The sequence below is a fragment of the Pelophylax lessonae genome (assembly GCF_965119305.1).
Source record: "Pelophylax lessonae genome assembly, chromosome: 2".
NCBI classification, from domain to species: Eukaryota; Metazoa; Chordata; class Amphibia; order Anura; family Ranidae; genus Pelophylax; species Pelophylax lessonae.
Window position 1 is genome coordinate 219,674,813 of NC_138769.1, and position 100,963 is coordinate 219,775,775.

The following is a 100,963-nucleotide window of genomic DNA, read 5'->3' on the forward strand; positions in this document are numbered from 1 at the left end:
CTCTTATGCAGCTGAAAACACAGGGAGTGTGATCACTTAAAAATGAAAGGGAAAAAAAGGTATTTATAATGTGTTTTTTTTTTTTTATACCTATACAAAAATGTTTTGCATTTCATTTCCATTTTAAACTGAATGGGTTGTTTACAAGGTGGTCGTTTACAATCACTTTAACTTTCATCTTGCATAGATCCTTCATTTTGCAGAGTGTACGGAGTGATCAGATAGCAACCTATGTGGATAGAGCTATAGTATTGAAAACAGGAGAATGCCATACACTATACAATCTATTTGTACAATCTCCTTTAGATTTACCAAAACGATATAATAGGGGGACACACCTATCTATCCAACCACTGTGTATACAATCAGATAGGCCCTTGCACTACATAGATGATGGCAGATCTAAAAGAGATTGTACAATCAGATTGTATAGTGTGCGGTGAGCTTTACAGAACCTGGGACATACTTCTACTGTTTACAGTACTAAAGCTGGTCAACTTATTCTTGTGTCATTACCTATAGTCTGTCCAGGACAGCCATGAGGACAGTGAGGTGAGTGTGTATAATAAATGGAAAGTTTTTTTTTTATTTCTGCAAAATAAGTACATTAACCACTTGCCGACCGCCACAAGTACATATACTGCGGCGGTCAGCCCCGTGCAGGCAAAGTGGCGTATGGGTATGGCCGCCGTAAACGCGCTCCCGCCCCCGCTCGTTCACTGTGATCCCCGCGCGTGTGACCGGCGGACCCGATGTCCGCCGGCCACTCGCGATCATCCGTAACAGAGGGAGAAAGGCAGGCGGCTAATGTAAACAAAGCCGCCTGTCATTCTCCCTTGTGTAAGTGCAGAGATCATACGGTCCTGCTATGTAGGATCGTATATCTCTGTAGTTACACAAACAGCCACATCCCTTTACAGTTAGGGACACATTTAACCCCTCCTTCTCCAATAAAGTTAACCCCTTCCCTGGTACCCCCCAAAAGTGTCAAAAATGTCAGTCAAGGGTCCGATCTATCCGCCGCAATGTCGCAGTCCCGCAAAAAAAAAATCACAGATCGCCGCCATTACTCATTAAAAAAAAAAAAACAATAAAAATGACAGAAATCTTTCCCTTAGTTAGTAAACGCAATAACTTTTGCGCAAACCAATCAAAATACCCTTATAGCGATTTTTTTTACCAAACATATGTAGCAGAAAACAAATTGGCCTAAAATGTTAAAAAATTTAGATTTTTACATTTTTTTGGGGAATTTCATATAAAAAAATGTGAAAAATATTGTTATTTTTGCAAAATTGTCGCTCTTTTTTTGTTTATAGCGCATGATCAAAAAATCGCACAGGTGATCAAATACCACCAAAAGAAAGCTCTGTTTGTGGGAAAAAAAGGACGTCAATTTTATTTGGGTACAGTGTCGCACGACCGCGCAATTGTCCGTTAAAATCACGCAGTGCCGAATCGCAAAATAGGCCCTGGTCAGGAAGGAGGTAAAATCTTCCGGGGCTTAAGTGGTTAATGCTATATTGATACATAGGGGAGCTGGAATTTTGGAAACAAAAAAAGGTGAACTTAGCCTTTTAAACAATAAAATGAATTATCACTTTAAAAAGCTGCACAAATCTTTAATATCCGCTGAGACCCCTTGACTGCATAGGCTATTTTTTTGAAAAGGTAAATCTACCCTTTAACTACTTCCTGCCCGAAGTGCGACTGTCGTTCTGGAACAACGTCATATGACAGCACCCCAGTTTAGCTGCGATCAGCGCGCGACGTTCGCGGGTGCATCGTGTTCCTGGGGCACAGCTCTTGACCCATGTGATCGGCTGTGTCCAATCACAGCCGATCACATACAGAAAAAGGAATAGGGAGCAACAATGATCAGATAAAACTTTTCATGTTGTTTCCCAATCACTTAGGAGTTTTAAGGGTGTGGAGTTGTCAAATACACGTGAGCACCAATAGATAAAACTGTAGTTTTATTGAAAATACAAAAGTATTAAAAACATTTTACATCCAATAATTGTCAGGGAAAACATATTCATATATACAAACTACATAGACTGTCGACAGAAATATAGTATGCCGGTTCAGCGCGTTTCGCAAATTGGTAACGGCCAACAAATGCTTCGTCAGGAACCATGGATATGGCTATATTGTTTCTACAGACTTTAAAGAGAAAGAAAATATAATAAGCATAGACATAAGTGCCACCTATCAGTGTCCATCAGTGCCACCTATCAGTGCCCATAAGTTATGCTACTTAGTGCTGCCTTTCAGTGCCCATCAGTGCCTGCCCATCAGTTCCCATCAGTGCCCCCATCATTTCCCATCAGTGCTGCCCATCAGTGCCACCCATCATTGCCCATAAGTGCCACCTATCAGTGCCCAACAGTGCCATCTATAAGTGCTGCCTATCAGTGCTTCATATCAGTGCTGCCTATCAGTGCTCATCAGTGCTGCATATCAGTGCCACATATCAGTTCCCATCAGTGCTGCATATTAGTGCCTCCTCATCAGTGCTCATCAGTGCCGCCTATCAGTGCCCATCAGTGCTGCATATTAGTGCCTCCTCAATAGTGCCACCCTATCAGTGCGCTTCAGTGCCACCTTATCAGTGCCCATCAGTGCAGTCTCATTAGTGCACATCAGTGTAGTAGAATAGTTTTGCTGACAGAAACTAAGAAAAACGTTTTTTTTTTTTCAAAATTTTTCGGCTATTTATACATTTTTTTTTTTTAGCAAAAAAAAAAAAATCCAGCAGTGATTAAATACCACCAAAAGAAAGCTTTTGTGTGAAGAAAATTAAAAAAAAAATTAATTTGTGTACAGTGTTGCATGGTTGCGCAATTGTCCTTCAAAGTGTGACAGCGCTGAAAGCCGAAAACTGGCTTGGGCAGGAAGGGGGTAAAAGTGCCCGGTATTGATGTAGTTAAATAGTGCATTGCTCATTATCGACCTCACTCCTCAGTCTTTATTCCAACCACCTCTTCCTAAGCTATCCTGCAGTGTAATGGATCAAAGTCAGAGTTTCCTCTATGAGCCAAACTAATTTCTTATTCTTACCCAGGAGAGCAGGATATTTTTCCCTGCTGGATATCTTCCTGGGCACTGTTCCCCTCATCTACCCTGTGAGCTCTCCTGCCTCTGGAGCATAAAAAAGAGAGGACCTGGCAGCTGTGTCATCTCCACCAATAGGAGATGTCCAAATCACTTAAAGAGGAAGTAAACCCTCATAAAAAAATGAAAAAAAAAAAAAAACCTGTAAAGACAAAGGCATAATGAGCTAGTATGCATCGCATACTAGCTCATTATGAAACACTTACCTTAAAACGAAGCCCTTGCAGTGCGGCCCGCTCAGCGACAGGGCGGCCGACATGTCCGGCCGTCCTGCTTCCTTGTTCGCGTCCTCTGGCCATCTGATTGGCCGGAAGCGCGATTACATCACTCCCGCGCATGCTCACGGGAGCCGCCGTTCGGCATAGGGCTCTGAAGGGCGCATGCGCCGATGCATGCACTGTAAATATCTCCTAAACGGTGCATGTTTAGGAGATATTTATAGCACCTATAGGTAAGCCTTAATATAGGCTTACCTATAGGCAAAATACTTTAAAGTGGGTTTACAACCTCTTTAAGCAATGATGTGGACACCCAAAGGAGGATCCCAGAGAGTAAAGAGAGTCGGTTTATCACATGACCGTGACTTTTTTTTTTTTCATACCAATGGTTAGTTAGAGGGAGGTTGGGTTGCTAATATCTTGGAGCTAGACTCTAATTTTCCAATATAATTATTGAAGGTATTAAGTACAGAAAATAGAGATGTCAACAACGGCAAAAATAGAATCTCAGGTTATCACCAGTGCAACATAAAATTAGTTTTAAAAAATGAGGACAATAGTTATCCAAGTAAACATGGATCGTTCAAACAAGAAAATATACAATAAACAGTCTAGGAAGGCAGGAAACATTTGGGCAACTTATCAGGAATTAGACTTTAAATTACATTTTTTTTTTAAATATTTATTTTTTATTTTTTTTTGAGTTTTGAAAGATAGTAAGTAACAGAAAAGCAATAATAATGTTCATAGTAAGAACATAGCAAATAACCATAGTAGGGAAATATCTTAACAAAACAGAACAGAAGAACAACAGGTATCCGTCAACCCAGCATAACAAGTACATGTATTGAAGAATGTGAGTAAGATAAGACCATAGAAGAAAAGAATCATCCATTGTGGAGACAACAGGAGCTACCACCATGCTCGTGGTGTGCGAAAGAACCAAAATTCTTCACAGTTCCCTCAATGGGTGTGTAAAGAGTCCAATTAGGATCCCTTGCTATTACAAAATGCAAAATACACAATATAATTGGCATTGTAGTGGAGTTCCGGCCGCAAAATCGTTATCTTAGATTTTGTGGCATCCGCTTCCTTATTGTACCCTGAAAAAGAATTGGATATTCCCGAATTTTTTTTTTTACTTACCTTGTTTCAGCAGAAAATATACTCACCTTTCCTTCCACTTCCTCCCTGTGCGGCCGCGGCCCGCGCCGTCACTTCCTGTCCCGCAATGCGTCCTGGGAGCTCTTACTGATTACTCCCAGGAGGCAATGGGCAGTGACGTAGGCGGCCGGCTGCTCCTCTCATCGCATTATTTCCAAACAGAAAATGACGCGATGAGAGGTGGAGCACAGTGCGGACGGCGCCAGCCTATTGCCAGTACTTTCCTTTGTACTGGGCATGCGCGAGATTTCGCGCTGCATTGATCGGCCCCCCTCCATCTATAACCAGGAAGCAGGGCATATATGTGCACACTGCGGCTTCGGGTGACCATGGAAAAGATGGCGGCGCTCAGCAAAAATTTTATAAAGTAAGATTTTAGCATTGTCAATCTATTATTTACATGTATAAAATCGGATTAGCGGATGTAAGAAGGGCGGTGGATCACTGTTTGGGAGGTATTAAAAAAAAAAAATAACGAATCTGTGGCCGGAACTCCGCTTTATATTAAATTTTGAATGCAGCTGGGTAAGTATCTTAATTTGACCTAATTTTAGCCTGTTATTATTCCCTGTACAGTAGGACCCAGACTGGAAATAGAAGGGTTCAGCACTGGTAGCCAATCGGGCAAGCTGTATGCAGATAGGCTCATAACAAGGAGCAAGCTGAAAGGAAGAGAGAGCAGAGGGATACCTTCATCAGTAAAGAATAAAAGAAAGAGGAAGCACCGGCCTTGTGCATTATTCAATTTTTTTGTGATAAAAAATATTTACTCGTAAACAGAGGTGGTAAAATCGCTCATCAAGCCACACCATGTGGCTAAACACTCCCAGACTACCTGGAACCTCTAGCATGGGGGGGGGGGGCCTGAACTTGGTCCCTGCTGGCTGGCACGTTTCAAAGAAAAGTCCTTCTTCAGAACCTCATCAGTCATCAATGATCCTTTACTGTCCACTCAGTAGGCTGTAGGTGGTGGGATGACACCATCCTTAAAGTGGTTGTAAACCCTCACATACTGTTTACCTAATAAAGTATAAGTGAGGCAAGCATGGTTTGTCGTGCGAAACGTTAACCTGTTTACCTGTCTCCTGTCTGTTTGAACTGACGATGAATAAAGGAACTTCATAATCTTATCTCAGCTGTGGAGTGCGGCCGTATCTTTCTCGGGTATCTTCATAGCCTCAGGTGATAGACAGAGATGAAACAAATCATCCTACATAGGTTTTACTTGTTCACCTGCAGTCTTCTCCTCTCTAAACCTCTTCAAAATGGCAGAAACGTGTTCAAATCTTTCTTCATCTGTCAGGAGCAGAAAGGAGGGGGTGGAGAGACTGCAGTTACAGTGTGTGAGAGCTGATTGGAGGAAAGGAACACATAGTTACATAGTTAGCCTGGCTGAAAAAAGTCCAAAATGATATAGAGTATACATATACATACATATACACATACAATCCTATATATACACAATCCTTTACCCACATCCAGAGGAATGCAAAAAAAAAACAATAAAACATGATCCAATTTGCTCCAGCAGGGAAAAAAATTCCTTCCTGATCCCCCAAGAGGCAATCGGACATTCTCTGGGTCAACTTTACCTATAAATATTAGTATCCAGTTATATTATGTGTATCTAGGAAAGAATACAGGCCTTTCCTAAAACAATCTACTAAGCTGGCCAGAACTAGCTCTTGAGGTAGTCTATTCCACATTTTCAACCCCCCCACTTCACATGGCAGAACTGTGTTCTGAATAGACAAACTTCATTCAGAGCTCTCCACCCCCCCTCCTGACACAAAAATATTTAATGTGTGAGGGGAAAACTTCTCCCATATCTCATGTGTGTCAGGAAGTGACTTACGCTTAAAAAAGAGGAAAGAAGCACCAGAGAGAAATGACACTTAGAGCTTTGGAGAGAGATAAGTAAACACTACAGATATATGTGTGTAGCACTGCCCCCTTAGGAGCTGCTGGTTTTTCACACTTTTGGATTCCCCTGGGTTACCCTTAGTAACTGCATGCAGAATCTTAACACTTTACTTTCTCAGTCAATTTACAGTGTAGGGATTGTTGTTTTTGTGGTTTTATTTAATATTGGGATAGGAGAAGGGATGAGGGGGATACTCCAACAATTGAACTATTCACAATGCTGAGGACTTCTGACTGAAAATGCGGCAAGGCCACAGCTTCATCCTGCCACTAGATGAATCTAAGGTAAATGTTCCTTTTGGTAATTATCTTCAAGGCACACACCTAGTACCCCCTTTCGCTCCACCGGCTGACACCTGTCCACTGACTACACTACTCCTGAGTGGCCCCCTTCCTGGTCAGGCCCTTAGGCACGATCCTCTGTACTCACGATACTGCTTTCCAGGTTCTCCAGTGCCTCAACTCCTCCAGTCAGCTCTCCTGGACCTTTGGGTTCAGCTCCACACCTCTGGCTCACCAGGCCGACTGCTCATGACCGTACACCAACTGCTGCAGAAGAGGAGGCAGCCGCCACCCTCCTTCCGGGACTCTGCTTCCCACCAAAGACCCTGAGCACATGTGCCCCTGGCTTTTTATACCACACCCCACGATGCACCGAGACCGCAGTCGGTGCCAATTCCTGGGGCTGTATCAAAGCCTGTGTCCTTATAGACCAGGTTTCCTCCACTGCCCAATGTGCCTCCCCATTGGGCACAATGGGGACACTCCCTCAGACCATATGAATCACACACTGGGAACATTGAGCAGACCTAACTCACAGATCAATATAGAATTTACCTGTTGCACTTCTGATAGGCAGACAGAGCCAAAAACGATACTCACTTTCTAGCACCTATCTAGGAGGGTGCTACATGTGCTTTGCTCAGATTCCATGACTGGGGTTTACAACCAGAGAACGTGATTTCAACTACTGGGCTTTGCTGTGTAGCAGAGCTGTGTAAATCTCAAGATTGAATAGATAGAAATGCAATTTCTTTGGCAGGTGAAACAGTCCCAGATTTTATTTTTCATAAAGGGTTTTTTTTAAAAACATTTAACAACGAAAAACACGTAGTCAACACATACAGGAAACACCATGTACAGTGGCACTCAGCTTTACCTCTTCAGTGATATATTTAGATGTTTTTGTGGAGTTAGGTTTAAATGCTGAATAGAAGTGAAACTATCTGCAGCTTACAGCAATGAAAGCGTACAGTTTCCGTTTGCACCTCCAGTTGGGTTTGGGTGCATTTCCACTGTAAACCTTTACCAGCATATATATATATATATATATATAATTTATATATATATCATTTTTATATATATATATATATATATATACAGTATATATATATTTCAAAAGAGGTCAGCTATGTTACTATCAGGTAGTTTAGTGTGAGTATATATATATATATATGTATATATATATATATATATATATATATATATGTATATATATATATATATATATAAATATATGTATATTTCATAATGTCACTGAGGTCAGCTATGTTACTATCAGGTAGTTAAGTGTGAGTATATATATATATATATGTATATATATATATATATGTATATATAAATATATGTATATTTCATAATGTCACTGAGGTCAGCTATGTAACTATCAGACAGTTTAGTGTGTAAAAAAAAATTTGTATTTTTTTTTTTTCTGAACCTGATTGAGTATTTGAAGTGGCCTGAAAGTTACAAGCAGTGCATTAATTCGGCACAAATAACATTACAGGTTTTAAAGATGTTTTCCTAACTTTAAAAAATGTATTCTTGTTTGCTTGCGTATCCAGGCACTGAGAAAGTAAGCATTCCTTTAATCCTGAACATGCCCCCATCCCCTTAACATTCATTTTATAAGACCAGTGGCCACTATGCACCTCAGTCCCCATCCACTGGTCTTCCCACTTTCCTGGTGCTAAATACAAAAATATGTAGTAGGACTTTAGCCACTTAATCTTCAGAAGGTTTACCCCCCTTCCTGGCCAGGCCATTTTTTCGCAATACGGCACTGCATTATTTTAACTGACAATTGCGCGGTCATGCGACGCTATATCCAAATAAAATGTATGTCCTCCCCCCAACGCAAATAGAGCTTTCTTTTGAAGGTATTCTGCATTTTTTTTTTTTTTTTTTTGCGCTAGAAACAAAGAACGGTCAACAATTTTGAAAAACAAATATATATATATATATATATATATATATATATATTTTACTTTCTGTTTTAAAACACATCCAATAATAAAATGTAAAAAAAATGTAAAGTCTTTATCGATTCAGGCCAATATGTATTCTGCTACATATTTTCAATAAAAAAAATCCCAGTAAGCGTAGATTGATTGGTTTGTGCAAAAGTTATAGCGTCTACAAACTGTATATTTATGGAATGTTTTATTTATTTATTTATTCTTTTACTAGTAATGGTGGCGATCAGCAAGCAGGACTGTGATATTGCGGCAGACAAATCAGACACTTTTGACATTTTTTTGGAGACCAGTGACACTAATACAGTGATCAGTGCAAAAAAAAAAGCACTGTCACTGTACTAATGACACTGGCTGGGAGGAGGTCAACATAATTGTCGATCAAAAGGTTAAATGTGTTCCTAGCCAGTGCTTGTGCACTGTGTGGGAAGTGCTTTTACTAAGGGAACATATGGATCCATGTTCCTACTTTATAGAGACACAGAATCCATGCCTTCCCTACTGACAGAACAGTGATCTGCCTTGTGTACATAGACAGACTGTCGTTCTGCCTGTGTAACGAATGATCAGCAGGGCCAAGTCTGCAGTCCCCGCTGATCAACTTCCGCTGTACATAATCACAGCGGGAGCGAGCCGCCGGCAGCGCACATTGGCTCCCATTGCCCGGACGTATATATATGTGATCCGGCGCACAGCGGCCCCCCCTGTAGTTTTTTTTTTTTTGTTTTCTGTGTGCCATTTGTGCAATTTCCCTTCACTTCTTGTCCCATAGTCAAAACAGGAAGTAATCCTGAGGTGTCAATAAGGTCACCAAAACTAGTGTCCTCAATGGAAGATTTTCCCTCTATTACTGATCTGATGTCAACCTAAAATTTGAGTTTTTCTTATTTTTACCCTCACTTTCAATGATAACAGTAACGAGAAAGGATAGAGAGGGCGAATCTCCCTAACGGGGGCACAAGCAGCAGAAAAACTGACATGTGTTGTAATCCCAATCCACTCTGTGCTTGGAGTCGCTACTGTTTTTTTTTTTTTTTTTAATGTAATGTTGATTTGTGCTTCAAGATTATTTAAAGCCAAAACTTTTTTGTTTCGTTTCCTCTAGAGTAGGGAATATTTTTTTTCCTGCCTGTGTTCTATTGAGGAGATTTCTCTTCATTTTTATCCTCAAAACACAACAGAAAATGGAGGGAGATCTCTCTTTAAGGCCCCAGTTACACCTCACCAAGATGGCTGACTTTATACCGGTTAAGGGGGTACCTTCTTTTCAACAAACTGTAGAGTTAATGGTTCAAGAAGTCTTCAAATTACATGGAAATCCTGAAGACGTTGTGTCAGTTTGAGGAGTACAGTTTACTTCAAAGTTTTGGAAAAGCTTTTGCTCAGCTTTGTAGCTTGAAGCGCGAAGCTCCAAAAAGCTGGAGGAGAAAAAATAAATTATTCTCTATGGAGATGGTTCACATCTCAACTCTCAAGTCTGCCTGAAGCTCCAAAAAGTTCAAAACACATTACATTCCTGTGTTTTGTCACACATTTTAGTGCGATTTTCTGCTCAAATTAAAAAAAAATTGTAATAACATATAAATAAATAAATGGTAAATAAATAGCTCAAATTCATCATAAATAAATAATTTAAAAAATAATAATAATATGTAATAATAAATAAATAACAATTAACCCCTAACCTTAAACTTAAAAACTTAAATACATTATTAATAATACTATTAATGATAATAAAATAATAACAAACACCCAAACCTGAAAAAAAAACGTAATAATAATAATTATTATTATTATTATTATTATTATTATTATTATTAATAATAATAATAATAATATTGTTATTTTTTATTCAATTTGTGCTAGGGTGTTTAGTTATTTATTATTATTCTTTTATTCTTTTTATTAATGTTCTTTTTTTTTATGTTTGTTAAGGTTAGGGGTTAATTATTTATTAATTATGATATAGTATTTATTTATTGTATTTATTTATTAATTATATATGATTATTATTTATTTGTGTATTTATTTTTGCATTTATTTATTTATTAGTATTAATATTACTACTAGTAATAATAGTGGTAGTAGTAGTAATTGTAGTAGTATATAACCTTAACCCCTAATCCTAACCTTAACCACAACCCCTAATCCTAACCTAACCTTAACTCTAACCCCTTACCCTAACAAAAAAACATAAAAATAAATTAATAATAAAAATAATAAAAAAAAAAAAGCTAATGGAAAAGCTAATAAAGCTGAAAAAACTAGCAACATATAATGCAACAGATAATAGTTTTCACTATTGGCTAAAAGCTCAAAAATGCTGTATAAAAATGCCCAAATAGCATAAAAAAAAACACCAAAATTGCGCATGAAAACGTGCAAAAAAAGCTGGAAAAACGCTCAAAGATGCTACGCTGAGTTGTGAATGCAACTTAAGAGAATTCAGACAGCTATCACAAGAACAAGTGATTTCCATCTATTTTGATTTCACTGACCACCAATGACAATGGTCATCAGGACAAAGAGAGAGTAAATCACCCCATTGGAAAAACCAATGGTAATAAAAACCTGACAAGTTTTCTAACCCTTCACTGTGATGTTCAAAATTCAAAAACGGCTTTATATCATACTGTAATAAAATAGATATTGTGGCTACTGGCTTTAAAAAGTTTTATTTTCCTTTTTGTTTGGTTGACATAGCCACAATGGTCACACATTTAAAGTGCTATTAAACTTAAAATCAAACATGTATTTGGGTGCATAAAGTGCTGTTGGATCCCCTTTTTCCCTACTAAGTTTTAAAAAGAAGAGGTGAAAGTAGTAAAAAAAAGGATCTAGAAAGCCGAAAAGGTGACGGGAAAGAAGAAAAAAAATAAATAAAGGAAGAGAGGGGAGGGTATGGAAAAGTGGCGAGGGGGGAGTGAGGGATAGCACCATGAAGGTATGTCACGCCACGAGCGTGATGCTCTTAGATACGTTCTTTCAGACAGCGATGGAGAGGACATTTGGCGCTATCCCTCACTGCCCCTCACCACTTTTCCATACCCTCCCCTCTCTTCCCTTATTTTTTTTTTTTTCTTTCCTGTCACCTTTTCGACTTTTTAGATCCTTTTTTAACTACTTTCACCTCTTCTTTTTAAAACTTAGTAGGATTTGGAAATGTTCTTTGTTGGAGATGGCTCTCTTATCCCTCTGTGCACTCACTCATCCCCCACTGTGTTTGGGGCACATGGAAGAGAAGGGAGTGGCTTAAGATAGCCGTTTGATGTTCTAAGCAGAATTAGAGACCTAACTAGAGACCCTTTGTACCTTGTTCATGTGATTTTCAAACCTATAGGTCGGCTATTATACTGGTTACTTAAGTACATATTTACAATTTATATGCTATTACTAGGTGCACATTCTTATTTGGTTCTTCTTCTTCATTGGTGACTACATTTAATCACCCCCACTTCCTCATAGGAATCGTTGATGTTACAACATGTGTTCCTTTTTTGATTGCGCACAATACTTGGAATTTTCCTACTTTACTTCCTTGTTCATTTAATAAATTGTTTATGCAACAAAAAACAAACATGTATTATACTTCAGCTTACCAATACTTGTGGTGGCTGCATTCAGTTTTTTTTCCTATACGTTTACCTAGTGATCTGGCCAGTATGTCTGTCATCTTAAAACTTCCTTTAATAAACCCAGCTGTCCATGGGAAGTAGGATATACTAAGAGGTCCAGATAGAACTTATCCCATTAAAAGTCAGGGGTACAATCCAAAAAAGTAGCCGAACAAGGACTGTTACTTGTATTTTCCACTGGAAAAACACCATTGTTGGTCCAGTTCACTTCTGGTTTGTTCACATTGTTGCTAGTCAAGCCCTGATGAAGGAGGCACCTGGACCCTGAAATGCGTTGGCTACTTTTTTGCATTGTACTCCTGAATTTTAACGGAATAAAGTTGTATCTGGACCTTTAGGCAGTGGTGAGGCACTTCAATTTAAATTCTCAATACATTACACTACAAGCCAAGTAGGCAGCGGAGAACCTCTGGAAGTGTAGAAGCTGCCTGACCAGGAACCAGATCATTTACACCAAGGGTCTCCAAACTACAGCCCTCCAGTTGTTTTTTTCGGCCGAAAAGTCGGAGTTGGTTGTCAGAAGCATCATACTAACAAGCCGAAAATCGGCAGATCGGACGTTGGCCGAAAATTCCCTGCCAATTTTCGACACGTGTGTATGGGGCTTAAGACTCAGATTCAGAACACTTTATCAATTCCCAAAGGGAAATTATTAGGATACAGTTACAGTCAATGAAGACAAACACAAAATTACAATACCAAATGGAAACAAGACACAATGCCAAACAATAAATCTACCAATAACAAAAATAAAATTTAATTAATACTATACTGTAATAAACCATACCATCCTACTAAAATACTACATAGAAAAATACCAGAAAATCAAACTACCAAAATGCAAATATTACACCACTTTCTCTAACATTACCCAAAAATCATTACACATAGTTAACCGGTTTCCAAAACAATATAAAAACTACATACAAATCTGGACCATGAGCCCCCATTCACACTAGGGCGACTCACGAGGCGACTTGTGTCGCCCCAGGTCGCCCCAGGTCGCTTGACATGACCAAACCAATGTAAATGAATCAGTGCCGTCTTAATTGCCGCTATTAAGGTCGCTCCGACTTCAGAAAAGGGTCCTGTACTACTTTCAGGCGACCAGTGATCCGACCTGTCCCATATACTTCAATGGGAGTCGCCTCCTTATCTTAATTGAAGCGACCTGTAATCCGACTTGTCATCCGACTTTGCTAAAAAATGGCAGTGAACAAGAAAAGAGCATAATTTTCTTGCAGGCATTAGCGGTCATTTTTTTAGGCAGGCATGTCATTTTTTGGATTTCGTTTCTGGGGGGTCTAAAAAGTGTCCCTGTCAAGTTTCAGCTCTGTAGCATGTCCAGAACCCCTAAAAAAAAAAACATTTTTCTTTTAATTTTTTGTAGTGTCTTTACCAGCTGTCTTTTATACTTGCAGGCATTCATCAGCGGTCATTTTTTTAGGCAGGCATGTCATTTTTTGGATTTTGTTTCTGGGGGGTCTACAAAGTGTCCCTGTCAAGTTTCAGCTCTGTAGCATGTCCAGAACCCCTAAAAAAAATAATTTTTCTTTTAATTTTTTGTAGTGTCTTACCAGCTGTCTTTTTTTCTTGCAGGCATTTAGCGGGCATTTTTTTAAGCAGGCATGTCATTTTTGGGATTTCGTTTCTGGGGGGTCTAAAAAGTGTCCCTGTCAAGTTTCAGCTCTGTAGCATGTCCAGAACCCCTAAAAAACAGCATTTTTACTATATTTTCAGGAATACGGCTTCTCTGCGGCTGGCTTTTTTTCTTGCAGGCATTTAGCGGGCATTTTTTTAGGCAGGCATGTCATTTTTTGGATTTCGTTTCTGGGGGGTCTAAAAAGTGTCCCTGTCAAGTTTCAGCTCTGTAGCATGTCCAGAACCCCTAAAAAAAAAACATTTTTCTTTTAATTTTTTGTAGTGTCTTTACCAGCTGTCTTTTATACTTGCAGGCATTCATCAGCGGTCATTTTTTTAGGCAGGCATGTCATTTTTTGGATTTCGTTTCTGGGGGGTCTACAAAGTGTCCCTGTCAAGTTTCAGCTCTGTAGCATGTCCAGAACCCCTAAAAAACAGCATTTTTACTATATTTTCAGGAATACGGCTTCTCTGCGGCTGGCTTTTTTTCTTGCAGGCATTTAGCGGGCATTTTTTTAGGCAGGCATGTCATTTTCTGGATTTAGTGTCTGGGGGGTCAAAAAAGTGTCCCTGTCAAGTTTCAGCTATGTAGCATGTCCAGAACCCCTAAAAAAAATCATTTTTCTTATAATTTTTTGTAGTGTCTTACCAGCTGTCTTTTTTTCTTGCAGGCATTTAGCGGGCATTTTTTTAGGCAGGCATGTCATTTTTTTTATTTAGTGTCTGGGGGGTCTAAAAAGTGTACCTGTCAATTTTCAGCTCTGTAGCATGTCCAGAACCCCTAAAAAACAGCATTTTTACTATATTTTCAGGAATACGGCTTCTCTGCGGCTGGCTTTTTTTCTTGCAGACATTTTACGGGCATTTTTTGGGTGTCTTTGGAGGCATGTGCTTCTTAAAAATTATAGGAAAAAAGCTCTTTTTTTTTTTTTATGTTTCTGGACAGACAAACAAAGCTATGTGAGACACACAACACTGCACACATGGGAAAAAGGAAATATGTAAAAAAAAAAACACAGGAAAAGGAAATTAGGTCACAAGACATCAGATTGTGATTGGCCAAATAAAAAGTTGCCTCGCGATTAGGTCGCGTCAAAGTCGCGCTAAGTCGCGCCAAAGTCGCGTCAAAGTCGCGCCAAAGTCGCGTCAAAATCGCGTCAAAGTCGCGCTGGAAGCGACGCTACTTTAGTGGTAGCGGCAGTGTGAACCAGGTATAAACCAGATTAAATCCTCACAACCAGCACTAACAGAGAAGTATATAATTTTGATGACCACAAGCAACAATGACTTCCTGTGTTGCTCTGTGGTTCATCGTGGTTGTAACAACCTATCACTTAGGGTACTCCTCAGACTGACCAATGTATTGTGAAGTGGGTGGGAGGAGTTGTCCAAGATTGAATGTACCTTGGACAACATTCTCCTCTCTATCACTGTTTTTCAAGACTCCAACTCCAATCAAACAACATCACTGACCCTGCAAATCAGTTTATTGAGTCTATTGGTGTCGGACATTTAAGCCTGCTTCTCCAGCATGCAACCACATACAGGAGGGAACTTGTCACAAACCATTAACACTGACAGGGGTACTTACAATGACCAGCTTTTGTGTAAAACTTTTATTCCCAAAGAAAAACAATGTTTCTATAGCTACTTAAGCCTCGTACACACGTACCGATTGTTGGCCGTGAATTTTCATCCGCCGCCCGATCGGCCGATTATCGGCTTGTTAGTATGATGCTTCCGACAACCAACTGCGACTTTTCGGCCGAACAAAATCTGGTGTGCAGGCTATAAAATTTTTGTTGACCGTCACCAGAACGGCCGATTGTTCCTCAGTCGGTACAGATTTCGGCAGACAAAAATCAGTTGAGCAAGACTGGGCATGCTCAGAGAAGAAAAAACACACAAAAAGTAGACCAGAACATGACATCACTTCTGCAGTTGGTTGTTGTTGGCCGAGAAAATTTGTGTGCAGACTAGAGCACATTTCAACCAACACAACAACACTGGACAAAAGACGGCTGATCGGTCGGCCAACAATCGGTACGTGTGTACGAGGCTTTAGTTGTTAGCTGGAGTTTGACTTTGATTGGTTAGTCAAGTTTATCTAAATCTACTAGTGCATCTAACATTACCACCCTCCCCATGATAATGTCCCAAGGTGTCTCCGTTGTTCCTCCAAAGGAGTGGAGACAACCTATGAGAGGAAGTGTGTTGCTGGCTTGATCACTAGGTGCAAATAAAGGGGAAAAAGCCAAAAGGCAAATTGAAGTTGCTTATCATGATCAACTGAGAAGGAAAGGAAAAGGGGTCCTAACTCCTCTTTTTCTCTCCCCCCCTGTTCTGTCCTAATGAATAAAAGAAAATGAAAAAAAATTGTCAGCATGGGGCATAGAAGGAACATTAAAGCTGAACTCCAGATATATACAATACATGAATTAGTGCAGCTAGGAACTTGTTAATACATAATTCTATTTATTTAGTAATGTAGCTAGTATAAGTACCAAAATGTGTCTTGGTATTAGCCTACTGTAAGCCTCAATACTGTAGAGCAAGGGTGTCAAGCTCAATTTCATCTATAGTCATTTATAGTCTCGCTCCAAGCGCCAGTTGTATCTGTAAGTCTAGATGTCCAGAGCACCTCTCTTACATCAGAAGTGAAGAGTCCCCCACCCTCTCTTACAGTGCATCCCCCATACTATTTGCTGCTGCCAGAAAAAATCTGGAGGCGGCGCTAGGAAGTAGAAAGTGCAGGATCTGGAGGAGGACCATAGGAGGGCTGGAGTAAGCTGCCGGAGTCTGCTAAATCCTGAGACCACGGAAGGTGGAGGTGAGGGGGTGCTGCTGCTGCACAGAGAGGAGCAGTATCTGTAGGAGGAGTTCTGACCTCCTCTCTGCTGCTGACTGCTGAGATGAGGGGTGGCAGAGAGGAACATCTCCGCTGCTCCGCAGCTGCACAGGAAAGTGCAGGATCTGGCCGAGGAGTTCTTTCCTGCTCTCTGCTGCTGAGAAAAGGTGGGGGTAGAAACGAGAGGGTACCACAGCAGCAGGAGAGGTGCAGGGGCCACATGAAATTGCCTTGAGGCCTTGTGTTTGAGGCCTTGTGCTGTAGAGATTAAACTGAAAGACTGGGAGTCAATCAGGTGTGTGGCTTACATGGGAGGAGAGAAAAGAGCAAGATGTGACCTCATCAGTCTGCTGCTGCCCTTCCATTGTCCAATCAGTAGACTGTGTAGAGACAAGATACCAATCAATGTATTCCTTCTACAGCATAAAAATAGAATTAAAAAAAATAAAAAATTATATTATCAGCCTAGCCGTGCTTTGTGACATTTCTGTAAGTCACATATAATTACTTTGGCAGGTAAAACATCTCTTTATATGTAGTTTATCTGTGTATTTATATGTTTCCCTGAAGGTCATCTTTAATAAGTAGTGAATAAATAAATGATATCAGTCATATATACAGTACAATGGAATCTGTCATGTTTGACATGTTATCAACAAGTCCTGTTCTTTTCTGTTATAAGTAATTATGTAATCTCCCTTCAAGGACAATCAAGACCCTTTTGTGCTATGTATCATAAACGAATATGTCAAAACAAAGTACAACGGATATTATGCTATTAATCCATTTTTATATGCTATAATTCAAATTAATGCTAAGTACTAAAACATTGTTGAATAAAAACAAAATTAATGCAGCGCTAGCAACAAATTAATATCAAAAATTATAAATTATTTAAGTTGAAACCAATCTATATCATGTGAATACAATATGTAATAATAAAATATATTAATCACATTAAGGTGCATAAATTTCTATAGAAATATTTTAAAGTGCATATTTAGACCAAAAAGATAAATAAACATTCAAATTGTGAGAATTAAAGTGCAAAAATGGTGGAATAAAGTCCTTATTGATGATCCAAAAAAGGTGCCAAAGTGCCAAGTAAATAAAGGTGCTTGTGAGGTGAAGGTGCCCTCTTGGTTCCCCACTCACCGGAATTAGATAGTATAAAAGCCCTTGGTTTTATTGCACATTTGCCCAGGATCAGATATGGAATTCCTCCGATGTGTCCTCCGTATGGAAATCGTTCCCGATAATACCATTAAAAGAAAAGAGGGCCATACATCGTGAAGTACGTAGGTATAATTTTATTCCCCAAAAAACGATTGAATACTTACAAGATCAAAGAATAAAAATGGCATATAGCAAACAAAGCAAGTGGCGCCGCTCTTGGCGTGCGTTCCACATACAGGAAGTTCCCGACCGGAAATGACGTTACGTCCGCAACCGGAAGTGCGTCAACGCGTTTCGCCGTCACACACAGCGTCTTCAAAGGACATCACTTCCGCCTTTCTATGGACACTGAGCACTCATCAATGAGCGGCTCTCAGGCCGAGATGCCCAAAATATATTTTGGGCATCTCGGCCTGAGAGCCGCTCATTGATGAGTGCTCAGTGTCCATAGAAAGGCGGAAGTGATGTCCTTTGAAGACGCTGTGTGTGACGGCGAAACGCGTTGACGCACTTCCGGTTGCGGACGTAACGTCATTTCCGGTCGGGAACTTCCTGTATGTGGAACGCACGCCAAGAGCGGCGCCACTTGCTTTGTTTGCTATATGCCATTTTTATTCTTTGATCTTGTAAGTATTCAATCGTTTTTTGGGGAATAAAATTATACCTACGTACTTCACGATGTATGGCCCTCTTTTCTTTTAATGGTATTATCGGGAACGATTTCCATACGGAGGACACATCGGAGGAATTCCATATCTGATCCTGGGCAAATGTGCAATAAAACCAAGGGCTTTTATACTATCTAATTCCGGTGAGTGGGGAACCAAGAGGGCACCTTCACCTCACAAGCACCTTTATTTACTTGGCACTTTGGCACCTTTTTTGGATCATCAATAAGGACTTTATTCCACCATTTTTGCACTTTAATTCTCACAATTTGAATGTTTATTTATCTTTTTGGTCTAAATATGCACTTTAAAATATTTCTATAGAAATTTATGCACCTTAATGTGATTAATATATTTTATTATTACATATTGTATTCACATGATATAGATTGGTTTCAACTTAAATAATTTATAATTTTTGATATTAATTTGTTGCTAGCGCTGCATTAATTTTGTTTTTATTCATTTATTCTAAGAATTTCTTAGTGTTGCAGCAGCTGCACACCTTCACAGTTTTCTCACAGAATAACCTATCACTATTGTGTAGCGCGGGTTTAAATTTGTTTTTTTCACTAAAACATTGTTGTTTTTATTTTTCAGACTTAAAAACGACAAAAATGAGCAAGTGTATCAAAGTGCTCAAGTATATGCTGTTTATCTTCAATTTATTGTTTTGGGTAAGTAATTCCTTTCTGTATGCAGTTTTTTTGCTGTTGATAAATGTTGGTTAAATGTTAATGATCATTTTTAGTCTGAACTTGCTTATCTAAAGTTATCATAATTATAAGTTATACGTTTACTATATCTAGAATGTTTTTTGACCCAACATTACATGGAAGATCACATATATACATATATATCTATATATCTATCTATATACAGTAATATGTGTATATATATATATATATATATATATATATACATACATACAGTGCCTTGCGAAAGTATTCGGCCCCCTTGAACTTTTCGACCTTTTGCCACATTTCAGGCTTCAAACATAAAGATATAAAACTGTAATTTTTTGTGAAGAATCAACAACAAGTGGGACACAATCATTAAGTGGAACAAAATTTATTGGATATTTCAAACTTTTTTAACAAATAAAAAACTGAAAAATTGGGCGTGCAATATTATTCAGCCCCTTTAAGTTAATACTTTGTAGCGCCACCTTTTGCTGCGATTACAGCTGTAAGTCGCTTGGGGTATGTCTCTATCAGTTTTACACATCGAGAGGCTGAAATTTTTGCCCATTCCTCCTTGCAAAACAGCTCGAGCTCAGTGAGGTTGGATGGAGAGCATTTGTGAACAGCAGTTTTTAGTTCTTTCCACAGATTCTCGATTGGATTCAGGTCTGGACTTTGACTTGGCCATTCTAACACCTAGATATGTTTATTTGTGAACCATTCCATTGTAGATTTTGCTTTATGTTTTGGATCATTGTCTTGTTGGAAGACAAATCTCCGTCTCAGGTCTTTTGCAGACTCCATCAGGTTTTCTTCCAGAATAGTCCTGTATTTGGCTCCATCCATCTTCCCATCAATTTTAACCATCTTCCCTGTCCCTGCTGAAGAAAAGCAGGCCCAAACCATGATGCTGCCACCACCATGTTTGACAGTGGGGATGGTGTGTTCAGGGTGATGAGCTGTGTTGCTTTTACGCCAAACATAACGTTTTGCATTGTTGCCAAAAAGTTCGATTTTGGTTTCATCTGACCAGAGCACCTTCTTCCACATGTTTGGTGTGTCTCCCAGGTGGCTTGTGGCAAACTTTAAACAACACTTTTTATGGATATCTTTAAGAAATGGCTTTCTTCTTGCCACTCTTCCATAAAGGCCAGATTTGTGCAGTATATGACTGATTGTTGTCCTATGGACAGAGTCTCCCACCTCAGCTGTAGATCTCTGCAGTTCATCCAGAGTGATCATGGGCCTCTTGGCTACATCTCTGATCAGTCTTCTCCTTGCATGAGCTGAAAGTTTAGAGGGACGGCCAGGTCTTCGTAGATTTGCAGTGGTCTGATACTCCTTCCATTTCAATATTATCGCTTGCACAGTGCTCCTTGGGATGTTTAAAGCTTGGGAAATCTTTTTGTATCCAAATCTGGCTTTAAACTTCTCCACAACAGTATCTCGGACCTGCCTGGTGTGTTCCTTGTTCTTCATGCGCCGAACAATGTCTCACCTTTCTCATTGCGGCTCGCGGTCCTCTATTATGATCTATGTGAAAAATGTCCTCTGCAGTAAGTAACCCTCTGATAATGTATGCAATGATCCTCTGTAGCTTCCGCCCTGACCGCTCACCTTCCTCATTGCGGCTCGCGGCTCCCTTCTCACACGCCGCCGGTGTCCTGTCCGGCCGCGAGTAGGGGGTGTGACGTCACGCGCGCGTCCCGCCCCCTGCTCCTGACTGGCGGCTCCTTCACACTAGGTCCACGCCCCGCCCCCCTGTTCGCGGCTTTTGGCTCTGGCTGCAGATGAGGTATGTGATGTGGAGCTGAGCACATTTGGGGGAGAAGAATACGGTAGCTGGCAGCTGCACAAGCATTAGTGTGCAGACTGCCATATGTTGTTGCCACTTGCCATGCTAATTATATTAGAGTGCCCTATAAAGTGCCCCTTGACATAAAATGTGGCCATCAGCGTGCCCCTTATTTTATGCTAAGGGACATGCTGATGAGCATATTTTATGTTAAGGGGCACTCTGATGGGCATATTTCATTTTAAGGGGCACGCTAATGGGCATATTTTATGTTAAGAGCAATGCTGATTTAAATGTTTTGTTTTGCCCATCAGAGTGCCCCCTAACATAAAATGTGCCCATCAGCGTGCCCCCTGACATAAAATGTGCCCATCAGAGTGCCCCCTAACATAAAATGTGCCCATCAGCGTGCCCCTTATTTTATGCTAAGGGACATGCTGATGAGCATATTTTATGTTAAGGGGCACTCTGATGAGCATATTTTATGTTAAGGGGCACTCTGATGGGCATATTTTATGTTAAGGGGCACGCTAATGGGCATATTTTATATTAAAAAATGCGAAACACCGCGTTCGGTATTCGGCCAAGCATTTCATTATTATTCGGCTTCGGCTTCGGCCAAGAATTTCATTTCGGTGCATCCCTAATATATATATATATATACATATATATACAGTATATATATAACCAAAATTATTAGGACACATGCCTTTAAATGCACATGAACTTACTTAAATGGCATTCCAATCTTAGTCCGTAGTTGGGTTGAGTTGGCCCACCCTTTGCAGCTATAACAGATTAAACTTTTCTGGGAAGGCTGTCCACAAGGTTTAGGAGTGTGTCTATGGGAATGTTTGACCATTCTTCCATCAGCGCATATGTGAGGTCGGGCACTGATGTTGGACAAGAAGGTTTGGCTTGCGATCTCTGTTCTAATTCATCCCGGAAGGTGTTCTATCCGGTGGAGGTCAGGACTCTGTACAAGCCAGTCAATTTCCTCCACCCCCAAACTCGCTCATTCATGTCTTTATGGATTCATGTCTTTATTGACCTTGCTTAGTGCAGTGGTCCAAATCATTCGGTGGAGGGGGGATTATTGTGTGGGGTTGTTTTTCAGGGGTTGGGCTTGGCCCCTTAGTTCCAGTAAAGGGAACTCTTAAGGTGTCAGCATACCAAGACATGTTGGACAATTTCATGCTCTCAACTTTGTGGGAACAGTTTGTGGATGGCCCCTTCCTGTTCCAACATGACTGCACACCAGTGCACAAAGCAAGGTCCATAAAGACATGGATGAGTGAGTTTGGGGTGGAGGAACTTGACTAGACTACACTGAGTCCTGACCTCAACACCTTTGGGATGAATTAGAGCGGAGACAGTGAGCCAGGCCTTCTTGTCCAACATCCGCGCTTGGCCTCACAAATGCGCTTCTGGAAGAATGGTCAAACATTGCCATAGACACACTCCTAAACCTTGTGGACAGCCTTCCCAGAAGAGTTGAAGCTGTTAAAGCTGCAAAGGGAGGGCCAACTCAGTATTGAACCCTAGGGACTGGGTTGCCATTAAAGTTCATGTGCGTGTAAAGGCAGACGCCCCAATAATTTTGGTCATATAGTGTGTATGTGTATATATATATATATATATATATATATATATATATATACACTGTATGTATATATATAAATATATATTAACATATTTCCACACTAAGGGCTTATTGACACCATGTCTGTTGAGCTGCTTTGATCTGCATAGATCAAAGCTGGCTAAAGGCAAGTGCACATAGAAAGCAATTGTTATCTATGTACCCTGTTCACACCATAAAAGTGCAGTGGCGTGTGCTGTACAAATGCAGCAAATATGCATTTTTACGCAGTGCAACTCACTACCCTGCATGGCACAGCATGGCAGCGTGTCACAAAGGAATCTCTTTTTGAGCTGCTTTGAGCTGTTTCTGCTATTCGATTGAGTTGATTTGTACGTTTAAAGCAAACAAGTACCGATTTGTATGAAAACAAGTAAAAAACTTTCTTCATTTTTTCTTTATTAAAAAACAAAAACAAACTATAATCAAACGGTTTATAGTGCACCAAGCACAAAAGTATTGCACCCAAGCACCATATTCCCTTCCCACACTCTATATTAAAAAGTTATAAAAATTTCCCCCAATAAATAAGAGTAACTGTGAGGGGAGACAGGTCCATTTTATTTCAATTTTATTTTCTAATTTTTAACAGCAGGGCCTGTTCCTGCGCCCAGCAAGAGTAACTGTGAGGGGTTACAAACAATGTTCATGCACCACTAGGGATGGGCGAAACGGTTTAGGCCGAGCATTAGTTTGGCCTGAACATCGCCTATTCAGGTACTCCCTAACACCTGAACTTTCTTGGCACTTAGCAGCATGTACGGCCACCGAGCGCACAGTCAATAGGTTGTTTAGACTTCCCTGCTGAGAGCTAAATTTAAAAAAATAATTGTAAAAAAAAAAAAATTTAATTTAAAAAAAAAAGGGGTAAAAACAGCTTGGGGGGACCCTTTTGGTCTGGTATGGCTTTTAAGGGAAACCCCATGAAGGAATCAAGAAAAAAATGGCGTGGGGTCCCCCCTAAAATCTATACCAGGCCCTTTGGGTCTAGTATAGATATTAAAGGTTAACTCCATGCCAAAATGTAAAAAAAAACAGCATGGGGTCCCTTCCAAAATCCATACCAGACCCTTATCCGAGCATGCAGCCTGGCAGGCTAGGAAAGGAGGGAACAAGGGAGCACCCCCCCCCCTCCTGAACCATAACAGGCCACTTGCCCTAAAAATGGGGAGGGTGCCCCCCAAAGCACTGTGTCCCCATGTTGATGGGGACAAGGGCCTCTTCCCAACAACCCAGAGCTGTGGTTGTCAGGGTCTGTGGGTGGGGGGCTTATCGGAATCTGGAAGCCCCCTTTAATAAGGGGGCCCCCAGATCCCGCCCCTCCCATCTGAATGGGTATTGGGTACATAGTACTCCTACCCATTCACCAAAAAAGTGTCAAAGTAGAAAGAATCACAGGAAACAGTTTTTGACAAGTCCTTTATTAAAAAAAAAAAAGTAGTGTCTCGCGATATAAATCCATCATCAATTAAGACGCCCACCTGACCCGAAAAATAGAAAAAATAAAAAATGCTCTGCCTCTTGGGAGGCCTCCCTCTGTTATCCCGATCTGCGCTTTGACAGTTCTTACATAGGGAAGGGGCGGGGCCACCCGCCAACGTCACCCAGGGACACCGCCCCTTCTGACGCCGTGTGAACTATCAACGCACAGAGCAGATAAACATTGGGATGCGTCTGGGGGGTGTTGTGATGGACGATGGATTTACATGGAGGTACACTTTTTTTTTTAATAAAGTGTTTCTTACTCTTTGACTTTCTTTGGTGAATGGGTAGGGGTACGATGTACCCGATACCCATTCACATAAGAGGGGCAGAATCTGGGGGCCCCCTTGTTAAAGGGGATTCCAGATTCTGATAAGCCCCCCACCCACAAACCCTGACAACCACAGCCCAGGGTTGTCAGGAAGAGGCCCTTGTCCCCATCAACATTGTCCCCATCAACACCGAAGGGCCTGGTATGGACTGGGGGGGGGGGGGACCCTGTGCGTTTTTTTTTTTTTTTTTTTCGTTTTTTTTATCTGTATTGGGCAATACATTACACCTGCGAGCAGGTTTACATAACATTTTTTCCTTCAGAAATGTCAGTATTGCTGCAGCAGGCTCTATACATCTTACAGATGCACCGCTTTACAGGCGGACTAAGGAGACCCCCCCCCCCCCCAGACACTATATTTAAAGGATTTTTGCATTGATACAGATCCCCAACACACTTTTTATGGCAATACCTTGCATGTAAGCCTTTAACCACTTTACCACCGGAGGATTTTGCTGTCTTCCGTCCAGGCCACTTTTTGCGATTCGGCGCTGTGCGACTTCAACTGACAATTGCGCGGTCATGCGACGCCGTACCCAAACAAAATTTACGTCCTTTTTTTCCCACAAACAGAGCTTTCTTTTGGTGGTATTTGATCACCTGTGCGATTTTTACTTTTTGCGCTATAAACAAAAAAAGAGCGTTTATTTTGAAAAAATAACAATATTTTTAACATTTTTTTATATGAAATTCCCCCCAAAAAAGATGTAAAAACCAATTTTTTTAAAAATTTTTGGCCAATTTGTTTTATGCTACATATGTTTGGTAAAAAAAATCGCAATAAGCGTATTTTGATTGGTTTGCGCAAAAGTTATTGCGTTTACTAACAAAGGGAAAGATTTCTGTCATTTTTGGTGTTTTTTTTTTAACGCGTAATGACGGCGATCTGCGATTTTTTTTGCGGGACTGCGACATTGCGGCGGACAGACCGGACCCCTGACTGACATTTTTGACACTTTTGGGGGTACCAGTGACATTACTGCAGTAATCAGTGCTATAAATATGCACTGTTACTGTAAAAATGACACTGGCAGGGAAGGGGTTAATTTTATTGGAGAGGGAGGGGTTAATGTATGCCTGGTGCTTACTGACGTGTAGGGGGGGAGGTGACTGTGTGAGTCATGGACAGATCGGATGTCCAGCTATGCTGAACAGTCCGATCTGTCACTCCCTGTCACTATGGAGATCCGCCCGCTGTGTTTACACACAGCGGGCGGATCTCCAGACTCGATCCCCAACGATCGGGTAAGAGCAGCGGCGATTGCCGCTGCTCCTCCCCTGGCCCGACTCCCGCTGTGAATGAAAACAGCGGGAGCGAGCCTCCGGCGGCGCGCAAGCGCCGCCCAGAAGGGGGAGTGTCCAATCACGTTAATACTACGTGACTGGACGATAACGAACCACTCTGCCGCAGTAGTATTACTGTGAGCGGTTGTAGAGTGGTTAAAATTAGGACTTTTGATTTTTCATGTTTGTGTGCCATAGACTTTAATTGAGTTTGCATGTTCACTAGAACTTTTTTCCTGGTCGAAATGTTCTAGTGCAAACCGAATAGGGGAATGTTCGGCCCATCCCTAATAGTCACGTGCAATTGTGGCAAAAGCCACCTTCTTTGCCCATTTCCCATTTGAAATATATTTTTACATCTTCAAAATGCGTGTCTGACAACTATCCAATAACAACTTGGTATTTTTATGAATGCAGATTTAATGTATTACAAACAATATTTTAATTTCCCTATGATATTTCTATTTCTATTTTTTGCAGGCTATTGGATGCTCTGTCATAGCTATTGGAATCTACTTTGTTGTTCATAACATCTATGGGAACCTATTTCCAGACATTCCATCTCTCACAACTGGCAATATCTTCATTTTTTTTGGATGTGTTATAATGGTATTTGGATTTGTAGGATGCATGGGAGCTATTAAAGAGAATAAATGCCTACTTCTCACTGTGAGTATTGACTTTTCTTTCTGAAGCTTTTCTTCGGGTGGCAGAGAGACCATTGCTATTTTCACGGGGGAAGAGGTTGTTTTGCTAGCAGAGGATTTTGGGAACACCTTAAAATCGTTCTTGAGCACAATGACAGACACTATGGATGATTTTCCCAGAATTATGGTTGTATTTTTCAAGAAGAGAACTACTTAGTATAATTTGGGAAGTATGTGTATCTCAGGGGGTTGGAAAAAGTTAGACGGTTTGTCACCAAATGATTAGGGAAAACGTGGAAAGAGATACCAACTTAAAGCTACCGGGTCAAATATTCATTCAAGCAGAAAACATTTAAATTCATACATAATATACAAAAACAACTAAAGTCAAATTGCACTGTATCCCTATCCATGCCCCCTCCCATCCCTCTGCTATGACCTCCACTTGGCCCAAGCTTTCCCTAATATAAGCTAATATATATCAAATGACTGATATCTGACCTGCATGTGCCTAAGGTACCTCTAAATATATAACAAATTCAAAAACAAACCATAGTAGGCACTGTATGAGGAACCTATGCACATCAAGTCAGAAAAAGCAGGTGATAAAACATGATAGATATACTAGATATGCCAACATATAAATAGACCGGTCCCAAAAGATAATAGCCTTTTCCTAGTGATGCAGAGACAATCAGTGGTGAAATAACTAAATATGAGGATATGCAGCCCATGAAGATATATGTATAAATATTTAGTTCCATAGAGTGGGTAACTTTCACTTAAAGGTGGACTACTTCAACCAAATCATTATGCTGGTACATCATATGTATGACTGTAGAAGCCCCGCATACCATCTATGGTTCTAACATTGATGCTGCATGGCTACTGAAATAATGGCCGGTCTGAGCTATGTCCCTGGTTGTTCCACTTGCTGAGAGTAATTATGCCCTACTTAATCCACCAGCCAGCTTGACTGTAATGCAGGTAAATGTTCCTGGACTGCCTGAGATTCCAAAGGAACAGTGTAGGTATATATTCAAAAAGGAGTATGATGGAACCCACAGATCCTATCTAACTCACTCAGCGCTCATATAACATGCAATATCCGATTAGAATGACATAAACCCAACTGTAAACACTACAGGGTGTTGAATCTCATAAGCCAATATTCATAACCAGCTGCTGCTATATCATTTACAGTATTTAAAAGGGTGCGTACCAGTGGCGGCTGGAGCTCAAAATTTTTGGGGGGGCGCAAAAAGAAAAATGTAATAGGTATTGCTTCGCGGGAAAAAACGCGGTAAAAAAATTGCATGACTTTGAGGTCATGGTACAGGCATGGCACAGGTGATGGCATAGGCATGGCACATGTGATGGTATAGGCATGGCACAGGTGATGGCACAGGTGATGGCATAGGCATGGCATAGGTGATGGCATAGGCATGGCACAGGTGATGGCACAGGTGATGGCATAGGCATGGCACATGTGATGGCACAGGTGATGGCATAGGCATGGCACAGGTGATGGCATAGGCATGGCACAGGTGATGGCACAGGTGATGGCATAGGCATGGCACAGGTGATGGTATAGGCATGGCACAGGTGATGGCATAGGCATGGCACAGGTGATGGCATAGGTGATGACATAGGCATGGCACAGGTGATGGCATAGGCATGGCACAGGTGATGGCATAGGCATGGCACAGGTGATGGCACAGGTGATTGCATAGGCATGGCACAGGTGATGGCATAGGCATGGCACAGGTGATGGCACAGGTGATTGCATAGGCATGGCACAGGTGATGGCATAGGCATGGCACAGGTGATGGCACAGGTGATTGCATAGGGATGGCACAGGTGATGGCACAGGTCGGCTTCAATCACTTACCTTCTGACGGCGGCGGGATGGCAGGATTCCGGGAACCGAGACGAGCAGCGCCGTGGACGTCCTCCTCTTCAGCCTTCTGTCTTCCGGTCCGGGCGGCGGGAAGGAGATTGGGCGGTGATGGTGCGTGACTGATGCACGCACCGGCACCGCCCCCATTGCGAGTCAGCGATGTCCTGGATGATGATTGGTCCAGGCTGGAGACTGGACCAATCACAGCCAGGATATCACGAAGGTGGGGGTGGCTCAGCGCTTTTTCCTGCGCCCAGGTTACGCCCCCAGAAGGCAGCCAATCGGCGCCTCTTCTGGGTCGTAAACCCCACCCCCCCCCCATATCCACCAGGCCGAGCGCATAGGCCTGCAAACACAATTTTTTTTTTTTCAAAACTTTATTTTTTTGTCATTTTTTATTTATTTATTTATTTTTTATTTTTTTTAGGGGGGGCGGCGCTCCGGCGCCCCCTATGCATGGGCCGCCACTGGTGCGTACAAGAGCAAAAGCCCTTATATGCACTAGCAGCGCTAAACACAGTCCTTATGACAAGGGCAACGAATATATAGCTACAATGATAGCAAGTAGATCTTAAATATATATTGTTCGTCAAAGTTCATAAAGTTCATGCAGGCTGGGTCATGCAAAGAAACACGGGGTGAAGAAAAAATCTCATATCCTGATGGAACTAGATAAAGTGGTGCTATATAAATGCAAAGAGATCTTCCTTGCTGTTCCTCCGACAGTCATCAAAATCCTTCACCACACCGCTGTTCTCCCCCCCTATGAAGTGAACATGTACCCTTAACACTTGGGTAAAGCGCTTTAATACACCAATGATCCTCCACTCTACAATGGCGATCCTCCTTGGTCCTCAGCTCCAGCTGATAGAATAACAATAAGCGCCTCCTCTTCTCCTCAACTGAAGAGCTTCTATTAAATTTTTTTAGATAGGTGGTCCCTATTCCTCAAATGTCACTTTTACTTCCCTATGCTGTGTTGCGGAGCTGTGTGGATTTCAGGACAGAATGACAAATCTTTTGGCAGGCAGATCCTCTCTCCGTCAATGTTGTGTATGCTCTGTATGCCTGGGGCTCGACCTTTTATTCTTCTCTGTCATCACTCATGTCTCAGTCACCTCACAATGACACCTCCAGCGAGAAGACTTGCAGCCTGCGTCTGGGGACTTCCTAGATGTTCTATACAGATTTCCCCACCCGTCACTGAACCTGTCCTAAACATGTGTATAGAGATGACAGACACACCATTCACACATCCTTACACCCTCACAATCTTATTCTGCACACTAAACCCAAATTACTACAAACACAGCCGGGGCACTGAGCCAACGCAAATATTCCGCCCGGAACTAGCCGGCCCTAAACATCAGTACCCCTCAGGTACTCCTGAGGATGTGTGAATAGTGTGTCTGTCATCTCTATACACATGTTTAGGACAGGTTCAGTGACGGGTGGGGAAATCTGTATAGAACATCTAGGAAGTCCCCAGACGCAGGCTGCAAGTCTTCTCGGTGGAGGTGTCATTGTGAGGTGACTGAGACATGAGTGATGACAGAGAAGAATAAAAGGTCGAGCCCCAGGCATACAGAGCATACACAACATTGACGGAGAGAGGATCTGCCTGCCAAAAGATTTGTCATTCTGTCCTGAAATCCACACAGCTCCGCAACACAGCATAGGGAAGTAAAAGTGACATTTGAGAAATAGGGACCACCTATGTAAAAAATAATTTAATAGAAGCTCTTCGGTTGAGGAGAGGAGGAGGCGCTTAATGTTATTCTATCAGCTGGAGCTGAGGACCAAGGAGGATCGCCATTGTAGAGTGGAGGATCATTGGTGTATTAAAGCGCTTTACCCAAGTGTTAAGGGTACGTGTTCACTTCATAGGGGGGGAGCACAGCGGTGTGGTGAAGAATTTTGGTGACTGTCGGAGGAACAGCAAGGAAGATCTCTTTGCATTTATATAGCACCACTTTATCTAGTTCCATCAGGATATGAGATTTTTTCTTCACCCCGTGTTTCTTTGCATGACCCAGCCTGCATGAACTTTATGAACTTTGATGAACAATATATATTTAAGATCGACTTGCTATCATTGTAGCCAGTGGCGTAGCGTGGGGGGTGCAAGGGGGGCCAGCCGCACCGGGCGCAACATCTGGGGGGGGCGCATCCGCAGTGTCACTCTGTCTGTCTGACTCTGACATACACAGTTCACACAATGTCTGCGGCTGCCTCCATCTTTAGGCTGGGAGATGATTAAGCACACCGTCAGTGTGTGAAACGCGTCTACCTTGTCACGATTGTCATATTTCGATGTCCAGTCAATAAATCTGGATTTTGACTCAACCTCATGCACCGGTGTGAGTCATCAGGCAATTACACCACCTTGAGCAGTGAGTTCTTGTCTCTTCAATTGAAAATGGCTGGTTGGGGCAGAGCTGGACTATGCCTCACCTGTCCATTGGTGTAGGTTGGGGTGGCATTGCAAGCCAAGCCCTGCCTATGCTGCCTCTCCTCACTGCTCAGTCAGTTTAGCAGGAGTGAGTCAGCAGCCTGGCGCTGTCACAGAGTGTTTTTTTTTTTAATCACCTGATTAAAGCCAGAGGCTCGAATAGGCTTCAAAAAAAGGTTGACCCGGGGCGCAGAGCAGTGCACCCGAAGCCCACCCATTGTGTGACAATAGCGAATGAAAATTCGCTATTGTCACATGGATCCTCCTCCTGGCCAATCAGGAAGCGGGTCCGAGACCCGCTTCTTGATTGGCCGAAGGCGAACGAATGCCATTGGCCGAGGAGGAGGCGGGAGAACTTGAGGAGACGTGGGGGACTGAGGAGAAGCCTCAGCTGCAGGTAAGTCTCTGCATTGAAAGGGGGCACGCTGGTCTGTCTGCATTGAAAGGGGGCACGCTGGTCTGTCTGCATTGAAAGGGGGCACGCTGGTCTGTCTGCATTGAAAGGGGGCACGCTGGTCTGTCTGCATTGAAAGGGGGCATGCTGGTCATTCTGCATTGAATGGGGGCACGCTGGTCTTTCTGCATTGAATGGGGGCACGCTGGTCATTCTGCGTTGAAAGAGGGCATGCTGGTCATTCTGCATTGAAAAGGGGCACGCTGGTCATTCTGCATTGAAACGGGGCACGCTGGTCCTTCTGCATTGAAAGTGGGCACGCTGGTTTGTCTGCATTGAAAGGGGGCACGCTGGTCTGTCTGCATTGAAAGGGGGCACACTGGTCTCTCTGCATTGAAAGGGGGCATGCTGGTCTCTCTGCATTGAAAGGGGGCACACTGGTCATTCAAACTTGTATTTAAATGCATTTTACTTAAATTACATCAGTATTTTCATAACAAACAATACATGTGCTTAGGGGGTAAGGGTTTCTTTAACTAATCTAGTGGAAGAGACTTGAGTGCTAAAATCCCACAGGTTAGGGGGCGCAAATTACTTGCCTTGCCCCGGGTGCTGACAACCCACGCTACGCCACTGATTGTAGCTATATATTCGTTGCCCTTGTCATAAGGACTGTGTTTAGCGCTGCTAGTGCATATACAGGCTTTTGCTCTTGTACGCACCCTTTTGAACAGTGTAGGTATATGTTACAAAAACATCCACAATATGGTACAACTGCCTGCAAGATTCTAATTCCAAACAATCAGTGTAGTGGCGATGCGGGCTAAATGACATAAGAATCGCCGAGCAGTCTACATCTCAATGCTTGACTAAAACTATGATATAATCCCACCTACTCCGGGTTTCATGTATCAAGTATACAGTTCATCCACACTTTATATCAGAGGTCTCCAAACTTTCTAAACATAGGGCCAGTTTACTGTCCTTCAGACTTTAGGGGGCCCAAACTGTGGCCAGTAGGAGTAGAAAGGTCCAGGCATCAGTGGGGAAAAAAACAATGCCCCATCTTTGGTGTCAGTGGGAGGAATTGTATTCCAGCATTGGTGTCATTTGGCCCTATTGTTGGTGTCATTGAGAGAAATTGTGTCCCATTATCGGTGTCTGTGGGGGGGAAATTGTGTCCCATCATTGGTGTGATTGGGAGGAATTGTGTCCCAGCATTAGTGCTATTGTTAGAAGTTGTGCCTCAAGGGCTAGATAAAAGCAAGCAAAGGGCCGCAGTTTGGAGACCACCACTTTAGATGAAAGAATGAGCTGCATGATCCTGTCGGATTACAGCAGCTGCTGGTTAGAGTGCATTACTGGTGCTGGCTGGCATGCACTCCCATCCGACATGGAGGGTAGCGGTGAGCCTGAGTGTGGTTATGCCCCGTGATGTCAACGCATTTCATCCCTCTTACACTTAAACTTCAGGTTGTCAGATGGTTTTTCCTCTACACAAAACCTATAAGAAACCTAAACATTTGATTAATTTACAGTTATTATTTTTATTTTTCATTCTGCAGACCTTTACAGCCTATGTCCGTTTTCTTTGTTACCATATGTGTCCCTGTCAGGACAGGAAGTGATTGGAAATTTTTCCAGTGGGGGCTCACAGACAAAAAAAAAAAAACACATATTTTTAGTAGAGTGGGGCAAGATCACAATTTTTGACAATTTTGTATTGCTGTCTGTGCCTTCCTATCCTGGTGACAATCATTTATCCTATCTCTTCCAGTGGCATCTCCCCAGGTGGATTACAGACAGAAATAAAAAGCTGACAGGGATGTTAACTCTTCTACTTTCTTTTCTAAACTACAAAAAAATATTGCACTGACTATTTGGATTAATAAATATTAGGGGAGTTTTCTTTTTTGCGTCTATGTATTTAAAATATTTGTTTGAGCAACTGCTAGTCAAAATATCTACTTTCTTTAACTAGATACCTTTACCATATTGGTAATATGATGACCATTGTAATGTAGAATAGGGATGATCGAACGGTTCGGGTCGACCATGGGTTCGGCCCGAACATTGGGTGTTCGAGGTTCGGCCCAATTTAGAACATTTTGCCCAAAAAGTTCGGAATTCGGCAACCAGAACCGCCCAAAATGCAATGCTTCAGGAAATGGGCTTTAAAAGCCTGTGATTGGACCAGAACCATTAGCAAAAGCCAATTGAGGGGGCAGGAGAATGCTAGGAATGTGATTGGAGTGACTAGGGGGTCCCTAAACTAATCATTAGTGAATACGCCCCCCAGTATATAAGATCGCCCCCGCCATATTCCTAGCTTTGTTATACTGGACATGGAAGAGAGTGGAAGCAGTTCTGTTAATTTTACTTTAAAAGTGTCATTTAGCTATTTTTAGTGTGAGGAAAGGGATATCTAGTGTAGTTAGAGTGCTCCTTTACACTTAAGTTAGCTTCAAAAATTTAGTTTCTGTAGGGAAAGTATGAAGTGTCAGGATGACCGTAATGAAGTGTAGGGTTAACTGACAGTGACTGCTATGGCAGGGTGACCAAACCCTTCCATAGCAGGGTGACCGCTATAGAGAAATTATAATTTCTCTGAATAGCTTCGGCACACCCATATGGCTTCTCACCAGCCAAGCATTTTTTATGCTGCAGGGGCTGCCACTGTCAGTGCTTTTTTGAGGACATGTTTGATGTCAGACATGACATCTGAACATGTGTATAGGGGGTATATATACACATATATGTCTGTATATACACCCCTAGCCATATATAGGTGTGATAGTAGCAGAAATATATGCTTGCACTAATGAAATCATTTACAGGAATATATTTCTGCTACTATCACACCTATATATGTCTAGGTGTGTATATAAATATATGTATGTGTGTATATATACCACTATACACAAGTTCAGATGTTTTGCCTGCCTCAAAAGAACCCCAAAAAATGCCAAAAAAACACTAGCGTCAAAAAAAAAAATGCCAAGGTGTGTTTTTGCTGGCATTTTTTGGGGGGTTTTGGAGGCAGGCAAAACATCTGAACTTGTGCACAGTACCACTATACACAAGTTCAAATGTTTTTCCTGACTGCAAAGAACCCAAAAAAATGCCTGCTTTTAAACCGGCAAGGTGTTACAGCAGCGAAGCCAACTACCTGTCCTGAAAGTGTTCTAATACAAACAATCTTTTTTTTTTATGGTTCTGGACATGCTACAGAGCTGAAACTTCACATGTACACTTTTTAGACCCCCCAGATACGAAATCCAAAGTAAAAATCTCTTTTTTTTTTTTTTTTTTTAATTTTTTCAATAATTGGCTTTTTTATCAAAAATGACAATTTTTAAGAACTTTTTTTTTGTGTGATTAATAGTTAATGGGACATGACCCAGAACCCTAGGCACTTTTTAGGGGCATTTATTGGGTTTTAGGGCTTAAAAATTGTGTTTTTTGATTCCAGAAGTTCGGGTCCCATTGATTTCAATGGGGTTCTGGAATCCGAACCAAACTTTCCTGAAATTGGGGTGTTCTGGTCGAACCGAACTTTTCAAAAGTTCGATCATCCTTAATGTAGAACACTAATTTAATATACCGACAAAAGAGCACAGATTGATATACCTCATTTAACCAATGTCCTTTCCTTTACAAAGGTAATCATTTTAAGTATATTCTCTTTTTTTGCTTCTTTTAGTTCTTTATTTTACTCCTTCTGATTCTATTGACTGAAGTTATTCTGGCTATTGTCCTTTTTGTTTATGAAAAAGAGGTAAGACAAATCATTTATTTTGTTAGTTGATACCTGTCTCTATTCTAATGTATGCTTATAAAGCAGGGAATGTGGCATTCACCAAACATTTTCTGCAGGTCTGTCTTCCTGGTGTAAGTGTTTTAAATTACAATAATTGATTCAACTGCAGTGAATTTTGTAAATGTACATTATGCTTTAAATTTAAAAGCTTTACAGTATATAAGCTTTACAACTTTAAGGCCTTGGCTTTAACCACTTCAGCCCCGGAAAGTTTACCCCCTTCATGACCAGGCCATTTTTTGCAATATGACACTGCGTTATTATAACTGACAATTGCGCGGGTGTGCAATACTGTACTCCAAAAAAAATGGATGTCCGGTGTTTTTTTCCACAAATAGAGCTTTCTGTTGGTGTTATTTGATCAGCTCTGCGGTTTTTAGATTTTGCGCTATAAACAAAAAAAGAGCAACAATTTTGGGAAAAAAAAAACGCCATATTTTTTACTTTCTGCTATAGAACATTCCCAATAAAAAAAAATAAAATTTTTTATTTCTTCAGCAATTTAGGCCAATATGTATGTATGTATATTGCACAAAAGTTATAGTGTCTACAAAAATATATGACAGATGCTGGACCAGCGCTATTAAACCCACAGTGTGAGGGGAAAATTATAAAAATGAATGTAAACAATAGATATAAAAGCAGATATAAAGAATCAATAAATATTGATAAAAAACACAATGATAAATGTTTCAGGTGTATATATAGATACAAAGTCCACGGAGTAGAGTCTATGTACAGATGGATGGCTGGGTGGCCGCCGGCTCTATCAGAGTTAGGAGGAGACTCTGTGCATGGTAGATAAATAAAAGAGAGAGAACAGAGCAGCGCCACCTGAGTGTAGTATTAAAACAATACTTTATTGGCATAAAAGGTAATGCACTCACATGAGTGATAGGAAAGCAGGCTTTACAGCAAGTCATCCGATCCACTGCAGGGGAGGCAGGAGAAGTGTAGACAGCCCTGGGCCCTGGCTGTGTCAGTGGCTTCTGGCACTTCCTGGTGTCCTGTTGGCATCACAGCTTCTCCCTCATCACATCCGGTGGAAGCGGGGTGGTGCTAGCGTTCGAGGCAATGCCTGATGAAGGGGCACGCATGCCTCGAACGCTAGCACCACCCCGCTTCCACCGGATGTGATGAGGGAGAAGCTGTGACGCCAACAGGACACCAGGAAGTGCCAGAAGCCACTGACACAGCCAGGGCCCAGGGCTGTCTACACTTCTCCTGCCTCCCCTGCAGTGGATCAGATGACTTGCTGTAAAGCCTGCTTTCCTATCACTCATGTGAGTGCATTACCTTTTATGCCAATAAAGTATTGTTTTAATATTACACTCAGGTGGCGCTGCTCTGTCCTCTCTCTTTTATAGTGTCTACAAACTATGGGATAGATTTATGGAAATGTCATTTATTTGTTTTAATTTTTACTAGTAATGGCGGTGATCACCCCTTTTTAACTGCGATATTGCGGCGGACAAATTGGACACCTAATTGACACTTTTGACACTTTTTTGGGACCAGTAACATTTTTACAGTGATCAGTGCTTAATAAAATGCACTGTCACTGTAATAATGACACTGGCAGGGAAGAGGGTAACATCAGGGACGAACATTAGGTGTGCTCCTAGAGGGAGCTTTGTAACTGTGTAGTGGGTGCTTTGACTGGAGGAAGACAGAGATCCGTGTTCCTGCTTTGCAGAAACACAAGATCTCCATCTTCCCCTCTCACAGAACGGCCTCCTGCCTTGATCACATAGGCATACTGCCGTCCTGCCTCTCCTGAGAATGACCGGTGGGTCCCGGCGGACATCGCGTCTGCCGGACCCGCTGATTGACTCCCGCTGTGTCCAATCACAGGGGTAGCAGGTTGCCGCTGGCATGCGCGCGCGCCCCAGACCTACTGCACAAAATCACATGCAGTATATCTGCACGGGGCGGTTCTTAGGAGCCTAAAAAAGCTGCTTTTACAGGAGTTTTTTTTTTTTCAGTCTGTAATAACATCTCTATGTTAGCTTATGTGTCTATGCAAACATAGATGTTTATAGACCTATTAGAAGAGGGGCATTTACAGGCTGGAAAAAAAAAACATCAAAAGCACATTTAGTGGCTGAAGAGCAGAAAAAAATGCTTTAGGTGAGTTTAAGCATTAAAACATCCCAAAGGTCAGAAAAAAATTGATATTTTGACCTATGAAATCCATTAATGCTCAAATGCTTGACATACCTAAAACGCACCTAAACGTGTGTGTAATATATGGTTTAGGGACATTTTTCAAGCAGCTTTTCTCCTGCCAGGAGTTTAGGCATTCAAAGGAGAAAAGCAAACACCATGTGTGCTTGAGGCCTTTATACTCACACCCACTGCAAATATTCCCTAAAGTATCTTAGGCAATATTCATATGATTTTCCCTAAGTGATATGGAGCTTTAAGTTGGGGATTCATGAGCAATTTCTAGCAGCTCAGTAATGCTACTGACATTTTGTGAGATTGGTATCTTTGGTAACCTCACACTTAAAATTCAGAATTAGGAAATATCACTAACTGATTGCGTTACCCCGTGGAAGGAAACGATTGCCAAATATTTAGTGAAAACAAGCTATTTGGCATTGAAATGTTGACTACAAACCTAGCCTCTGCACTGAAAAATGATTCTAGACAGAGGAATATAACTAATATCTATGTCTAAAAACATTATACTGTAAGTAATGAGGAAATGCTACTACTTTAAAAATGGACTAGTAGGTATCTATTTCTGCTTTTCCATTCAAGCTTGGGGCTCTTCCCACTGATCCTGGGGCCCTTTACTCTTGTTGTGGGGCCCTTTATTACGGCCCCGCAGTGGGACCCCTTCCTGCCATCTTGGGGCCTCCCGAAGGTGGTGGAATGCCAGAGCCTGGTCGCAAGTGTGACCTTTGCGATCCTGGAAGTTCACCCACTGGTGTTAGTAGTTTTTATTTTTTGGTATTTTAATTGTATTATTTTTATCATTTTATTTTATTTTTTTACAGTGTCACTGACTATGACTTTGTCAATTCAGAAAAGGAAGGAGCTGGTAAATTACATATTTACCAACCCCTTCCTGGTTCGCTATTGTGACACATCCCCTGCAGCAGCCGGCAGGAGAGGGAAGGGAACACAGTAGGGGGGGCAGCACAGTAGGGGGGGCAGCACAGTAGGGGCAGGAACCAGGGGAGCACACAGGGGCCCAGAGACAGCTAAACACAAGTGAACAGGATAGGAGGAGTGGCGGGGGCAGCATACAGAGAAACCAATCTCCTCCATTTTACCCCTGCAGCTACAGGAAGGAAAAGGAGTACAGTGCTTTCTCTACATGCTGCCCCCGCTGCCCCTCCTATCCAGGTGCACAGGGGAGCCACACAGGCCCCCTGGAGCATGGGGCCGGTTGCAATTGCAACCCCTGTAGTTACGCCCCTGATCAGGACGAAAAAATTGTGCCCTGCCTTTAAAGCTGAAGTTTAATCTGATTTTAGTTAATTTCCCTGGTTTTCCCCTCTTTCCTCATTTACTTGCTAATGACATTTTTACCACTTCATGACCAGGCCATTTTTTGCTTTTTTGCACTTTGCTACATTAACTGTCAATTGCCCTGTCATGCATTGGCAAAAATGGCAAAAAAAATCACCACTGGGTTTTTTATTTTTGGGATATAAACGAAAAAAAAAAGACAGACAATATTTGAGAAAACATAGCTTCCTCAAAACATTGCAGCACCCTGCCTCAGTACTCCTCTTCAGAGCTCTCAGCCCCCATGCAAGCAGTGGGCTGGTTTTTCAGGTGAGTTACGTAAATAATAAAATGCAGGAGAGAAATTCAATGAAGGAAATGGGTGGGCCAGCGACTGTCAGGCTGAGGAAGAAAGAGGTAGATGATCCTTAATATCTTCAGCTCTGTCTCTATCAGGCTCTATCTGACTTGCAGAAGCCTTTCTTTCAATATTTTTTATTGGGATTTTGTACAAAGAGAAATTAACTTACAGCGAATAAGTAGTCGGTGTGCTCATTGTTCACATGGCTGTATAACATTAATCACATACAAAGAGTCAAAGTAAACACATAAGTGTAAACTAAATTACTCAAACAGAGGCAAATAAAGATTCCCAAAAGTATACCTCTAGAAATATTGCAACTATCATAGAACTGCATAGGCGTGCGCAGAGGGCACACCCTAATCACCAAGGTTGCCAACCATGCAGTGTCTGTAAAAAGCCTGAGGCTAAAGTTGCTCTGCATTTCTGCTGCCTCCTTAGCCAATGGCAATGACACTGCACCCACCCCCTTCCCCAGCATGCCTTATTTGACTTTACAACAGGAAGTGTCGGCAGCTGGAGCGCAAGCTACAGGATGGAGCCCAATTCTGGGGGGTGGGTGTTTGGCCAGAAAATGCAAAATTTGCATGCAAGTGTAGTGAAGACGGTGGGGGACATTATACTTCTTAATCAAAGCATTCAGTGGGAGGGAGGTATCACCTGAATGGAGGTCCTTGATGTGTTTGATTCCAAGGGCAAAAAGTGGTTTAGTCGAAAGAGATGGGATTAGGAGGTCGAGGATGTGGATTGGGAGATTTATGTCCGTACGGGGTGATTGTGATGATGTAGTGTCCAAAAGGTGTCTCCATGCTAACAGGGACGCCCGCAAGGAAGCTGGGAAGGACTTCAAATCCCATGGTTTCCAAACGTCACTAAGGAGGAGGAGCTGTAGATTCGGGGTAGGGAATATTTTGTTTTCCACTGTAACCCACAGAGGAGGTGTCTTGGGATTGGCCCAGTGCCTCAGTTGTTCCAATTGTGTAGCCCAGTAATAGTCTTGCACGTCCAGGAAGCTTGCCCCACCCACATTTCTTGTGTTTAATAAGAGAGGCGTGGGAGCATCTGGCCCTTTTCCCCCTCCATACGTAAAGCCGTATGGTTTTAAGGGGATGTGTGATATAGTGGGAAGGGACTGGGATAGGGAGTGTCCTAAATAAGTATAGGATCTGGGGGAGTATGAACATTTTAACCGCTGCTAGTCTACCACTCCATGAGAGCTCATTCCCCTGCATATCTTTAAGGTCTTTCTCAATTTTGGAGATTAGACGTGGGTAGTTGGCGGCAATCAGGGAGGATGTAGAGGCAGTCAGATTAATTCCCAGGTACGGGATCCCCTCAGTGGGCCATTGGAATGGGAAGGTGTTTTGTAGTTTATTTTTAATGGCTTAGGGTGTCCCCATGTCCAAAATGAATGACTTGCTGACGTTAATTTTATAGTAAGAAATGCGGCCGAAGTGAGTTAGTACCTGAAAGGCTGTAGATAGGGAGGATTCTGGTTTGGTGAGGAACAAGATGATGTAATCGCAAAGAGATTTATTTTGTGGGTATGCCAACCTATGTGGAAGCCTGTAATCAGGGGATTGGACCTGATCATCTCTGCTAGGGGCTCAATCATCAAGTTAAAGATGGTAGGGAAGAGGGGGCACCCCTGCCTTGTTCCATTCGAGATGGGGAATTACTTAGAGGATATTCCTGCTGTATAAACCTGGGCAGAAGGGTAGAGTACAGAGCTAATACAGAATGTAATATGTTACCTTCAAACCCAAACTTTCTCAATACCTCCCTCATATATGCCCAATGGATGCGGTCGAACGCCTTCTCTGCATCTACTGAGAGAAGCAGAGAAGGCGTCCCAGCCGCCTAAGCATTGTGAATGATGTTGACAATGCGTCTAGTGGCATCCAAAGGGTTGTCTGCCCTGTTCAAAGCCCATTTGGTCCCTCTGTATCAATGTGGGGAGAACTCAATTCAATATAGAAATCGGACGGAAATTAGCAGGTGTTGTAGGCTCCTTGCCAGGCTTAGGCAGAGTTATCACTTGAGCTCTCAGCATCTCAGGGGCAAAGGAGGATGTAAGTGCAGCCTTAGTGAAAACCGTATTTAGGTGAGGGGTCAGTACAGGGGAGAATAGTTGGTAGTATTCATTTGGTAACCCGTCAGCCCCTAGGGACTTACCCTTGGGCAGCGAGCGAATGGTCTGGGAGATTTCCAGATCCGAGAATGCTGCATTTAGTGTAGCCAATTGTTCTTCCGTCAAGGAAGGGAGATGTAATTAAGAGAGGAAAGCTTGGATTTCTGGTACCGTCGGTTGTGGAGTTTGGGGGTCATCCTTAAGGTTATAGAGCTCCCCATAATAGTCCACGAATAAGTCCACAATATCCTGGAGGTTGGTGACATTCTGCTTAGAGGTTGGGTGAATGAGGTGCAACATTTTTGATCTGGTATGAGCAGTTTTGAGTCTACTCACCAGGACCTTGCCCGCTGTGTTGGAGTGGGCGTAATGCATTAATTTGAGTGAGCGTAAGTGTCTGTCATATTGGTCTAGCAACAGGTTCCATAAGGATCCTCTAAGGTTAGTCAAAGTCGCCGAAGTGGAGGGGGTAGGGAGTTTTTTGTTTGGCATCTCTAGGTCATGAATTTCAGAGAGCAGTGATGACATTTTAAGCGAATACTGCTTTTTGGCCCTGGCACTTTGTTGGATACAGATCCCTCTTATGTAGGCCTTATGGGCACACCATAAGGTGAATGGATCGGAAACCGAATCTATGTTAGTGATGAAGTAGTCCTGGAGATGCTGGGAGATAATGCCCAAAGATTGGCGTTCTTGCAGTATTCTAACATTGCATCTCCATCTCTGTGATCTAAGACAAGGGGCCTTTTCCTCGATCACGATTGAAATGGCCGCATGGTCTGACCAAGTGATATCGTGGAGCGAGGAAGAGGGCACTCTCTGCAGAAGCCATTGGTCTGATGAAAAAAAAGTCAATGCGTGAGTATGACTGGTGTCTGGGTGAAAAGTAGGTAAAGTCTTTCTCACCAGCATGTTGACATCTCCATATGTCATTCACACTTTCCCTGTGGAAAAGTTCCCTCGGAGAGTTGTGTCAAGATCTCAGGGTAGTGATGGTGTCCAGGAGTGGGTCAGTCACTGTGTTGAAGTCGCCACAGATTAGGAGCTGACCGTACCTAATGGAGGCGATGGCCTTGAAGAGCTTCCGGAGGAACCTCACCTGTTGAGAGTTTGGAGCAGAGATATTGACAACGGTGAGGGGTGACGAGTTGAAATCTCCCAAGACGATGATAAATCTGCCATCTGCATCCAAGACGGTGCTGCGGAGCTTGAAGTCCATGGAGTGTTTGATAGCCAGGAGGGTTCCCCTCTTTTTTTCTGGAGCACTAGCTAGGAACACATGAGGGTAGTCCCTATGAGAGAGGTATGGTGGCTTGTCTATCTGGAAATGCGTTTCTTGCACACAGGGGATGTCAGCTCGATGAGTAGTTGCCTCTTTCCAGAGTGAGTGCCTCTTAGCCGGATGGTTGAGGCCTTTGGCGTTAACGGACAAGCACATTAGAGGCCTTTTTAGGCATTTGTGTCAGTATGGTAAAGTTGTGGGCTTGGCTGTAAGTTCAAGCGGAGTTCATGGGCATGGAAAAGGTGCTTCGGACCTGCTGATATTACCCAGTCTGATGCTGCAACACAGGATAATTGGGGTGCAGGTAAGTCCAACATGTAAGGTTAAAAAAGGAGCCCATTGGAAGGGCCTTGCGCAAATAAGAACTGCGAGGTGTTAACGGGGGGCAACTGCGGATAGCTTGGTATTCCCATTAGGGAGCCAGGAACTTGGTTGGTGGATGTTGTAGAAGTTCAGGAACCTCCAGTAGTGTGATGTTTATGCTGTCGCTTACGGGAGACTGTTTTGAATTCCTCTACAGTGTGGCGAGGAGGATCGGCCTGCCGGTTCGGTGGAGGCAAGTCGGGAACAACACCCCATTGTTGCAGTACCCGCATGCCCTCCTCAAAGGTAGTGAGGCTTGATGTGACACCATTGTGGGTGACCATTAAGGTGGCTAGGTACTTCCACTTGTGGGGTATTTTGTGGTTTCGCAAGGCCTTGGTCACTGTTGCTAGATTTTTGTATGGGCATATATGGGCATATAACTAGGTGTGTTGTGAGAGATCAGGAAGCATGTGGATAGAGGAGTATGGCTCAGGGAGGGTCTGCATCTGGCAAGACACTGATAGGAGTTTCTCTTTGGTGTTAAAAAAAATGGATCCTCATCAGGACATCTCTTGGAAATTTCCTGTGTGAGATAGGAAAGTTTGGGATCCTATGGATCCTGTCTATGATGAGGTCAGCAGAGGTGAGAGAGGGTATCAAAGTAGAGAATAGTGCATGTGCATATGACAGTAGTTGGTCATTAGGGACAGTCTCCGTAACCCCCCCCCCTTAATTTGAGGTTGTTCCTTCGTGACCTATCCTCTAAATCTGCCAGTTTGTTTTTAATCCATGATATATCCTCTGCCTGGGCCTCTTGCACATCTATCATAGCATTAAAGGAGACTGACACTTCAGATAAAGAGGTTTCAGTCCTGTCAATTTTCACAACAAGGCCTTGCATGTCACATTTAAATTGATTAATGCAGGAAAGCATGTCAGATTGTAGTGATGAGCGGAGGGTGAACAGCATGTCCTTAAGCACTGTATCTGATAAAGGGGCCCCCATTGTAGGGAAGGAGCTGAAGGGATTAGTGGTAGCTGAAGACGCTGAGGCCTGTCCCTGGCTTACCTCCATGCCTGATGTGTGTTGCTCCTGCTGTTCCCTGCGTGCCTTTGATTTGGCAGGGCTCCGTGTGGAGGGAGTGGAAGTGCCTGATGAGTCCCCTGCTCTGGATGGGGCTGGGTGAGTACTTGCTCCCGGATTCCTCTCTGTAGTGTGCAGAGCGGGAGGCTGTGGTTGCGGACCACCGCGGCCTAGAGCTACAAAGAATCTGGCTAATTTGCCGGGTAGCGACGGGTTTTTCTTGTGGCGTGGCATGCCTCATGGTATTGCCTAGGTGATGGGCACAACGGCGGTATGTTACGAGGCTGGAGGTGCTCGATGTCTGTGGATGTTCCTGGTTGCTGGCGGAGCTCGCTTACAGAGCGGCTATTCACGAGCGTTGCGGCCACATTTCTAAAACATTTAATGTCAACAGCTTAATGGAAAAAGAGCTTAACGTACCATATTGTGCCTAAACCTCAATCAATTGTCTTGAAACTTTGCACAGCCTAAAATCTACACTTCCCAAACCTATCCTAGAAGTTTTGTGGATTTTGGTCTCCCACAAGGCAATCTGGGGGACATTAAGTTCTTTTTTGGAGGGGCTTAATGTGGCTTAACGTACAAAAAGAGCTCCGATGTTAACTAATTTCCCCCAAACTTCACACAATAGAAGAGTCTATCTATGTCAAAATATTCTAAAAATTTCAGATCATTTAGTAAATCACACCAAAGGTTATTCACATTAAGCTATATTTTACATTCCTAAAACATTTCATGTCAACAGCTTAATGTAAAAAGAGCTTGCCATACCATAATGTACCTAAACCTCAATCAGTTGTCTTGAAACTTTGCACAGCCTAAGTTCTACACTTCCCAAATCTATCCTTGAGGTTTCATAGATTTTGGTCTCCCACAAGGAAAACTAGGGACATTAAGCTCTTAATGTGGCTTAACGTACAAAAAAGAGCTCAGATGTGAACCAATTTCCCCCAAACTTCATACAATAGAAGAGTCTATCTATTCCAACATATTGTTGACATAGATAGAGACTTCTTTTGTGTGAAGTTTGGGGGAACTAAGTTAACACCTAAGCTCTTTTTTGTACGTTAAGACACATTAAGCTCCCAAAAAATAGAGCTTAATGTCCCTAGTTTTCCTTGTGGGAGACCAAAATCCAAGAAACCTCCAGGATTGATTTGGGAAGTGAAGAACTTAGGCTGTGCAAAGTTACAAGACAATTGGTTGAGGTTTAGGCACATTATGGTATGTTAAGCACTTTTACATTAAACCACATGTTTTTATGGTTGTAAAATATAGCTTAATGTGAATAACTTTTGGTGTGATTTACCAAGTGACCTGAATTTTCAGAATATGTTGGAATAGATTGACTCTTCTATTGTTCGAAGTTTGGAGGAAATTGGTTCACAACTAAGCTCTTTTTTTGTACGTTAAGCCACATTAAGCTTCCAAAAAAAAGAGCTTAATGTCCCTAATTTTCCTTATGGGAGACCAAAATCCACGAAACATCAAGGATAGGTTTGGGAAGTATAGAACTTAGGCTGTGCAAAGTTTCAAAACAATTGATTGAGGTTTAGGTACATTATGGTATGTTAAGGTTTTTACATTAAGCTGTTGACATTAAATGTTTTAGGAATGTAAAATATAGCATAATGTGAATAACTTTTGGTGTGATTTACCAAATGATCTGAAATTTTCAGAACATGTCAACATAGATAGACTCTTCTATTGTGTGAAGTTTGAAGGAAATTGGTTAACATCTAAGCTCTTTTTTGTACATTAAGCCACGTTAAGCTCCCCAAAAAAAGCCCTTAATGTCCCCAGTTTGCCTTGTGGGAGACCAAAATCCACATAACCTCCAGGATAGGTTTGGGAAGTGTAGAACTTAGGCTGTGCAAAGTTACAAGACAATTGATTGAGGTTTAGGCACATTTTGGTACATTAAGCTCTTTTTTACATTAAGCTGTTTACATAAAACGTTTTAGGATTGTAAAAAAATAGCTTAATGTGAATAGCTTTTAGTGTGATTTAGCAAATGAGCTAAAATGTTCAGACTATCTTGGCATCAATAGAGTCTTCTATCGTGTGAAGTTTGGGGAAAATTGGTTAATATCTAAGCTCTTTTTTGTACGTTAAGCCACATTAAGCTCCCCAAAAAACAAGCTTATTGTCCCTAGTTTGCCTCCTGGAAGACCAAAATACATTAAACATCTAGGATAGATTAGGGAAAGTTAAAAACTTAGTCTGTGCAAAGTTTCAGGGCAATTGATTATGGTTTAGATACTATATTACATATTAAGCTACATTAAGCCATTTTCACATTAAATGTTTTAGTATGTCCCTAGCATTATGCAGTGAACACTTCCAAAGACTCAGAAGACTCCATGACATATAAATGACTGGTTCAGTGTACACATTGCAGTGTGCTGCAGGTAATAACTCTCTATTTTAAATAGGGCACTGAAGTTCTACCATTGTACACTGTAGTATAAAAGAAGTTTTATGGTTTTAATATACTGTATATTGGAATGCAATTTTCTTCCTGTAAAAAAAAATATATATATATATATATATATATATATATATATATATATGTGTGTGTGTAAAGTAATGAGTGTACATCTTGTATAACAGTGTAAATTTGCTGTCCCCTCAAAATAACTCAACACACAGCCATTAATGTCCAAACCACTGGCAACAAAAGTGAGTACACCCCTAAGTGAAAATGTTAAAATTGGGCAAATTAGCCATTTTTCCTCCCCGGTGTCATGTGACTGGTTAGTGTTACAAGATCTCAGGTGTGAATGGGGAGCAGTTGTGTCAAATTTGGTGTTATCGCTCTCACTCTCTCATACTGGTCACTGGAAGTTCAACATGGCACCTCATGGCAAAGAACTCCCTGAGGTATGAAAAAAAGAATTGTTGCTCTACATAAAAATGGCCTAAGCTATAAGAAGATTGCCAAGACCCTGAAATTGAGCTTCAGCACGGTGGCCAAGACAATACAGTGGTTTAACAGGACAGGTTCCACTCAGAACAGGCCTTGCCATGGTCGACCAAGGGAGTTGAGTGCACGTGCTCAGCGTCATATGCAGAGGTTGTCTTAGGGAAATAGACATATGAGTTCTGCCAGCATTACTGCAGAGGTTGAAAGGGTGGGTGGTCAGCCTGTCAGTGCTCAGACCATACGCTGCACACTGCATCAAATAGGTCTGCATGGCTGTTGTCCAAGAAGGAAGCCTCTTCTAAAGATGATGCACAAGAAAGCCCACAAACAGTTTGCTGAAGATAAGCAGACTAAGGATATGGATTACTGGAACCATGTCCTGTGGTCTGATGAGACTAAGATAAACCTATTTGGTTTAGGTGGTGTCCAGCGTGTGTGGCGGCAACCAGGTGAGGAGTACAAAGACAAATGTGTCTTGCCTACAGTCAAGCATGGTGGTGGGAGTGTCATGGTTCAGGGCTGCATGAGTGCTGCCGCCACTGGGGAGCTACAGTTCATTGAGGGAACCATGAATGCCATCATGTACTGTAACACACTGAAGCAGAGCATGATCAACTCCCTTTGGAGACTGGGCCCCAGGGCAGTATTCCAACAGGATACAAACCCCAAACACACCTCGAAGATGACCACTGCCTTGTTAAAGAAGCTGAGGGTAAAGGTGATGGACTGGCCAAGCATGTCTCCAGATTTAAAACCCATTAGACAAGCGTCTGTGGGGCATCCTAAAATGGAAGGTGGAGGTACGCAAAGTCTCTAACATCCACCAACTCCATGATTTCGTCATGGAGAAGTGGAAGAAGGCTCCAGTGGCAACCTGTGAAGCTCTGCTGAACTTCATGCCCAAGAGGGTTAGGGCAGTGTTGGAAAATAATGGTGGCCACACAAAATATTGACACTTTGGGTCCAATTTGGACATTTTCACTTAGGGGTGTATTCACTTTTGTTGCCAGCAGGATAGACATTAATGGCTGTGTGTTGAGTTAGGCTCCTTTCACACGGCCGCTCCGTGTGAAAGGTCCGCTGCGGGACTTTTTTTTTTTTTTTACCACGGAGCGGATGACATTTCTGTCATCCGCTCCGTGTGCCCGCATATCATCCCATCCGTTTGCGGATGATATGCGGACATAATGTAAGTATATGGCACTGCGGATGTCAGCGGATGACACCGCTGACATCCGATTTTCCTTCCTTTACGTTTTTTACACGGAAGAAAAAATGGGTTCTGTTCCATTTGTAAAAACGGAACAGAACTGAATGGAGGAAAATCGGGTGTCAGCGGGTGGTATTCCGCTGACACCCGCAGTGCCATTCACTTACATTATGTCCGCAAATCATCCGCAAACGGATTGGATGATTTGCGGACACACGGAGTGGCCGTGTGAAAGGAGCCTTATTTTGAGGGAACAGCAAATTTACACTGTTATACAAGCTGTACACTCACTACTTTACATTGTAGCAAAGTGTCATTTCTTCAGTGTTATCACATGAAAATATATAATAATATTTTTACAAAAATGTGAGGGGTGTACTCACTTTTGTGAGATAACATGTAAATATATATATATATATATATATATATACATATATATATTTGTTTTTGTTTTTTATAATATTTTATTTATTTATATTTTTCTTTTTAGATTGAGCCATATATCACAACGCAGTTGAAAATTAGTTTTGACAAACACAGAGAAAACAACAAAAACGAAACTATTTGGGACGAAATACAGAGGAACGTAAGTGTGACACACATAATGGTTTGAGCTTCTATTATGAGTGTGGATAATACATTCCTGATAATGTAAAGGCTAACGTGCAGCAATCTTCCTATATTAAAAAAAAATAATCTTGATCTTAAAGCTAAACTTAAGGCAAAAAGCTAAGCACATAAATTAAATAAACATATTTGAACAGTTTTTTCCTACCAAACTGTATAGTACTTTATACAGCTTGCATGACTGCGCTAAGCAATAAAATCTGGTCTAGGACCTATCACAACCTGTGATTGAACAATGAAGCAGCAGCAAATTAATTTTTAGCTCCCCTCCTTTACACATGTTTACATGTGCAATGTGCAAAGTCCTACTGTGCACAAGAATACAGGACAACGATAAGTCAGTCAGCTGCCTACTGTATGTATTTAAATTAGATTTCCAGGTTTACTTAGCCTTTAACCACCTCAATACTGGGCACCTTCACCCCCTTTCTTCCCAGACTAATTTCCAGTCATGCTACACTGTACCCAAATGACATTTTTATCATTTTGTTCACACATAGAGCTTTCTTTTGGTGATATTTATTTACCACTGGGTTTTTTATTTTTCGTGATATAAGCGAAAAAAAAAAAACGAAAATTTTGAAAAAAACAATATTTTATATTATTTTCTGTTTCAAAAGAAATCCAACAAATTCACATTTTATCATAAATTTAGGCCAAAATGTATTCTGCTACATGTCTTTGGTAAAAAAAAATATCCTGATAAGTGTATGATAATAGGTTTGTGTGAAAGTTATAGAGTCTACAAGCTAGGCTACGTATTAGTGATCGACCAATATCGTTTTTTCGTTGCCTATACTGATATTTTGCCGATCGCATATCGGTGTCAGCCGATATTAACCAATATTTTCACACATGATAAATTTTCCCAAAAAAACACAAATTTCGACACAAATCTCTTAACAAACATGTTAATCTTTATTTATTAACATTTTTAACATTAAGTGCTCGTTCTTCACACCTTAACTGCATAAAAACTGATAGGAAAACTTCAATTGCAAGGAGTTGGACATTAGCATTTCACATCATCTGTGCATTAATGTATAATAAAGTGCTGCAGTAGTGGACTCACTCACTGCAATATGCATTTTTAATTCACTACTGCAGTGCAGTTAGTGCAAAACTGCTAGGAAAAAAACTAGGCAACAACAACATCTACACAATAAAATACACATACACACTGCACAACTTCTATAAAAAGAGCAAGGCAACAGCTACACATGTCACAGTGGATTGGACTGGACTCTGAGTCAGTGGAGGACTACCTCTGTGTGCAATATGGCACTCACTGCAACTACTGCAGTCAGTGCAATACTGCTAGAAGAAAAGCAAGGCAAGTAGGCAACAGCTACACATGTCACAGTGGATTGGACTGTAGTCAGTGGAGGACTATCTGCACTGCAGTATGGCACTCACTGCAACTACTGCAGTCAGTGCAATACTGCTAGAAGAAAAGCAAGGCAACAGCTACACATGTCACAATACCGCTAGAAGTAAAGCAAGGCAACAGCTACACATGTCACAATGGATTGGACTGGAGTCAGTGGAGGACTCACTGCAGTATGGCACTCACTGCAACAACTGCAGTCAGTGCAATACTGCTAGAATAAAAGCAAGGCAAGTAGGCAACAGCTACACATGTCACAGTGGATTAGACTGGAGTCAGTGGAGGACTATCTGCACTGCAGTATGGCACGCAACTACTGCAGTCAGTGCAATACTGCTAGAAGAAAAGCAAGGCAACAGCTACACATGTCACAATGGATTGGACTGGAGTCAGTGGAGGACTCACTGCAGTATGGCACTCACTGCAACTACTGCAGTCAGTGCAATACTGCTAGAAGAAAAGCAAGGCAACAGCTACACAGTGGATTGGACTGTGTGCACTACCGCTGCAGTAGGGCACTCACTCGCTGGAATAATTTTAAATCACTACTGCACTACTGCAGTAGTGATTTAAAATGATTGCAGCAGTAAGTGGCGTTCTACTGCAGCAGTAGTCCACTGGCACTGACTCCAATCCACTGTCTATGTCTATTTTTTTCTGCGCTGACTGCAGCGGTTAGAAAACCTGTTAGAAAAAAATAGATAGACACAAGCTAGACAGTGGATTGGACAGACCCAGTGGACTGGTGGACAGACACTACTATAGATTAGCTACACTTTTAAATCAATACTCCCAGTTAAGTAGAACAATATTATAGTGCAGGAAGCATAACATTTCAGCATGTTCACCAGTTAAACGGCTTCTTTTCTTTTTATAAATTGCTGCCACTTCACTAAAAACACGCTCACTTGGTACTGAGGAAGGAGGAGCAGAAAGGTATCTTCTAGCATGAGAAGCAAGTCTTTTGTAGCGTGCCTCATTTTCTTTATACCACTGAAGAAGATCACTTCTTCTGTCAACTACTGGTTCCTTTAAATAGAGATGAAGTTCATCATCCAGGCTCATTATTGCCGATTCTGATGAATCCTCTGCATGAGGCCCCAATAAAACGCTGAACATTGCATCTTTTTGACCACAATGAATTTTCTCTTCTGTCTGTTGTCTTTTGGGACATTTTTCTCCTGCATCCTGCTCTTCCACATCAGAAAGCTTCTCTTCTTGTCCTTGACTTTTCTTTTCGTCAGGGGGAACCTCCTGCACCTGCTGTTGAATATCTTCTGTCAGCCATTGCTTTGCCTTGGCCAATACATCATCAGAAGAGAAAGGATGGTTCTTGTATCGAGGATCCAAAAGACATGCAAGCACAACAGTTTTATTCTCCTCATGCTTCTCAAACCTTTTGGCGAGGATGTCCCTTATGGCCTGCCTACATGCTTTGATGCCACATGTGTTGGGTCCTTCATTCTGTTGAAGAAGCATCTTCAGGACTCACACATGGGATCACAGAGGAAACAGATGATTTGTAATGACTCACCTCCAGTGTCACTTCCTCAATGTAGAAAAGGGAAAAGGAAACAGAGAGGCTGTTCCTAAAAAGTGGTTGCAAGAAAGGGATGCTCACAACTGCTAAATTTCAAAAATAAACAACTTTATTGAAAAAATAGGGCACTGTGTAACATATTAGAGCATGCCCCAATCATTGGGGTCATGACATACATAAAAAGATCAAATGCAGTGAAGATAGACATGGGACAGCATTAAAAACATCACAATGACAAAAAAACACACTACTGGCCACACCACCCACCGGGAGTACTGCGACACAGCCTCAGCGATCAACAGCATATGGCCTAACCGGACCCAGTGTTACCGTAATAAATCGCTGAAGGAGTGCCGACATGCCACAGGACCCGCTGCAAAAAAGAGGTGCTTGTGTGAGTGTGGCCGCACTACACAAGACTGAGTAGGTCTGTATACAAATACATTTGGTAGAGAGCAATGCCACTAACTAGATGAGATAAACTATCCAATGAACATAGGAACACACCTACAATGCATCAATAATTTCAATGATCAAATCAGATAGTGACTAATATGCAATCAAAGATGACAGGTAGGTCTCAAAATGGGCTTGGATGTCCCACCAAATAATTGGTAATATGAAGCTAAGGACCTCCTGTTATTATTTCATGTCAGCGAAAACCAATGCGGGGAATAGGGAAGATAAACAGAGCAGTGACTCTTCTAACAATCTCCAGTTCATGGGGAGTTGTGAGTGACTTGTCCATAGTTCATGGAGTGACACGAAGATACCAGGTTGAGCAAAGAGGGATCAGTTGTATCCAGGGGCAGATGAAATGGACCATGTGGCGCTATAAAGTCACTTGATGTGAACCTCAAGCAATGGAGGGGTGATAGTGTTATATTCTCCGTGTTGTGAGAGACACAGGACTCTGGTCTGGAACAACGGTTGTTTATTCAGGACTCACTGTACAGCATTACAGGACAGCTCTGCATATCAATACATCTCTACATGTGTCTAAAGATGGCCACTCTGCCCCTTGACCCTTGTCATCACTCCTGGGTGGAGCCAGCCTTAAAGTGACAGTACATGTGAAACCCTTCAGGACCCTTCAGGTATAACACCTTCCATCCATACCTAAAAAAAAAACAAAAAACAAAAAAAAAAACAACAAAACGAGAACAGGCATAAAACAGTAACTCATAATTGTCCAATACAGTCCTCCAACTCAGGAGATTTACATGGTTTCTTCCATGTCCGGATGTGAGAACAACTTCCAGGGAAGCTCCGGGGAGAAAATGGCAGCGGATCACTTTCGGCGGGCCCGTCGAAAGTCTCGTAACCGGTCTTGCATTTGAAACCGGTCAGGAGGGCGACAGTGTCGTTGAGGACGGGCACCCAGCGACTCGGGGCTGGAGGAAGCAGGGCTGGCCGGAATGGACACCGGCGGGGCCAAGAGGGGATTCCCTAGCTCAGAGGGTGAGCAGACCTCTGGACCAGGGCTGGAGGGCTCTGTTGGAGCTGAGTTCAAAAGTTCAGAGTCTCCCCAAGCATCAGTCTCAATGCCTCCTGATCCGGTAGGAGCAGATCCTTGAGACACTGGAGGTGCAGCCGATGTCAGGGATTCGGGCAGCTGAGAACGAGGACGCAATTGGTCCGCATGCCTTCTGCAAATGGAACCATCTTCCAGGCAGACCCTATACATTTTGGGTCCCAAAGTCTCTGCGACGATAGCAGGAAGCCAACGAGTGTTGGAAGCGCCATAAGATCGGGCCCATACCTTTTGCTGGGCTGTAAACCGGGGAATCTCGTCGTGTTCGACCCTCTTGTCTTGGGACTGCCGTACATGTTCCTGGACCGTTTGAGGGCGGAGCATATCCAAAACAGTCCATGGCTGCCGACCCAAAAGAAGTTCAGCTGGAGTTTTCCCAGTGGTTGCATGTGGTGTGGTTCTGTAAGCAGAAAGGAAGGAGTCCAGCTGCTGGGGTGACAGGGACTGTTGTTTACTTGTAGCCACAGTAGCTTTGAAATAGCGTTTGAAGGTCTGTACAAACCTTTCTGCTTGACCATTTGTAGCCGGGTGGTAAGGTGCGGTCAACTTGTGTTTGATGTTGTGGGCAGTCAGGAAACCCTGAAACTCCTGGCTTGTGAATTGTGCACCGTTGTCTGTGACAATTTCTCTGGGGAATCCAAACGTAGCAGCGAGATGTAACAGTATGGAAATCGTCGCCTTAGTCGTTGGCTGAGTAACAGGAACGACCTCAGGCCACTTTGAATGGGCATCAATAATGATCAAAAAGGTGTGTCCTCTGATCGGGCCTGCAAAGTCCAAGTGTAGGCGAAACCAGGGAACCGTGGGCCAAGTCCAGGGCTGGACGCACCCTCGAGGAGGGTCTCTCGCAGTTTGTGCACATCCAGCACACGCATTCACATATGTCGTGATATCGGAGTCGAGGTTCGGCCACCACACATAGCCTCGGGCCTTTTGTTTCATACGTGTGCCCCCGGGATGACCAGTATGTAGCAATTCCAGAATGTGTCTCCGGAGGGTCTGTGGAACGATCACTCGGTCTCCCCACAAAACACAGTTGCCAGACACAGTTAATTCCAGACGCCTACGGAAGTAAGGCTCATAATCCTGTGTGACAGTTGCAGGCCAACCGTACCGTACCCAGGAGAGTATTGTCTTAAGGAAGGTATCCTTGGCTGTATGGGCTGCTACTTCCCCGGAAGACAGAAAGGACAGGCTGGTGTAACGACAACTCTTGACAGGTGGAGAAGAGTCTGTTAATGTCCTTGTCAGACGGGACATGGCGTCTGCATTAGCGTTGGCATCATGGCTGCGATACTGGATTTTGTAGCTATATGCTCCCAAGAATAGGGCATAGCGTTGAAGACGGGCTGCAGTCGTCTGGGAGATGCCTTTGTCAGGGCTAAAGATCTGAAGGAGTGGTTTATGATCAGTCAGTATGGTGAATTCCCTACCATACAGGTAAAGATGAAACTTCTTAATTGCCCATATGAGCGCCAGAGCCTCTTTGTCAATGTGAGAGTAATTGCTTTCTGCTTTTGTCAAGGACCTGGAGGCGAATGCCACAGGTTTCTCTGACCCATCAGGTAAAACGTGAGATAGTACAGCCCCTAGACCATAGGGTGAGGCATCACAAGCCAAGGTGAGAGGCCTTTGGAGGTCATAGTGCACGAGCATGCGTGACGCCAACAGCTTTCGCTTAGAAACTTCAAAAGCACGTTGGCATGCAGCCGACCAGTTCCATCTGGAGTGTTTCTCCAAAAGCTTGTTTAATGGAAACAAAGTGTGTGCTAGATCCGGCAGGAATTTGTGGTAATAGTTCAGCAAGCCCAGGTATGATCGCAGCTGCTGGACGTTGGTCGGGGCTGGAGCTTTTACTAAAGCATCAACTTTGGCTTCCGTGGTGTGTATACCCTCTGCATCCACAAGGTGGCCACAAAACTCCAATTTAGGTACCATGAATTGGCATTTCGCCAAGTTCACTTTTAGACCCTGCTCTTGGAGTCTGGCCAACACCAGCTCCACGTTACACTTGTGTTCCTGGTCCGTCAGGCCCGTGATGAGCATGTCATCTAACAGGCACTGTGTGAAAGGAATGTCCGCCAAAATCTCATCCATTTTGCGTTGCCAAATGGCTGGGGCGGAGGCTACCCCAAACACCATCCGATTGTATTCATACAGTCCCTTGTGAGTGTTGATTGTTAGAAACTTGCGGGACGAAGGGTGGACCTCAAACTGTAAATAAGCTTGCCTGAGATCAAGCTTGGTGAACTTTTGACCACCTGCAAGAGAGGCAAAAATGTCATCTACTCTGGGTAGGGGATACTGGTCTATCTCCAGTTGAGAATTTAGTGCCATGCGGAAATCGCCACAAATGCGTAAGTCCCCATTCGCTTTCTTTACTGGTACAACTGGTGATGCCCACTCGCTGTGCTCTACCTTTGAGATGACACCTTGTTCCTCCAGCCGGCTTAGTTCAGCTTCCACACCTGCTCGGAGTGCGAAAGGTACCGTCCGAGCTTTAAGGAACCTAGGCTGGGCATTGGGTTTCAGCCTGAGTCTCACACAGTCATGCTTTATTTTTCCCAAATGGTTATCAAAGACTTGCGGGAATCGCTGTTTCAGGGATTCCACCCATCCCTCTTCATCCCCTGATGGGATGGTCACGGTGTTGCAGGGGTTAATGGCTATGTCTGGCATGCCAAAGTGAGCAATCCAGTCTCTCCCAAAAAGAGGGGGTCCCCCATGTTCTAGGATATATAATGGCATTCTCTTTGTCTGACCCTTGTAGGATACCTGTACTTTCACGTACCCCAGTGGGTGGAGTATCTGCTTTGAATATGTCTGCAGTTTGATTGGTGTTGGACGGACAGTTGTTCGGATCAGAAGTTTTCTCCATTGTTTCTGGGTGATAACTGAAACTGCTGCTCCTGTGTCTACATCCATCTTGAGTTTCTTTCCTTCCACGGTTACCTCTACAGTCATTGCAGAGGGTGCTGAATGCATATGATGTATGTCCAATCTGTGGAGCACTTCCTCATCCTCTGATTCAGATGACGATGTATATCTTCCCACCATATATGCCTTTGTCCTGGTGTTCAGAGGTTGTTTATTTCGCACCTTCTTACTACGGCAGACTCGTTTCAGATGGCCTGCCTTACCACAATTATGACAGAGCTGATCCTTAAACCGGCAGACTTTGTGATCATGGTCTGTATTCCCACAACGGTAGCAAGCTGACGTCCTGGTTGGTGAGGGTCTATATTTACAGTTAGCTGCAGTTTGCTTGACTGCTGTTCTGAAAACTTCCTCTTTAACCTCTCCCCTTCTGCTCTGGGGGTTCAAAGCTTCTGTATCTTTCACAGCCATTTCCATCACTGAAGCTATCTCAATTGCCTTTGTAAGGGTAAGGTCTTTCTCTGTTAACAGTCTCTTTTGGCTAGACTCACTATTCAGTCCCATGACAAACTTATCCCTCAGTGCAGTTGGTAAATACTCCCCAAAAGAACAGGTTGAGGCCAGTCTGCGAAGGGCGAGCACATAAGCCTTAATATCTTCACCTGGCTGCTGCTGCCGCTGATAGAACCTGAATCTTTCTGCAATCTCTAGTGGTTTAGGCTGGAAGTGATTCCCTAACAGTGTCAGGAGCTCTGCCAAAGTCTTAGTTGCTGGTTTTTCAGGGAAAAGGAGATCCCTAAGAGTGTCATATGTCCTAGCACCAACCACTGTCAGAAACACTGCTACTTGCCTGTCGTCTGGGATGGCATTTGCACAGAAATATTGTTCTAATCTTTCAATCCAAGAAATCCACGTTGTCTGTTCGCCATCAAATTCACTTAATGTCCCGATCAATGACATTTTCCTGCTGGGCTCTGTGGGTTTTGTATTCCTGACAATCCAGAGTTTTTTTTCTTCCTTTCCTTTCTCACACGGATAGTAACCTTGTAAATCCCACCCTCGTCGCCACTGTTATATTCTCCGTGTTGTGAGAGACACAGGACTCTGGTCTGGAACAACGGTTGTTTATTCAGGACTCACTGTACAGCATTACAGGACAGCTCTGCATATCAATACATCTCTACATGTGTCTAAAGATGGCCACTCTGCCCCTTGACCCTTGTCATCACTCCTGGGTGGAGCCAGCCTTAAAGTGACAGTACATGTGAAACCCTTCAGGACCCTTCAGGTATAACAGATAGGGAGAGACGCTGTATCCCAGGACAGCGAGGGCTCGCACCAGGTAGACTCAAACGGTGGGCGCAGTATCCGCCGCACTCATTATGCATCCCGTGCTGTAGATTCAAACAAACTGCTTACCGCATCACCGGAGTCAGAAACTTAGCATTCAAATGCCCGGTGGTCACGGCCCTTTCTCCATCCCTGTTGCTCCGTCCGAGGGTTCCTCTCCAGCCGACTGGCCTCCAGGTCCATACACAGGGCAGACAGTCTGGTCCGCGATGTCTCAGTGCCCCCTAGTGGTTTGCTCAGTCACGCTCGTTACTTCCGCTATGCTAGCAAATGGCGGCATCAGCCTCAAAGCATCGGGACGGCTTCGGCAAATACAGAGTTCCCATAGGTGCGCGGGCAGCAGTGCGTGACGTACGCTTCTTCAGGACATCATTGTATGGGCGGGAGGTTGTTTTAAAGGGCATTCTAGATTGCAAATTAGTCACCGCTGATAAAGGGAAGAAAACATTTTCTGCAAATAGCCCAACCCACTTCCAAAGAAACGCCATCTTGTGGATGCCATGGGGGTATTTAAAAACTCAACATATATATTGCAGCTCTGACATTGTACATAGGCTGGGCAATCCGTGGATAAATATATTGCGCACAGTACAGGGGAAAAAAGGGAGAAGTCAATTCAGTCCCAGACTTTACATAGCCCCTCTTAGAGTACAGGCACAGGTAAACGGGCTAGACCAACAAGTGGTACCTAGGATACTGTTGCAATCCGGTTTACCAAGGGGAATTAAGCATTACACTCGCTATTAAAGCCAATAAATGACAACCTAGCCTTTGCGAGGGATACAATACAGTTCCCATAGACAGGGAGACAGAGACACATTAATAGAAAGAGACCCCCCTAAAGACAAGTGTTAGGCCATAATAGCCATTACACAAGAGCCTACTAAACAGTGTGTTCCATTTCAGTTCGATAAAACTTGTCACTCTTCAGTGTGTACCTTGGCTCAACTATGGACATCAACCGCTTAAATCCAGAGTCAGACACTATTGTAAATGGCTGGTTATCAGTTACCATCATCTCTGTGATTACTCTGTCCAGCAGTTGGGATCTTCCATCTGATTTTTGTCACCTGTTTTTTTGTGAAACATATCTGTTATTGTTGCCTGGGATAGGGATAATTCACCTCGTGATTCCTTTTGTTTTTTCTGTGCTGCATTATACAATTCAAGATGATGAACTCTTTGATGGGCCCAAAGATTAGACGTATTTTTGGTTTTTGCAGTTATTGATCCCATGCTCACATTGTTTTTGCATGTGTTGCACAGTGCTACTGATTTTCCTGGCGATGGAGAAGAGAAATACTCCCAGACCACACTTTTAATTTTTCTATCTCCATCCATCTCCATTGAAACAAGAAAGAGTCAGACACTAATTTAGACTGGCAGGCATCGTGTGGTGGGTGGCCGGCTGGCACCCTGTGGTGGGTGGCTGGCTGGCACCCTCTGGTGGCTGGCTGGCTGGCACCCTGTTGTGGGTGGCTGTGTGGCTGGTTGGCAGGCACCGTGTGGTGGGTGGGTGGCTGGTACCCTGTGGTGGCTGGCTGGCTGCCTGGCACCCTGTCTTGGCTGGCTGGCACCCTGTGGTGGCTGGCACCCTGTTGTGGGTGACTGTCTGGCTGGCAGGCACCAGGTGGTGGGTGGCTGGCTGGTACCGGGCAGCTGTGGGTGGTGGGTGGGTGGGTGGCCGCGGCGGCTGTGTTACAGAAGCGAATAGAACAGATACAGAACATGTGTCAGAGAGAGTGTTTTTTGTTGGTCACTGTTATCAATTATCACAGAACAGAGAACGTGTGTCAGACTGTTGGTCACTGCACTCAATAGATGTAGAAGAACTCCCGACTCCCCCGACCGACCGCCTGTGCCACATGCAGACTCCAGTGTGGCAGCGGCGGGTAAAAGACATTGTAAGGACTAAGGAGGCAGAGGGAGGCAGCCTAAGAGCTGTCCAGTGCATGGCGCAACATAAACGATGACGTCACGAAAATATCGGCAAATCAACAGGCCGATTCTGATATATATCGGGGAAAGTGCATATCGGCCCAGATATATCGATGTTGCTGATATTCGGTCGTTCTCTACTACGTATCATTGAAAATTGATCAATCCTGATGTCCTGATGTACTGACTGTGATGGTGGTGGATATCAGATCCCTGCCCTTCTCACTAACTCGTGACCAAGGACCAAGCAATCTCACACCCTGCCGTCACTTGCGTAACAATGCCACTCTCAGCTGCACCAGGCACATAGATTTTCCAGCTTGCGGGACCACAATCTAGATGCCAGCAGGCTGAGAGCGATTGTCACCGGACTAATTAAGCAATTAACCCTTTCTCTGCCACCACCGCTACGTTATGATGAGCCCAGTGGACGCTCGTACTATTAGAAATACCAATTATGACTTTAGAATAATCATCTGTAACACGCGCTGTCACCGCAGACAGGAGTGTCCAGAGGATTTATTCTAGACAGTAGCGATCTTCAAGAGACAGGTTCGTTGTTAGCTTTGCATTAAGAGCTTAGCGACAAGATTAACACTTTTCAAAATAAGGTTTAATAATAAAAAGGTTAAAATTGGTGCAAATAGAAAAATGGGTTTCAAAGAAATAGAGACACAATTCAGCAACTTAGAAAAATAAGATAAAGAATTAGAAATAAGAATACTTTCAGAAATAAGAATACTTTCAGAAGCTGAGCCAGTGTGATCGGTTCTCAAACTTGATGGATAGATGTTTCCTCTTTGATGGTACAGGAGAACTGAGAACTCATCTGCTTCTCTCCTTTTTCTCTGAGACCGCAGGGGGTGTCACCAGAGGTCCTTGACCAATAAACACAGTGGCCATGGGCGGCCCTAAAGTTTACGACCATACCAAGGAACCTCCCGTATAGACAGATTTATAACATAATTCATATCTTCCAATGTCTACCAGTTGCCTTCTTGAAACTGATATAGTCTTGTGCAGTATTGAAGTTTATATTCATAGACACCAAACACAGGTTATCTCCAAGTAACCTCTGACCCGTAAGGCAAACTTCCTGCATTCCTAAGTTAATTGATTAAGGTATGGGAGAGGGGGTTGCTTTGTGAGTGAGTGTAACGTTCATGCGTTTTTGTTAGTGGATGGATTTACAGCTGCAGAATTATTACACTCAGTAGCCTTGTAGAGATTCTGTTGAACAAACATATCCAACTCTCAGGACTTCATCACAGTGCACAGCCTGTTATGCAATATACATATACTTCATCAGATGTTTAATGGAGGGATAGAATATATGAGAATGTATAAATGAGAGACAGGCTATTGTATGGTGAGCACTAAGAGTAGTATTAGGAGAGTTGCAGGTGATGGTAAAGCAGATAGGTTCTGATGTCAAGTATAGTGCAGATGGTAAGAGGACACAGATGGAGTATACTTAGACAGAGTAACCTAGTGCAAGGATAGTTGAAGGTAGTCCCAAGAGCTAACTGTCTATGCAGATGATAGTGAATAGATAGGTACAGATAGTCCTGGTAATTGCAGTAGATGACAGTAGGAGATTGGTTAGTAAGGAATCCCCTGTGGGGTACTTATCACTTAGATAGGTTAGTAGTAACAGTGTCCTTAGAGAGAGGTGATCCCGTAGCGAGATACGGATCAGCAGCGAGGTTCCGGCTCCAGTTCAGCAAAGGGAAATGTCAGCAGCTCCGACTTCACAGGAGACGGTGCGGTGAACATGTGGTTTGAACGAGCAATGAGTGAGAGAAAGCCGGCGATTGAAATAGCCGCTCATAGCAGCGCTCAGCAATGATGTCATCCGGTCTTAAAGGTGTATGCGTCTCTTGGATAACAAGATGGGACGCAATTTAGTAAGAGAGAAATATGGAACAAGGGTACCAGAGGTACCAGAACATTACAGTGAGTGGTCTTTCGTTTTTAAAACTGTCATGGCTGAGCTCTGACAAAATGGTTGCTTTCGTATCCCAGCGCAGGATATCATTACACTGACTACCTATCTCATTTCTTGAGGCCCTAAAAATGTCAGGACAGTACAAATGCCCCTCAAATTACCCCTTTTTGTAAGGAGGACAGTCCAAGTTATTTAGTAAGAAGCATAGTGAGTTTTTTGAAGTTGCAATAAATTACACATTTCATTTCCTCGGTACCTATCACATTTTTAAAGGCCCTGGAGCACCAGGACAATGGAATTACCCACTAGGGATGATTGAACGGTTCGGGTCGACCATCGGTTCGACCCGAACATTGACTGTTCGAAATTCGGCCAAATTCCGAACTTTTTCAGCAAACCAGAACCGACCAAAATGCAATGGGACAAGAACTGGGCTTTAAAAGCCCGTGATTGGACCAGAAACATTAGTAAAAGCCAATTGAGGGGGCAGGAGAATGCTAGGAATGTGATTGGAGTGACTAGGGGGTCCAGAGGCCAATCATTAGTGAATACGCCCCCCAGTATATAAGATAGCCCCGCCAAATTGCTAGCATTTTCATACAGGGCTGTGGAAGAGAATGGAAGCAGTTCTGTTACTTCTGCTTCAAAAGTGTCATTTAGCAATTATTAGTGTGAGGAAAGGGATATCTAGTGTAGTTAGGGTGCTATTTTCCACTATAGTTAGATTTAATAATCTAGTTTCTGTAGGGAAAGTGTTAAGTGTCAGGGTGACCGTAGTGTAGTGTAGGGTTAACTGACTCTGACTGCTATGGCAGGGTGACAAAACCCTTCCATGTCAGGGTGACCACTATAGTAGAGAAAAGATTGTTTCTCTTAGAACACTTATAGAACCGTATAGTGGCTTCGCCCCTGTCACCCGGCTTTTTGTTGCAGGCGTTTATAGGGCTTTTTTGAGGACATGTTTGGAGTCAGGCATGACATCAGAACTTATGTGTAGGGGTATATATACACACACACATATATGTATATATACACCTACACACATATAGGTGTGAAAGTAGCAGAAACCTATGCTTGCGCTAATGAAATAATTAACAGGCATATGTCTCCACTCCTATCACACCTATATATGTGTATGTGTATAAATACATATAAGTGTGTGTGTATATATACCCCTATACAGAAGTTCAGATGTTATGCCTGCCTCCAAAGACCCCCAAAAAATGCCCAAAAAATCCCCTGAAGAAGCCACGTGAGCGGAAGTGGCGTAACGCGTAGGGCCTTTTGACCGGAAGTGACGTTTGGATGCGGAAGTGAAGACCGCAATAACCTGTTTACAGCCAAACAACGCCTGTTTTAACATCTGTTTGTAAGTGCATTTACATTTCTTTTAATAAAGTGGTTTTGAATATGGCAATACTGCACTATGTAAGCTTTTAATTTTGAGATCCGTGGGACATCTGGAGAATGCTGTACCCCGATCCTTTCAGCATAGGCTGAACACCATCCCTGAGTGTAAAGAAAGAAGGAGAGGAGAGGAGTAGCGGATTTATACCATAAGGTGCATTACCTTATTTATTGAGGTAAGCAAGTAGCACACCCTTAGGGGTAAAGAGTGAGAAGAAGCACCCCACTGGTTTTCACGGTGTCAGGCGGAGGTTTAATTCTAGAGAAGAAGAGGATCACAGACACCCTTCAACACAATTGTTTTGTGTTGTTTTTGGACACTTTTTTAGCACTTTATAAGGACTGAATATTAGGATGAAATAATCAACTCACCCACCCGTTATTTCAGCACTGAGCACTTTACTGTCACCTGCATACCTTTGTGGTTTTAAACATTCACTTATGGATTTTGTATTAAGAGGATAAATATTTATTTATATAGATCAACTTTGTAAACACTAGTGCACTTTATATGTTATATAATTGAAGGGATTTTGGTATTTGATATTAGTTATTTATTATATATTTATTTCAGAAACACTATTTTACACTTTATAGTTGACACATGGATGTGGTGTAACAATTTCTAAACACGTTTGGTTGGTGTTCACTGATAAAGTTATTAGACTAGGTGCGGTACTTCCCTGAAGCGCGGTACCCCTCCCCCCCAAGTATATTTTTTGAGGACATGTTTGGAGTCAGGCATGACATCTGAACTTCTGTGTAGGGGTATATATACACACACACATATATGTATATATACACCTACACACATATAGGTGTGAAAGTAGCAGAAACCTATGCTTGCGCTAATGAAATAATTAACAGGCATATGTCTCCGCTCCTATCACACCTATATATGTGTATGTGTATATATGTGTATGTGTATAAATACAATGTATTTTTTTTTTGCACAATGTTGTCAATTTATAAGTTATTTCTAACACATAGCATGTACATAGCAAAAAGTACACCCCAAAATAAATTCTGCTACTCCTCCATGTGGTGATACCTCATGTGTGACACTTTTGCATAGCCTGGCCTCATGCAGAGGCCCAACATCCAAATAGCACCTTCAGGCGTTCTAGGAGCATAAATTACACATTTCATTTCCTGAGTACCTATCACATTTTTGAAGGCCCTGTGACAGATGTTGATCACTTGGATGTGGCAGGTGTTCACTGGGACAGATGTGGCAGATCACGAACAGATGTGGCAGATCACAGACAGATGTGGCAGATTAAAATGGACCAAAAAAAGAAAAGAGTGATACTAAGCACCCTGCTCCTGCGCTCCAAACCAGGTCCTCAAGCTGTTTCAATCTGGGAACCTACACTTGGCATCCCGTATGGCTACGCCTTGCTGCCCTTAACGACCGGGGTGGTCAAAAACACTGAAAAACAAACACAAAAAAGGGCGCACCAGCCTAGCGCATTATCCTCAGCAAGCTTTTAATAATGATAGTATAAAATCAACTACTCACAAACATGCGTGGTAGGTCAGCATATAGATTCCAACAGAACGGCATCAAAATAGAAGAATCCAATATCCCATATGAACGGGCTCTGGCTCTGAGGAAGAGGCAAGGCCTCGAAACGCGTTAGCCTTCCGTTCATATGGGATATTGGATTCTTCTATTTTGATGCCGTTCTGTTGGAATCTATATGCTGACCTACCACGCATGTTTGTGAGTAGTTGATTTTATACTATCATTATTAAAAGCTTGCTGAGGATAATGCGCTAGGCTGGTGCGCCCTTTTTTGTGTTTGTTTTTCAGATTAAAATGGACAGATGTGGCAGATTATAATGGACAGATGTGGCAGATTATCATGGACATATGTGCCAGATGATCACTGGCAGATGTGGTAGATGATGTGTGCCCGATGTGCTCCAGATGTTCACGGACAGATGTGGCAGATTATCATGGACAGATGTGACATATTATCATGGACAGATGTGGCATATTACCATGAACAGATGCGTCAGTTGATCACAGACAGATGTGGCAGATGATCACGGACAGATGTGGCAGATGACCACAAACAAACAGATGTGGCAGATGATCACGGACAGATGTTGCAGATGATCACGGACAGATGTGGCAGATGATCACAGACAGATGTGGCAGATTATCACGGACAGATGTGGCAGATTATCACGGACAGATGTGGCAGATTATCATGGACAGATGTGGCGATTTTTTTCACGAACACCCGGGGGGCTCGGCGGGAAGTTCACCTGCCGATGAGAGCCCCATAGTGCACTGCCCAATTGCAGTGCATTAAGTGCTTGTGACTGGCCAAAGCATGCACCTGACCTGTATGCTTTGCCAATCACAGCACAATGTCCTGCCAGAGCCATGATTAGCCAAAGGCAGGGTGCCTTTAGCCAATCATGGCTCAGGGGCTAAGTCCACGCCCCATACTATATAAGGCTGCTGCTTACACGGCAGCTGTATATAGTGTGTTACAATAGAGATTAGTCAGGTAGTTAGTGGATAGTGTGTTGAGTTAGTTTAGTGCAGTCAGTGTAGTATACAGGCATACCCCACTTTTAAAATGTATAGATATGTTGTAGTCCTGGGTCCCCTCTCAGTACTCCCCAAGTTTTGTGTCCCTGTCACCTATTGTTTGTGAGCAGTACCATGCCAAGCTGACCAGCATTTCTCATAGACGCCAATGTTAAAGACAGGGAGCAGTGCCATGTCAAGCTTTCCAATATTTCCCATAGACACCAATGTTAAAGACAGGGAGCTGTGCCATGCTAAGCTGACCAATATTTCCCATAGATGCCAATGAGCGCTGAAAGCTGAAAATTGGTCTAGGCAGGAAGGGGGTGAAAGTGCCCTGTATTTAAGTGGTTAAGGGAAACCCTATGACAAATTGAAAAAAAAAATCCATACCAGACCCTTATCTGAGCATGCATCCTGATGCCCCCCCCCCCCCCCGAAACATACCAGCCGCTTGCCCTCAACATGGGGAGGGTGATATGGGGTCAAGGGCTTTTTCCTGACAACCCTGGGCTGTGATTGTGACGTTCTGCAGGTTGGAGGATTATCAGAATCTGTTATCCCCCAGATCCCACCCCCCCCCCCCATGTGAATGGGTATCGGGTACATAGTACCCCTACCCATTCTCCAAAAAAGTGTTATAAACAGGAAAAACCACATAACACAGTTTTTGACAAGTCCTTTATTAAAAAGAAAAAAAAAGTAGTGCCCCTCGATGTAAATCCATCGTCAATCACGACGTCCACCAGCCCGAAAAATAGAAAAAAATTCAAAATCGCTTCGCTTCTTCTGAGGCATCCTGCCATATGCCGTTCTTCAGCTTTGACAGCTGTTTTATAGGCAAAGGGCAGGGCCACCCAGTTATGTCACCCCAGGAGATGGGTGCCACTGATGTATCCCTGGCTATGTCTGTTTCTGATACATCAACGGATTATCCTCATACATCTACATCCAGGGTCGGTAGTGGAGCCAATACCTCATCTGCCTCAAAAAATGATCTACCAAAGAAGGGCAAGAAGTTCATAAGACAGGTTAAGAATGTTAAGAGTTTTCTCGCCTCATACATCAGTTGCTTGTGTAGCGGGGTTAAACATGCCTAAAGACACTGTTTGATATGTGGGAAGGAACTAGGCTCCCTCTAGTGGTAGCTGCATGGAATTTCCCGGGTTGTGACTTCCTTTTCACAAGATGAAGAAACTACATCTCCCAGGCTGCTTTGCAAGATCCAGGAACTAGGCTCCCTCTAGTGGTAGCTGCATGGAATTTCCCGGGCTGTGACTTCCTTTTCACAAGATGAAGAAACTACATCTCCCAGGCTGCTTTGCAAGATCCAGGAACTAGGCTCCCTCTAGTGGTAGCTGCATGGAATTTCCCGGGCTGTGACTTCCTTTTCACAAGATGAAGAAACTACATCTCCCAGGCTGCTTTGCAAGATCCAGGGTGCACGGCTGCACCGCACGGCACTATGGGGGAGGTTATTTAAAGGAAGAGAGAAGCGCGCGAAGAGGGGGGCCTTTCTGTGCTGGACTCTGAGGAACCAGCGAGCGAGAGTGAAGGACTGACACTGGATATTGGGCCAGAGCCTTTTAGCCTGGAGGGACGACGTGGAACCGTCCCATCTCAAGCACGAGGCACATTCCTGGAGGTCATACTGCTGTTTGCCGAGACCGGAAGTCATCCGCCAGAAGGACCCCGCGCGGCTGGCATATAGCCAAAGGACTGAGACCGCAGTGGAAGCGCGCGAAGGAGAAACTTCTGTTGGTGAGAGGGCACATGCCCAATAACTGACTTTATCTGCTGAAGAGACAGTTTTATCTACAGATAGCGGTAGCGCAGCAGGAGGTGATAAAACCCCGGGGTTTATCACCATACTCTCTCAGGAGACTCATAGACAAACAATAAGGTCTGTAAAGGAGTCGCCAGAGGCTTATCTCTCTCGCAGAAGTTATTGCTCAGTTACGCAGACACCCTGCGGTGACAACTAACAGCTCGTTGTTTTTTTCTCTCTTGATCTTTATTCCTAATCTGGATTACAAATGAGCTCTATTCAATAACCTTGCTAGCGAAGATCAACAAGAAAGAAGAGAACTCTGGGGGAGGGACTCAGATAGGCCCACCTACCTGGTACTGTGTCTAGCCTTAATGCAGGAGGAGTGTGGGGGCATTCTTTTACCTTTTTAAAGCTGTTTTAAATAACCTTTTATGGACTTGTATTGTATTGTATTGTATCTCCCCTATTCAATTTGATACATAGTAAACTAAGTTTGGTTAATTACAATCTTGTGCGTTGTTCCATTGTGTCACCCAGAAGGACTACTATTCAAGAAGGTAACAAGGTATTGTTGCATAGTGAAGTATTGTATTCCAACCTGTGTATCTATTTGATAGTCCAGTCCTATTCTGGGTCAGTTGTGCCTGAGGAGGGATCGAGCCAATTTGATTGGGTTGTTAGGCAGGGTGTAGACCCAATAATATAATCAGCAGCTCCTGCGGGGGTGGTGCTACACGTGGGGGCTCGTCCGGGATTTCTACAGTCCTGCAACACAACCCTCTCAGCCCCAGAATCCCCTCCCACGCAGAAATGGATCCTGTCGCTGCTGCTGAGTGGTGCAAGGAAGAGAATGTCATAGTGGAAAATGGCCTGGTGGTTGAAATCAAGGGAGAAGCCTGGACTGAAGAAAAGCTCCTCCCTGTTTTAAGGGCACTATCCACAGACAGGAAATTCTGGGTGATTGACATAAAAACTGACACCACTGCCCCACACACGTATGCACTGTGTGAGTGGAGGAAAGGGGTCCCTGATTATTTCAATGGAAACAGTGTAAAAACTATTGACCAAACAGAACTTTTCCTGATACATCCAGGAGTTCCTACTGCGGGTCCCTCATCCACCACCCCTGGGGTATCCAGCCAAGAAAAAGGTGTCCAAGAAGGGCATCCTGAGTCATCACCTTTGTCGACTTTTAGCTCAGAACTGTGTGCTGTTCTTGGGGAGATTGTGGCAAAATGTAGTAGGGACTCCTCGAGCTATTTGATGACTGGATATAGGAAGCTCCGGACATTCTCTGGGAAACAGCCTGTGCCTTCAGCAGAAGATGGGTTCGAAGAGTGGTTAGATACCGCCACTCAGGCTTTGGAGGAATGGGAGGTACCAGAACAGCACAAGAAGCAGAGAATCACAGAGAGTTTAAGGGGACCTGCATTAGAGGCTGTACGTAATCTAAAGCTTAGCAAGAAGAACTGCACTGCACAGGATTATTTGGACATTCTGCAAGATGTGTTTGGTCGGACGGAGAACGCGGCTGAACTTCTCTACCAGTTGGACCACTGTTATCAAGAAGAGGGGGAGAAGTTGTCCGAATTCATTAAACGTCTGGATAGGATTATCCACCAGATTCTGTTAAAGAAAGGAATAGACCACCGGAAAATAGATGAGACTCGTGCACGACAGGTTCTGAAAGGGGCTCAACCTTTAGATCCCATTGCCATACTGTTACGAACTCGTCGAGATGGCGGCATTCTAGAATACCCCGATCTGATTCGAATGGTCAGAGAGGAAGAGGTTATGTTGGACAACAAGAAGAAAAGTCGGCAGTTTGACTCAACTGCCCGGGTTGGAGTGATAAGTGTGGAAGAGGGTGACTCTCAAGTTGAACTCCTAAAGACCCAAGTGTCTCAGTTGATAGAAATGGTGTCCATCCTGACTGGTCAGGTATCCACTCTACCCAAGGGGAGTATATCGGAGAGGCCAGATGAACCTGTTAGTCTCAGAACAGATCCAGAGCCACGGCCTGCAAGATTGTTAACTTGTTTCAACTGCGGGGGAGTTGGGCATGTTAGAAGGGTATGTCCCAGCTCAGGAAATGCTGCCGCGAAACCTCGCGAGCCAGCGGGAAACTTCAGAGGACACCGGTGAAGGAGTCAACCGGGTGTCCGCCAGTCTTAAGGGACTCCAGAAGTGGTGCAGGATCAGGGAAACTGAGTCAGGGGGTCAGACCCAAATATAATACCCCCAGTTCTAGACTCCGGGTTACTGAGGGAAGGAAAGTCAATGCACGCCGGGTTCAGCGGGGGCCCAGATCAAGGAAGAAAAAGGAGAAGAGGGCCAGGGTACAGAGAACTGAATCAGACAACCAGGCTACATCAAGAGAATTCCCAACTAACTTGGTCGGGCCCTCCCCAGTGGTCTCGGTTCAGGTGGAAGGAATTTACACAAGAGCCCTCCTTGACACAGGGGCCCAGGTGACTCTTTTGTATAGAGACTTCTATGATAAATATCTTACCCATCTACCTTTGCAGAAGTTGGAAGATCTGGAGATATGGGGTATTGGGACCCAAAGTTTTCCCTATGACGGGTATCTGCCAATCAAGTTGACCTTTGATCCATCAGTGGCTGGTGAAGCGGAAACCTTCGACACCTTAGCGGTGGTCTGTCCTCGTCCACCAGGGGCCAACAAAAGCTCTCTCATCGTAGGAACAAACACTGACCTGGTAAGGCGCCTTCTGATACAACTGGTCCAGGGACAAGATGCTCAGGCGCCAAGGATCCATCCCATGCTACGACAGGCCTACCAACGATTAGTGTTGGAGCAAGAGACCCCCGCAGAAGGAGTTGGACGACTCTGGAAGCTGGATAGAGCAGAAAAGGTCTTACAGCCAGGAGAGGTGGCCTGTTTTAAGGCTTCTGTTAAACTCACATGGCAACAGCCGGGTCCCTTCATTATCTTTGAATCAGGTCAAAAGGAGAGACAGAGAGGGATAGAAGTGATCCCTGAGGTGATCCCTTTGAAGGTGTTACAGGAAAACCGTGGAAGGGTTTTAGTGAGTGTCAGAAACACCTCTATTACACCAGTGAAGGTACCGGCCAGAGTGCTCCTGGGCCAAGTCAACCCGGCTACCCCAGTTGCCCCCATTGATTTCAAAGAAAAGGAACAGGGTGAAGCGGTTATAGAGGAGCTTTGCTCTGGAAACGCTGCCCTCCCGCCGGAATGGGTGAAGAGGGCCAAGGCACAACTTGCTCGATGTAGGGAAATATTCTCTAAGGACGAGTTTGACGTGGGATGTGCCAGGAGCGCTACTCATAAGATCCGCCTGAGTGAGGACAAGCCTTTCAGGGAGAGAGTCCGGCGAGTCCCCTTAGGTGACTTAGAAGATCTACGTCAACAGCTGGCAGAGCTCAAAAAGATCGGGATTATCCGAGAATCCAGGAGCCCGTATGCTTCCCCGATAGTGGTAGTCCGGAAGAAAAATGGATCTTTGAGGCTTTGTATCGACTACCGAACGCTGAACAGAAGAACCATCCCAGACCAGTATACCACTCCTCGAATCGAAGATGCCCTACAGAGTCTGTCAGGGGCGAAGTGGTTCAGTGTGATGGACTTAAAGAGTGGGTATTATCAGATCCCCATGCACCCTGAAGATCGGGAGAAAACAGCCTTCATCACCCCTGTGGGGTTCTTTGAGTTCAATCGCATGCCTCAGGGGTTGTCCGGGGCCCCTGCTACCTTCCAAAGGCTGATGGAGAGGACCGTTGGAGATATGAATTTGATAGAGGTACTGGTATACTTGGATGATGTTATCGTGTTTGGCAGAACTTTAGAAGAACATGAGGAGAGGTTGGAAAAGGTCTTGAAGAGGCTACATGAAGAAGGTCTGAAACTTTCTCCTGAGAAGTGCCAATTCTATCAGTCCTCGGTCCATTACCTGGGCCATATCGTGTCTGAAGAAGGGGTGGCCACTGACCCGGACAAGCTGGATGCTGTTGCTTCCTGGCCGAGACCCACAAATGTGACCGAACTCCGGTCATTCTTGGGCTTTTGCTCCTATTACAGGAGGTTTGTGGAGGGGTTCGCCCAGATTGCCCGACCCCTAAATGAGCTCCTGAAGAATGAAGAAGATGATGTCCCTGAGTTGGTAAAGCCGGCGAAGTCCACCATAGGCCCCCGGAAGGCTAAGGAATCCATCCAGGATCAGTGGACCCCGGAATGCGAAGGGGCCTTTGTCCAGCTGAAGGAAACCCTAACCACTGCCCCTGTGTTGGCCTATGCGGACCCCACAAAACCATATGAACTGCATGTTGATGCCAGCCGAGATGGGCTGGGGGGGGTACTTTATCAGGAGCATGAGGGTCATCTGCGACCTGTTGCCTATGTGAGCAGAAGCCTATTGCCTGCTGAAAGGAATTATCCTACTCACAAACTTGAATTCTTGGCCTTGAAGTGGGCAGTGGTTGACAAATTGAAAGACTACCTGTACGGAGCTGAATTCATTGTCAAGACAGATAATAATCCCCTCACCTATCTGTTGACTACGGCCAAGCTGGATGCAACAGGACATCGATGGTTGGCTGCCCTCTCTAGCTTCAATTTTAGCCTGAAGTATCGGCCAGGAATCGGAAATAGGGATGCAGATGCCCTATCCAGAAGGTTGCATGTTCCACAGGAACCTGCGGAAGAATGGACTCATTTGGCTCCAGAAGGGGTGCGTGCCCTATATCAGGGAACTGAATTTCGATCCCGAGGAGGGTCAAGAGCAGAAGAGATTGGGGTTTCGGCTATCGGAGTACCCAAATGCTACTGCCAGGTGACCCAAGTTGAAGGGGAGGGTTTGCCCCGGCTGTCCAAAAGGGACTTGCGGAAGGAGCAGTTGGAAGACCCTTTGGGAAAACTTCTCTTGGAAGCTCTGGAGATCCAGAGCCCTGAGTTGCTTCTAACTGACTCCCCTCAGGGGGCCCGTCTGTTGCATAGAGAGTGGACCCGGTTACAGATCAGAGAAGGAGTGGCCTACCGGAGAGGTCCATCTGAAGATCTGGAGGAGAAGTGGCAACTGTTCTTACCAGCTAAATACAGAGAGGGAGTTCTGGCCGCTCTTCATGATAATCATGGCCATCTGGGGCCCGAAAGAACCTTTCAGCTTGTCAGGGACAGGTTCTACTGGCCTTGTATGAGGGCCGAAGTTGAAGGATACTGTCACTCTTGTGTCCGGTGTATACAGAGGAAGACTCTGCCACGTCAAGCAGCCCCAATGGGCCATCTACAAAGTCAGGGACCCATGGAGCTGGTGTGCATTGATTTCCTTTGCTTAGAGCCTGATCTGAGTGGCCAGGGGAATGTCCTTGTGGTAACAGACCATTTTACCAGATATGCTCAAGCATTCCCAACAAGGGATCAGAAGGCCTCAACGGTAGCCAAAGTTCTTGTAGAGAAGTTCTTTGTACATTATGGGTTACCACAACGCCTCCATTCTGATCAGGGAAGGGACTTTGAAAGCAGACTGATCAAGAGACTGTTAGATATGTTAGGCATTCAAAAGACTAGAACCACTCCCTACCATCCACAGGGGGATGCCCAGCCTGAACGATTTAACAGGACTCTTTTGGATATGTTGGGGACTTTGAGCTCAGAGAAGAAACAGCATTGGGGCAGGCACGTAGCTGCCATTGTGCATGCCTACAACAGCACTGTCAGTGATGCTACTGGATATTCCCCTTATCGGCTGATGTTTGGAAGGGAGGCTCGGTTGCCAGTGGATTTGGCCTTTGGCATTTCGCCTGATCATACCTCTTCAGCATCGCATAGAGGATATGTGGACCGACTGCGGAAGAGTCTGAAAGCGGCCTATGACAAGGCTCAGGCCACATCTGATCAACGTGGACTGCGGAATAAAAAAAATTTCGACCTAAAAGTTCGGATCCATGACCTGCAACCAGGGGACAGGGTTTTGTTGAGAAACTTGGGTGTCCCAGGAAAACACAAGTTGGCAGACCGCTGGAAGTCCCAACCTTATGTTATCTGCAAGCAACTGCCAAACCTTCCTGTGTACCAAATTCGGCCTGAAGGAAGTGTGGGTCCATTGAAGGCTTGGCATCGGAACCATTTGCTGCCTCTCTCTGAAGCGGTTCGTATGCCCCCTGTGGAAGACGTGTCAGAGGCCCCTTCGACTTCTCGCCGGTCCAGACCAGTTACCAGATCTCAGACGACGCTCCCAGATGAGGGAGAGGGAAGTTCTCCATCTGAAGATTTGGAAGATGAAGAGGAGGTACCCGACTGGTTGTGGTCATCTCAGTTGCCAGAACCCACACCTGCCTCCCTGTCTTCATCTGACTTGGCTGATAGAGGAGCCCTTCGGGCAGAAGCCCCTGAATTCATACCCTTTCATATGCTTCCAGAAGAAGCAGCTGAGGATGAAGATCCTGAGGAGGAGGTTGCACCCTTCTCTGAAGAAGAACTGACCTCTCTTGAACCATCAGGTTCCTCTGTGTTGGAACATGAGGAGGGGGACATTGAAGAATCCTCAGAAGTGCCTGATCCTAGCACCTCTGAGAGCATGCCTCCACGGGAACAGAGGGAAAGGAGAGTCATTCACCCACCTAAGAGACTGACCTATGATCAATTGGGTGAATGTTCGGAAGAAGCTGTTTTTACCTCCAAAAGATCTCCTGACCAGCCTAGTTCCTCCACTGTAGATTTGGTGGGGGACAACCCTAGCTCACCCCCAGGCACAACTGTACAAGCCACCCAAGTTTTGGGGGGTCTGTGAGAGATCATGAGAACAAAGTATTGAAGTAGAAAACGTTTGCATTTAAGTTTGTACATAAGGATATTGGGTTTGGCCATTATAATAAGCACAGTTTTTGATGTTCACAATTTGGTTTACTTTGTGAGTTAATGTTTGCGCACATTTTGTTGCTCTGACCTCACTATATGTTTTTTTTTCTTTCTCACCTTTTGATGTTTTTTTTTCAACACAAACTTTAAGATGTAAGTGTTTAAGAAATTGCAAAGGCACATGTGCTTTTTAAAGGAGCACTATATAAAAGCACTAGAAATCAGCACTATATTAACACTGTAGAAATCACTTATTTGTTTATTAATTGCACTTTATCGTTTTACTGTTGCACTGCTATTAGAATACAAAATTGGATGTATTCAGATTGATTTATTTCAGCAAAATGTTAATGTTTTTGTTGTATAATGCCAACCTATGCACTAGGGTACATACTGTTGACCTCTTTGGGGACCAAAGTTTCTCAAGTGGGGGGAGTGTGTAGCGGGGTTAAACATGCCTAAAGACACTGTTTGATATGTGGGAAGGAACTAGGCTCCCTCTAGTGGTAGCTGCATGGAATTTCCCGGGTTGTGACTTCCTTTTCACAAGATGAAGAAACTACATCTCCCAGGCTGCTTTGCAAGATCCAGGAACTAGGCTCCCTCTAGTGGTAGCTGCATGGAATTTCCCGGGCTGTGACTTCCTTTTCACAAGATGAAGAAACTACATCTCCCAGGCTGCTTTGCAAGATCCAGGAACTAGGCTCCCTCTAGTGGTAGCTGCATGGAATTTCCCGGGCTGTGACTTCCTTTTCACAAGATGAAGAAACTACATCTCCCAGGCTGCTTTGCAAGATCCAGGGTGCACGGCTGCACCGCACGGCACTATGGGGGAGGTTATTTAAAGGAAGAGAGAAGCGCGCGAAGAGGGGGGCCTTTCTGTGCTGGACTCTGAGGAACCAGCGAGCGAGAGTGAAGGACTGACACTGGATATTGGGCCAGAGCCTTTTAGCCTGGAGGGACGACGTGGAACCGTCCCATCTCAAGCACGAGGCACATTCCTGGAGGTCATACTGCTGTTTGCCGAGACCGGAAGTCATCCGCCAGAAGGACCCCGCGCGGCTGGCATATAGCCAAAGGACTGAGACCGCAGTGGAAGCGCGCGAAGGAGAAACTTCTGTTGGTGAGAGGGCACATGCCCAATAACTGACTTTATCTGCTGAAGAGACAGTTTTATCTACAGATAGCGGTAGCGCAGCAGGAGGTGATAAAACCCCGGGGTTTATCACCATACTCTCTCAGGAGACTCATAGACAAACAATAAGGTCTGTAAAGGAGTCGCCAGAGGCTTATCTCTCTCGCAGAAGTTATTGCTCAGTTACGCAGACACCCTGCGGTGACAACTAACAGCTCGTTGTTTTTTTCTCTCTTGATCTTTATTCCTAATCTGGATTACAAATGAGCTCTATTCAATAACCTTGCTAGCGAAGATCAACAAGAAAGAAGAGAACTCTGGGGGAGGGACTCAGATAGGCCCACCTACCTGGTACTGTGTCTAGCCTTAATGCAGGAGGAGTGTGGGGGCATTCTTTTACCTTTTTAAAGCTGTTTTAAATAACCTTTTATGGACTTGTATTGTATTGTATTGTATCTCCCCTATTCAATTTGATACATAGTAAACTAAGTTTGGTTAATTACAATCTTGTGCGTTGTTCCATTGTGTCACCCAGAAGGACTACTATTCAAGAAGGTAACAAGGTATTGTTGCATAGTGAAGTATTGTATTCCAACCTGTGTATCTATTTGATAGTCCAGTCCTATTCTGGGTCAGTTGTGCCTGAGGAGGGATCGAGCCAATTTGATTGGGTTGTTAGGCAGGGTGTAGACCCAATAATATAATCAGCAGCTCCTGCGGGGGTGGTGCTACACTTGTTTTGTCAACCCTACTGTCTGTGGAAACCCTTGCTTATGGGGCTGATGATAATCTTCAAGAACTGCTAATGAAGGCAGAGAAGTATGCTTGTGCCATAAGAAAATCCACATTGCCCCACGTACAACCAGATGTGGATCTGTCTGACTCTGAACATGATGTGTAAGAGGAGAATATTGAAAAATCACAGGAAGTGGAAGGAGCACCATCTACATCAAAGCAGACAGTCTTTTGGTTTCTTTCAAAATGCTGCAGAAGAACTAGACCGAGCATCTCCCCAAACAGGCAGCAAAGAGCAGCAGATCAGTCTGACTGGTAACTAGATGCACACAATCCATTTTGCTACAGCCTCCTCCCTGGCCTCAGTGGCCTGTTGTTCCTTAGAGTCAATTTTATATTTTGAAACAACTAAAAGAGCAGCGCAAATAGTTTGCTATGGTGGTGCACTGGCTTGACTTGATCCACCATTGGAGGTTTTCTGTATCTGTGGGGTTGAATTAGGGGGGAAAAAAATCAGGATATTCTGATTTTAGTTTCTCTTCCACCCCACACAGTCAGCTCCAAGTTGTCTCTCTATAATATACTACATGTAAGGCCCTTCCCAGGGCCTGCCTTAGGCCTTTAGGCGCCCTGTGCCATGCAAAATTATTGACAGTGCCCCTCCCAGTGACCGTGATCTCTCTATATTTATTTTGGTGAGATACTTTAATTCGGGGAAAGCAGCAGCTGATAGATTTTATGAAACCACTCTCATTAAGATTCAGTGACTAAGTGCACAACATCGACAGACACAGACAAACAAACAGCTATTACTTCAAAATAACAAAAGGTATGCAATCTGACTGCATTAAAGTTTGGTAAAAAATCCCTGCATAGATAAGACTGTTCTCAACAGAGTTAGGTGTGCTGTGCTTACCTTTGCATGAATTTCGAGATCAGTTGTTCGCAAATGACGCTTCAAGTTTGTTGTATTTTTACATGGTTTGCAAAGGGTCCTATTGTCCTTAACATCAAATATAAAATACATCCATAGATCTTCTATTTGTACCAGTCACAGATGCCGACATTTCCTGTATAGTTTGTGCAGCAGTGAGGTCTGGGCGTGGGCGGTGCAGAGGAGGCCTGCAATACACGGTACTCTGGATGGTCTGGGGACAGTCAGGAGGCCTGTAATGCTACACAGTGCTCTGGACGGTGGCTGAAATGCTGCACAGTGCTCTGAACGATGGCTGTAATGCTACACAGTGCTCTGAACGATGGCTGTAATGCTACACAGTGCTCTGGATGGTGGTCTGGTGAGGAGGCCTGTAATGCTGCAGAGTGCTCTGGACGGTGGTCTGAGGAGGCCTGTAATGCTGTACAGCGCTCTGGTCGGTGGCTGTAATGCTAGTGCTACACAGTGTTCTGGACGGTGGTCTAACTCTGAGGAGGCCTGTAATGGTGCACAGTGCTCTGGAGGTTGGATGTAATGCTACACAGTGCTTTGGACAGTGGTCTGGCAAGGAGGCCTGTAATGCTGCACAGTGCTCTGGATGGTGGCCTGACTCTGAGGAGGCCTGTATTGATGCACAGTGCTCTGAATGGTGGCTGTAATGCTACACAGTGCTCTGGACAGTGGTCTGGTGAGCAGACCTGCAGTGCTCTGGACAGTGGTCTGAGGAGGCCTGTAATGCTGCACAGTGCTCTGGACAGTGATGAGCCGAACACCCCCCGGTTCGGTTCGCACCAGAACACCGTGAACAGAGGAAAAGTTCATTTTAAAAAACAAACCCCATTGAAGTCTATAGGAGTCAAACCTTGAAAATCAAACGGCCTCATTTTGAAGGATTAAATGCAAGTTATTGCCCCAAAAAACTGTATGCGGGTCCGGGTACTGACCTGGGGAACACGTAGCAATGAAAAAAATGTTTTTAAATACGATAATTTTTAAAGGAGCAGTGATTTACTGATTTTAATGAGGCTTAAAGTGAAACTATAAAAATGAAAAATTCCTTCAAATATCGTGCCTGGGGGGGGGGGGGTCCCCTGAATGTGCCTATAAAGTAGTGCATCTCTACGATATATGTAGCCTCCTGAAGCAATAATGAAATTTCTAAAGCAAAAAATGTCATATACAAATATACATACAAATTTCAAATCACATTTACTTGTCATACAGGTGCAGAAAAATTGGGCCTTGGTTGTTGGTGGTACCTGAACACCCCAACCCCTCACAGTTACTCTTGCTGGGCACAGGGACAGACCCTGCTGCTAAAAATTCGATACAAATTTGAAATTGCATGTACTATACAGGTGCCAAATGATGGGCCTTTGCTGTTGGTGGTGCCTGAACACCATAACCAAGCCCTCACAGTTACTCTTACTGGGTGCAGGAATGGGATCTGCTGGTAAGAATTCCATACAAATTTGAAATTGCATGTGCTATACAGGTGCCAAAAATTGGGCCCTTGCTGTAGGTGGTACCTGAACACCGTAACCAAGCCCTCGCAGTTACTCTTGCTGGGTGCAGGAATGCGACCTGTTGGTAAGAATTTCATACAAATTTTAAATTGCATGTACTTGTCATACAGGTGCAAAAATATTGGGCCTTTGGTGTTGTTGGTGCCTGAACATCATAACCCCTCACAGTTAGCAGGGCACAGGGACAGGGCCTGCTGTTAAAAATTACATACAACATTTAAATTGTATGCACCTGTCATACAAGTGCAGAAAAATTAGGCCTTGGGGGTTGGTAGTGACCTAAACCAAAATCATTGTTGGAAGCTAGCAGAATCAAGGTACAGGAATAGGATAGGCCACATATGCAGTCTTCAAGGGATGACAGACCCCTAGCAAATTCAATCAGTTACATCAGAATAAGGGGCTTGATAGCTCTTGTTGATCCAGGACTGGTTCATTTTGATAAAAGTCAGCTGGTCAACAGAGTCTGTGGACAGACGCACTCTTTTGTCCGTCACAAAACCTCCAGCATCACTGAATGTCAGTTCGGAAAGCACGCTGGAAGCAGGACAGGCCAGTAGCTCCATTGCATATTGAGCAAGTTCTGGCCAGTGGTCCATCCTCAAGACCCAGTAACCCAGTGGATTCTCAGCTGGAAAGGTCTCTAAATCTGCTCTTGCGCCTAGATAATCATGCACCATATGATGGAGACACTGCCGATGATTGCTTAAACCTAACAGCCCTGGGTGCTGCTGAGGACTAAAGAACTGTTTAAAGGCCGCCTTCTCCACCACTCCTCCTTTGGCTGAAAGATGCCTGAGAAACACATCCAGAGAATGTTGACCTCCCAGTGTCTGGAAAGGTGTTACACAATTTCTTTTTCAAGGCCTCCTCAAGATGTTTCATCCTCTGCTGCCTCTGCGAAGGAAGGATGAGCTCTGCAACTTTGCCCTTGTAACGTGGATCAAGAAGGGTTACCAACCAGTAATTATCCCTCTCCTTGATAATATGAATCCTCGGGTCCTTTCACAGGCTTTGCAGAATCAGGGAGCCCATGCAACGTAAGTTGGAGAAGGCATGAGCTTCTGAGTCCTCTGGGTCACTAAGGATGACATTGTCAGCAGAAGTAACCTCTCCCCAACCACATACAACTCTTGTGGTTTCTGGGGAATCAAAACCATCCCTTGAAGACTTCTGTATGCTATCCTCTACATCCATGCTGCCGAAATCCTCCTCCTCCTCCTCCTCTTCCTCCTGTGTGTTTTGTGACCCTGCAGGAATGATATCTGCATAAAGTGGGCCTTGTGAGGAAAGGAAATCCTCCTCTTCCTCCCGCTGTTCTGCCTCAAGTGCCCTGTCCATGATTCGTGTGCTCCAGCAGGTAGACTAGAGGGGTAGTGTCACTGATGCATGCATCGTCCCGGCTCACCATCCTTGTGGCCTCCTCAAATGGTGACAGGACGATGCATGCATTCTTAATCAAAAGCCACTGGTGTGGCGAAAAAAAGCAATGAGTATATACAAAAAATCCTGGCGCTGTGGTGCCGGTAATCAGAAGGCGGGGATGGAACAGAAATGTCGGACAATGCCCAAAGAAGTCCACCATTGGTTACATGTCCATGTCCGGGCTGCAGCCTACCCAAACCCAGATCCCAACTGAGAAGGAAAGTAGCAACAGAAACGGGTATATTGGCGCTCCCGGACAAAATGGCACAAGGACAAAATGGATGCTGCTCGGTATCTTGAAACATTAAAACTTGTTTCAGGGAGATCTGAAGAAGGGCTCGGCACCGAAACATGTCATCTCCTCCATCCGTGGCTACCCACATCAGCTCCGCCAGTTGAATATCCAGTTGTATAGCACAGCCGTCGGTGCGCTGCTTCTGCACCCCTCCGGCGGGCGTAGAGCTACATCCGTGCAGCAGCCTTTGGTGCGCATGTCTCCGCCAAGAGCCCGGTGACGTCATCATCCGGAGCCACTGTAGTCGGGTCCGAGGAGCAGCGGCTGCCGCCGCCTCGGGTGCGTAACCATCCGGTACTGGAGCTGTCTGTGGGGGTTGAGTACTCCACTCCCCCCCCCTCCTCTTCACATCCCAGGCATCATCCAGTCCGGAGGCACATCAGCAGAGAGGCTTCCCAGGTTGATCGAGGCTGACAATCCACCCACAAGTGCCACACCATCCAGGCTCCATAGGTGGCCAGACGTCGCTTCCCCGCTCCTGGGTCCTCCTTGTTTTGAGGTATTTTCACCGGTTTTACATCTGACTGCTGCTTGCTGCACTTCAGGCACACCACTGTTTTTTTCTGTTAAGGAGCATATTTTAACTTATTTTAATAAACATGTTTTAATGTTTCAAGATACCGAGCAGCATCCATTTTGTCCTTGTGCCATTTTGTCCGGGAGCGCCAATATACCCGTTTCTGTTGCGAAAAAAAGCCAAGCTCCCCTGACCCTGTCCTTGTTCCATACTCACACAGGTACTCATTGATGGCCCTCTGCTGCGTGTGCAGCCGTTGCAGCATTGCCAATGTTGAGTTCCACCTGGTGGGCATGTTAAAAATGAGGCGGTTGGTGTGCAGGTTGAATTCCCGTTGAATGTCAGATAAGCGAGCACTGGCATTGAACAAAAGGCAGAAATGGCCACACACTTTTTTGGCCTGCCTCAGGAGATCTTGGAAGCTCGGGTATCTGCTCAAGAAACGCTGCACCACAAGATTCAGAACTTGTGCCAAGCATGGAACATGTGTCAAGTGTCCCTGTTGGAGGGCGGAGAGAAGGTTGGTGCCATTGTCACATACAACCATTCCTGGCTCAAGCTGTCATGGCATCAACAATCTCTGAGCCTGCCCCTGCAGAGCTGACAGAATCTCTGCACCGGTGTGACTCCTATCCCCTAGACAGACCTACTGAAGCACAACATGGCATCTTTTAGCCTGCTTGCGTAGCCCCTTGAACGCTTAGGGAGCATTGCTGCTTCAGAGGACAATTGAGCAGAAGAGGACATGGAGGAGGAGAAGGAGAAGGAGCAGGTGGTGGAGTAGCCAGATGTGGCAGAAATAGCACCAGCTTTTTGGAGGCATGGTGGCAAAACAAGCTGCAACACCGAACCCTGTTCTGCATCCTTCCCAGCTACCAGTTCGCCGTGAAAGAAATGTATCGTTCCTGTCCATGCCTGCTGGACCAAGAGTCAGCAGTAATGTGCATCTTCCTGCTGACCGCTTTGTCCAACGAGGCCAAAACCTACCTTCCACATGATGGTAGAGAGCCGGAATGGCCTTACGCAAAACAAAATGCCTTTTTGGGACCTGCCGCTGTGGTGCAGCACATTCCACAAATTTGCGAAAGAGAGCAGTCTACCGGATGAAAAGGCAGCAATTGTAATGTTAACAATTTGGCCAAGCTAGCATTAGGACGCTGGGCATGTGGATTGCTGGGACAGTAATTCTTTCTATGGTTCAAAACTGTGGTAGTGAAATTTGCCTGCTGCTCAAATCAAGCGGTGGTGTACTGCTAGCAGATTGGGTGCAAATCTTTGTGGCACTCATTGCTATACCATCATCCCTCACAATGCTGGTATTTGAGAAGGCATGAGGTATAGTAGGGTTAGAGATCACAGATGAGGAGCAAGGTGATGTATGCTTGTTTTGATCTGGTGCCTCTTTCAGGTGCTATTGCCAATGGACTGCATGGCAGGTCGTCATATGCCTTGTCAAGCATGTGGTGCCCAAGCGGCTGGTGTTCTGGCCATGCTTGATCCTCTTTAGACAGATGTTGCAAACAGCAATGCTGCGGTCTACTGCACATGTGCTGAAAAAAGCCCACACTAATGGACTTTTGTGAGTCCGCGGGGAGTTTGCAACACCCTGCACCTGTGGAGCTCTGTGCTGTGACGCAATAGGTTGGCTACTGCTATGGTGGCCCCTGGAGCACATCCTGCCTCGTTGTGCATCCTCCTCATCCTCCCCCCCCCTCCTCCTCTATCCTGTCAGGCACCCAAGTACAGTCAGTGACCTCATCATCCCCTCCCTCCTTGTCACTTGAGCAAACCTGGCAATATGCTTCAGCTGTGGCAACATGACTGCTGGTTTCCTGTCCGTCATTGTCACCCCCTCTCTCTAGGCTCACGTTATTCCCTTCATCAACCTGGGAACCAACATCACAGCTTTCAAATGGCTGTACATCCTCCAGCAGCATGTCACTGACACTATGATCGAATAGTTCAGGTGACTCCTCCGTGCATGATGGTGGGGCGGCAGAAGAAGTAGCTGTAAAATGGGCCGCTTTGGCAGCTGCGGTGGAAGGCAAACCACTGTGAGCGTGGGTGTCAGAGGATGAGAAGGATGAGGAGGGCTTATTGATCCACTCCACCAACTCTTCCACATGTTGTGGCTGAATAGCACAGGCAGCACCGGAAATAAAGGATGGGCGTGCCCCGCCTGTAGAGGTTGCACTATGTCGACTGTGATCACCACTTTTCACAATGGACACAGAGGCTGCTTGCCCTCTTTTCGTGGCCTATGAGCATCAGCCTCTCCTTGTCAGCCTTTCGAACATGATGTTGATACAGATCAATATAGGGTATACGCAACTGACAAATAGTTACATAGTTGCATAGTGAGTGAGGTGGAAAAAAGACATTAGTCCATCCAGTTCAACCTATGAACAGTAAAGAACACCCTACGTGTTTTAAGGTTAAAACGTTTTTCCTCTAGTTTTAGTGAGTGGCCATGTGTCTTATTGTATCCCCTTTCTCTGAAAAGTTTGTTCCATATGCTCAGGTCACCAGTACAATATTTGTGCATTGATATCCCCTCTCAAGCCTCTCTTCTCCAGAGAGAACAAGTTCAATGCCTGCAGTCTTTCCTCATAGCTGACATCCTCCATTCCCCTAATTCTTTTTGTCGCCCTTCTTTGGAATCTCTCCAGTTCCAGCACATCCTTCCTGAGGATCCGTGCCCAGAACTGAACGGTATACTCCAGGTGTGGCCGGGCCAGAGTCTTGTAAAGTGGGAGAATAATCTCTTTGTTTCTGGAGTGAATCACCTTTTTTATACATGCCAGTTTTCTGTTGGCTTTGCTTGCAGTGGTTTGGCATTGCATGCCACTGCCAAGCCTGTTGTCCACTAGGACCCCCAGGCCCTTTTCCATCTTAGATTCACCCAGAGGTTCCCCCCCTAGTGAGTACCTTGCATTCGTATTTCTGACACCCAAGTGCATTACCTTACATTTTTCAACATTAAACCTCATTTGCCATGTAGTTGCCCACACCATTATTTTGTTCAGGTCTGCTTGTAAGGTTTCCTCATCCTGCATAGAAGTTATTGCTCTGCTTACTTTAGTATCATCTGCAAATACAGAGATTGTGCTGGATATCCCCTCCTCTAGATCTAGATTTATGAATAAATTAAACAGGATTGGTCCCAGGACAGAACCTTGGGGGACCCCACTTTCCACACCCGCCCAATCCGAGTACTCCCCATTTATCACCACCCTCTGGACTCTCCCCTGGAGCCAGTTCTCAATACAGGTACTCACCCTATGGTCCATACCTACGTACCTTAGTTTGTACAGCAAGCGTTTGTAGGGAACTGTGTGAAATGTCTTTGCAAAGTCCAGATACACCACATCCACAGGCCTTCCTTTATCTAGATGGTAACTCACTTCATCGTAGAAGGTTAATAGATTGGTCTGGCAAGAACAATTTTTCATGAAACCATGCTGATTACTACTAATAATACCGTTTTTATTACTAAAGTCTTGTATATAGTCCCTTAACATCCCCTCCAAAATCTTGCAGACTACAGATGTTAGGCTGACTGGCCTATAGTTACCAATCAGCTGGCACCATTCCCGTCTGCAGACTATCCGTAAAGATCAAGAATAATGGTCTGGCTATCTCCTGGCTGAGTTCCTTAAGAATCCTCGGGTGCAAGCCTCCCGGTGATTTATTTATGTTAAGTGTCTCTGGTTTAGTTCTAAGTCTATCTTCTGTTAACCATGGGGGTACTTCCTGGGGTGCATTAATTAATTTAGCATTACAAGCTGGGTTAGTGTAGCCCCCCAATCAATTCTTTTGTGAAGACTGAAGAGAAGAAATTATTTAACACTTTCCCCTTCTCTGTGTCCTCTGTGGCCAGATTCCCTTCGTTGTCTTTTATGGGGCCAATGTGTTCTGGCCTCGCTTTCTTACTGTTTATATACTTAAAGAATTTCTTAGGGTTTTTTTACTCTCTTCCGCTGCTGTCTCTCATGCTCTATTTTAGCTGCCTTGATTTTGCCTTTACATTTCTTATTGCACTCTTTGTAATGTTGGAATGCTGCCAATGAACCCTCAGCCTTGTATTTTTTGAATGCTCTTTCTTTAGTATTAATATGTCTTTTTATGTTGGAGTTTAGCCACCCAGGGTTTGCTTTTGCTCTTTTAAATGTATTCCCTTTTGGAATGCACTGGCCAATCCCTTTGTTTAGTATGCTCAATGACCTGATATGATAGATACTCAATGATCTGATATGATGTAATCAATAGCCCTATAGATGAGATGTGCTGCTTATAGGATGTACGCAAGTGACCGATTAACAATACTCTCACTGATATGATGTATTCTTTAGCCCTATAGATGAGCTGTGCTGCTTATAGGATGTACGCAAGTGACCGATTAACAATACTCTCACTGATATGATGTAATCAATAGTCCTATAGATGAGATGTGCTGCTTATAGGATGTACGCAAGTGACCGATTAACAATACTCTCACTGATATGATGTATTCTATAGCCCTATAGATGAGCTGTGCTGCTTATAGGATGTATGCAAGTGACCGATTAACAATTCTCTTACTAATATGATGTAATCTATAGCCCTATAGATGAAATATGCTGCTTATAGGATGTACGCAAGTGACCGTTTACCAATACTCTCACTGATATGATGTAATCAATAGCCCTATAGATGAGCTGTTTTCTTATAGGATGTAAGCAAGTGACCGATTAACAATACGCTCACTAATATGATATAATAAATAGCCCTATAGATGAGCTGTGCTGCTTATAGGATGTAAGAAAGTGACCGATTAACAATACTTTCACTGATATGATGTAATCTATAGCCCTATAGATGAGCTGTGCTGCTTATAGGATGTACGCAAGTGACCGATTAACAATACTCTCACTGAAATGATATAATCAATAGCCTCTATATAGAGATCTATGTATGGTATATGGTCTATTTACAAACTGCAAAGAAACGATTCACTCCCTCCCTCAAACCCATTCCTGGCCCTCCCTACACTGCTAGAAATGTCTCACTGGCACTGTCTTACAAACTGCAAAGAAGCGATTCTCTTCCTGCCTCAAACACATTCCTGTCCCTCCCTACACTGCTAGGAATGTCTCTCTGCACTGTCTGACAAACGCCAAAAAAAGCTACTCTTGCCCTGCCTCAAACGCATTCCTCTCCCTGTCTCCTCGCCCGCACAATCACACTACACACTTCGGCTGCATGGGCAGCCTTTATGTAGTGTGGGGCATGTAATTTGCCCCTGAGCCATGATTGGCTAAAGGCAGCCTGCCTTTAGTCCAATCATGAGAGAGATCATCTGATTGGCCAAAGCATGAGGTCAAGGGTGCATGCTTTGGCCAATCACATAACGTGCTGCAAGCGGGGTGCACGCGCAGTGCATTATGGGATCTCAAATTTCCCATGAAGAAGCACATTTGCTCGTCATTCGACGAACGATCGAATGACCAATGTTCGAGTCGAACTTTGCTTCGACTCAAACTCCAAGCCCATCCCTACCTGTAATGCTACACAGTGCTCTGAACGGTTCCTGTAATGCTACACAGTGCTCTGGACGGTGGTCTGAGGAGGTCTGTAGTGCTGCACAGTGATCTGGACGTATAAAATAAAAAAAAAAGGGACAGTATAAAATTGAAAAGTAAAAAGTAAAATAAATAAATTTAAAGCACCTTCATCCCTCCGTGCTCGTGCGCAGAATCGAACACATACATAAATCTCGCACGCATATGTAAACAGTGTTCCTACCACACATGTGGGGTATCACCACAAACATTAGAGCGAGAGCAATAATTCTAGTGCTAGACCTCCTCTGGAACTCTAAACAGGTAACCTGTGGTGGCGTTTAAAACGCCGCCTATGGAGATTTTTAAGTACCGTAGTTTGTCACAATTTCATCAGCGTGCGCAATTTTAAAGCATAACATGTTAGGTATGTTTTTATGTTGCATAACATTATCTTTCACATGTTACAAAAAAGTTAGGGCATGTAATGTGTTTTGTTTTTTTTTTCAATAAAATATATTTTTTGCAAAACCACTGCGCAAATACCATGTGACACAAAAAATTCCAATGATCGCCATTTCATTCCATAAGGCCTGGTCCTGGCAGAGTTTTACAGCATATCTGCGCAAGCGCAGGTGATTTCCCACACATGCGCAAACTCTGCAAAGTTTTAGAACTTCCATAACAGCCGCCTTTTACACATGCATAGGAGAAGCCCCCCCCCCAATGCGTACATGTGTCACAGGGATCTGTCTAGACCTGAAGTCCTACGGCACATCTGAACACAAGCAGAATCGGGAAGGGGGGGGGCGAGCGGTCAATATTATTTTTGTCTGAAGTTCAGCTTTAAAATATTTATGATGGTTTAGCAAGAAATACTATCACAAATAATATTTTCTTCTAGATGAAATGCTGTGGAATCAATGGTTCAAAGGACTGGGGCAATTCAATTCCACGTTCTTGCTGCCCTGAAGAGATTAAAGAGTGTAACAGCGGCGGTGTCTTTCAACAGGTAGCTTTTTTTTTTTTTTTTTTTTGCAGCTTTCATTTATAATGACTCTTTCTACTTTTTTGCATAGGACCAAGTTACTGTATCTTTTCAGCTAAACGATGCATATATGTTCCATCCTTATGTAATTTAACTCAATTGAAGCCATTGCCAATAAGGCACTTGGAAAATGTCTAATGTTACTTACTGGTTTAAAGATATTATACTCAACAACATGCTCTTCCCCCATTTATCCTTGAGGTTTCTTACTATGAATTCTGCTAGGTTATAGATTAACAATGTACAGTATATATTATAGCTGCAATACTTAGTTAATAGTTCCCTCTGCTGGCTGTTTCTGAGAAGGCAATAGACTATTTCTACTGTGCACCATATTTAAGCACCGTATTTTGCTATATTAGTAATCAGCACAGAAATGTCAGTATAAATTCACTGGTATAAAGGACAGAATGGTGAAAACGAAAGAATTAAAAATGTCCAGTATCCAAAAATATGCAGTTTAGTAATGTCTAAATTTAAATCTAGTAATTATTTGTTATTGTGTGCATTTTTAGATCACTTATATAATGCACAATACTTTATTAAGTACACATTCTCATTTGTATCACTGACTATCAGTGAAAGAGCATCATGGATGTTTTTATTGTTTTTATTTGCTGTACCTGTGCAATGTTGAATAAATCTACTACACTATAAGGTTGATTTACTAAAGGCAACTTGTCTGTGCATTATGCAAGTGCATCTGCACTCTGTCAGGGATTTTTTAGTAAATGATTAATTACTAAGAGGAAGTACTGCTGACTTCCACTTCAATCCAATCATGTGCCAGCAAAAATGTTGCTTCTTAATTTTCCTAGTATGTGATTGGGTATTACTTGTTGAATGAAGCTTCACCTTATTTACTTTGGAGCAAATTCACTTGCAAAAGTGTAACTGCACTTGTAAAGTGCACAACCTATTTGCCTTTAATAAATCACCCATGAGTTCATGGGTTGATCTTTCTTTGAACATTGTTTTTCCAGCCTGCTATTCCCCTTTGTTTTCTGGAAGTGATAACTGATGACTATTTTTATACTTTTTTTTTTTATGTGGATGATTATGCCACATTTGTTACACACTGAAGCTAATATTGTTGATATTATTTGTTGTTGGTGCTGCAAAATTAATTTTTGGATTTTGATTTGCTTTCATGCAAGATTTTGTTGGATGCTGTATTTTAAAGTTAACCTGACCTGTCGGCCACATGGCCGCTACATATTTCTTGCCTATTCCTAATAATTTGGATGATAATGAAGTTTGTAAACATACTTTGTGTAGATCCCCACACATTTACTTCCTGGACACATATTCACTATGCCCTGTTAGTAGGCACTGCTGCGTCACTGATTTTACAGAGCCTGCCTTCTGAACTACAGGGGTGCTGGGAGGAGGAGTTTTAGGAGGCGGTGTCAGTAAAGAAATCTCTGCTTGCAAGCAGCATGGTACCATGGGATATGTAGTCCCTATAAATTGAACATAAACAGCAGAGGAAAAGCTTCTAAGCATCCAGGGAATCCAGGACATTGTGGAAAGACATGTTCAGCAGACAGGCAGCACTCACAACATGAAAGGAGATTTTTTTTTTTCAAAGTAAACTTATAAAAGATTGGCAAATATAACTATTTTTGTATTGTTATAACACTATTGCTCTTATAAAAATGAATGTGCATGCTGTGACCATAGCACTATTACAGAGGCACTTTTTCTGTGTCTGTAAATACCTATTTTCATCTTTCAATCAGTTTCTTTGACACTAGAAAGGACCTTCTGCATTCTAGGTCCAGCTTGCATACATGGCCTATATATATTTAGTTACCAAATTGCCATTCAATTTAAAGAAGAATTCAAAGTATGTGTATTCTATTCATGTTACATTGGTCTAGCTTAGACCAATGTAATTATGTTCATACCATATCTGGCCAATGTCCTTGGAAACTGGAGGTGTCTAATTCAGCAATCTCCACTTGCTTCCCAGTTCCATGACGGGGAGCTGTCCTGTTGCTTTCTGAACAGAGGAGGTCGGTCGCTCAGCACCTGTGGCATTCACAGAATGCTTTGAATTTTCTGAATGAATACAAAGCATTCTTTGATTTGAGGAAGTGGAAAGAGTGACCTCTGCACCTCGTCCATTCAGAGAGCTCTTTGAATTCATTCAGAAAATGCAAAGTATTCTGTGAATGGGGCCCGTGTCGACAGGCCTACCTCCTGTGCAACAATGTAACAGAGAAGCCACTGGGCGCGTGACCCGGAAGCAAGTGGAGATCACTTAAGTAGCGGTGTCTACTTCAGTTATTTTTAGCTTCCAGGCACATCGGTAAGACATGGCATATGAGTGTAAGCTCTAACGAGCAGGGCCCTCTGATTCCTACTGTATTAAAGTGTATTGTATTTGTACAGTCTACCCTCAAGTTGTAAAGCGCTACGTAAACTGTCGGCGCTATATAAATCCTATGTATATAATATATGCATAGTTACATTGGTTCAAGCCGGACCAATGTAACTGAATAAAATACCCATATCTGGATTTCTTCTCTATATACCATTTAACAGTGATGGGACTCTATAGTAGCAAAACTGGAACTCAATTTCTACTAGGATAGAAGCCAAGACCTTCTCTGGTGCCTGCATCTAAGATCCAAAGATTAGGGAAAAAGGACGTGTATACCTAAAACAAAAGTGTTCTGACATCTCAGAAAAAGAGTTACTAATGTATAGTGTTTTTAAACGAATTTGTATATTGAGAAAAATGTGTCTTAAAAAGTTCTTACATTGAATCCTAGGGGTGTTCTGCTGCTTTCACAAAGTGGTTTGATAATAATTTCCTGTATGTTGGGATTGTGACCATCTGTACATCCGTTATTGAGGTAAGAAATTTCAAAGAAGAAATATACTGTATATGTGGCATTAGGCTCAGTATTCATGTGAACCTATTGTTAGAGAAATATAGTGGGTGGCATTGTGATTCTTTAGTTGCCTGGCTATTGTGGTGATGCGTTGGCTTCAGGCCACTTTGAGCCATTGCCTTGAAACAACTGTGCAGCTAATGAAGTTGGAGCAAAATCTAAAAGTCCTTATCTGCATACTTGTTCCAGGAAACAGACTCAAAGAAATACTGTCAGTATGAGAGTCAGACATTGAGTATTATTAGAAGGAGAGATTAGTAATTGAAACTTTTATGTTTCTTTTATGACAGGTTTAATTTATTCAGTAGCTCGCTGTACCTACTGCTGCACACACATCCACAGCTTGCAAGAACTCCTGTATTTAAGAAGTCACATAAATTCTAGTGTAATAGCCCCTTTTTGTAGATTTTTTTTTGTGTAGCATTGCCCCCTTGAGGACTGCTGGATAACACACTCTCGGCTCCCCCTAGGTTACCATTAGCAACTGCAGCATGCACAATTTAACTCTTTACTCTCTGGCTCGGTCAATGAACAGTCTAGGGCAGTGATGGCGAACCTTGGCACTCCAGATGTTTTAGGACTACATTCCCCATGATGCTCCTGTACTCTGCCGTGGAGTTGAGCATCATGGGAAATTTAGTTCCAAAACATCTGGGGTACCAAGGTTCGCCATCACTGGTCTAGGGCATGTAGTTGTTTTTGTGGTTTTATTTAAATTAGGGAATGGGAGAAGGAAAGAGTGGGATACTCCAACTTTCAACTATTCACAATAGGTGAGGACTCCTGTCTGAAGATGCAGCCAGGCTGCTGATTCACCTTGCCACTTAGACTAATTTAGGATTACTTGTTAGAATGAATTATCTTTGGGATACACACCTAGTACCCCCTTTCACCTGATCTGCTGACACCCATCCTCTGACTATCCTACACCGGGCCCCCCCTCAGGTCAGGCCCCTAGACACGATCCCCTGTACTCAGTCAGCTCGAGTGTCTCTACCCACTCAGTCAGCTCTCATGGACCTTTGGTTTCAGCTCCTTCCTTCCTGGTCCTCAGGCCGACTGCCTGTGACCGCGTGCCACTGCTACAGAGGAGGAGGCAGCCGCCACCCTCCCTCCGGGACTCTGTTCACCAGCCAAAGACCCCTCAGCACATGTGCTCCTGGCTTTTATACCACACACCACAATGCACCAAGACAATCAGTCTATGCCAATCACTGGGGCTGTATCAAAGCCTCAGCACCCATTAATCATATTTCCTCCACTGTCCAATATGCCTCCCTATTGGACCAGTGTGAAACACTCCCTAGACTAGACGAATCACACACTGAGCACCATGAGCAGACCTAACTCACAGATCTTGCTCTCTGGTAGGCAGAAAGCAATATAGATTTGCCTTCTGCTCCTCTGATAGGCAGACAGAGCAAAAAACTATACTCTCTCACTCTCACTAGCTAGGAGGGTGCTACATTTATATACAATGGGTTTGGTATTTTAATCTGACATTTGTCAAAATGTTACAATTTTGTTTTAGGCCTTTTTCATATTGGCTTTCTATAGAGTACGCCTGTGCGAGGGCTGTTTTTACCTGTACAGGTGTTTTTTGTGCATCCCCGTGCAGGTAGTCCTATTCATGTCAATTAGGACGCAGCAGCTGCGGGGACACAAAACTGCTGCTCCCAATCTTACATCTATTTGAACACTGACAGTGTGCGTCCGGGGCTATGCGCCTGCATGCGCATGGATGTCAAATTGGGAGCAGTAGCTTTGTGTCTGTGCAGCTACCGCATCCTAATTGACATGAATGGGACTGCCCGCATGGGGATTCATGGAAACCCTGTGCATCCCTGGGTGGGTAAACACAGACCGCACATGGACGTAAACTGTGGTACCCCTATGTGAAAAAGGTCTTACTCTAAGTCGCAATCTGATTTTTGGATACTGCTTTTGCACATTAAACTTAGCCTCTATGTACCAAAATTGATTTCGATTTCTACTTTATTTTTTTACACACCTAAATATTTGGTAGATTTTGGGGGATGTTTTTCGTTCAGTCTATGTACAAGAGTTAAATGTTTAGCAAAAAATAGATGTAAATGATAAAGTGGTCCATAATGTTGTCATTTCTCAATTATGAAAAAAAAGTTTTGAATAACCTTTTGAGACGAGAATGATGGGATGTTGTTTTTTGTGTTTTTCAGGTATTAGGAATGTCTTTTGCGCTAACTTTGTACTGCCATATTTCCAAAAGCAGTGGCTCAATGAATTCAAAGTGATCAGATAAATCCGTCTTTTCTTCCATCGCAAATATTAATTTTTCAAAAACCAAAATTGCTTCTCAAAACTGAATTTAAAAATATGTACATTTTTTTCCATGCTTTTAACAACCTATATCTGGGTTAAAAAAATGACTTTACCATGCCTAAAGCTAACCACTCATTGTAAGATTTTGGTAAGTCCCCTCGAGGAAAAAAAAACACTTTTACATTACAACTTTCAATGGTTCTGCCCATAGGCTTCGGTTTGTTAACTATATTGGTCCACTTGTATCAGCATCTCAAATAGAGAACAAACATAAAGATATTGTAGAAGTAACTACTAGGCATGTACATTTTTTTAGGCCTATGGACAGTCACGCCCTTATCTAAATGATGGATTTCTATGAAACCCATTCCCACTAATTTTCAATCTCTAGCCCAAAGTTTTTGTAGCCATTGTTAGTTGTATCAAATGGCTTTAGATAATTGGCTCATACACATATATAGATTTACCTTCTCTAACTTTTTTTTTGCGTCAATAAATTTTTATTGAGTATAAGAAAAACAGAAGAACAATACAGACATCGGTAAAAGTGATAATACTTCACATCATCAAAGGGTAAAATCGGGATAAGACATAGACCGTCTGGACAACACCGATATCTTTCAAAAGATAAACTACCAAAGTCTATGAGATTAAAATGTGGTAGAAGAAGGTTAGGTCACTAGCATACTAAGTACATATCAACTGATGATAAGGGAAAAGAAAAAAAAGCAAACAGAGGCAACAATATATGTTTACATTGGTCATAGAGAACAGCATATCCAGTCTTCCAAAGTTTCCATACCTTTTCGAACCTAGAAGGAATTGTTTCTGATGGACAGTAAGCATTCATAATTATCATTTAGATTAACCATGGCAGTGGGTTCAGAGATATTAGGAGATAAATCTTTCCTCCACATCTTAGTAATTAGAGATTTTACTGCAAGTAACAGATGTGAGACAATAGTAAGGTGATGTTTCGGAAAGCGCTCAATACCTATATTGAGCAGTGCTAGGGCTGGATCAAGGGAGGTCAAAACTCATGTCACTTTTGAAATCAAACAGAATGTTTGGTGCCAAAAGCTGGTTAGGCTTTTGCATTGCCGTAGGATATGTAATAAGTTACCCACTTGGCCAAAGCCTCTCCAACACTGGGGGGATTGATTGGGGGAAAACGTGGCCAGTCTATACGGGGTATAATACCACTGTGATAAAATTAGCTAGTCTGTGCTTACAGAAAAAAACAATTTTTAAGAGTTTGTGACTGGTTCACTTTTATTTCATTGAATTTCAGGGCTGTGATATCCAAAATCATTAACTAGACTATATATTCGACAATGGCATTTATTGTACATATAATAGAATGGGAATGTATTGCATTTTTTTTACTGTTTCTCTATAAAATTATAGTTATGTAACCAAAATGTTTGTATGAGTATGAATAGACATTACTTTTGCTACTTTTTTCATATGACCTTTTTTGTACTCAATATTTATTAAACTGTGCTTACTACTTGTTCTAGTTGTACATTATTTCCAAGAAATTGAATTTATAATTTTATATAGCACAAAGAACACAGCAAAGCAAAGAAATATCAACTACAATCAGATAGCAATACTACCCTGTATTATACTTTGCAAGTGAATTTTTCTTACAGCTTAGGCTGCTTTCACACTGAGAAGTTTTTGAAACGTTTTTGCATTAAAAGCTCAAGAAAAATGCTTCCCTTTAAATTATTTGTATGTGTTAACACTGGGGCAGTGCACTTTTCTTGTATACATCCTGTTTGCCTAATCTTTGGAGCATTTTTGGTGAGTTAAAAAAAAACGGCACCAATCATGTTCCTCCTGAATGAATGGGAACCGCCTCAAAAACACACACAAAGTGTGTTTGGTGCACTTTTTGAGTCACATGTCCTTTAAAAAAATCCACCACACACGCTGCAAAAGTGCAGCAAAAATGCTCTATTAACACATAGGCATCTTGCAGGCAGTTTTGATGTGAACCAGTGTGAAAGTAGCCTTAGTGAATGAGATTGAGTTCTGACTTTCATCATCTAATCATGTGCAAAGAGAATTCTGCTTTTATTTTCCTTGCACACGATTGAGTATTCTTTGCAAAGTAAAACTGTACCACATTTTGTAACCTCTAGGGAAAATTCCCTTGCACAGTGTAAAACCTAACTACCGTTAGTAAATCAACCCCTATAAAGTTTGTGCTTGAAAAGCTTTGGATTTGACGAAAATGGGCTGCAGCACTCTAACTCTCAGATGTAAACAGGCTTACACAGTAGCTGCTAAAACATTCAACATTTCAGCACACAATTAATGGAGCATTTTACAGCTGCTGTGCAGGATCCAAAAAACAGGCTGGTTGAAATGTATGACTGTATGCCAGTGGTGTATTTTGGTTTTGTGCTGCCCTAGGCAAGACTAAAATTTGGCGCCCCCTCCTATGTAAATATGCCCCACTCCTTTTTTAACGGATGTTGCTCCCTCCAAAATTGAAGGACTACAAGTCCCAGCATTAACTCCTGAGATCTCATGAGGGGGGGGGTGGTGAGAGGGGGTGGGAGAGAGAGAAGGGAGAGAGAGAGCGGGGTGGGTGAGGGAGGGAGAGAGAGGGGGGATGAAAGAGAGGGGGGGTGAGAGAGAGAGGGGGAATCAAAGAGTGAGAGGGAGAGAGAGAGGGGGTGATAGAGAGGGGGTGAGAGAGGCGGCTCTAGCAACCAGTGGCCAATAGAGTCTCAGGTGGAGGGGGGGTGGCTTTTTTTGCTGCCCCCCTGCAAAGTGCTGCCCTAGGCCTGGGCCTTGTTGGCCTAGGCCAAAATACAGCACTGCTGTATGCCATACAGTTGTACTGGAATGCAAGACTCTAGAAATATGTTGTGCATGTAGTTCTTTTAATAAAACAGATTGAAGCATGAAGTTGTTTACTTTGTACAGTTCTGTTTTGTGGTGCTAGCTCCAGAGCCTTGTCACTGCAGAAAGCCCCAGTTTCCCCAAGTTTCAAGCAGTCATCAGGCCATCCCCTGGTGATGGTGAGCCTACAGGCCAAGGTAGATTTAGGAACACTATCTAGCTAATAATTGTCTAGCACCACCATACAATTTTCGAATACTTGCATCCCAATGACTTAGAACAGAAAGGTTTCTATCCTCTCTTACGTTTCCTAGAAGAAAAATATATTGGGCATGCTTGCAGGAAGCCTTTACAAGATGGAAAATCTCCGTGTGTGATAAGAGGAAGGAATGATGCCTCTCGGGGATCAGGAAGGAACTTTTTCCCCTGTTGTAGTAAATTGGATCATGCTTTGCTGTTTTTTTTTGCCTTCCTCTGGATCAACTGCGGGTATAGGATTGTGTATATGGGATTTTATGGTTGGGTTTTCTCTTCTGTTTTTTCATTGGTTGAGCTAGAGAGACGTGTGTCTTTTTTCAACCTGACTAACTTTGAAACTAAGAGGAGAATCTGACCTCTGGAAGCATTCACTATCATCTCAGATGTTTTCAGACAGTGCAATCATCAGGAAATGAGGAGCAACTCATGTAGTATTGTGCCATCTCAATGTTTGACTGGCTGGCTTGGATTACTTTATTTTGTCTGTCACCTTTAAACTTCCTTGTTGAAACAGTCTGTACATGGCTGATGTCTTGAAAATTATAAGCTCAGCAGGTTTTAGTTCTTCCATTAAGAAATGTGTCTCAATCTCAAAAATACTAGTCCCAGTAGATGACAGTCCTAGTTTCCTTTTATTTTAACCACTTAAGCCCCGGAAGATTTTACCCCCATTCCGACCAGGGGGTATTTTGCGATTCGGCACTGCGTGACTTTAACGGACAATTGCGCGGTCGTGCGACGCTGTACCTAAACAAATTTGGCGTCCTTTTTTTCCCACAAACAGAGCTTTCTTTTGGTGGTATTTGATCACCTGTGCGATTTTTTGATCACGCGCTATAAACAAAAAAGAGCGTCAATTTTGCAAAAATAGCAATATTTTTCAAATTTTTTTATATGAAATTCCCCCCCAAAAAAATGTAAAAATCAAAATTTTTTAACATTTTCGGCCAATTTGTTTTATGCTACCTATGTTTGGTAAAAAAAAAATCGCAAAAAGCGTATTTTGATTGGTTTGCGCAAAAGTTATCGCGTTTACTAACAAAGGGAAAGATTTTTGTCATTTTTGTTGTTTTTTTTTTTAACGGCGATCTGCGATTTTTTTTGCGGTACTGCGACATTGGGGCGGACAGATCGGACCCTTGACTGACATTTTTGACACTTTTGGGGTTACCAGTAACATTTCTACAGTAATCAGTGCTATATATATGCACTGTTACTGTAAAAATACACTGGTAGTGAAGGGGTTAACTTTATTTGGGAGGGAGGGGCTGTGTGTGTCCCTAGGGGCGTGCTTTCTACTGTGATTGGCTGTGGCTTGAGCTGTAAGGACACTGATCAACGGATCTACATAGTAGATCCGTGTGATAAGTGTTTTTACACCGAGGAGAATGACAGGTGGCTTATTTACACAAGCCGCCTGACTTTCTCCCTCTCCCCCGCCGATCGCCGAGTGACCGGCGGACTTCGGGTCTGCCGGTCACACGCGCGGGGGAGTCCGTGACCAAGCGGGAGCGGGAGCGCGTCTCCGGGGGCGCGCGCTCGCTCCCTAGACCCTCACAAGCTAGTGACGTAGCCCTACGTCACTTTGCCTGTGAGGGCCTGACTGCCGACGTAGATCGGCGTTAGGCAGTCGGCAAGTGGTTAAATTCAGCTCATAAGCGAAGTCAAAAATAAAAGTGAAGACAAATTTGGAATTGTATCCTTTTAATGAAACAAACTATTACAAAAAAACTTAACTTTTATCCTTAAAATATACAAAGCGCTTAAGGGCTGTGTAAATGACCTTTTACACAGTAAAAAGAGATATTGTACAGATTAAAGACAGTTTCAAAAAGTTAACTTAACTTTAAAAAGGCAATTTACTATACAGTAAACCAGAAGAGATAAAACAGTTAACCACAGTTGTACATAATTGTACTTTCTTTGAATATATAGAAGATATTTACATGTTTAACCACTTGTGTAATATCCTGTAATACCCCTTCATTACCTGGCCATTTTTCTGAGCTGTCACATGAATGAAAATTACTCAGTAATGCAACACTGTACTCAAATGTGTTGTATACCATTTTTTAGACAGATAGAGCTTTCTTTTAGCGATATTTAAAACTGCTCTGTTTCTTATTTTTTTTACTGTAAAAAGGAAAACAGACCAACATTTTTGAAAAACCCATTTCCCTTACTTTCTGTTAAACTAAAAATGCCTGAATAGTATGAAAATCCCTAAAAACACCCTTTTTTGAAAAGTAGATACCCCAATGGGATCTATTTTTTTGGAAATGTAGAAACATGCCAATACTGAGGGGGTTAAATGCAGAGCTTGGTAAAGGTGCACCAGAATACACGCAATTTACAGGTTATACACAGGAGAGGAAGGCAGTGAATGTGTTAATTGTACTGTTCAAATACAGTGGCAGGATGGAGCTGAGATTAAAGTGTTAATGTACAGATGGTCAGGATAAAGGAGGCAAGGGGTTAATTTTAATGCTTACTAGAGACTGTATTAATTGCATTATGGATAGTTTGTGTAGGAAAAGGCAAGGGTTAAAAATAATTCTGTGTCACAGCAACAGAATGCAGCTGCTGATCCGTTTATTTTATGTCCCTCCACAAGCACTGATCTCCATCCTTTCCTTGTAGTAACGGGAAGGGGAAGGACAAGCACAGTATACAATATATATATATATATATATATATATATATATATATATATATATATATATATATATATATATATATATATATATATATATATATATATATATATATATATAAACACACTGCCTGTCCAAAAAAAGTTGCCACAAAAAATAAGGTCACAAACTCTAATATTTCGTTGGCTTTGATTACGGTGATGAGGCCCTGTCTAGCCTTGTGTGCCTGCAAGTAGGGTGTACCCCCCCCCCCCCCCACCATCCCACCTTTCACTCACAGTATTAAAGTGGTTGTAAAGTAATTTAAAAAAAATAACAAACATGTCATACTTGCCTGCTCCCTGCAATGGTTTTGCACAGAGCATAACTGAACCTCATCTTTCGGGTCCCTCACTGGCGCTCCTGGCTCCTCCCCTTCTCAATGGTACCCCAAAGGAAGCCACTTCCCATCAGGTACCACCTGCTGGCTCGCTTCTGAACCACGCTATCTGCATCCATAGACACAGGCAGCTTGCTCCTGCTCCCTCTTCACAGGATTTGACTGACAAAAGCAAAGCCTGTGAGAGCAGGGAGAGGCGCTACAGATGGGCACATTGCTGGATCGAGTGAGGACTTAGATCAGTAGAAGGGAGGCTGAAGGAGGGATACTGTAATAGCAGGGAAAGCATTAAGTTAAAAAAAAATGTTTAGGCTTTAGAATCACTTTAACTTCTGTATTAATGATACAGCAAAAAATAAAAACAAACTTAGGACCTAAGACTTGACATCCCTCTGAAATGACTTTCATAATTCTTGCATAAAATGCATGGTGAGTAATATGCCAAAAGCCAAATATGGCCCACATGAATGCATGGCTGGTAATGAAAGGCTGTATCCCCTGTACCTAACTGTAATTCAGCCATACACAGGACGATATCCAGCAATATCACTTTCAACCAGCTTTTCACAAAAACAGTGGATGACAGTATGCTATTACAGTATATATAATAATTGATTTGCATATATAATAAGAGACTGGTAGTTAACCTTCACCCAATCTGATTATAAATGCTTGTAATTATTAAAGGAAAACTCAGACAATAATAAGGTTACATGCTTGCCTGATAAAGTGGTAAGAACGCCATACGCCAAGTGTTTTAACGGCCAGTCACAATTTGATTTAAATTAATCTATGAGGATATGAATATGGAAGTTGTCATTGCTGCCCTGTCTCTAGGTGCAAGCTTCTGGGAGGTCATCTTCCTGTCTTTACTACTTGCTGAGTTACTAACCCAGAACATGCATGTAGGAAGGGAGTTCAGACTCATGGAAAGCTGCTTGTTCCAGATCAGTGACTCACCAGGTTATGATAGTAAGATTGAAATATGATAGTAAGATTGAAATTGAAAGAGCCTGCATTCTGTATCTTTAAAAAAAAATAAGGGTCCTTTCACACGGCCGCTCCGTGTGTCCGCAAATCATCCTATTTTTTTGCGGATGATTTGCGGACATCAATGTAAGTGAATTGCATTGCGGATGTCAGCGGAATACCATCCGCTGACATCCGATTTTCCTCCTTTCAGTTCTGTTCCGTTTTTACGAATGGAACAGAACCCCATTTTTCCATCCGTGTAAAAAACGGAAAGGAAGGAAAATCGGATGTCAGCGGTGTCATCCGCTGACATCCGCAATGCCATATACTTACATTATGTCCGCATATCATCCGCAAACGGATGGGATGATATGCGGGCACACGGAGCGGATGACACAAATGTCATCCGCTCCGTGTGAAAAAAAAAAAAAAAAGTCCCGCAGCGGACTTAAGCAGCGGAGCGGCCGTCTGAAAGGAGCCTAAAACAATACCAATCCTATTTTTTTTTCACAGTTTCACTTTAGGCACTAAATTAAACCTAAAAACGTTTTACTAAAAAAAAAAACAGCTTTTAAACAAGCAAAATATAATAAAGTAAATAGGTACAGAATATTCAGTGATATTGTGGTGAAATACTAACATTTAACAAAACACACAAGAGTTAAAACAAAAATCAGTTGGTGGGTTTTTATGTACAGGAACCTTAGACTTAAACTGAAATTTCATCATTGCTAAACTGCTAAGTTTACAAGTTCTTATGAAAGTGGGAAAGCTTGTCTAAGAAGTCAGTTAAGGCAACAGGCTTCATGAATTTAAAAAAAAAAAAAATAATAAAATACAAATATACCTTTAAACATGACCTAATTCTATCAAGTATAAGGGTTTAAACATATAGAAGAGTAAGCTGTTCTAATAACCTGTCTAGTACATGTGATTATGGTATTAGGTAAATGCTCAATCAAGCTATGTAATTACTAGGAGAAATCTGATGAACATAAATAATTAAAATGTAAAATTCTTCCTTGTTTATTCTCATGTACAACACCAGCTGGCAAGCATGAAGCCACACCCTTGCTATGCATTTTATGGATCCTGGCCTTCAAATAGAAACATAAAAAAAAATGGGAATTCAAGCTTAGGGCCTGTATTGATTGTAGCTTTTAAGGTTTATGGAGGCACCCCCCCCCCCCCTCCCCACAAAGTCAATACATCTGAAGTCTATATATCTTGACCTGATGTCCTCATGTGCCTGTTTGCCTCAGATCTTCTACCTAGGTTTACCAATATGGGGGAGAATTTAATAAAGCTGCTGCCCCACTATTCTGGGTTAATTCCTCTTGTTAATGTATTGCACAAAGTTCATAAAGAACTGGCAACATTTTTGGTTCTGACAGTGACTCGTGCACCAAATTCAGGTAGTCCTAAAATGCATCACTTTTACATTGTGATGCCAGATTCAAAATAAAATAGTCAGTTTTTATCTTAAAAAGTGGAGTTAATTAAGACCAACTCTCTTTACGCATAGAGAGATAAACTGGCACAGACAGATTTTGCAAAAGTGTCTCCATACATTCTAAATGTGGCGCATTCAAGTACAAGTTCCAGACAAGTACGTGAGTTTGGTGCATTCTGCACCACTTTCAGAACATGAGAGATACCTTCACAAAATCTGTCTGTGCCATCCCCGGGGGGCTGTGCTATCCAGGGATAGTGTCCATTGACCAAAGATATTTAGGAGCAGGTGAATAAGTCTCCCTGCCCTGTTCTGAGTCATGCGCAGCAACCTTTACATGTGACAGAGAGACACAATTTTTCTTTGCTATCCAGAAACTAGAGTATGGATATGGACCAGATTGCAACAGTACCCAAAACAACATGCTTGC

At 43.2% G+C, this 100,963-nt stretch overlaps 1 protein-coding gene across 1 annotated transcript; it reads left to right on the forward strand.

Moving 5' to 3' along the window:
* Window positions 1-19,249: 19,249 nt before the first annotated feature.
* Window positions 19,250-92,146, forward strand: CD53 (CD53 molecule). The gene is made up of 7 exons (XM_082245981.1): window positions 19,250-19,322; window positions 26,343-26,531; window positions 34,959-35,033; window positions 48,328-48,423; window positions 86,611-86,718; window positions 89,535-89,618; window positions 91,856-92,146. Exons 1-7 carry the CDS (start codon window positions 19,263-19,265, stop codon window positions 91,928-91,930), a joined length of 687 nt encoding a protein of 228 aa, XP_082102107.1. The 5' UTR covers window positions 19,250-19,262; the 3' UTR covers window positions 91,931-92,146.
* Window positions 92,147-100,963: the final 8,817 nt, after the last annotated feature.

Coding starts and splice junctions, on each gene's coding strand:
- CD53 (XM_082245981.1), top strand. CDS start 19,263: ATGAGCAAGTGTATCAAAGTGCTCAAGTATATGCTGTTTATCTTCAAT. Junction 19,323..26,342: donor TCTTCAATTTATTGTTTTGG/GTAAGTAATTCC, acceptor TATTTTTTGCAG/GCTATTGGATGCTCTGTCAT. Junction 86,719..89,534: donor GCGGCGGTGTCTTTCAACAG/GTAGCTTTTTTT, acceptor ATTGAATCCTAG/GGGTGTTCTGCTGCTTTCAC.